Source organism: Corylus avellana, chromosome 11 (genome assembly GCF_965113065.1).
Source record: "Corylus avellana chromosome 11, dhCorAvel1.hap1.2, whole genome shotgun sequence".
NCBI classification, from domain to species: Eukaryota; Viridiplantae; Streptophyta; class Magnoliopsida; order Fagales; family Betulaceae; genus Corylus; species Corylus avellana.
Window position 1 is genome coordinate 4,636,505 of NC_142500.1, and position 144,179 is coordinate 4,780,683.

General features: G+C 35.9%; 9 protein-coding genes and 1 pseudogene across 15 annotated transcripts; 3 read left to right on the forward strand and 7 right to left on the reverse strand.

The window, feature by feature from the left end:
* Positions 1-5,843: 5,843 nt before the first annotated feature.
* Positions 5,844-7,310, reverse strand: LOC132166367 (putative sugar phosphate/phosphate translocator At5g25400). Its single transcript, XM_059577172.2, has one exon. It carries the CDS (start codon positions 7,184-7,186, stop codon positions 6,146-6,148), a length of 1,041 nt encoding a protein of 346 aa, XP_059433155.1. The 5' UTR covers positions 7,187-7,310; the 3' UTR covers positions 5,844-6,145.
* Positions 7,311-15,643: 8,333 nt separating this feature from the next.
* LOC132165547 (beta-glucuronosyltransferase GlcAT14B) lies at positions 15,644-18,649 on the forward strand. Its single transcript, XM_059576164.2, has 4 exons — positions 15,644-16,378; positions 16,915-16,990; positions 17,124-17,239; positions 17,861-18,649. Exons 1-4 carry the CDS (start codon positions 15,817-15,819, stop codon positions 18,376-18,378), a joined length of 1,272 nt encoding a protein of 423 aa, XP_059432147.2. The 5' UTR covers positions 15,644-15,816; the 3' UTR covers positions 18,379-18,649.
* A 241-nt stretch (positions 18,650-18,890) lies between these two features.
* Positions 18,891-20,563, reverse strand: LOC132164893 (pentatricopeptide repeat-containing protein At5g66520). The gene has a single exon (XM_059575405.2). The coding sequence runs from the start codon at positions 20,522-20,524 to the stop codon at positions 18,929-18,931; it is 1,596 nt and encodes a 531-aa protein (XP_059431388.2). The 5' UTR covers positions 20,525-20,563; the 3' UTR covers positions 18,891-18,928.
* A 1,059-nt stretch (positions 20,564-21,622) lies between these two features.
* Positions 21,623-23,130, forward strand: LOC132177885 (non-functional pseudokinase ZED1 pseudogene; annotated as a pseudogene).
* A 1,490-nt stretch (positions 23,131-24,620) lies between these two features.
* Positions 24,621-30,563, reverse strand: LOC132164895 (2-alkenal reductase (NADP(+)-dependent)-like). The gene is made up of 5 exons (XM_059575407.2): positions 30,237-30,563; positions 29,972-30,149; positions 25,386-25,552; positions 25,208-25,290; positions 24,621-25,132 (listed from the first exon to the last, which is right to left on the reverse strand). The coding sequence occupies exons 1-5, from the start codon at positions 30,468-30,470 to the stop codon at positions 24,754-24,756; spliced, it is 1,041 nt and encodes a 346-aa protein (XP_059431390.2). The 5' UTR covers positions 30,471-30,563; the 3' UTR covers positions 24,621-24,753.
* A 9,729-nt stretch (positions 30,564-40,292) lies between these two features.
* LOC148583022 (uncharacterized) lies at positions 40,293-42,453 on the reverse strand. The gene is made up of 4 exons (XM_088511781.1): positions 42,121-42,453; positions 41,030-42,019; positions 40,849-40,905; positions 40,293-40,382 (listed from the first exon to the last, which is right to left on the reverse strand). The coding sequence occupies exons 1-4, from the start codon at positions 42,391-42,393 to the stop codon at positions 40,293-40,295; spliced, it is 1,410 nt and encodes a 469-aa protein (XP_088367907.1). The 5' UTR covers positions 42,394-42,453.
* An 11,887-nt stretch (positions 42,454-54,340) lies between these two features.
* On the reverse strand, positions 54,341-57,465 carry LOC132165860 (NADPH-dependent oxidoreductase 2-alkenal reductase). 2 transcript variants are annotated; one of them, XM_059576553.2, is made up of 6 exons: positions 57,307-57,465; positions 56,989-57,205; positions 56,109-56,286; positions 55,236-55,402; positions 55,029-55,111; positions 54,341-54,952 (listed from the first exon to the last, which is right to left on the reverse strand). In XM_059576553.2, exons 2-6 carry the CDS (start codon positions 57,049-57,051, stop codon positions 54,574-54,576), a joined length of 870 nt encoding a protein of 289 aa, XP_059432536.1. In that variant the 5' UTR covers positions 57,052-57,205; positions 57,307-57,465; the 3' UTR covers positions 54,341-54,573. The 2 variants fall into 2 exon arrangements, with proteins under 2 accessions (XP_059432536.1, XP_059432535.1); XM_059576552.2 differs by lacking the exon at positions 57,307-57,465 and having other exon boundaries at positions 56,989-57,300.
* Positions 57,466-59,766: 2,301 nt separating this feature from the next.
* On the reverse strand, positions 59,767-69,262 carry LOC132165504 (uncharacterized). Of its 3 annotated transcripts, none has more exons than XM_059576100.2 (17): positions 68,850-69,262; positions 67,879-67,994; positions 67,528-67,788; positions 67,353-67,450; positions 66,750-66,912; positions 66,544-66,654; positions 64,292-65,290; positions 64,017-64,169; positions 63,823-63,922; positions 63,638-63,732; positions 63,023-63,214; positions 62,877-62,933; positions 62,729-62,800; positions 62,198-62,296; positions 60,829-60,960; positions 60,535-60,708; positions 59,767-60,343 (listed from the first exon to the last, which is right to left on the reverse strand). In XM_059576100.2, the coding sequence occupies exons 1-17, from the start codon at positions 69,061-69,063 to the stop codon at positions 60,173-60,175; spliced, it is 3,207 nt and encodes a 1,068-aa protein (XP_059432083.2). In that variant the 5' UTR covers positions 69,064-69,262; the 3' UTR covers positions 59,767-60,172. The 3 variants fall into 3 exon arrangements, with proteins under 3 accessions (XP_059432083.2, XP_059432082.2, XP_059432084.2); XM_059576099.2 differs by having other exon boundaries at positions 67,879-67,997; XM_059576101.2 differs by lacking the exons at positions 67,879-67,994; positions 68,850-69,262 and having other exon boundaries at positions 67,353-67,455; positions 67,528-67,613.
* Positions 69,263-70,095: 833 nt separating this feature from the next.
* Positions 70,096-77,517, reverse strand: LOC132166320 (DNA-directed RNA polymerases II, IV and V subunit 11). 2 transcript variants are annotated; one of them, XM_059577121.2, is made up of 7 exons: positions 77,254-77,517; positions 76,938-77,044; positions 74,491-74,733; positions 74,299-74,388; positions 74,079-74,157; positions 72,137-72,232; positions 70,096-70,480 (listed from the first exon to the last, which is right to left on the reverse strand). In XM_059577121.2, the coding sequence occupies exons 3-7, from the start codon at positions 74,541-74,543 to the stop codon at positions 70,448-70,450; spliced, it is 351 nt and encodes a 116-aa protein (XP_059433104.1). In that variant the 5' UTR covers positions 74,544-74,733; positions 76,938-77,044; positions 77,254-77,517; the 3' UTR covers positions 70,096-70,447. The 2 variants fall into 2 exon arrangements, with proteins under 2 accessions (XP_059433104.1, XP_059433103.1); XM_059577120.2 differs by having other exon boundaries at positions 76,938-77,135.
* A 2,719-nt stretch (positions 77,518-80,236) lies between these two features.
* On the forward strand, positions 80,237-119,098 carry EMB3142 (nuclear pore complex protein (DUF3414)). 3 transcript variants are annotated; one of them, XM_059575887.2, is made up of 45 exons: positions 80,245-80,537; positions 80,827-80,922; positions 81,265-81,339; positions 81,476-81,580; positions 81,676-81,786; positions 83,443-83,602; positions 89,358-89,443; positions 90,367-90,489; positions 90,580-90,807; positions 93,813-93,902; positions 94,657-94,818; positions 95,576-95,692; positions 95,799-96,005; positions 98,391-98,492; positions 98,639-98,770; positions 99,087-99,217; positions 99,318-99,437; positions 99,779-99,902; positions 101,922-102,119; positions 104,565-104,683; positions 104,866-105,016; positions 105,110-105,222; positions 105,313-105,394; positions 105,743-105,829; positions 105,961-106,038; positions 108,966-109,169; positions 109,809-109,901; positions 109,976-110,089; positions 110,220-110,390; positions 110,549-110,604; positions 110,682-110,754; positions 110,840-111,030; positions 111,117-111,243; positions 111,393-111,470; positions 112,610-112,774; positions 113,300-113,464; positions 113,542-113,679; positions 114,341-114,484; positions 114,786-114,908; positions 115,035-115,130; positions 115,257-115,394; positions 115,515-115,615; positions 117,854-117,973; positions 118,077-118,212; positions 118,692-119,098. In XM_059575887.2, exons 1-45 carry the CDS (start codon positions 80,397-80,399, stop codon positions 118,773-118,775), a joined length of 5,655 nt encoding a protein of 1,884 aa, XP_059431870.2. In that variant the 5' UTR covers positions 80,245-80,396; the 3' UTR covers positions 118,776-119,098. The 3 variants fall into 3 exon arrangements, with proteins under 3 accessions (XP_059431872.2, XP_059431870.2, XP_059431871.2); XM_059575888.2 differs by having other exon boundaries at positions 80,246-80,537; positions 118,080-118,212; positions 118,692-119,093; XM_059575889.2 differs by lacking the exons at positions 114,786-114,908; positions 115,035-115,130; positions 115,257-115,394; ... (2 more) ...; positions 118,077-118,212; positions 118,692-119,098 and having other exon boundaries at positions 80,237-80,537; positions 114,372-114,480.
* Positions 119,099-144,179: the final 25,081 nt, after the last annotated feature.

Genomic DNA, 144,179 nt, shown 5'->3' on the forward strand with positions numbered 1-144,179 from the left:
TTAGCTATCTCGTCTGGACGCCTTGCAAACGAGGCTTCAAATGATGCACTCTGTGATTCTTCAAATACAACAGTTTACCCATTCACGCACAACACACTTAAACCGAAAATGTTAATCACAAGTATTTTGTTCACTCGAATCTAGCCAAAAAAATAAAACTAACACAAATTATAAGGAAGAAATTAAGGCCTCATTCTCTTTTCTTTTTTTTTTTGATGTCGGGGAACCTCTTCAAAGCAGGGCCCTTCAGATCCACCCCTGCAGAGTAAACCTCGATCCCGTAAACCGCACCCTTGAAATTTTTTTACATAAAACTGGTTAAAATTGCTGGCTTTTTATTAGGGGGTGTTGCCCCAAAAGATTGTTTGCACCCATAAAATGTTAAACCTTGGACTTTGAAGGTATGATACCTCAAGATCAAGACCTCCACCACTTGGGTCAACCCTTGGGATTAAGGCTTCCTTCTCTTAACTATCTCATAATCATCTTTTTTGTTTTTCAAATGAATTTAAATTCACCATTAGATTTTACAGATCTAAATGTGGGTCATATATATATATATATATGATGATGATTGAGAGATAATAATAAAATGAGGTTTAAATAATGATATTTTTGATCCCTCTATCAATTCTACTTATATTGCTTTAATCCCAAAGAAGAAAAACCCTTGTAGGCTAACGGACTACCGTCCCATTAGTCTGTGCAATGTCTTATATAAGCTTTGTTCGAAAGTGCTTGCAAATAGATTGAAAATTTTTTTGCCCCATATCATTTCCCCAAACCAGAGTGCTTTTATCCCTGGGAGACTAATCACAGATAATATTCTGGTGGCATTTGAAGCATTGCATACTATGAGTGGGCGAATGAAGGGTCGAGGTGGTTATATGGCTCTTAAGCTGGATATGAGCAAAGCTTATGATCGTGTGGAGTGGGATTTTCTGATAGAGACCATGCAGACCATGGGGTTTAAGGAGCGATGGATACATTTGGTAATGACTTGTGTTCGTACGGTCTCTTATTCGATTCTCATCAATGGGCAGCCCTATGGAACAATTATCCCTTCTAGGGGTATCCGACAAGGAGATCCTCTGTCACCTTACTTATTCATCATGTGTGCTGAAGGGCTTAGTTCTTTGCTAAATAAGGCGGAGAGGGAAGGAAAAATTACGGGGCTTCCGGTTGTCCGAGGGGGAACAAGGTTAAATCACTTGTTCTTCGCGGATGATAGCCTACTCTTTTGCAAGGCAAATATAAATGAATGGGTGAACATACAGGCGGTGCTGGAAATCTATGAAAATGCTTCGGGGCAGAAACTTAACCGGGAAAAAACTTCTTTATTTTTTAGTAAGAACACCCATGTGGATACAAAACAACATATTCTCTCGATTGCAGGGGTCCAACAAACACCTTCTTTTGAGAAATATCTTGGGTTGCCGGCTTTAATTGGACGGTCTAAAATAGAGGCATTTTCTGGGTTAAAGGGTACTATCTGGAGCCGAATGAATGGGTGGAAGGAAAAGTTTTTATCTCAAGCCGGCAAAGAAGTATTGCTCAAGGCGGTGATCCAAGCCATCCTCACATACACCATGAGTGTCTTCCAACTACCTAAAGCGGTATGTAAGGAGATAAATTCTATGATGTCACGGTTTTGGTGGGGTCATAAGGAAAACAACTCTAAAATGTCATGGATGAGTTGGGAGAAATTGGGTATGTCGAAAGCGAAGGGTGGAATGGGATACAGGGACCTGGAGAGCTTTAATATGGCCTTACTAGCTAAACAGGGGTGGAGGCTTCTGCAATACCCAGATTCTCTTGTGGCCAAGGTCTTCCAACAGAAATATTATCCACATGGAACATTCTTAACAGCGCAACTAGGGAGGAGTCCTTCTTACACATGGCGTAGCATTTGGAATGCTCGGGCTCTCCTAAATGAAGGACTAATCTGGAGAATAGGTGATGGTAAGTCAGTGAATATTTGGGGTGATCGGTGGATCCCAAAGCCATTGTCCTATGCCATTCAAACTCCGAATCGTCATTTAGCCCCGGATGAAAAGGTTTGTTCCCTTATAGATGAGAGGACTAATTGGTGGAACTTTCAGCTTATACAAGGTATTTTCAGTAGGGAGGAATCAGCCATCATATGCAATATGCCTGTTTGTCCCCAGCGTCAACAAGATCGTTTGGTTTGGGTGGGCACCAACAATGGGGCTTTTTCGGTGAGAAGTGCATACCACTTAGCCATGGAGCGTAAAGAAGGTGCTAATGGGAGCTGTTCGAATGATGAGCAAAGCAAAAATATGTGGAGGGCTGTTTGGAAGATAAGGGCGCCGGAAGTAGTTAAAGTCTTTCTATGGAAGGCGTGTAACAATATCCTCCCCACTAAACTTAATTTATTCAGGAAGGGAATTATTCCAAATGCCCTATGTCCTCTCTGTGGTTTAATGGAGGAATCTGTGGAACATATTTTATGGACATGTGAGTCAGCTAGGGATGTGTGGGCAGCTTGCAACTCAAGGACACAAAAATGTGCCACAATAGATGTTGACTTTGCTTCTTTGTTTGTGAGTCTGGTTGAAAGATTGGATGAAGATGAGATGCAAAAATGGGGGATTGTGGCGAGATTTATATGGCTCAGACGAAACAAAGTTGTCTTTGGAGATGAGTGTCAATCACCTTCCATTATTCTTGATATGGCGAAGACCCAAGTGGACCACTATCGCAAAGCAGAGCAGGAAAGAATAGCCGGAATGCCCAAACAATCTGTGCAGGAAGGAACCACATGGCGGCCGCCTGAGGAAGGGAAGATCAAGATTAATTGGGATGCAGCTCTGGACGAAGGAAGGCAAAAAATGGGAATTGGCATGATTGTGCGTGATTCTGCAGGGAGGGTAATTACTGCCATGTGTGGGCCTTGGTCGAATGTCACTAATCCTGCGGTAGCAGAAGCCATTGCAGCGTGGAGATCGGTTGTTCTATGCCAAGAACTAGGCTTCTCTAGTATTGTTCTTGAAGGTGATGCTTCAGAAGTTGTTAATGCTCTGAAGAAGGAAGGGCCATGTTGGAACATTTATGGGGCAGTGGTGAACGAAACCAAAGCTTTGCTGGCTACTTTCGGGGAATGGCAGGTGTCTCATACCAAACGGATGGGTAATGTGGCAGCACATGAACTTGCCAAGTTGGGTTTAGATAGTCATGTAGATCAAATTTGGACCACTGATTTCCCCCCCCCCCCCTCCCTGTATCGCTTATGCTGTATGTGCTGATTTGAGGTTGTTGTGACCTTTTCAATGGAATCTCACTTCAAAAAAAAAAAAAAAAGAATTGATGATTTTAGGTGGCACTCTTGAGTGCGGGCTATTTACTTTAGGAATAAGAGCAATATAACACCTTTAGGAGGAGTCCCCTTGGGAAAAAAAACTTCCCACAGTAGAAATGACATTAATTTCCTTCATGATCTTTCCCGGTAATATATGTGGAAATGAGCTATGATGCCAGGCTTGCCAGCTTTGTTAGAACCCAATTCGATAATATGCCGCTTTTAGCAGTCCTTTTAGAGACGCCGAGTCATTTATGGCATATTTCTTACTATTTGTGTGTATTAATTTCATGTATTATAATTTTCGTTTTGTGTGTTGTTGGAGAGTTCATTTTTTTTAAAAAAAAAAAAATTCTTGTACCCTTCCAGTATTTGCTTTGAAAAAAAAACCACTTATAAGTTTTATTCTCGCAAACATATTATTATCCTTATTGGTGTATCCTTTTGAGAAGGAGAGCTTTTTCTTTTTTCTTTTTTCTTTCATGTTCTTAAGTGATATATTCATTTAAAAAAGAATCTAATATTTTTATATAATTTAGCAAGCCAATTGAAGCCTTTTTGTTTTATTTGTAAATCTTTTTATAACCTTTTTTATTTTTTATTTTTTTAAAAAAAAAAACAAAACAAAACACAACAACAACAAATAAGGAAAGGGGTTACATCAAAATACCGAAAAGCGACCCTACAACAAACTCAAAGACGAAAAATAACAGTGCAAGAAAACGAAACAAAGTAACCAAAGTAGGAAATGAGCCAAATAAATGGCCTGGTCATCTCCAAGGGACCACACAAAGTGATTATAAAAGCAAAAGAATTATAAAAAGAGTCACAAACCTTAAGAAGTTCACAAACTCATTTGCACCCTAGCACGGAACAACATCAACCACCCAAAGATAGTCAATGCATAAAAAAAACTGATAAAATCCAAATCTGAAACCGAAGAGAAATGAGTATTGTCTCCAGTAGCACTAGTCTCCACAACAAAGATAATCCCAAAGAACAAATTGAGACTAAAACCCATAAAATCCAAACAAAACAATAGGAAATACATGGAAACAAAGGAAAAAAATAGAAAAGCAAAAACTACAAGCGGAAATACAGTACAAAATCCAACAAATAGCAATGACGGCGATAGAGAAGATGGACGAGCGGCCGGAGGAGCCTGCTACGTGGAACTCACGCTCCAGCGCATGCAAGGCTGACAACGGATTGCAAGATGGTGGTGAGAAGCTGGGAGGCCGGTGATGACGGTAGACATGCGCGTGTAGACTTGGGTCAACTTGAGGAAAGTAGGTTGGGTTTTAAAGAACACCCATCTATGAACCAAGGCAGATCCGGGTTACAAAGTGGACAACGACGAGCGGCAAATGACTAGGAACCGAAAGGAGAAGGAGGCAAGCAACCTAGGGCAACTGATGGTGGTAGATGGTGGTAGGGAGAAGATGATGAAAAAACAGTGTAGAAGGGCAAAAAAAAAAAAAAAAAAAATCCCCAAAAGAAAAAATACAACCAGGAAAAGGAGAGGGGAAGAGGGAAGACTTCCCACCTCCGCAAACAACCACACTGATGGTGGTAAAAGACCTCACAAGGAGGTAGGGTTTTCTCTGCCTAGAAAAGAGGAGCTTCTCTCACTAAAAAAGAGTTTAGTGAGAGATTTAGCCCTATAACCTTAATTATCTCATACTTCGTGTCTTGCACAACCCTACATTACATGTTGTAACTTTAATCCTTTTTTTTTTTCTTTATTTATTAACTTTACATGTTTGAAACATGGGTGGGCAATTTTTTACACGCGAATTTGATACGAATCTAACATAAAATTAAATGATTGGGGTTGAAGAGTTTGATTTGACTCTTTTAATTAAATAGCTCGTATTAAGGTTAACCTATGTAGTTTTATACCCACCTCTATACTAATTACCGAAGGCTGACAATTTTTTACTTAATTTGACAATTCAACAAGTTTTTTCTTTATTTATTAACTCTACTTGTTTGAAACTTCGGTGAGCAATTTTTTACATGCGAATCGATACAAATCCAACATGAAATTGAATGATTGAGGTTGAAAAGTCTAATTTGACTTATTTAATTAAATAACATGTATTAAGGTTAACCTATATAGTTTTATACTCACTTCTACATTACTTAAGGCTGTCAATCTTTTACATATCTTGATAATTCAACAAAACCCAATGCAAAATTAAATGATTAAAGTTAAACAGGTTTGACTAGAAACTACACTAGGCAATCCTGTAATATGTAGCAAACAATAGTTTAGAAAATCACAAACTACTCGTACACAAGTACTGAAGTAGAAGACGAGCATATTCTCAGCAAAAACCAAGAGTACCACTTGATGCATCTGAAAATCTCAAAGTTTCAAAAGCTTTTGTCTTCGTACGTACAATTAATTCTTTAACATGAAAATTAAATGAGATCAAATCAGCGCTAGAAAGGCGACCAAGACATTAATTAATGTATATGCATATAAACATGTAGATAATTTAATAGGAACAAAGAAACAAAGACAAAAAAACCAATAATAATCATAAAAATGGGTAATCACCCGAATGAAGTGTTGCAAAGCATCCATAGGAATGATTACATCATTTTTATGTTACGAATAATTTGAAATTAAATCTGACGCTATATTGTTCCTATAATTATCTGAGTGTTTAATTATAATTAAGCACTAAAAAAGAAGAGAATTGATTATACCTAATATGCCCCTCATGATCTAGACGAACAAAATCCAATTCACATAGCGGATTTTCCGAATCGCTATAATCTAAAAAATCATCCAGTTGGAATCATGGATCGATCGAATCAATCCTGCGTGTCGCTCATCTTGCCGGTCCCTTCATATTCTGTCTCGTGCAACAACCTCCCGGACTCCTCGTCGGCCAGCAGCTGCTTCTTCTGCGCCTCCGCCGCCTGAAGCCCCTTCAACTTGGAGTGATTGTAATAAACAACACCCATAAACGCCAACAAGTAGCCAACCAAATTGACGGCCGTCACGGTGTCCTTGATCACCGACCACGAGAATCCGATCAGCAGCCAATCCTTCACAACGCCGGCGACATTCAATGTGAGAGCGGAGGTCTTCCCGACGACCAAGAACACGGCCAAGTTGAGCCCGAACGCGCAGAGCGCGTTGCTCCCGAAGATCACGAAATCCGGACGGAAACTCGCGGCTTCCCTCAGCAAAGGGTACTCCAGAATCAACCACGGCACCGACAAGAACGCGAAACAGCACGGCGCGATGTAGTAAAGGGAAAGGATCGGGTTGAGCTTAATTCCTTTGGAACCCAACAAAATCTCGATCATGACGAGCCGGGTGGCCTCGAATGTCAGGCCGAGAAGCTGCAACACGACGCCCCAGGTGTGGAACTTGACCTCGCCGTAGGCGGCGACGGCGACGCCGAGGGAGATGGAGAGCATGTTGAGCATGACGCCGCTGTTGAAGGAGTCTTTCTTGAAGAGGAGTCCGATGGAGTAGACGGCGACGGGGGTGAGGGCCTTGAGCATCTGAATGAAGGAGACGGAGAGGTAGATGTAGGCGGAGTTGTAGAACCAGAGGGAGAGCGCGTAGAGGGCGCCGATGGGAACCACGGACCTGAGATAGAGCTCACGTGGCATGGAGTAGGAGTCCTCCACGACCTTGAAGACGCGGACAAGGAGGAACGCCAGCGTGGAGCAGAAGGCCATGTGGATCATCGTGAGGGAGATCGGGAAAGGCCAGCCGTAGAGCTTGCGGTCCATGATGTACTTGTTGTACACGATCACCGAGCAGCTCAGGAAGAGCCAGACGGCCAGGTAGACGAAGGAGACGACGACGTTTCTCAGGACGCCGCCGGAGAGAGCCATTCCGAATATTTGGATTTGGGGAGATTTGGAAAATTTGGTAAAAGGGTTGTATTTTTCTAGCTTTTAAAGATGTTGGTTTTGGGTGATTGTGGGGAAGAAAGAGTTTGAATGAGGAAAGAAGACTGATCGGAGAAGAGTTACACTTTGAGTACAATACGGGCTTCAGAGTTAAAAGGATTTGATGGGAACATAAATGTTTAGTTTTTATCTTTTGTTTGTTATTTATTTTTTCATCTTTTACAAGAAATAAACAAATTTATATAAATATATAACACTTTTCGTAATTAAAATCGATTAACTATATAGGGTCATATATATATGTTGGTTTAGATAGTGAGTTGCATAATGAAATCTCAGTTTCATTTGATATGATATTAAAACACTCTATCTATACACCCAACCAGGTTCTTGGGATTCTGATCGCCACCATTTCTAAAGATTGAGATATTCTCAAGACTAATCCTCATTCTCACCTTGAATATCTATTAATTATCTCTTAATTCGAATCTTAGTGGGTATTTCTATTTGATTATCCACTCCATCGTCGTCTTTTTTCTTTTTTTTTTTCTAAGCAAATAAGAAAAAATGTTACCCGCACTAAAAAAGAGTGGGCTCCCTAATAACAGACCTAATAAAAAAATTAGAATGCAATAAATACAAGCAAACAGTAGAAAATTGGTCATAAAATGACCCGGTCCTCTCAATAAGGGCCGCAAAAAGCGGTTTAAAAACCAAGCCAGAAAAAACTAATAACTTTAACCCTAACCAAAACTTCTGCAAAGTAACAGCAACAACCTTCAAAAGAAGGTTGAACAAAAAATACTGTAAGATCAGTAGGATCTCCTGATGAAGGAACACTCCAAATTCAAGTAAAAAAACATAAAAATAGCAACAAAAAAAAAAAAAAAAAAAAAATCAGTAGAGGGAAAAACAGCAAAAAAATTTTTAATTTTTTTTATTTATTAAAAAAATTAATAAATAACTCAATAAAATTTTATTGTCGATATATATATATATATATATATATATATATATATATATATAATTTTTAATTTTTTTGTCAGCTGTCCTCGACAACGTTTCATATTTTGAAATCCTACATAAAATATCTGCCTCTTCAAAAAATTTGCGAAAATAGCATTATTCAAATATTCTAGGATTTTGCTTCTTTAGTAAGTAAATCTAAACACAAAGAGATCGTCTTGATCAGATCTAGCCAGCAAGACCGTAGGATTAAATACTAGTGGGGTCCGACTGCATCTCTTACGTTACGTTATTACTTCATTGATTAAAGCGCGGAAATTATAAAGTTTCTGAAATCATGAGTGCTTTCAATATTTTCTATTAGTTTGAGGACTCTTTTGTATGACTTCCAACACAATTTAAAAAATTGAGTCTGTTGAGCAGTAAATGATGCAAAGACTAAGGACCCATTTGATTTTGCGAAATGGATATTTCATTAAAAAAAGAAATAGGTATTACTGGGAATAAAAGAGGTTGGAATTGAATAAATATTATAATTCTTTAGTTTGGTAATAATACACACGGTCTAGTTGGAATTGAATCGAAATTACTAAAAACTCCACATTATTTTATTTTATTTGTTCAATTCATATTAGAAAAAAAAATTTAAAAAAAACCTAAAAAAAATAGTGGGTGGGGTGGTCGGCCACCCACAGAACCGGCCAGGGGTGGTCGCACCACCCCCGGAGCGCCTCATGATGTGGTCGGCCACCCCCTTTAATTTCCATATTTTATTTTATTTTTTAGCTTAAAATAAAATAAAAAATTATTAGGGATTTTTTTTTGAAAAATATATTCCATTCTATAAGGACTAACTATTCCTCTTATTTCTTAGAGGAATAGCTATTCTTGTGTATATGGAATTAGTCATTCCTATGGGAATAACTATTCCCAGGAATATACCCATACTAAATAAAAGAATGACTATTCCATAGGAATAGTCATTCCATTCCAAATGTCTATTCCGCAAACCAAACGGGCCTTAAGACTACAAGTGTAAATAAAAAGGATCTGATTGGAGTTAAAACTATCGTATGTCTGCTGTAAAAATATTTAACGGTCCAGATGTAACCAAAGTCTTTTTGTTTTTTTATCTTAAAGTATTGCATATCAGTTTTTAACCAAATCTTATACTATAGTTAGAATGGACACGAGAGAGACTATGTTGAAACACAGGCACCAAAATAAATTGAGAAATAATGATCAGGAAACAAAACTATCAAATTAGACAAAAAAAAATTCTAGGGGATCTCAATTCTCAACTACCCATGTGCAATTAAGATGTCCAACTCTTCAAACATGAGATAGCAAGAATAACTGATGGGTGACAAGTCATACCCAACAGATTGTTACGTCAAGAAGATTGTAAACTTAATTGTAGGATGTTTCAAGTAATAAATTCTCTGTGAAATCGATATCAATACACATAAAATGGTAAACACTGTAGCAAAATTTCTATTATCAATTCATCATAAAGAAAAATAAAATAATTTGGTTTTTGTTTTTCCACTAAAAAGTGGAACATTAATGGATCGAGCAGAATGAAAACTGAAGTTAAATTAACTAAACTAAATTAATTAAAATGGAGATGGAGAAAATTAATGGGAAAACACTAGGGCTTCAAGGATCTATCTAGCATTCTAGAAACATATTTTTTACTCAACTAAGTAGATAATCAACTCTCTTAATTGGAACATAAAACAATTAAGCACTAAAAAAAAGTTGATTAAGTATGAAGTTTGAATGAAAATTTGATTTCATTAACATGTTATAATAATTTGTTAAACACAATTTTGTTTTAGTTTTGGTTGAACACAATTTTGAAGTATAAATATTTCAAGTATTTGTTGAAAATTCTTTATCCGTAATTAATATTTAAAGGCCTTGTTTTTTGTAATTTATTATTATTTAAAGAAAAATAAGTGCCATGTGTCTAGGCGAGGTGCTGCGTTCTCCCCTCCTTATAAAATATTATCCTTGAATTTCAAGGTAGATCAAAATTTTGTGGGTTTTGTGAAAATAGAAATCATGCAAGGATAATATAATGTGACATGCCTAACCACAACCAAAGTCTACTCATGCATTAGCCAACATAAAATCTTAAAATGGTAAACCTAGAAACCTAAATCTACAAAGATAAGATGTTATACCATGAAAATGAGACTAACAAAAATAGGCTAATGACAAAAACCAAACCAAGATTGAATGAAAAGGTTATCTCTTCTTGAAGATGGGACCCGGCCCCATGAAATCTCTTCCTCACTCTAACACTCACACTCATTTCATATGCCTCACACGTCACATGCAACTCACATGCTTCATGCATTCACATGAAGCTTAATATTGCACATGAGTAATGCTCTCTTCACATCTATTTCACATTGATTGATGTTTAAGTAGCTTTTCACGTCAACTATTTCAAAAAAATAAATAAATAAAGTCACTTAAAACATGTCACATCAATTAATATAATATGAATGTAGTGAATCACTACAAAGAGTAACATTTTTCTATTGCACATATATTATACATCATATATTCATATGGATAGAGTTTTTCCCTAAATTCGGTTTGATGAATTTCCTCAAACCTATTCTATAAAATGACATGTGTCACTTGTCATGTGAAAAATACATGTTTTTTTTAATAAAAAAAAAAAAAAAAATTACAATTACAATGACAAAGTTGGAATAAATTTTATTCATAATGAATATGCTTCTCACATACTATTTAAAAACACATGTATTTTTCACATGAAAAGTGACATATGTCATTTTTATAGATTAGGTTGGAGGAAATTTCTCTAACTCAGTTTGAAAAAAAACTCTGTCCCATATATATATATATATATATATATATATATATATATACCAAAATGGCTCCATAGATTAGAATTGGTTGGACTCAAAAGATAATCCCGTTTCTATCCAACCTTGACTAATTTGTCTTGAAATTGGAGATTTTCAAATTACAGAATTTATGCATTTTTAGGCATCGAAATGCTTTGAAAATGAGACTTTTTAAAAATATGGCATATTATCAAAGCAGGAAGAAATAATTTTCCTCTCAAAAGGTTTTTTCTTCCCTTTTGTAGAAACGCTTCTTCTTCATAAAACCAAAAAACAGATTTTTGTTCAAAGTTTTTTTACAACATAAAGAATAAGAATATGATGAAAATTTACTCAATTCTCAACTATAACATACAACATTTTTAATATATGGCTTTTTCTAAGCGTTTCAATGTCTAGAGACGGTCTAAATTTCATAATCTTAGAATCTATAATTTCAATTTCTTTGAAATTGCGAGGGATCTTAATCTTCTTTTTATCATCTTTTTATTGACATACTTTTAGGGGTAATTACCTTTTTCTCTCATCAACGCATTGTCACTTTGCCATCATGAACTGATAACCTACTGCTCGACTCTATCAGACTATCATTTTCTTCCAAAAACCCACATTACGTTAGTCAACCACGATAAATTAGACGGAATATTATCTTTTAGATGTTAAATCTTCTTAAAAGACAGAAATACCCTCAAATAAAAAATTAAAACAAAAAATATAAATATATAAATTAATTTTTTTAAAAAAATAAAAATAAAAATAATAGGGGATGGCTGCCAACCAGAGGCGGCCACCCCTAAGTGGTTTGGGGTGGCCTGTGGGCCACCCCAGCCACCCCCAGGGGGTTTCATATAGCAAAACCCCGAGGGACAACCAGTCCACCGCGAAATCATTGTCGTTCCCTAACACGATATCCAGCGCAACGTACTCCTCTGTCCCGACAAACGAGTTACACTTCTCCACAAAGTCGAACTCGGGCTTCACCGAGTTACTTGGGGAAATCGAGTCTTCCGGCAAAATGCCTAAATTACAAAACCGGTGCAATGGCGACAACCACTTTTTCTTCACCGAGTCAGATTTGAGGACTAGTTGAACTCTGGCATCGATTGAGGACTTTTTGGCGTCGATCCAAGGGGTTTGGGGTGGGGTAGAGGCACCCCATGGGTGGCCGCAAGCCACCCTAGGGGTGGTTTGTGGCCACCCTATAAGGGTTGGGGGGTGGCAACCCCACCGCTGGCCACCCATTCAACTTTTTTTGTTTTTTTTTAGAATTAATTTTTAAATTTAATTAATAAAAAATTTAAATGTTGACGTGGCAAAACTGTGCATTTTAAGAGCACTGATTGGCAGCACGCGTGGGCGTGGCACGCCCAGTGCAAATTTTTTTTTTTTTTTTTTTTTTTTTTTTTATTTTATTTTTTAAGATCAAGAGCACGGGCCTGTTGATCTTTACCCGCATTTTAATAGAGATTTTACAATTTTGGATGGGTTGACTAAGGGATTTATACTATATTTACCAAAAAAAAAAAAATTTATATTTTTAATTAAGAATAGAGAGCCCTTACTGTCGGTGCATAAAAGACCCATTTTGCAGCTCTTAATACATTTTTGACACCTAAGTTAAACTCATCTTATAGCATAAAATTGAAAACACAGGATTATTTTGTAACCCCCTTTCTTCTTCAACAACTTCTCAAAAGCATCAACCCCGTTCTTCTTCATCGCCGGCCAAACCCAACCGGAAAACTCATCATCAAAACTCGTTTCTGGATTCAAGACTAAAACGTAGAAATAGAATGTTAACTCTTTAGGGATTCTATCACCCTAAAGATCGGAGAGGGTGACCCAGTTGTGGGTCTAGCCAAACCCACCATTTGGACTCAACAAAGAGACAAAGAAGAGAGATAGAGAAAAAGGAGAGCGTTTGGTGTGGGTGTGCAACAAAACCCACCAAAACAATTGTCAAAAACTCATAAAATTTTGAGGAAAGCAAATTGAACAATAATTCACAGCAAATATCACAAAAATTAGAAAATCATTTGAAGTTGGTCTCACGTTGCTGGATCCAAGCCGCCGTTGTCGAAGCCCAACCGCCGAATCTATTGAGAGAGCTGGAGCCAGAGTCAAATTGCTGTCATTTTCTGAGCAAGACAACCCCCACCGGAGATGCACGTGAGAGAGAGAGAGAGAGAGAGAGAGAGGAAGAGAAGCGGTTCAGAAATGGATGGATTCGGAGGCTTGAGTGTGTGTGGATCGGGCTAGTCTCTTTCCTCTTTGTGCAATTTTTCTCGTTTATTTGTTCTAGAGTATTTTTGTGCAATTTTTTTGCTGTATCTAAGGTGTCAGCATATTATATTATTATTGGATGCTATAAAACACTTCTTTTACGCCAGGTCCGGATATAAGTTTTTCTTTTAAGAATAGCATATATCATCATTCTATTGGTGATGACGTGATACACTATTGTAATCCATAAAGTATTTTGATAAAATTTGATTACAGAGACTAAATTGTTATTTTGGCATATCCCCAATAATCTTTGAATTATTATTATTTTTTTTTTTTTTTTATATCGCAAAGATAGATTTTTAATTTAGGACAATCATATGGATTAATTTTTCATTTATATTTTTTTTAATTTAAGTCTTTTTTTAACTGTTTTTTATTTTTTTATATTCATTTTTTTTATAAATTAAATTATAAGTGTTTTTTTAATTTTAATATATTTATATTTTTTGAAACTAGTACTCATATATATATATATATATATATATATATATATATTTGTTTAATTTTAAGGGTAGTAATGTAATTTTTGTATATAAAGTTAGGGTATTTGAGCCATTTCAAGTTTTTTAATGTGGTTGAATGAGGGAATGGAGGGTTTTTAGAAGAAAATGGTAGTTTGATAGAGACGAGTAGTATGATTGTCAATTTATGGGGATAAAGTGAAAATGCGTTATAGTTGATGGAAAAAAAGTAATTACCCTAATTTTTAAAATCATTATTGAATTTAAAAAAAAAAAAAAATTAGTTCAAAATCTAATGATAATTTTGAAAGAGACTTCAAGAAGATAAAAGAAAATGAGAAATAAAATGATGAATCTTACCCCTAAACCGAACATCTCATTTTTAAATTATTATTTTTTTATAAAAGTCCTTTTCTACACCGACTATACCGGGGTATGATTCTACCAATCGGTCCAATCACACGCCCTCACTCCCAACTTCTTGGGACCTATTTTCCCACTGAATTTAAAATGAATTTTTATTTAATTTTAATTCAATAACGATGTTAAAAACCACCTTAAAAAAAAAGAAAAAAAAGAAATGCTAATGACTAATGTATATGTATAGCATTACTTCACAAATAACGCGCTTCCTACCTAACTGAGCCGTAAACAAACAAAAATGATTACGTCATTCACGCCAATGTGGTGGTGCACAGCTGCACACCTTCCAATTCCTCTTGGATTTCCTGTGCGCCGCAAACAACCATAAAATAAAATAAAAACAAACAAACACACAAACACATCAAATATAAAAGATTAAGTTTCTAATTCTTTAAGCATTTTTTAAAAAATGATTAGATAACATGTATTAATTACTCCCATTTCTATGAAACTGTTTCAGATCTGGTTTACATGTTGTTATTAAAATAACTGTATTATTAAAATTATTTTAATAACAGCATGTAAGCCAAATCAGTTTCAAATTTTATTTCTCTAGACATAATTCTAATTTTTTAAGGTAAAGTCCACTTATCTTCTCAAACAATCATCAAAATGACAATTTACTCCAAAACTATCAATTACGATGATTTAATCCCAAAACTACCAAAATAATAGCAATGTACCCCTAATTATAAAAAAATGACAAAATTACCCTTACTAAAATATAAAAAATACTAAAAATTAATTTTTTTTCTTCAAAATTTTAAGGACATTTTTGTCTTATTAAAAATTATACAAGGGTAATTTCGTTATTTTGCTAACATTAGGGGGTACATTGTCATTGTTTTGATAGTTTTAGAGGTAAATTGTCATAATTGATAGTTTAAAAAATAAATTGTCATTGGAGTAGTAATTTAAGAGAATTAAGTGAGCTTTATTAATATTTCTATTATCTGTTATTTTTTTTATATAAAGAATAATTTGTTTTATATAAATCTTTGTTGATTCAGAGAAGAGCAGGATCGCGAAATCATTGTGCAGTGTTGCCGAGGGAAGCTGCTTGAATTCAGCCTAATCCAATGGGAAATTAAATAGGGATTTTCGTCATTTTAAATAAATAAAAATAAAATATTAAAATATCCTAATTTTAAATCTTAACCATCGGTTAGAATTAGAGAATGAATAGATATACTCACTCATAGAATCCCATAGTCACCATCCTCGCAATACAAAAGAAAACGAAAAAGCCAATCTCAGGCCCCACCAGATAACGACACCAATATTCCTTTCTTTCCAGCTAGTGAGCCTTCCATAGTCACCATACACTGATTGACACGTGTATGTATATAACGCACTCCAACTAGTCCTTATAAAGGCTCTTTATCATCACCCACCCACACACTCTCTCTCTTCCTCTCTCCCCTGCACTCGCACCCACCAACACAAATAATTATATAGCACTAACAAATTCCTCTAATCTCCGGCAGCCAGCATTGAATTCGCCCACCGAACCGAGCCGGATCTTCCGGCTCGCATTTCCATATCCTCCATCTCTCTCTCTCTCTAAACCTAACTACTTCTTGTTGCCATGGAGACGAATACAAATAAGCCACAGCAGAAGAAGAAGAACTGGTTTCTTGCACTGGGGTTCAGTCTTCTGCTGTCTACCTTCCTCGTCTTCCTCACCGTTTTCACTTCCTCGAACCCCTCCCTGCTGCTCTACCACGAAACCCATGTCAAGAACCAGCTCCCGGAGTTCGTGGAATCCAAGATGGGGGTCTCCGCGGCGAATTTGAAGGATTCGGTCCCCAGGCTGGCGTACTTAATCTCCGGCTCAATGGGCGACGGGCGGAGCCTGAAGAGGACCCTCAAGGCGCTGTACCACCCGCGGAACCAGTACGTGGTGCACCTCGACCTGGAGGCCTCGCCGGAGGAGCGGCTGGAGCTGGCGGCCTATGTGAGGAACGAGCCCCTGTTTAAGGCGCTGGGGAATGTGCGGATGCTCGTGAGAGCCAATTTGGTTACGTACAGAGGGCCGACGATGGTCAGCAATACGCTTCACGCCGCCGCCGTTTTGTTGAGGGATGGCGGCGAATGGGATTGGTTTATTAACTTGAGTGCTTCGGATTATCCCCTGGTCACCCAAGATGGTAAGGAAATGAAATTTTGGGCTTTTCTCTACTACTTCCAATAAGCTCTGTTTTCGTATTAAAAGAGTAGCCGCTTTGGCATTGACGCTTGAATCTGTCAAATGGGTGTTTGAATATTTCCTCAAGAAATCCGAAAACATGTTTTCAAGAACATAAAACTGGATATCAGGATATGGTTTTGTGTCGGCCATGGTTTTTTCTTGATTGGGTGCTTCTGCAATTTTGTGGGAGTGGGGACGGCGGGTCTACTATAGACTAAAGGTTTTTCTTTTTCTTTTTGTTTCAAGTGTTGTGGATTAATAATTTGGTTAAAACTCTTTTTAATAATTAAAAGAATTTTATTTCCATTCTCTCTTTAGTTTTCACTATTTTGGCTCATAACTTGACTGCATTCAGCCTAATTTGGTGTTGTAATCTACTTATAGTAATAAGTTTCGTTAATACTAATAATGTTTTTGGCAAAATAAAGAAAGTGGTTATCTCCTTCATGGTCGCTTTCTGATGCATTCAATTTCTATTTCTTTTGTGTATTGCAGATCTGCTTCATGCATTGTCAGCTATTCCAAGGGAACTTAATTTTATTGAGCATACAAGTGACATTGGCTGGAAGGAGTATTTGGCTGATCCCTTTTCTTTTGTTAGTTATTTTCAGTTTTGCCGGAATTAGTTCAAAAGCAACACACCAATTCTCTGCAAAATTGTATGCAACTCTGCTTAAAAGGTGTAAATTCTTTGAAATCCACAGGTATCAGAGAGCCAAGCCTGTTATAATTGATCCGGGTTTCTATAGCCTGCATAAATCAGATGTATTTTGGGTGCCAGAGCAAAGAAGCGTGCCATCTGCATATAGGCTATTTACAGGTGTGGATTTTAGTTTCTGTTGCCTCTATTTTGACTAAATCTTTATGCCGTTTTTCCCCCCACACCTAGATAATACTTTTAGGTCTTTCACATGCTAGAATGTTAAAATAGAATTTTACAATTAACTCTGAATAACAGGACAACGGAAAGGGAAAAGAATTTCCAGAGCATTAATATCAGTAAAACCTAACTTTGGCTTTAGGCTGACATAAAAAATGATTCTGCGTTAATGTATGAATCAGAACTATTACAATGCAGGTTTAAAGGAACCATATCTACTTGACGGATTTGGCTTCGGTGCTGTTAAAAACTATTAGCTGTAGTTTTTTTACGGCACCTAAGCCAATAATGTTATTCCTGTCAATCACTTCCATGCATCTAGATTAGGGTCCAAATGCGATCTTCTTTCCTCATAATAATCTGAAAGTGATATTAAAAAGTTGGCAGTGGGTTTATATAAACCCTGATGAAACCTGTGAAGAACTGTTTTTTCCTCTACTCTTCAACTTCCACTTTTATTTGAGAGTTTTTTGAATACTTGACGCTTGATTTTGAAATTACTGATCCTAGCATAATTTCACCTTATATATAATCTTGGACTATGGTCATTAATTTCCTCAGGTTCTGCTTGGATGATGCTCTCTCGCCCTTTTATAGAATTCTGTTTATGGGGATGGGACAACCTTCCAAGGATAGTCCTTATGTATTATGCCAACTTTCTTTCTTCACCCGAAGGGTACTTTCATACAGTCATCTGCAATGCCCCGGAGTTCCGGAACACCACAGTAAACCATGATCTTCACTTCATATCGTGGGACAACCCCCCGAAACAACACCCGCATTTTCTCACAGGAGATGACTTTAAGAGAATGGTAGACAGCAATGCCCCCTTCGCAAGGAAATTTGGCAGAAATGAAGCTGTTCTTGAGAAGATTGATTCTGAGCTTTTGGGCTGCAGTGCCGATGGTTTTGTACGTGGTGGATGGTTTAATTATCAAGAAAATGCAAACCTGACTGTCCCACGTCAGGAAATGGCAAACACCAGTGAACTCAGGCCAGGTCCAGGTGCTGAAAGGCTCAAACGCCTTATCACTGGTTTGTTATCAGCTGAGGATTTTCATGAGAATCAATGCGCTTGACACCAAAAGTCCTGCAAGGCCACTGCTGAAAGATGCCATCTTATACCAAGTAACCAATGGGGGATCATTGCTCAGTTCAGTTAATAATAGAGGCTGCTAACAGAACGGTTAGCAATTCTTTAGGAACTAAGTGGGGAAGGGCAATAACTACCTTTCCTGAATACATTATTCAGCTTTACCTCTCTATCCAATACTATAATTTTGTAGGTAAATAGCCCACAGTGTAGTTTAATATATAACTTGGTTCGCATATTAATTAAATGTTATTGAATCATGCTTCGTCAATTTTTTAATGCAATGTCCCTTCTATTTCTTGAATCTTTATTAGATTACTAAGAAGAGGAAAGTAAATATGAGAACCAGCCATGGAACCTACAGGCAGCACACTCATCTTGAGATATATTATAAAACTCCCTGTACTGTAATAGATGCAAAATTGTGTTACTCTGTTTTAGTATTCCATTTCTGCTATATTTTGAGTAGAGAAGAACATGCGACTAACAGATAACACATGGAAAATGGGCAGCCCTCTATTAACACCTCTTATAAATTACTTCGCTGAATCGTCCAAATTCATGATTTTGGAAAAAGAATCAAGCATCTTACATATTTCTTGTGCCCGTGGATGGCAGAGATCACCTGCAAGGAACTCTTCAACCTTTCCACTCACCTCTATCACACTGCAACCCGGTTGCTTCTTCATTCCCGCCTCCGAAATCGTTTTCCTGACTTTCTTCGCCTCCATTTCCCAGCCAGCTTCCCTATATAAATTATATGAGAGAACACTAGTACCAGAATCAACTACTTTCATACCAGTTAGCCTTTTCCAGACTCTGTCCCCAACTTCAATATTTCCATAAACTCTAGATGCACCCAGTAGTGCTCCCCAAACATTGGCATCTCCTCTACCAAGCCCCCCCATCTTCTCCTCTACAAACTTCTCGGCTTCCTCTATCATACCAGCTCTAGCCAAGAGATCAACAACACATGCATAATGCTCAAGCCGGGGTTCAACCCTGTAAACAGTATCCATTTGTTCAAACAATTTAAGCCCCTCAGCAACCATCTTTGCATGTGTACAAGCTGTAAGGACAACAACAAATGTTGTATCTGTAGGTTGAGTCCCAGTTGTAGCCATTCTATTGAATAAACCAATCGACTTCCTCGCATCTCCATTCATTGCAACACCAGAAATCATCGCATTCCATGCCCCAGCATCCTTATCAGGAATGCTTTCAAAAACCGACAGTGCTGATTCGACACAACCGCATTTTGAGTACATGTCCACTAATGCAGTGGCCAGAATTGGGTTGGACACAAGATTATGCTGCTTAGCATATGAATGGATCCACAATCCCTGTCCGACTGCACCAAGATGGGCACATGCAGTGAGAGCGCTAACGAGAACCGACTCATTAGGCTTTATACCCGCTTCTTGCATTTTCCTAAACAAACTAAGCACCTCTTTGAAGTCACTAACCCGAGAATAAGCAGCCATTATTGCACTCCACGATATCACATTCCTCACAGGCATTTCTTCAAACAACAATCTTGCATTTCCCACATCCCCCAGCTTCCCATACCCATCAATCATCGCTGTCCACATAACCACATCCTTCTTTGGAGTTCTATCAAACAACAATCTTGCAGTTCCTAAGTCATGTACTACGGAGTAATACTCAATGAGCGCACTAACGACAAAAGGGTCATCACGGAATCCGAATTTGACAACATGGGCATGAACCAAACGACCCAGAATTCTCTTCTTCGAAAAAGGAACTAAAACCGTACAAGCTTTGATCAATGGTGGAAAGGTGTAGTTATTGGCCACAAGGCCATTATTCAGCATGTCAAAGTAGCACAAAATGGCGGGTATTGGTGAATTAGACTGAACATACCTTCTGATCATAATATTGTACATGAACGTGTTGCGGTAACAAAGATGCTCGAAAATCGAGCGAGCGTAAAAAAAGAAAGAAGCATCCTTGGAGGTTGCAGCGACGGAGAGGAGCGGTGCAATGGCATATGGGTTTTGGTGTAGGTGGGATTTGAGTAGATGGGCATGGATTTGTTTGAGTTGGTTCAGGGTTTTGCACTGTCGTGAGAGGGAAATGAGGGTGCTGATTTCAACGGTTTTTTGAATCATTTGAAACGGCGATACATTTCTAGGAGGGTCCCGCGGGGGGTTTATGATATTGGGGGCGACTTGGTTAAGATGATCATGAGCGCTTGGGAGTCGGCGAACTAATTATCATTGGTTGAATACTAGATACATATAGCCTATGTTCACATTCAAAGTAACACATTGCTCATTACGTTTCTTTTTAAAAAAAAACAAGTGGAGGGTGTGCGCCCCTCCTTTCAACATATATATATAGTGAGTGCCTGTTTGAAATTGCGTTTGAAAAATAGAGTTTTTAAGTAAAAAAGAGTTTTTAGGCAAAATCTTAATTTTTTAAGCCCTTAAAAGTACTTTTAATTTTTTTATTAAACGAATTTTTTTTTTTTCAAACGAATTTTTTAAGCGTTAAAAGTACTTTTGGACCTCTCAAACACAATTCCAAATAAGCTAACACTCATAATTGCACATTTTTTAGGTGAATTATCGCTAGATTTGGTAGCTAGACTTAAAAGTACAAGAATGCGACTACGTGCATCATTTCGCTATTTATAATGCCTTAATTAGTTAGGAAATGAACTAATATGCTGTCATTATATGAAGCAATCGACTTGCACCTCTTTCTAGCATTTATATATTTAGAGATCACACGCATGAAGGAAAAAAATGGCGTACTGCGGTATGGGGTCTACACGGTTTTGAATGATAAGAAGAGGCTGTCAACCAAACAAAAAGGACAGCGGTTCGTCAACACACCCTCCTCTTTTCTTTTTTGGTTGTTGAAATTGTGAAGGGTATCTCATTCATTCATAAAGTGACACAGAGCTTTCGGATCTCTTGGTGCCCTGGGTCCGGCAGGGGCGACTGGCGAGCAAGAGATAGCACAGCACAACTCTTGTAAAAGTTGACAAGGTTAGACATTTCTCTCTCTCTCTCTCTCTCGAGTCTCTCCAATAGTTTTGCTTTATTGCTTATGTAGAATCTTATTCATTTACCTCTCTTTTGGGGCTTGGGGGAGGCCAAGCCAATGAAACTGTTGGCTGAAACTGATCTATTATTAGGGATCCCCTTCCCAACTATCATTTAATACAATATTCTTTCTTTGTTTTTCATTTTTCTCCATTTATGAAAGTGTGATGCGTTTGGGACAGAGCACTGCCATTTGATCATTTGCTTCTCATTCATCAGTTTTAAAGTTGCTTTTTTTTTTTATTTCTCCTATATATTCAGGGTACGTATAAGAGGACAAACAAGAGTTTAGGTGGGCATTTTTGTTTGAGAATGAATAAAATTGAAAGAGAGAAATCATTTTTGACAAATGGAGGCATTTTATTAGAGGATCTGATTGCTTCAAGTAATGGAAAGTGTAATCCCATTCGCAATTTCTCTGCTGAGGAGCTCATTAGAGCAACAAACAATTTCGATTCAAGTCACATTATGCAAAATTGTCCATTACTTCCATATGAGGGGATTATGGTTGTGAGTTAGATGATCTTGGGAATGTGACTTATCTTATGTATTGGGGTTCTCTTGATGATCGCCCAATCATTGTTAGGAAGTTCACGAGCTTCTCCTGGAAGGAGGATGAAGTTCGGTCCCATGCTATACGTGACATCGTGATAGCAACCCAGATGAGCAACCACAAGAACGTTTTGAAGCTCTTAGGCTGCTGAATACGCAGCAAATGGACCTCTCAATTATCAAGGAGGTTTTGGAGATGATGAACTCCTACCTTGGAAGATTAGGCTGCGTATAGCTAAGCAGCTTGCAAATGCACTTACATATCTCCACACTGCTCTTCTTAGGCCAGTCATCCATAGGGATATAAGAGTCACCCACCTCCATTTTCTTGGACCATAACTTTGTTCCTAAACTTTGCAACTTCTCAATCTCCATAACAATCCCTCCTCACGAATCTCATGCAAGTGATGAAGTGAAAAAACATTTGGATATTCTGACCCTCACTATTTAGCGTCTGGCAGTGTTACTGAGAAAAGTGATGTCTATAGCTTCAGCGTACTTTTACTTGTTTTCCTAACAGGAAAAAAAAGCTACAAATACTCGTTGGGCACACCAAAATATCAGTCATTAGTTCAATATGTGGGAGATTGTGTTCCAACTGAGCAGGTGATTGAAATTGTGGATCCCAATATTTTGAGGGAGGAAGGAGGAGATGGGCAAGCGCAACAAGTGAAAGCGTTTTTAGCATTAGCGTTGGCATGCATCCAAGAGAAAGGTGAAGCGAGGCCTGATATGATTGATGTGGCAAAAGAGCTCATGCGAATTGACAAGTCCATATGACGGATTACAAAGCCATTTATCTACAGCCATTTAGTGTCTTTATTTTTATTGTATTTTATTTTTCAATCAAAGATCGTGCAAGCCTAGATTCACGAAAATTCCATCTGCAAAGAGAGAGCACCTTATGTCGAACTGCAAGTCCATCAGCAAGAAGTTTCCTTCTCCAAGTCTATATGCAAGAAGTTATTTCTCCCAAGTCCGTGTGCAAGAAGAACTTGTATTCTAGAACCAGAAATGCTACACAAACTTTCAAACAATGAAAATTATCATTGACGTTATATGTACTTTCATTCTCTGAGACTAAATTCTCATGACTCTTTGGATCAATGACAAGCTTGGCCCCCTTGCCTCCCATGGTGCATATAGTTTGAAATGGTCGGCATGTACGTTTAATGTATCGGGACACCGAACAACACTTGATCTCCGTCCCCTCCTTAGGCACCAACTCCGCCATCTTCCTAAGTACTTTTTGTGAAAATTTTCTATTTTTTTTTTGCCACCTTGAACTCTTTGGGTTGCAAGCAACCTTGGAATTCCTGTGTATCGAGTTTGAATCTACTCACCCGCTGATTGGCATGAGCTTGCGCAAGGTGCTGACATTCCTGCATTCGGCACTCCATTAACGAGTTTCTAGATCCATTCCCATTGTGATGACACCAGTCGGATACTTGATCCCTCATAACCCTGAGTCGATCCTCCTTGTATTGCCACCACTCAGCGTTAGATTTGTCTTCCGCCTCCGTGAATCACGGTCTTGGTTGGCGACGACAACCGTTCGATCGAACGATTGCCGTTTGCTCCCTACTTGTTGCCTCCGTGCGCACGTACACCTCGTTTATGTCTGCAAAGCGGTTTCTCCTCCCCATTCATGGAAGGTAACTGAGCTTTGATACTAATTAATGCAGTCTGACTTAGTAGGTTGCAGCGAAGAACAACAATAAAGCAGTGGATATGTAATTCTAGATCTTGAGTCTATCAATGATTTGAGAATTCTTCTCAAAATAGAGTCTATCTATGATTTTAAGGAAAAATATGAAGAAAATTCACCTATGAGTAATTCTTATTCAACAGAATCAATAATAAACAACAATTGTTTTCTCTGGAGGCTATAAGCATATATTTATAGCCTAAAACCCTAAATCTAATAAAATATGACATAAATACCCCCAAAACCCTAAACCTAATAAAATAACGAAATAAAGACTTTCAAAACCCTAACCCTAATAAAATAACATCATAAAGTCGGTTTAGAAAATAAAACAAACTAACGACTACGCAATCTGCATCAGTCACTTCAAAGAAAGGCAAAAAACATGGTAGGCAACAACAAAACAAGAAGCATGAGTTTTTTCTCTTGTGCTTGGCATGGGGTATTCTCGAATTTTCGGGGTTCTTTAATTGCAAGCCAAGCCAAGAAGTTAAGAACGTAGAAGAGAAATGCTTAATGCTATTTAGTATTCTCTCATTTTTATTTTATTTTTTTCATCCTCATCTTTTGAAAATAAACTATTGGATACGTAGGACGCATATGTTCACTTATGTGTTTGATTTTTTAGAAAGAAATGATAGGAAAAGGATAGAAGAATACTGAATAATAGGAAAATCTGAGAAACTGCTTTGAGATGCAAACTTCAGAGATTGACCATGGTTTACCAATTTGATTAATTAGTTAACCATTCTCAAAACATGAATCCTACTGCTTTATTTCTTTCTTATTATCTGTTTGGTTACTCTGACAGTGCTTGATAATTGTGTCTTGAAATCGTTAGTGTAATTATTGCTAGCAGGGACAATTACCATCCACAATAACTACAAATGATCAATTAATAGAATACGTTCATTTCAGTTCACTAATCAAGCAAAATATATAGTTTTTTGCGAAAATCAGCCATTGATTCAAAGGCTAATATTTACAGACACATTATCAAGTTATATGGCTAGTTTTTTCTTCCCATTCACTGCTCTGCAATCTTAACAATTTTTTTTCCAATGTTGTCACCCCGAAAGAGTCCAATGAAAGCAGAGGGGATGTTCTCCAAGCCGGTTGCAATGTCTTCAATTACCTGCATGTCCCCTCTACGAATTTGATCCGAGGTTGTTGATATAAAATCTGCATACACATTCATATGATCAACTATCAAAAAACCTCGGATTGTGATTCTCTTGTACACAACCTCTATCATATCTGGAGCAGCTCGCTTCCCAGCATCCGTGTACTCGGACATTACCCCACAAACAGCAACTCTACCGAAGGCATTCATGTTGGCAACTGCTGCTTCCTGCATCTCAGCCCCCACATTGTCAAAGTATATGTCGATTCCATCTGGGAAGTACCTAACAATCAAATGCAAAGCAAATACAATCAACTTGAACAATTTTTTATATTAAGCATTGATTTGAGGTTCTAACCTTTTCAAAGCTGACTTCAAATCTGTTTCTTCCTTGTAGTTGAATGCATCATCAAATCCCAGCTTTTCTTTTAGCAACTCTACCTGTATAACAAGTTCCTTATGAAGGTGAGTTTTTAATAAAGCATTAAAATAATTGTTTGAACATGTTTTTCCTGCAAGATTTGCATTGGAGTGACCTTTTGCTTGCTTCCAGCACAACCAACGACATAGCAACCAAACAGTTTGGCATACTGTCCAACCAAATTTCCAACCGATCCAGAAGCTGCAGACACAAATACATTCTCACCCTTTTTGGGTTTGCATACTTCAAAAAATCCAGCATAGGCTGTCCATCCACTAACCCCTGCAAGCAGAAACAAACAAAGAAATGTGTTGTCAATGGAAGTCGCAGTTTCCAAGATATGTATCTTAGTTAGGGTTGTAATCTAGCCCAAGTTGAGCCTTTACTTGTTCGAACTCGGTTTGCCAAAATAATAGCTAGGTAGGCTCGAGCTCAAGTCGAGCTTCAAAAGGCTGTTTGAACTTGACTCGACTAAAATCGGCAGTTCAAAGTCAGCTTCAGCTCGACTCAAATAAACCAAACAAGTCAAGTTCGAGCGAGTTTGAGTTTCTTGTTAAAATCCGGACTTTTTTTGTTTTTTCTTGCAATGAACCGCATCATTTCTTATGTACATGCAATCATATTAGAGCAATCTAAGATTCACATTTCAATTCAATTTTTTTTTTTTAAATCAAACAAATCAATATATAAAGCCAAAGCAATCAGATCAAATAGGACAAATCTGTTTTTCTCAAAATCCAGTTACATATTGAAATAAGACTTTAGACCGAACGATTGTTTAAAAAAACTAAGGTTACATTCAGTACACATAATAGTAATTCCATTAACAAAAAAAAATAGCTTTTATTATGAATAGATGGTGAAAAAAAAAAATAGCCTTGGTATTAGAGTATATGGTAATTAAGGAACTAATACTTAGAATACTCATTCTCTCATGAGCGATGAGAATGGCTATTATAAGGCTATTTCATCTCACATTTTTTCATTTTTAATAAAAATTATTTGTTTTCTTAATGAAATAGCTATTCCATGCACTAAACATAACCTAAGATTGTAGCCGAACAAACTGAGAAATTAAAACGATCTCTACTTACCTATCAGATTCTCTATTCTCTTATATAATTTCTCTAAATATTATTCAACCAAAATACGCAATAAGAAAGATAAATTAGAACAAGCACAAGAAAGCAAAAAACTGCGACAGAAGGTTCCATTCTTTGCTGCAGAAAACCCAATTATAAATTATCAATTATAGAGATAATATATAAATTACTAAAATTATAATGATAATACATTAATACTTAAATTTTGTTTATAAGTAACACATTGGTCATTGTTTAATCCAATGTCAATTACTTAATTTAATATTATACGAATCATATCATCATTTTACATCAATAATATGATTCACTTGAAGTCTTGAATAAAGTATTTGAATTGTCATTGAATCATATGATTAAGTATTGATATTATACATTTATATTATTCATATGTATATGTAGACTTATAACATATATAGACTTATAAGTTTATAACATACATTGAAAATAAGTCTTTAGATATTTAATTGTTGTATTAGTATGAATTGGTATACTTATGAGTTATGTCATATTATATATGTATAATTTATTATTATATAATCAAATGATTTACTGATCAATTAATCATATATCTGTGATATAATATATAAATTATAGTGATAATATATTAATACTCAAATTGTGATTTAATTATTTTTAAAAAAAAATTTGATTTAATGATCAAGTGATTATGTTATATGTATAAATATTTTTATAATTATAATTATAAAAATATATTATATAAAAAGGTGGTTAGCGGTTACGGTTAGTAGACCCAATAACCGCTAACTGCTAGGCGGTTAATGCGGTTAGCGGTTAATGCGGTTAGACGGTTATAGCGGTTAGCGGTTAGCAGGCGATTATTAACCGCCCGCATTGACACCCCTATTCGCAGCCAATGTCTATGAAAACTCACTTTATCGATACTGGCCAGCTGGTAGCCCTTTACAACCTGTATGATCCCACACTCAATGAATTGAGTCTGATCCCATTCTCGACGCAGTGACTAGTTTTGATACTGTTAGAATATTATATTTCCGCAATATTATATTCCCGTAATATTCTCAATATAGTACGGAAATATTTAATATCGTATTCATTATTGTAAATATGCTGATTTTATATTATTTTGTAATTATTGTATTTCCTTTCTTTTAGGGCCTCATTCAACTATAAATAGGTCATTCCATTGCACAATTGAGCTTACATCAGAAATACAAATTCCTTCTCTACAATTATCTTTCTATTGTCTTTTTTCTACATGGTATCAGAGCCACCTTTTTCTTGGTGCCTCTTTTAAGCCTCTCTTCCCCGTCCGTACAATTTTCTTTTTCCGTTTGAGCGTTATTTTTGGTGTTTCTTTTTGTTTCAACAATACACCAAACACTTGTTGAGGTTGTTTTGTACGTGACAGAAATTTTAGAGGTCGTATTGTGCAAAATCGGAAAGTCTGTGAAGAAACGAAGCCGTCACGTGCCTCCACCGCCCTGCACGCACCTCCACGCACCAGATATTCTCTCTGCGCGTGAGATTCATGCGCCACACGCTCCCCACTCTCTCCGCGCACCAGATCCACTCTGCCCCGTAGTCCCGCGTCACATTGAATCCGCGCCCGCATGTCTATAGTTGCTGCTGTGTACCGCGTCACACTGGATCATTGCTCGCGGGTGCACCATAGCTGTTGTGCGCACGCCACACCAGATCGCTCCCTGAGGCTGTATCTGCACCTTTGCCACACCGAATTACTGCCCACAAGTTTATTTATTTAATATTTTTTATTTTCCCAAAAAAAAAAAAAAAAAAAAAAAGTTAATGATCACAATGTAACCCTTAAGGGTGTTTCGAGTGGTAGACGTAAGTGTCTAACACCGAACCATCCGTAAAGTTCTTTATGTTCATTCTCTCTCTTGCTTCCGCTCAATATTCTCACATCATCATTATTTTAACATAGTATTGTTGGAAGTCCCACATTGCTTGGGTATTAAGGAGATGGACCCTTTATAAGGTGAGGGAAAATCTCAACTCTTGAGCTAGCTTTTGGGTTAAGTTAGGCCTAAGACCCATTTCTAATATGGTATCAGAGCCATGTTCAATTGGCTGTGGCCCACCGTCTCCCATTGTTACACGTGTTGGCTTAGATATCCTCCCACCACATGTGAGGAGGTGTGTTGAAAGTTCCACATTGCTTGGGTATTAAGGAGATGAGTCATTTATAAGGTGAAAGGAAACCTGAACTCTTGAGCTAGTTTTTGGGTTGAGTTAGGCCCAAAACCCATTTCTAATAAATACCAAATTATATTAACTTTAGGTAAAATTCATCCTTGAAAATCGGCTTGTAATGAGAAAGTGCCTAAGAATATATATACATGACTAAGATTTTATTTAAATCATATGAGACACTGAAAATTGTAATAGGGGGAGGTGTGGCCGAGAGAGATATCACAAGCCAAAGCAACCGCGCGTGAGAGCTAGCTAGTGAAAGAAATGAGAGAGAGAGGGCCAAAGAGAGAGAGAGAGAGAGAGGGAGAGATGAGCGACAGAGAGAGGAGGAGCAACAGGTAGAAGAGAGTTTGTTTCAGTGGTCTCTCAACATCGATGGCACCCCAACTCTACCTTCAACGTTCTGTTGAATGTGTTGGATATTTGGACGGTTGAGATTAAGCAGGCAGATAATATTGCTAAATAGAATTTGAGCCATTTGTGTTAAGGCATCGGACGGTGGTTGTTGGAGCTTATATAATAAAAACTTTTGACATTTTGGTTGTGCACTCTTGATTGATGTTCACTCGGTGATAATTTGATGCAGATCAGGATGATGCCCGTTCGAAGGACCCCCACGATCGAGCGCCCACCTGCGCTCGATCGCACCTGTCACTGCGCTCAAGTGCACGGGGGAATTATGTCATTTTTCGTCTTTAATTAGCTAAATTGACTTTATTTCATTGTTTTACTAGGATTAGGGTTTTGGAAGTCTTTATTTCGTTATTTTATTAGGTTTAGGGTTTTAAGGGTATTTATGTCATATTTTATTAGGTTTAGGATTTTAGGCTATAAATATATGCTTATAACCTCCAGAGAAAATAGTTGATGTTGATTATTGATTTTTATTAATGAGAATTACTCAGAATTGTTTCTAGTTTTGTCAAAAAGATTTCTTAGATCACTGGTAGAATCAAGATTTAGAAGTATTTATCCGCTACTTATTGATGTTCTTCGCTGCAGCCCACTAAGTCACGCTGCATCATAATTTCTTGCAACGTTAAAAAAAATGGTACATAATAATAAGTTATTCTAACAGATAAAACACCCAAATTTGAAATTTTTTATTTTTAAAATTTTTTATTTCTTTTTTGTACTAGATAATTCTGAGCCTAGGCCTAGCATGGACAAGCTCCACCGATCATTGGGTCGGCTGAGTGCTGCCCTGCACCTTATAATGTTGTACAGTAGGTAATGCTAAAACTTCTAAAACTACTTGAGAGGTGATCAGAAAGGGCAAATAGAGCCAGAAATTTTCTTCAATATAGCATTAGGATTTAGGAACTCAATCATTTGCCCACATAAACTGAAGAGAGATAACGAAAATGATGTTGTTGATGATGATAAAGGAGTGATTATTTACCTAGAACTCCAACATGGTAAGTGAGTGGAAATCCCATGGGATCCAATTTATTTATCAGGTTTTCTTCTTTAATTACACTGTGTTCTTCCCAACCAATTCTCCCGACAACCAACTCATCCTTCTCAAACTTGGGATTCCCAGAAGCCACAACTTTGGCCACACCATACGCATCAACAACCTGTCCATATTTAAGAAACTCAATCAATCATGGCATGCATGCAGCCTCAGCAAATAAACTCAATCAATCATATTGTGGCTTAATTACCTCCCCGGGGGTTATCCGACGTGAACCAGTTACTGCTTTCTGAGAGGAGCTGTGAGTCTTCATGCGGTTGATCTGGTATGGGTCAACGGAGACATAGAGATTCTTCACTATGACGTCATTGGACCCAGGTTCAACTGAGAGAGCAAGAGTTGCAGTCTTGAGCTCAAAGTCGGACTCTTTCGGCGCACCATTAATATGAGTTTTTATTGTTATGTAATTGTTGCTCACTTCCATTGTCACCACCAAATCTCTCTGTTCCAATTGAAGATCAGTATAGAGAGTAATGCTAGATCATATATATGTACAAGTAGAGCACCGGCTGCAGAAGCTGGCCTTGCTTTTTATGGCCTTTGCCTTTTTTGGCCTGTATAAGATAAGATTTGTGTGGCTAGAGAAAGAAAGCATATAAATGTAACGTTGTGGTTTTTTTTTTTTTTTGGAGTGATGTAACGTTGTGGTTGATACTTCTGGTTGATATTTCTTGAATGAGAGTGCTTAATTTGTTTGTTTGTGTGTGGACATTTTATTTGTTATTTGTTAGAAAAATTAAGGTGTAAGCTTTAATTTGATTAGATGCCGTAAAATACCAACTTTACACCAAGACTGGATTGAAATTAATTATTACTTTTTTTTTTTTTTTTTTTTCTAATGATGGGACAAATATTGTACTCACGTTTTAGTTGTACTCACGTTTTGCTAAATACTTATTTAGCAAAATCTTTCTAATTTACTTTAAAAATAAAGTAATGTTGCTCTTTACATTCATTTTAGGTTTTTTTTTTTTTTTTTTTTTTTTTTGAAACGTACCATACTCATTCATTGATAAAAATCGCGAGCCTAAAGCTTTTACAAACAGAGCAAAAAGTTCTGAAGTAAATCATAGTCAAAACTAAAGATACAGTCATCAACAACAGACCAAATCAACCATAACACAACATCCACTAACCTATGATTAATCATCAGGTTTAAAAATCAGATCTGCATCAAACAGACACCATCTAATGCATAGGTAGCGCTTATTCCTCGGTCCTGAGAGCAAAACTCCCAAGCCGATACTTATTCCTCGGCCTTGAGAGCAAAACCCCCAAGCCGATACTCATCCTCCTCGACCCGAAGGCCAGGACAAAGTTCACATCCACAACCTAAGGGTTTGGACTAGTAATAACGGACAACAACCGGGCGCAACAAAGTAGGATGAGAGAGCCTTATTACAAGCAAAAAGAAAAAACCATAGAGGGAAATAAAAGGAACAGTAAAAAAAATGCAGGAAAAGAAATTACAGAAAAAAAAAAAAACAACAATACAGGGAAATAAACGCGAAAAACACACAAAGCGAGTCACGGTAGCTGGAGGAGGCCGATTGCGAGCTGGCTGGAAACCGCCGCGGAACGTGGCACAAAAAGCTTGGCGCAGGAGGGGCGCATGAAAAGACCCGACAGCGAGCGATGAGCGGCGAAGTGGGCGCAGAGAAGATCGGCGGCACACACAAACAAACAAGGAGGGGGAGAGTTTGAGTGAAAACCCCCAAAAGCAGTACCCACCAAGAGAGAACACAAGCACAACAGAACAGAAAACACCAAAGACAGAAACAAGCCTAAAAACAAAAACCGGGAAGCAAAAAAGCAAAATCAAAGAACGAAAGCAAAGAAGCACAATCAGGGAGAAACGAAAACAAACCCAGCCGGATCGACGGAACCCTTGCAAAAGGTGGGATGAGGGGGAAGAAAGGGGGCACCGGGACTAGGGACATCAAGTAAAATACTAGCACCAGGAGCGGAGAGGTTGAGGGGAGGCGGGACGTAGGCAACGGGCATTCCTCCTCCCCTGAGGCGGCGGCGGCGCTCTGGAGTGGGGGCTTAGGGTTTCACAGGGCTCTTACATTCATTTCAGGTTGACGTAATGTGTTTTAAATTTTTTTACTTGCGTCAGCCAATATAAAATTAATGTGATACATATAAAGACTGACATCACTCTTAAAACTATTGGTTGAGATTGAAAGAAATCTACCCGATACTTGATCGGATACCGTAGGAGTACTTCTAAGGAATCTTGATGTAATCATTCAATAAAAAAGAAATTACACTTGTGGTTTAGTTTTTGATTGTTCCTGTCAGTGCTTGATAATCTCATAAATTGCTAGTGAAAGTAGCAACTAACAACGACTACAATCACCATTAGAACAACAAAATGATTAATGGAGTAGTGTTCTTTTCATTTTATTATTCAAGAAAATAATTAACCCCTTCTTCTTCTTTTTTTACTTTCTTTCCGTTCACTCCTCTGCAATCTTAACAATTTTCTTTCCAATGTTGTCACCCCGAAAGAGACCAATGAAAGCAGAGGGGATGTTCTCCGACCCAGGTGTGATGTCTTCAACTGCTTGCATATCACCCGTACGAAGATGATCCGAGGTTGTTGATATAAAATCTGCAAACATATTCATACAATCGGCTGCCAAAAATCCTCGGATTCTTGTACACAAGATCTAGCATATCTGGAGCAGCTCGTTGTCCGGCATCCGTGTATGCGGAGATAATCCCACAAACAGCTCTTTTCACTCAATTCAATATATAATTAAATGCTAATTGACAGTAAAATTAGCAGCGGAATGAATAATTATATAAATACCTCTAGCCATGTTTTGCTCAAGCCAATTGAAGAACAGCTTCTCAGCAACCAAATCTAGAAAACTAAAAATATTGAGAGGTTCTTCTGACCTATGCCTACCAGTGAGTGCCAATTGATGGAATACACAGGCCTTATTTATAGGTAGGTCAGGGGACCCTCAATTAGAGTTGTTACCTTAATTATTCCTCCCATCAAGGAATAAAAATCAAATCAATACAGCTAATTGATTCCATAAAATAAAATCAGTAATAAAATCAAATACTTGTTCCACAAGAATTAAATCAGTAATTTAATTCAGAATATTTGATTTTACACAATAAACTTTAATTGGAATAAATTATTGAACACCGTAATTATATATATTTTATAATTACAATAATATATGTGACATAAGGGACATACTTTAAATAGAATTTCTTACATTCTCCCACTTGGCCTTATGACACATAAATTCCTTATGGTGTTCAATTCTATGATATGGCCAATACTTTATTTATTCTAACTATTCATGGAATCCTCCCACTCACTCAAGGAATACCACACACGGATCATGGCAGTAAAGCTTTTATATGATAAGCCGTCCCTTCCATGTATCACGATGTGCAATACCTCCCTAAATGAGTACCTTATGGATAATGTACTTTATGAATGAACTTCCTATAAGTCATTCGGATCCAACTTTAATTTTATCCCCATGGATAAGAATGATATATATGCGCACAAAAATCTTTATAACATAACCTTTATGTCTATAGACCAATTAAAGAGAAACTAAGCATAAATGAATTAATGAATCTCATGACTTAGACCAATTAAAGAGAAACTAAGCATAAATGAATTAATGAATCTCATGACTTTATACTTTCTTTACCGGTAAACCTTTAGCCATGGGATCCGCAATCAGTAATTCAATACTTATATGCTCAATAGACACTTATTGTCACTTAATGTTCTCTTTCATAGTAATACTTTATGTCAATATACATACTTCTGCTTCTACTCAGTTTATTCTTAGAAAAGATAACTGTAGTAGAGTTAACTCAGAAGATCTTTATGGGTCTAACTATAAAATCGACAATCTTTAGACCTTTAACAAAAATGTCTCAACCATAATGCCTGTGTAATTAATTCACAGCATGTAATGACTTTTTGCTTTCATAGTAGATGTAGCAACTGTAGTTTGCTTACTGCATCTTCAGTACACATATACTGAAGTTGATTCTCTACTATCTACACATTTAGCAAAAAATAAAACTTGAATAAACACCACCAAATGGTAGGTGTATCTTTAGGTTAAACTGTAGTTCTTGGTTCATTGCATATTCCACAATACTATATTGACCCAATAGTCCAACTGCTATTTCAATGTCAGGTCTAATGTAGACCTATGCATACACATGGAATATCTGCCTTTGTTCCAATACATTTTGAGACATTATCCCCTTTAATAATAGGTGCTACTGAACATTCATAGTTCTTCATTCTGAATCTCTCACAAAACTTTAGTGAGAGGAACTTTATGTAGCAAACCTAAATTAGTGCTTGCAAGCAAAATATTATTTATATACAAGACTAAAAGAAATGTAACTTTACTCCCACTGACCTTAAGGTATATACAATGATTAACAAGGTTCTCAATAAAACCATGTGAGGCAATAACCTTGTAAAATATTGTATACCATTAGTGAGAGACATATCTTAGTCCATTAATAGATATCCTTAATTTGCAAGCTTTCTGACTGTTATTAATAAAACCCCTTAAGTTGTCTTATGTACACCTCCTCTTTAAGATCCTCATTTAGAAAAATTGTTTTTCACATCCTTTTGATATAGCTCTAAACCAAAATGAGCTAATCATACCATGATAATCAATGTCTTCCTTTTGAGTAAGATCATTGGCTACAAATCTAACTTTATATCGTTCAACATTACTCTGAAGCATCCTTTTAGGTTTTATAAACCTATTTGCAGCCTATGGCTACAACTTCTTTTGGTAAGTCAACAAAATTGCAGACTTGAATTTTAGCCAAAGATTTCATCTCCTCCTTCATGGCATTGAAACACAAAGTGAAGTTATCTCCACCCAAAAAGATGTGAAAACAATTTTTGGATCGTCCTTAGGTCCGACATAAAAATTAGACTCTTTGAAGTATACAACATAATCACTAGAAATTGTTGGTTGCCTTATTCTAGAGAATCTTCTTAATCCTACTTCACTTACTTTTGACAAAGTCTGAGTAGGTTCATTATGAACTTGTTCCTTATGAGTTGACTATTCTGAAACCGATTGTGGTTCAAGATAATCAATTTGATTTTCCTTAAGCACAATCAAACACCCTTCATGTGATGGAGCTTCAGTCAACTCTTGTGCTTCTTCTAATTCAATCCCTTAAGGTTAAGCACTCCCACTAAGTTTAGCGTTCTCTCGAAATTTTGAATATTAGACTCAACAAGTCTAGGACTAAATGAAGAACAGTAAAGCCTAAACCCCTTGGAGTTTACTGTATAACCTATAAAATTCCGCTAGTTGTCCTTGAAGCTAATTACCTTAGGTGTGGATTATAAATCCTTACTATAGCAAGACCACCCCATATGTGTAAACAATTTGAACTTGGTTCCATTCATTCCTTAATTTAGGTGTCTTATGTACAACTCTGAATGGAATCGAGTTAAATGTATACTGTATACACAGCGGTTTTCAAGGCTTCACTCCATTAGGAGAATAGAACATTACCTTTCATGTCCCATTTTCGTGTACCTACCATGATACTATCTGCCTCTATCAGATCTTACGATCTTGATTTTCTTTTGTTTTGTTTCTCTACTTCTACCTTATAGGTATTGAAAGTATTTAACGCCCAAACCTTATGATTTAGAAGATAGAGATACATAAACCTTATATGGTTATTACTGGAAGAGATAGGATATCTCTAACCATTTAGGCAAGAAGTATGAAAAGGTTACACTTGTACATGATCTCAAGAATTTCAAAAATCCTTTTGTTGGCACCTTTAGTGGTATAGTTGGTCTGCTTTTCCTTAATGTAGTCCACATAAATACCAAAGATAGTAAATTTCAAGAGTCGCAAAAACTTTAGCATTTATCGACCTTTTATTCTTTATAGAGATATATTTCAATCTCTAATGCCATAACATAGAGGATTTTTTCATTCATAAGACTCTGCTTTATGTCAACATTTATATGCAGGGATTAATTTTCCAAAAAATTGGGATCTAGATCAATTTTAAATAGACCATTAATTTAATATTCCACCCAAAAAATTTTAACAATATTCAAATTTGACTTTAACAAACTAAAATAGAAATTAAATTTCTAAAAGAATTGTGGAATATATAAAAAAAAAATAATAAATAAAAAAAAAAAAACAACAACAACAACAACAACAATATTGAGGTCAAAATGACATAACTGAATTTTTAAAATTAATCTATAGATCCCAACAACCTCCAATTGTAAATAAGTATTATTTAGAAAACCCTGCATTATGTTGACAACGTGGACCGCTAAACCAAATTCAATCCACATAGTCAATAAAAGAGATTCATGACACACTAGGTGTATGAGATTACCTTTATTTCAAGTCATTTATGATACTTTATGCAATCATTCTTTATATGCCCATAATTTTCCTTAGTGTAAGAGAAACAAGTATCTTAATTGCCATAACACTTTGTTGGCACCTTGTTCTCATTCATCAACTATTGGACATAATTGCCTATAAAGGTTTTTCCCTTAACATGAGTAACTTTCTGGATTCTCATGTCTTAATCTCTCATCTTCTTGAACATACATGATCAGAAGTTCCTTAATTGATCAGTTATCCTTATGTGTGCCACAAGATATTTGAAAAAATATCATATTTAGATGAGAGAATAAAATTGACGATAATGACTCAAAAACTCAACATTTAGGGACTTTATAATGAGCTGTTATGTCCTTCATTTCCATAATGTGCTCAAGCACATTTTGAAACTGTAAAAGGTTTTACTTTAAAGTTTTTCTATTAGAGTGCAGGCCAAAGCCTTATTGAAACTCACTAAATGTTCCTCAATGATCTTTCTTTGGCCCTAAAACATTAAGGAATAAAACCCTAATGCTTTACTTGATATGAGATTTCATGAACGTTGAAACTTAAGCGATTTAAATCACAACAATCGTTCATGTTTAATAATCTCATGTGGCGTACTTGATTCCGTGGGAGAAGGTGATTCATCCACACGAAACGCCAATTCAGTCTCCAAACACCCCAAAGTGAAAAGCACATTTTTTTTTCAGTCAGGAAAAATTACCACTATGAATTATTGGAACATAAAATACTAATAATTAAAGCAGTAGGAATACATCCAGTAACCAAGAAAAAATTATATACTTTAATGCTATGAAATAACCTTATTTAAATTAACCAATGTTAATTTAATAGTAAATTTCAACCTACCTGTGGACAAAGGTGCATCATGCATGAAATTTACTCTTTATTAATAAGACTAATAAATTTAGCATTAATAAATAAAATTTTCCGTACCTGTGGGCCTAAGAGAAATTTTATTTTTAATGTTAAATTTACTATCTTATTCTAATTAACTCATAAAAATAAAAACGTCCCTGTGGGGATTAGCAAATTAAATTTATGAATTAATTACAACACGATGTTAATTTTCTTTAGGGAAATCATATCTAACATCCTTAGGTAAACACGCTTTTTTAAAAAACTCCATGGGTATTTTTTTTTGGAAATTTAATCCCTGGGTCACTCGAGACTACTTAAAAACTCCTTACCGTTAATTTTTGTTAACTTCCGTTATTTGAGTTAAACGCACCATTTTACTTAAGTCCACCTCAGTACAATTTTGTATCCTACGTGTTCACATTGGACACGTAGGATATAAAACTCACCGTTTTGGACCATCCAAAACGGTGAGTTTGGCTTAAACTTGAGGGCTTCTTTTTTGAAACCCTCAAGTTTCATACGGTCACAATACCAGCCTCCCGATACACCTCAAGCGGCAACCCACCGACGCAGACGCCACCGCGCAGACCCCGCCGGCGACAGAGGCCACCGGCGACAGTACCCACCGGTTAAATCACCCATTTCGGCGTCACTTTTCCAGCTAGGTTTCCGTCAAATCACATTATTTTGAATCGGAAAAAATCTGGTTTCGACGAAAGTATTTTCCGAAATTTCTTTGTGGGTTTTGTTGATTGACTGAAATGGAAGCCTTTAATAGTTGTTTTTTGAATTTTTTTGTTGTGTTGGAAGCATTTGGTCGAAACCCCATCCCCAACCTGTTTTTTGTCCAACATCTGTCCCCATCCGCAACTTGTTTTTTGTCCAACATCTGTCGAATATTGCACTTTTGAGCCAATATTAGTGTTGATTGGCAGTGGGTGTGGTCCACCTTGGTTGTGGTCCTGGAATGAGACAGTTGTTTTTTCGTGTGAACTGGCAAGTTGGTCAAGGGGGATTTTTTCATCTGTATAACTATTTATTTGATTTTTTTGCTTCTCTACTCAAATGGTGGATTGTCGAGGACATGAAAATAGGAATTCTTTGTGCATAGTTTACGCCAGCATCATCATGCTACAATTGAACAGTATTTTTTGAAATTTTGGTTTTTTTTTTTTTTACCTAATAGTTCATGCCATACTTTTCTATGCATGTATTTGTTTTTAGGTCCTCCAATATTTTTGCCACCTTTTTAGTTGATAAGAAGAAAGGTCAATTACTGGAAGAAATGTTAATCATATTAGTATTAACATTTGGAAGAAAAGTATTTTTCAATGGAGAAAAAAGTGGTATTATTGTTGGGATATGATAGATTGTGGTTGGTTGGGTTTTGATGACTTCGTAAATTTTTTTAGGGAAGTTTCATCATTCTACAATTGAGCAGTATTATATACGTGGTTGGATGTTACGGCTAATTTCTTTTTATTGCATGTTTGATTACACTGCATATTTGCATGTTTGTAGGGAGCCGCCTATGCTCATATACCATCTCCAGCTACTACACTAACAACTTAGTATTGTTTAGATTACAAATTGAGCAGTACTATTTCTGCAAGGGAATCACATTTTAAACAATGTGATTATCTTTTGTTTAGGGTTTATGGTACATTTTTTTTCCCAGTATTGTTTAGATTACAAATTGAAGTGAGAATAATTTTTTGGGAAGCTTGATTTTATTTTTCTTTTATGATCTTGATTATTCTCTCACATGTCAGTTATATATTGTTAGGTTCATATTATAAGATGAACAGGAGGAAGAAAGATTTCGGGATAGGATACAATGAAAGCGAATTCTACGATGGGAAGATAAAAAAGGTTTGTGAATTTTATTTAGTGAAACCCATTAGGGAACTGTGATTACTTCTAATAATTGTGGGTTTTACTGTAAAATGAACAGTCAATGTCGTCGGCATCTATAACATCATCGGTGAAAGAGGATATGGAACCTGTGCAGTGTAGGTGCGGACTTACAAGCCCAATTATAACATCCACTACTATAAAAAATCCTGGGAGGCGATTCTATGGGTGTGCTATGTATGACCGTAAAAAGGTATTTGAATTTGGATAATTTGGTTTTAACAAATAGTTATTACTTCGTACTTGTTCGTAATTATCAGATTTTTTTTGTGTAATTACAGAAAGTTGGCCAATGTCGTTTTTTCCAATGGTATGACGAAGAAACTTGTGCTCACGGAAGGGAGGTCCTACCTGCGTTGTATAAACAAGTTCATTCCCTGAAATGTGAAGTGTCATTACTTAGGGGACAACTAAAGATCCAAACATATTTGTTGGTTTTTTTGTTGGTGATTTGTGTACTGTTGATTTGTCTAAGGTTGATGGGGCATTGAGGCATGAGAATGAGGCAATTAGATTATTATCAGTGGAATAGACTATCTATTTTATTGTTGTCAAGGATATTATTTACTGAGCTATGTTGTCCACGTGGATATATGGTTATGGCTTCTATGTAACAATTATGTAAAAATCCAGATTGTTCGTAATTATCAGGTTGGCTGATTACTTTTATGGAACAACTATTTCCATGCATTAGTTTTATTTGTATGCGGCGATTTATGATTATTTGTATGTTGCTCTTAAGTCTGAAATATTGAACCCTACAGTAGAATTTGCAGGCAGAATTAATTTTATCCTTCCACTAATACAATCTGGACTTGGTAATTGCCATGACGAACTTCCAAAATATAATTCAATATACAACAGTGCACGTTTAATGCTTCATGAACAACATTGAATTTTACAAGCAAATAAAGTCCCAAAATGAATCCCCCAATTGTTTTTTATATTACAAACATAAAACAAAAAAAGCCGACATATCACTTGATTATGAAATAGGTATACGGGAAAAAGGCAAAATGAAGAGATCTTGTAAGTGATAAATGTGATCATTGTGTGGCACCACTTCCTCGGCTTCTTAGTACACGTGTAGCCCTACGTGTACTACCATGATGTGATGATTCCGCTGCTGCTTCCGCCTGTGGTTCATGTTGGGATTCAAAGAATGCGTTAACAAAAATAATAATTAAGACAAATACCAACATATAAAAAAAAAAAAAACCGGAAATCATTGTGAATATTACAAATTAAGCACAAGTATATGAGTTTTTTAAGTGCAAAAAAATGCCGCAGACTAATTTACTAAATTACAACACCAATTTCAGCAAACTTTTAGATACTAGGGGGCAGCTATGGAATCATCGGGAAATAAGAGTTTCTTAACAAAAAAAAACTTGAATTTTACCTGTGACTGAGTAGCCCTACGTGTACGTACACTTGGCTGTGATGACCCGGGGGCTTCTACCTCTGCCTGTCGTTCATGTTGGGATCCAAAAAATGCGTTTAACAAAAAAAAAGGGGGGGAATGATCGTGAAATAAGAGTTTTCTTAATCACAAAAAAACTTGGATTTTACCTGTGACTGAGTAGCCCTACGTGTACGTACACTTGGCTGTGATGATCCGTGGGCTTCTGCTTCTGGGTGGGGTTGAGCTTGTGATCCCTACAATAATTTAACCAAACATTCAGACAAATACCAACAATAATTATTATATTACTTGTACAATAATAATTAAGTTAACAAATTTTGGAATATGAACCTTATGTTGTAAAATGTATTTGTTTACCTGTGCTTGAGTAGCATCTTTTTTCGGCTTATATTTCTTCGGTTTCCACCTCTTCCGGTCTGGGTTCAAAGGTAAATGACAACCTTTATAATTATGCCCTAAACCCCCACAATTTCCACATTTAACAATATATCCACTACGGGTTAGCTTGTAGGGGTTAGTTGGCTCATCTACAGCTTTTCGCCTACTAATCTTTGGTCGACCAGGAGCCCTTCTAATGATAGGTGGCTGGATTTCATCGCATGGATCATCAGCTGGCCATGTCTGTGGACCTTCCATGCCATACACTCGAGCTGCATATCCTTGCATATACTTGTCCATCTTGTAATAATCATCCAAATAATCCTCTGGTTTTTGTTTATGCATGTAAATTGCAGCACAAGCATGTGAGCAAGGGATCCCACTCACCTGCCATCGTCCACATGTGCATGTGCGATGATCTAACCGGACTAAACGCCGTGGCTCGTATATGTCCTCGATCTCAAACTCCAACTCATTCTGCCACCGACTAATACAATCCCTTGCACCACTTTTTGACCTCTCCAATTTTTTCTGGATCTTTGGGCATATTGTGTAGTGCGTCGACCGGATTCCATTCCTTTTCTGCTGGAAGCGTGCCATTATTTGCAGACGAATTTCTTCAAGCATAGTCAGTATAGGCTTAATCCTAGCTTCCTTAATCCACGCGTTGAAGCTCTCGGCCAAGTTGTTTAATAACATATCACTTTTGGTTTGGCAGTTGAAAGCATGTCTGGACCATGATGCCTTCGGTACACCACTAAGGTAATCGTGTGCACCTTTCTCCATTGACAATATATTCTGCATGTGATGGTCAAACGCATAAACATTGGCTGCACGTGCAGCCCCCCACAACTCATCCTTCATAGCTTTCCCGGTGTAGCCTTTCGCTTTGAGGTTCGCATGTAGATGCCGAACACAAAAGCGATGCTCAGCATGTGGCAACACAGCCTCAACTGCAATTCCAAGCCCCTACACACATAAAGTTATGTTAAATTATATGGAACAACATAAAGGAATAAAAGGAATAAAATAACACAATAAGAACATAAATAGTATTTTACACTAAATACCTTCTGTCTGTCAGACATTATAGTCCAACCGAGTCCGCCTTCTGGCCCGCATAAGTCCTCCAATAAAATGGCAATGAACCACTGCCATGAATCTCTTGTCTCTGCCTCGGCCACAGCAATTGCAATGGGGAACATGTCGTTGTTGCCATCCTTGCCTATGGCACACAACAATTGCCCCCCATATTCCCCCTTTAGATGACAAGCATCTAAACAAATTATGGGCCGACAACCATGTCTGAACCCCTTCTTACATGCATCAAGACAAATATACATCCGCTGAAAAAATACTCCATCTCTGTGTACAAAAGCACTACTACCAGGGTTCGTGCTGAGTATTGCCATTGCGTATCTCCGTGTGAGGCGATATTGCTTAGAGTGCCTACCAAAAACTTGATGCAATGCCTCCTTCTTCGCTCTATAGCAACGGTCAAAAGGAACATCGATGTTAAGGTCTCTCTTCACCCTCTGTTTCAATGCATATGGTGTCCACGTGGGGTCATCCTTGAAGTCCCTCTTATAAGCACGAACAAGATACTCAACATCGCATCTGGAGTTTTCGTACTGATTACCACAAATATGAACCGGGTAGTACGTCTTAATTTGAAAAGAAGTCCTGGTAGCATCAGTAGAGGCATGAATCCTCCATGAGCAATGGTCTAATTTACAGACTGCACTCACCCTACTCGTGTCATTGTGCTTGTAGTTGTAATCAAACCCTTTCTGCACAGCATGCGTCTTCAGTGCCATCTTGAAGGAACTTGAATCTGCAAATTGATCCCCAAGCTCAAACGTCACTGGAATCTTCAAGTCATGTTTCAGATTGAACTGTCTATACCGCTTCCTTTTTTTTCCAACCTCGGCAGCATCACTTTCTTGCAAACTTGCAAGACCATCACTTTCATCATCAGATTCCTCTTCCCCAAAATCGGCTCCTTTATCACCTATGTTAATGTCAACTTTTTCCCACCATTTGGACGTCCCATCATTCTCTTTATTGACCTCAGCAGCATCATAGAAAAGGTCCTCATCCTCGCCATCGGTTGCTTCGAAGTCAGTCAACAACTCCTTGATAACTTCATCAATATCCTCTTCCACTTTCTTCTTCCGTGGCCTACCACCACGTCCATTCTTTTTTTTACCAGTTTTGGGCACGGTGTCTGCACCAACATTCTGATTGTCTTCCTCGTCCTGCAAAACCGGTTGAGCAACCCGTCTTCTTCTTCTTCTACGTACTGAAAAATATATACAAATAAATTAAAATAAAAAACCTAAAACAAAAGAATCAACTAATAAAAACCATAAATAATTGTGACAACATAAGAGTCCAACTCAATTTCAATTTCTATGTACCTCCTCGGCTGGTGGTCGGTTGCCCGCTTGGTTTCTTGGATGGCGTAACAGAACGGGCAGCCTTAGTTTTAACTCGGGGGCTTTTGAAATGTTTTGATTGAGAATGTCCACCTTCTCCACCTTGTCCTTGTACATCTCCATCTTCACGTGCAGCATTAGGTATGTCCTCCATCCCTAAAAGAAACAATCAAATTTGTTGTTAGTCATTCAGGAAGGGAAGGCTAAGTGCTCTCATGATATATTATTTGAAAAAACAATTAAGTTAACAAATAAGAAATAAGTATACTACCTTCAGCACGGGGTATTTCATCCACCCCGTCACCTTCTCCATCTCCATCATGAAGGGGAGGCCTAGGTATCTCACCCACCCCGCCACCACCTTCTGCATCTCCATCATGACGGGGAGCCCTAGGTATCTCACCCACCCCGCCACCACCTTCTCCATCTCCGTCATGCTGGGCAGTATTAGGTATCTCACCCACCCCGCTACCACCTTCTCCATGTTGTCCTTCAACAGCTTCAAGAAATAAATGCTCATCTACTATTATAGCACTGTCCACCATATGTTCAACGTAAAAATGAACATCTTGTGCTCTGTACTCAGCCATAATATTTACAAAATCTACAACGTCTGCATCACTATTTAAAGATATCACTTGATTATGTGGACCATCACCGACATTATACCAACATCTAACGTCGCTCATGTATCCTAAGTCACGAACCAACTCTCTGACTTCCCACATACTAAAATAGTCAACATCATAGCCTTTCACTTCATGGACGTCGCCACCAACGTATTTAAATGGGGTATGGGTCATTGTTCCACCGTGGTGCATGATTATATTGACAGCCATATCTGTAAACATATAAACGAGTGTAAGAAAAAATATAAAAGAGTGTAAGAAAAAATATTTGTCAATACAAGAAAACACAAAAAACAATAATATCTATCTATTGCATGAAATAAAATGATTTAATGATATATATATATATATATATATATATATATATATATATATATATATATATATATATATATATCATTAAAAATTATACATGCATGTTTTGGACTCAAGATGCCCAACTTAAGCTGATTTTGGAAGTTAGGTTGACATAGTTGGCAACCATTCAATTGGGAAAAAAGGACAAAACATAATAGTAATAATAAACATATACTTTTGCACATGCATGTTATAGGTGCAAAGTGCACTTTTCGCTCATTGTTATATGTGGAAAGATCAACAAATGCATACAATACATGTAAAAAATTTCTCTTTCTATAAGAACCATTAACCTATTCAATGCCTTAAATTATGCAAAAATTCATCAATATACGTAAAAGAGGCAGGTTTAAGTTACATTTGCTACTAAATAACTTTCCATAGGATCACTATTTTGCCGAAGTCACCATTACATTATATTAATATACATGTCCATCATGCTTGCTAAATATTAAGAGAATGAGAGATTAGAAACTGTCTAATCTGGAAATGTTAAAGATAAAGTTTCTTTAAAAAGAATTTTAAACAAGCTTATAAATAAATAAGTTTTAGATTATAGTAAATCCCACCAGATTGACATGAAATTTACCATGCACAATAGCATGGAGGGCATGTAATCCAAGAAAGTAGTTGAATATAGGTACAATTATATTCACAAGACTTGTGAGCGTGAGAGATTAAATCTCATATTGGAAAGCTATCACAAGAGGATATAGACAATTTATCCTAGAAGACAGCTCATGAGATAATAAAACCTTCTATTTAAGGCAAAATGTGGTTGAGCTAACTACTAAAGGAAAAAAATTTTAAATATAAAGAACAGTATATATATATATATATATACCATCTTCAAATTACTATTTCATTATCAATGCCTCATCCAAATTAAATCCCATATTAAAATAACAGATAAATTAAACACCAAATTTGACTTCTACAAATTCAGAACATCAATCCCCTTCTAGAATGAGCACGGTGAGTTGTATATTGAGCAAGTTGAGTTGTACATTAAATGGAAGGAAATTAAGCCCCACATAAAAAAATTGATAGAATCCCTTCTGCCTAACACGACAAAATCCCCCTTGGCCAAACCTGCCAGTGCACACGAAACAACAACTGTCTCATTCCAGGACCACAACCAAGGTGGACCACACCCACTGCCAATCAACACTAATATTGGCTCAAAAGTGCAATATTCGACAGATGTTGGACAAAAAACAAGTTGCGGATGGGGACAGATGTTGGACAAAAAACAGGTTGGGGATGGGGTTTCGACCAAATGCTTCCAACACAACAAAAAAATTCAAAAAACAACTATTAAAGGCTTCCATTTCAGTCAATCAACAAAACCCACAAAGAAATTTCGGAAAATACCTTCGTCGAAACCAGATTTTTTCCGATTCAAAATAATGTGATTTGACGGAAACCTAGCTGGAAAAGTGACGCCGAAATGGGTGATTTAACCGGTGGGTACTGTCGCCGGTGGCCTCTGTCGCCGGTGGTTCTGTCTCCGGTGGGTCCTGTCGCCGGCGGGGTCTGCGTCGGTGGCGTCTGCGTCGGTGGGTTGCCGCTTGAGGTGTATCGGGAGGCTGGTATTGTGACCGTATGAAACTTGAGGGTTTCAAAAAAGAAGCCCTCAAGTTTAAGCCAAACTCACCGTTTTGGATGGTCCAAAACGGTGAGTTTTATATCCTACGTGTCCAATGTGAACACGTAGGATACAAAATTGTACTGAGGTGGACTTAAGTAAAACGGTGCGTTTAACTCAAATAACGGAAGTTAACAAAAATTAACGGTAAGGAGTTTTTAAGTAGTCTCGAGTGACCCAGGGATTAAATTTCCGAAAAAAATACCCAGGGAGTTTTTAAAAAAAGCGCGTTTACCTAAGGATTTTAGATATGATTTCCCTTTTCTTTATGAAGTTCATATATATAATCTTGATGCAATTATCATTATAAAATCGGGATACTGTGGCTCTCCCAAAAATTATTATGACAATTACGACTTCATTAACATCGAATTTATTTAAATTAACCAATGCTAATTTAATAGTAAATTTCAACCTACCTGTGGGCAAAGGTTGCATCACGCATGAAATTTACTTTTTAATAGGACTAATAAATTTAATATTAATAAATAAAATCCTCTGTACTTGTGGGCCTAAGAGAAATTTTATTTTTAAAGTTAAATTTATTATCTTATTCTAATTAAGTCATAAAAATAATAACGTCCATGTGGGGATTAGTAATTAAATTTATGAATTAATTACAACAGGATGTTAATTTTCTTTATGAAGTTCACATATATGATCTTGATGCAATTATCATTATAAAATGGGGATGCTGTGGCTCTCCCAAAATTATAATGATAATCACGACTTCATTAACATCCAATAACTGTATAGATGCCAAAACTAAAGTTCCCAAGAATAAAAGACAAAACCAACAAGTCAGTGGGTAAACAGTATTTTTCCAAAGTACAATCGGACAGTGTCCCAGGTAAGTGAGGGGGCGCACAACGGTACACTTAAGTCCCAAGACTTGCCTTGCCAGAGCTTTCCGATTGCAATTTTGGATAGTACCATAAACATTTACCAACACATGAGGCTTAGTTAATTATTCTCACTCCAGGCATCAAACAATTTATATTTAAACAATTAAAAGAATAAATATATCCTTAAGTTTATGCATTAAAGAAACAATAATTTAATACTTAACAATTAAAATCATAAGATAAATATAAATGTAACATTAAAGCACCATAAGCTGAATAGCCTAATGATCTTGAAGTGACCTTAGGCCCTCTTTATCCCTCAAGAACCCAAGTGAGCCCCCTCCCCCCCCCCTTTTTTTTAAAAAAAAAAAAAAAAAAAAAATCCGGATGGGCCACGTTAAATGGATTGGGCTTTTGGGTCAGCCCACTTAATGACCCAAGACACTGGCGTGGTTCCTATATGGGTTTGAAAACCCTACCCGCCATCCTTAAGTCCCAATCCGGAACCCTAGCCCTTGCGCCACCGCCGCCGCTTCACCTTCACCATGTGCCATCGCCGCCCCATTAGCCCTCCTCATGCGTCGGCCACGCAGGGCCGTCGCTCAATGGCCAAACGGCCACGATGATCGGCAAGGGGGCGGCGTTCCGTCCAGCACCACCGCCAAAAACAACGCTGTCGTCCCTCACGTGCATCCGAACTGTGATGGGCTGCCGACTTCATGCGGCAATCAATCAGGACCGCCGCACAGCAGCCCCAGATGACACTGACCGGCGGGGATCAGTTGCCCCGTCCAAACCCACAGGCAGCCCGTGCAGGGTTGCCCGTTGCTTTGCGTCACAGGCGGCCCGATGCGGGCTGCCGCTCACTTTATGCGGCCAACGCCGCTGCAGGTGGGTAAAAAATGGTCCTTTATGCGGCCAACGCCGCTGCAGTGGGGAGCCGGCGAGCTCCGGTTCCGGTGGGCGGTGGGCAGCCTTTTTGGCTAGCTTGTCTCTCGGTTCCCAAGTTGTTTTGTTCCAAGATTCACAGAAACAAGAAGGAGGGCAATTTTGTCACGGAAGAAACAAATCAGTAAGTGGTCATGGCTTTCATTCATTTTCGACAGAAACAAAACAAAACAATATAAATCTGTGGGTTTCATGCTTTATGCTCCTCACCACATATTTTGTTTCAATAATCAATGAACAAAATAAAATATTGTTGAAACAAAATTAAAATTTTATAGCAGGCATATGCCGCATATCTCAAAAATTAAACTGAGCAAATACGGCCTAGAGGAGGCTCTGATACCACATGTAAGAATTCAATATATAATTAAATGCTAATTGACAGTAAAATTAGCAGCGGAATGAATAATTATATAAATACCTCTAGCCATGTTTTGCTCAAGCCAATTGAAGAACAGCTTCTCAGCAATCAAATCTAGAAAACTAAAAATATTGAGAGGTTCTTCTGACCTATGCCTACCAGTGAGTGCCAATTGATGGAATACACAGGCCTTATTTATAGGTAGGTCAGGGGACCCTCAATTAGAGCTGTTACCTTAATTATTCCTCCCATCAAGGAATAAAAATCAAATCAATACAGCTAATTGATTCCACAAAATAAAATCAGTAATAAAATCAAATACTTGTTCCACAAGAATTAAATCAGTAATTTAATTCAGAATATTTGATTTTACACAATAAACTTTAATTTGAATAAATTATTGAACACCGTAATTATATATATTTTATAATTACAATAATATATGTGACATAAGGGACATACTTTAAATGAAATTTCTTACAATATGTTGTAAATGGGAGTTCGCAGTTTCGAAGATATGTATCTCAGTTAGGGTAGTAATCTAGCCCGAGCTCGGCCTTTACTTATTCGAACTCGGCTCGCCAAAATAATAGGTGGGCTCGAGCTCAAGTCAAGCTTCAAAAGGCTGTTTGAATTCAACTCGACTAAAATCAGCCGAGACAAGTTCGAGCGAGTTGGAGCTCCAAGTTAAAATCTAGACTCTTTTTTTTTTCTTGCAATGTACCGCATCATTTCTTATGTACATGCAATCATTTTAGAGCAATCTAAGATTCACATTTCAATTCAATCTTTTTTAAAATCAAACAAATCAATATATAAAGCCAAAACAAGCAGATCAAATAGGAAAAATCTTTGTTTTTTTTTTCTCATAATGCATCCTATTGAACTCTTTATTCTTTAGTTAAAATTTGGCTAAAAAAATTTACTTTTTATAGTTTAACTAGCAGCTATGCAAAAATACCAAATAATAAGCTCTCTAAATTTTCCTCTATTCTATTTAAATATAATTTTTATTCTATATTCATTCATTTTTTATTTTCAAAAGCACCCCCACAAACGTATCAAAGTGAGGGGAAAAAAAAAAGTGTGAGGGAAAATATAAAAACATAAAAAATGGAGTGAAAAACGATTTTGTCCTCCAAATGTGTGGAGAGGTTTGACAAGCCCTAAAATGGAGAGGTGAATAGAGAGCTTAAAATGAAGCTTGCTTTTTGTAGAATTTAACCAAATTTTGGCTAAAAGTGAATTTTAGAGAACTCATTGGGATGCTCTAATGCAATACATAGCTTTGAGGAGGACAACACCAAGAAGAATTTCAAGAGGAGGGAAGATCTAGATCTAGATCTTTCTTCCTCCCCTTTCATGGTAGTAGTGATCGATGTCTTCTATGTAACCTCTTTCGGTCTTCGCTTCTGGCTGGTTGCTTTAGATCTAGTTTGTAGATCCAGATTTAGTCTCTTTAACCTTAAATTTGATCGTTTTCGGCCAAGGCATGTCTTCCAAGGGAATGTCTACGATGTGGGGGCTTAACTCTCACGGCCGAATTTTTAGTTTCTAATTTTTTTTTTTTTTTTTTTTTTTTGAATTTGAGCTACCCATGTCCTAGATCTAGTCTACACGAAACATATTTGTTATTTAAATGTAATTGTATATGAGTTAGTGGAAGCTTGAAGTCATTTTTATGACTTTGTAATCTCTAGAGCTCTTGGCTATGATTTTTCAGAGCTGTATGCTCAATGATATAAGAGTTTTATGCTCGTGAAATTTCATCAATGAAAGTTCCATATTTTTCAAAAAAAAAAAAAAGTTTTGAGGAGGACGAAGAGTTATTTTATTATTAAAATTTTATTTTATTATATTTAATGGTATCCTACTTGATATGTCACAAATTTAATATTTATTTTATCATAGAATATATAATATTAAACCTGTAAAATATAATCTTAACCCATGGGATGTTTATTATCGATTTTAGGTGAAATTGACAGAATCCTATTCATTTGAAGATGAGACGCACAATACTTCCTATCCATTTAATTTAGGTTTCAATTTTTTTTTTTTTTTTCTACTCAATTAAGGTTTCATTTTTATTTTGTGAATGCATAGGTCGCACTTGATCCACATGGATAATTCCGAGTGAACGTTTACCTCGAATAATCTGCACAGCAACATGTGTAAAACACATGTGTTCTCATTTGTTATTTTTCTAAGTACAACAAAAACGAACTACAGACAACAACAACAAAAAATAGAATTTAAAAAATATATATATATATACAAGCAATTAATAATTTAAAAAAGAAAAGCACACAATCTAAATACACAACTAGCACCTCAATATGATAGATACAAAAAAGATGAAAGTTGAAGGAAAATGCCGCGGCCACTCAAAAGACTTAGCTCCATACGTCTTTTGAGGAAACCGAAGAGATTAAGAAGAATATGTACAATGGTTGCAGAATCGATCTCCTTATGCAACGGTGAGCTTGAAGCCATACCGAATTGACTTTTAATTGAAGCTCATATACGAATTTGAAAAATCTAAAATACCAAAGACTCTTCGGAAAAAAAAAAGACTCATGATAAGACTTAGAAGTGATGTGTGTAGCTTACGCCCGCCAAGGTGATGCATGTGATACCATCATTGAGACCAGAGCCATAAAGTGGAAGAGAGCAAACCGGTGAAGATGTGGGGGAGTCCCGCGGATGACAACCGTGGAAGGAAGGATGTAGATCTGATTTTTCAAACTCAGAGCAAAAAAAAATATGGTAAATGATAAATACTAGTATAAAAATGTCTGGTGGTAAGGCGGCCCTTGTATTTTTCTCCATATACCTTTTAATTGTTTTTTTTTTTTTTTCCTGTTTGGAAAACCTTATAACAAATCCAAATTCAATACTATACAATCTCATACATTTAATACTCACATACAATCTCATAATATATATTTAAATCAAAATGTTACACACATACAAAGGTGTCAACCTCTTATTGGTAGGCACAAACCAATAACTTCTATAAGGTTTTGGCACAAACCAAGACCTTTGTGCCCACCAATAAGAGGTTGACACCTCAGCTTGGAACAAGATAACAAAATGAGAACGAAACACCGGATCATACCAAATTTAAACTCTAAAAAAACTCTTCATCTACTTTTTCACATTGACCATCCATTATGCTACCGCCGCCGCTCATTCGGAAGCCGGACGTCGCCGTCCTAGATGGCACAAACTCCATCGCACAAAGCTCTGTTAGTTTCATCCCTCTCTTTGTCTCGATTTCATCAAGCAACATCCATGGTAGTTTTGGTCTAAGCTTATTGCGGTGGGCATGGTAGTGCAAAATTGAGGAGATCTCATAGTTGGGCATTAATGTATCAATGGTTGAGCGGTAGATCCGGAGAAAGAGAAGAAGCTAAGAGATCCGGCGGCCTGGGCGGTTGATGAGAGAGAGAGATAACTTACCGGCATGGGTGGTGGCGTTCGGCATCTAGTTGGAGGCGGCGACGGCGTGGTGGGTGGTGCTGCTTGGGGGGTAGATGTGTGTGTGAGAGAGAAAGAGAGAGAGGATAAATTGCCGGCATGGGTAGTGGTGTCTGGCATCCAGTTGGGGGACGGCGGTGGCGGTGTGATGGATGGTTAATTTGAAAGTAGATGAAGAGTTTTTTTAGGGTTTAAATTTGGTATGATCCGGTGTTTTGTTCTCATTTTGTTATCTTGTTCCAAGCTAAGGTGTCAACTTCTTATTGGTAGGCACAAAGGTCTTGGTTTGTGCCAAAACCTTATAGAAGTTATTATAATCTCAATTGCTCCCAATAAATTACAATTCCTCACAAAATATGTTACAAGTACTCTTATAATTACATTCAAAATTCTCACTCTAAAACCAAAACCGCAGCATGAACAATATAAATGAAGAGCATTAACTATACAATCTCAAGTTCCAAATAAACCCTGCAAAAAGCATAACATTTTTACAATCTATAACATTCTACTTAATTGGAGGGTAAAACTCATAATACATATATGTTAGGTTTTAGATTGGCCTAATCCAATGACTATTATTGTAATTTTTTGTGTGTTTAAAACTTTGAGGGATGTTTGAGGGGGTGTTCCTAGTGTTTTAAGGTCTTCTAAGAAGTTCCCTGGTTTTCCGTCAGAACGGGATATGTAATGGGACTGAGTAAAGAGCTTTTTTGTTTTCTGTCACGAGTGCCGTCAAAACATGACATGCAATGAGAGCAAAGATGGACTTCCTAGTTTCTCGTCAGGAACAACGTCAGGACGAGGATGTGAAGGGAGCAGAAGTTGGATTCCCTGGTTAATTTCTCGTCAGGAACTGTGTCAAGATGAGGATGTGACGAGAGCAAAAGTTGAACCCCCTGTTTCTCATCAAGAAGCTCGTTAGAATGAGACAAGTGATGAGAGTAAAATTGAAGCCTTGGTTTTCTCGTAAGAAACCCTGTCAGGACGGGTCATGTAACGGGACCAAAGTTGGACTCCCTGGTTTCCTTTCAACTAGAGCGTTAAGACGGGACATGTGACGAAGAGGAGACATATTTTCTTCCTGTCATAACGGAACTGTTTTCTCGTTAAAACGTGAAATTCTCAGATCTACAAATATGTTCTTCCCATCATAACGGAAAAGTGTCCCGTTAGGACCTGGCGAAGAAAATATTTCTTCTATAAATAGTTTTCTTGTCACTGTTCATTGCAGACTTTATGAATTTATTTTGTTAAACTCTTTCTTCACTAAAGTCTCTTTTTCTCCACTAGCACTAGGTCCTGGTGGTATTGATATTTAAGTAGGGGTGAAAATGTGATTTTTATTAACCACCTTCTAACCGCTAATTGCTATAACTGCTAACCGCTTTCAAAAACAGTTAGTTAAAACCGCTAACCGCCTAATAGTTAGCGGTTAGTGGGTTTTTTAAAACCGCTAATCGCTAAACCTTTTTTTTTAATATAATATATATATTTTTTATTATATATATAATATATATAATATAGAAGTGCAAAACGACGTAGTTTTGCACTTCTATTTATTCATCTCTTTCTAGTTTCTAACCCTAAACCTATCTTCTAAAATCTAAATCACTCAGCCTCTGCCTCTCATTCTCAAGCCTCCCGCTGTCACTCAGGGGCTCAGTCTCTCACGCTCACTCACACCGTCTCTCGTCACTCTCTCTTTGCCGTCCTCGATTCGCTATCTCTCGTCATTCTTTCGACTCACCGTCTCTCGTCGCCAAGCAAGGTAAGTTAGTAACTTGATTATGATTTTGGTATGCTTACACCATTTCTTCAAGAATATGAGGTTAAATGTTTATTGTTTGATTTGGTATGCTTGATTTTGTCTTTTAAATTTTTTATTGTTTAGGGTTTAGTTGAAAGTTGAGGAATTGTTTATCAATGTCAAACCATAATGATTGTTTGTGACATAGAACCTAGATGGCCATATTTACACAATTGAGTGGTTACTCGTTAGCCCTATTCAATCATATGGTATTCCCATTCTTGGCGTTCCTTATTTGAATCTCTCTGGGGAGGTTATTATCCTCAAAACATAAAATTTAAAACATTAAGCACTTATCACATTTATCCTCCTAAATACACTAAATAAATCCTCTCATTTCAACTCCACCATGAAGTAAAAAAATAAAAAAAAAAAAAACTTTTCCATGAAGTATATATATATTTCTAATTGAAAAGGTTAGAGGGGGGCTAATTGTAGCTATCTTACTTGGGTGTGACTACAGTAGCACCAACCCGCAAGGCTCCACTTAGAATGGGCATAGACGGTAGAAACTGCAAGTGCTCCCTCAATACCAACTAAGTCATAGCTTAACATCTACTCCATTAGGGCATCAATGAGACTCAAGGTGGCTAATACTAATAGGCTAAGGGATTCTTATTGCGAAAGTCAAACCCAGACACTAGTGCATGTCCAACCTCACGAGAATTCCCTTGAGACCATTGAACTACCACCCTTAGTGGTTTCCATGAAGTAAATTAAACAAGCAAAACAGCTACCAATAAATAAAAGGGGCAGCCACGAGACGTCGTGAAAGACAAGTCATCATCCGACAATTGGTACTGTCAGTGCTCGATAATTCTCATGAATTGCTAGGAAAGTAGCTACTACTAACAACTGCCATCAGAGGCACAAAAAAAAAAAAAAAAAAAACAACAACAACGAAAACTACAATCACCATAAGACCAACAAAATGATTAATGGAGTAGTGTTCCTTTCATTTTATTATTCAAGAAAATAACCCTTCTTTTTTTCTTTCTTTCCATTCACTCCTCTGCAATCTTAACAATTGTCTTTCCAATGTTGTCACCCCGAAAGAGTCCAATGAAAGCAGAGGGGATGTTCTCCAACCCAGGTGTGATGTATTCAACTGCCTGCATATTACCCGAACGAAGGTGATCCGAGGTTGTTGATATAAAATCTGCAAACACATTCATAAAATCAGCTGCCAAAAATCCTCGGATTGTGATTCTCTTGTACACAACATCTAGCATATCTGGAGCAGCTCGTTTTCCAGCATCCGTGTACTCGGACATTACCCCACAAACAGCAACTCTACCGAAGGCATTCATGTTGGCAACTGCTGCTTCCTGCATCTCAGCCCCCACATTGTCGAAGTATATGTCAATTCCATCTGGGAAGTACCTGTACAATCAAATGCAAAGCAAATACAATCAACTTTAACAGTTTCTTAAATCAAGCATTGGTTTGAGGTTCTAACCTTTTCAAAGCTGACTTCAAGTCTGTTTCTTCCTTGTAGTTGAATGCATCGTCAAATCCAAGCTTTTCTTTAAGCAATTCTACCTATAACAAGTTCCTTATGAAATTTAGTTTTTAATGAAGCATTGAAATTTGAAATCAACTTCTCCTGTAAGATTAAAAGTTAAAACCATTAAAATTGCTAACACAAGTTTTGCAGAAGTGAGACCTTTTGCTTGCTTCCGGCACAGCCAACAACATAGCAACCAAAAAGTTTGGCAAACTGTCCAACCAAATTTCCTACCGATCCAGAAGCTGCAGATACAAAGACTTTCTCCCCCTTCTTGGGCTTGCATAGCTCAAAAAATCCACCATATGCTGACAATCCACTAAACCCTGTTGTAACATTCAAAGAAAGAAATGAGTTGGTAAAAGTCTGCAGTGTCAAATAACTCATGTCTCAGTTCAATGGCAGAGATGATTGTTAGAAAATTAATCAAATTTACTTTTTTTTTATTAGTTTAAACTTTTAGAATAAGTGGTGATTTAACGTAATATTCGAGCCAAAGGTTTTGAGCTCGAATCTTATCTCCATCAATTCACATCTCATTTCAATTAAATAGTTCACATGTTGATCTATCAACTTAAATTTTGACAATGATAATGGCAGAACAAAAGGTTCCTTAATTAAACCTAAGCCCAAGTTTGATATTTGTTTGTACTAGGTAATCCCGACTCTAACAAGGACAGGCTCCATCAGTCATCAGTTTAGCTGTTGTTCATTTTGGTGAGTTGAACGTTACTATGCATCATGTTGCACAGTAGATAAGTTCAGGGAAATAGAGTGTTGTGCATACACTTGTGAATTTTGTTTCTCACATTGAGAAAATATAAAGAAAAATAGTTATTAATATACCTAAGTGAAATCAAGCCCATTAACTTAAACTTTTAGACTAAAAATTGTGTCATAATATGTATATTAACTTATTTTTGTTTGACTCTGTAGCATTCCTCACTCCCCAAACAGTTTTTTTTTTTTTGGTTCAATTTAGCAGTAGTAATTGATGGGATAATAATGATGATAAAAGGAGTAACGTATTACCTAGAACTCCAAGATGGTAAGTCTCTGGAAATCCCATGGAGTCCAATTTATTTAATATTGTTCCTTCTTTTACTACACTATATTCTCCCCAAGTGATGACGCCAACCACCAAGTCATCCTTCTCAAACCTGGGATTCCCAGAGGCCACAACTTTTCCCACACCATAAGCATCAATAACCTGTCCATATATAAACCAACTCAAATATTATTTATCAAAAATTAAAATTAAAATAAAACAACTCAAAACATTTTTTTTCCTTTTTTATGAATGTATTTCTATTAACAATGAAGCATACACATCAGTAATAACTCTACCTATCAACAGAGACACCTTTTTTTTTTTGGATAAGTGAGAAACTCTTATAGAACACAAACAAACATATTACAAGCAAACATTAGCCACAGATAAAGACAAACTCCAGAAACCCAACATAGCTAACTGATAACAAGCAGTAGGAAAGAAAATTAAAACAACAGGGAAATTCCAACAACACTTGACAGCCAAACAAAACAAGCAGCATTCCTAGCAATCTACAACAAGCACAAAGACAGCAAACTAATCTGCACAACATTGCAGTAGCACATTCTGCTGCCCCTGCATATTTTGAATTACCAAGCAACATCTCTGCACAGCAACATTCAGATCCCTCTCTACAGTCTCTTCACCTACTTGAATCTCTAGACAGAATTTGAGACAGGGATGGCCTCTGCTGGATCTGGTTTCTGGAACCTGAGTTCTTGCCTATGCTGATTATTAGAGATTTGTTTGATGGTCTCTGTCTAGAGATTCAAGTGGCTGCAGAGACTGTAGAGGGAGCTGAATTGCAGGCTCTGGAATTAACCAATTATCTCTAACTTAGTAAATAAGTATATTACATACCTCCCCGGGGGTTATACCAACTGCAAAACTTATGGCTTTCTGAGACGAACTCTGAGTCTTCATGCGGTTGATCTGGTATGGGTCAATGGATACATAGAGATTCTTCACTATGACATCATTGGACCCAGGCTCAGCTGAGAGAAGAAGAGCTGCAGTCTTGAGCTCAAAGTGGGACTCTTTTGGTGCACCATCAACATGAGTCTTTATTGTTATGTACCTGTTGCTCACTTCCATTGTCAACTATACCTCGATGCGACGATGATCGCTGAAATCATAGCGTTTCGGCTATATATAAAAGTAGAAGGCGCAGAAACTGACCTGTTTGAATGGTTCCTGGCGATATTTTCAGGGTTTGTTGGCTCCACAGCTCTCTAATAATTGACCTCTGCAATTTTATATCTTTGCTTTCCTTGACAATAAGATCATAGTTGTGAAATCTAAAGAAAAATTATAAGCAAATTAATTTGTCTTATTAGAAGACCATCGAGGGCGGCGGTTCAATGGTTTCAAGATAATTCTCATGTAGTTAGATAAAGATCCGGGTATGGTTTCGACTTCCACAATGAAAATCAGCATGCATGATTAGTGGAAACCATCTTGAATTCTACTAATACTCTGATGGTACTCAATCAGGCTAGCTATAGCTCAACTGGGTTTGTGTCCTTCAAAGAATGATGTGACTTTTAAAATTATCATTAAACTTGTAATTGATCATTATTGAATTTTGATCAAATGGTAGTTTTGAAAGCCACATCATTCTTAGATGGACACAAGATGAACTTTTAAAATTACTCAGATTTGAGGCAAGGGCGGAACTAGCATTTAGAGTTTGAGGGGGCAAAATTCAAAAATTTAGGGATAAAATTTTATTTTTAGAAAAATTTGTAAGGACTAAAAAATAAAAAATAAAAAATTGAAGGACTTTTTTAAAAAAATTTGGGACTACATGGCCCCTTGGGGGGCCGTCCCCCCCTTACGGGGCCATGTAGTTCTACCCTTAATTGGTTTGAGAGATCACTTACGGTACCATCACGTACACGTAGAATAATCACTCTAATAGCTCCCTCTTACCATTTAATAAAAAAAAAAAAAAAAAAAAAAATAGCTCAATCACTGGCCTGCATGCTTTAACGTATATGGTCATATTTTCCCCCGTGACTCTTTTCCCGTATTTGTTTACTGTGGAGAATAAGGAGGGTTGGGCCAGTTCTCTCTCTTTACAATTTCTTAGCTAAAAACAGATTAAGAACAAAGACAATACAAACAAAAGAAAGCATTTTCTAAGAAAAAACGAAAAAGGACTAAGGTGGAATATTCACGTTTTACGACTCCTTCAACGAGGGGAGATTCTTAGACAACTGCCTAGTGAGTAGTGGCAACCACCAACCAATTTGGTTTTTAAGTCAGCATGACAAATGTTGCCGTTCACACATGTCCCCTCGTACAATTTGTTCTTTATCAATATTCAATCGGCCAATTGTTACCATCATTAGTATAAGGAGGGTTGGTGGGGGAGTAGGCAAGAAGGGTTTTAGTTTTATAATGCTTGTTTTAGGATGGGTTGTTAGATTCTTCCGGAAAAGCCCTACATACTAGATGTTACATCCCTACATCCCACCTTTTTATTTGAGTGGAAAGTTTTCACCCAAAGGTATTTATTTATTTATTTATTTTATCTTATTTTTTCATCAAGTGGTTTGTAAGGGGAAAAAAAACTTTTCATAATGAAATCGGGATAAAAATGTGGAATATAGCATTATTTTCAACTAATATCTAATTTTCAATATCGATCATCTAAATAAAAGATTGTATCAATGTCATCCCTCCTTAAATTATCAAAAACTTTCAATGTATCCAGTTTGTCCTAAAAAAAAAATAATAAAATAAAATAAAATGATCTTAAATTTTTTTTCATTAAGATAAAAATATTCTTAGAAATTCAAAAAAGAAAAAAAGAAGAGAGGTTGTAACAGGGAGTGGCCAAACCACCCCAAAATGGGCAGGGGTGGTTCAGCTATCCTTTTTTTGGCCATTTGGAAATGGTCAAACCACCCCTTTCGGCCGCCATACCTGAGAGTTGTGAAACCACCCTCATGGCCATTCCCAACTTTTCAAGCCACCCCATATTCAAGCATCTTTTTTTCTTGTATATATATATATATATATATATATATATATATATATATTTTTATATATATATTTTATGTTTTTTACAATTTATAGATTTTTTTATTCTTTTTGTCATTGTGGGTAGGGGTTGGGTATCAGTTGAATTTTCTCTTATCGCCCTTGTAATGCTTCCAAAATTAATTAATTAAAATAATTAACTCAAAGTGCTAGTTGTAGTAGTACCTTCATACGAATCAACTGGTAATTAGTTGGATTTAATACCTTCAAGACTAACTATCAAAGTTAAATAGAGCGGAAAGCAGAAAGACTGCTTATAATCAATCATTTCCTGCACAAAAACATGTTTCTTTGCACAATATGATTGGCCAAAGCTGTTAGAAGGAAGAATATAGAAAAGGTAGCCAAATGTCTTCAACCTGAAAATAAATGATGGAGATTGCAAGATTAAGACCGAACTTTAGGGTTTTTTTTTTTTTTTACGGAGGCAACTTCCACCGTTTATTTTTTCATGAGAAAATCTCCAGTGATTTGGTCATTGATCCATATAATCTTATAATAAGCTTCACACCAATACATGGCTACTTATGAGCTATATTGGTCCTGTCACCAGCATCAAGGATTGTGGTTAGGGTAAATGCTCATAGAAGCAAAGCAATAATCTTGCTTTTATGTTCACAGTAATACACATGTATCATTTGACCTGTAAGCAGTGATATAAATTACAATATGTTACATTTGAACACCTTTTAGATGTTCTTTTTGGGAGCCAAAATATCATGACTTGAGAGTTTTACAAGCACATATTTGCAGAAAATGCCTAGAATGGCTATGAAACATAACATTGCAAAGGAAGCAAGATATTTTCCAGAGGACTAGAAAGACATGGGTGGCAAATTCTGAGATCTGTGAGGTACCAGCCACAACAGCTGCTTCCTTCAACAAACCCAAAGAAAGGAGGGAAAACGGGTCTTTTTCAGATTCTGTGCAAATGATAGGACATTCTCGCCCTCAAAAGAATTCAGACATGTAGTGTCATAACAATGAACAATAGTAATTACTCTGTTCTACCCCCAAAGGCCTTCCCCAGTCTCAAACCTACAGTTTCGGGGCTAGGTGCAACCATCAAGTTTCCACCATCAGACATGTAAAAATAGTTATAGTTGACCCTAGTAACCAAATCTGCCAAATGAGGGAAATGCCCCACATTGAGCTTGAAAGATAGGACCTGCATAGAACACCACACAGTAAGGCGGTGTTTGTATGAAAGCATGCATGTATTTGTGAGTGCAACTACATGAGGATGTGCATATATTTGTGCTTAGGGAAAGGATTTTGACTGTCGGTAAATTATGAGTTTGATTCAAACTTTGACTGTCACATCACAGATAGTCAATACTAGGATGAATAGAAGTTTACTCTGAGTAGGAAAGCAATGCAATCATCAAACTGTTTCTCAATTCGGTCCACTTCCATTTCACATCTGGCCTTGATTGCAGAAACTGCTCCACCACTACTTAGTGTATGCTGTATGGAATAGAAATCAAGCGCTAATCCAAGAATACTGTTGATTCGGCTTGCAATCAGAGCCCACTGAATGCAAAGAAAGCATTAAAAGAACTCAGCATTTCTTCACAACGATCCCCAACATAAAAAAGATCCAAGCATATATAAATAGATCAAAAACACCCAAGAAAGGGAAAAATTACCCACCAATTTATCTGGCACTACAAAACACTGGCGCTGAATCGACAATAAGTAGGCCTCATGTACTTCAATGACTTCATCCAAGGATAGAGCCGCTGCCATACCTTCACATAGTTCAAGCCATGCACTATGATATACCTGCTTACAAAACCTCGTCAGAGATCAGAGAAGTTCATGTTCTTTTGAAAACATAAACTTGGATGCAAAAGGGTATAAGCATAACTAACAATTCATAGTGCAACATAACGATTATGAGGAAAAGAATATTATGCATGATTAATAATGCCACTTCCCATTAGTATATTATGAACAGCTTTCAGAGACAACTTTAAATGTTAAAATTAATTACCTTCATAAAAAATTCTAAGGGAAGCTACTGCATGGAGAGTAGCCTTTATCACTGAAATGAATAATAGCTATGTATGTGAATTTGGGTTTAAAAAGCCAAGATGCAGTAAAAATTCATTCATTATGTATCCTAACCAATATCACTGTCCGTAATCCCCAAGAACAAATCAGTTGCTGCTAGGAATCTTGACAATGCATTCAAGGAACACTAAGAAACCAGCAACAGAAAAAACCATAAATCATTATACTTCAATAGGAAGCAAACATGTAAAATGAGTATAAATACTAACATGATCAGTACAAACATCATAGTGAAAATAAGAAATCTTAAGAGACTCGTGTCTTTCTTTCTTTTGCCTAAGTTGTAGTTTTTGGAACATTTTCTCAATACTGATGACTACACAAACACAATAAAGCTCAATCCATATCACAAATTGAAATCCACCAGGGAAAAAAGGACATTGTTATGCATAAAAAATAAATAAATCAAGTTCTCTGAGAATGTATAAAACCTACAACGGAAAGTTACACTTGATAATCTATGCCATTATATTTCAAGAAAATTCTTTCCACTATGGAACACAATAAAGTACTGAACCAACCTCATTAGAGTAGAGCCATATCAACAGAGGTAAATAGTTACTGAGTTTATTCATCAGTATCCATAACATGGAAACCAAAGGAACAAACAAATAAATGGGACAAGTTAATTATAACTAAATTTGTATATGTTTGAAATAAGAAAATATAGGAATAGTAACTGAATGAGGGTGGCGGTGATATAAAAAGATAAACAGGACAGGTGAGTCCATGTAAGTAGACATGGCATAAGTGGGTTGACAAAACCACCATATACACCAAATAAATAAGTAATATGAAACAGTTTGATTGGCTTTTAAAAGTTATATTTCCAGCACCCTTAAGTTGAAACACTACGTTCTTGTCCATGTCCACAGGTCCAAGATTGTAAATAGTGATAAGATTCCCATGAAAGTAAGGTCCATATATACAGTGGCACAAGCCTTACTCTGTCCATTACGTATTGGTGAAAAGCATCCACGAAATGGAGGAGTTTCTGCTCCACCAACCAGTGGCGCTTGCGGTTGTTTGTTACAGTGCTTCTACCCTGCAAGAGGCATAATAAAGATCAAGGTAATTGGAATATCATATAAATTGGAAAGTTTTTTTTTTTTTTTATATAAGTAATGTAGCACATATCAAAAAGCACAGAAGGGCGTAACCCTAGTATACAGGAAGTATACAAGAGAACGCCTAAAGAGAAGGAGAAAAGAGAGCAAGAAAATCATTAAAACTAATCACTATGAGAGCTAAAAAAGCAACTGTCCAAATAAAGAGAATAAAAGAAAAAGGACTTGAGCTCCTCCAAAGTAATTGGAAAGTCTTAAACATGTGGTCTATAAGAAATGACATTGTCCACATTGATCCTTAAATTACACATACATGTGTCTTCATCTATGGTTATGTGCTCTGTTCAAAAGGAAAACTCACGGCATACGCTAGACCCAGAACATTGGAGAAAAAAGTGGCAAAAATTAACCTTCCACATCAACCTCCGAGCCTTATCGAGAACAAATTTTGCACGCTTGACCTTCAACAGGAATCCCATCACCTACATAAAACATGGAACAATTAGAGAGCACCAAAAAGATGACACCTTGGACAAAACCAGAGGTAGAAAAAATTACTTGGTTATACTTCTTAACAGCCTCTGTGTTAGCAATAAGTTCAAGCGGCCAAGAGACCTGTCACATCCAATGCATACATACATAAAAGTTGATTCAAAAAATGGAGTTGAAAGATAATAGAAAGTGAACCTAAACATAGAATAAACCTTGTAGGTAAATTTCAGTAAATCAAGCCCGTCAATCCCAAAATTGTGAGTACGACTTTTACGAGGAGTCGGGGAAACAGTAGCTGCATTAGGTTGCTGATCACCATTAATACCTTGATTTTTAGTGATGGATACAACCAATGAATCTGGAGCACTTAGTAGCATTCCATCAGCAGAGTTTCTAATAGATTCCTGCATTCAATAAACACAGACCATTACTATGGTATAAAGTGGCAAGAAAAATGAAAACCACATTAAGCATAACCAATAGCACCAATAAATGCCAACTTTGTAGTGTAGTTGATCATTCAATAAAATTAAATAGTAAGCTCTGTTATGAAACCACTGAATCATCATATGTTGAATATCATGTTCTTTCTACATTGGTGGCAGAGTATGAGATTGTTAGCCCTAGCCCCATATACCAAATAGATAAATAACGCAGTTTTGTTACATTAACAGCTATCATGAAATCTTTGATCAAAACCTTATAAACAAAAAACCTAGTAATTATCCCAGGTGCAAGATATGGCTCCATAACAAGAACTGAAAGTAGAATCCCTATTGCCTACCGCAATGGTAAGCACAGTATTCTATTGCATCGAGTAACTTCACCTGTAGTATTGTGTTCAACTCAAAATCATCATCCCAGGTTTCTCCCCTGTCCAGCTTATTGAAAATCAGAGTCAAAAAGTGCTGCAGTAGATCACCTGAAAATAAAAATCTATCATCGGACACGTCAAAGAAATTTGAGATATCTTCTAACCAACATAGACCAGATTCAACTTGCTAAAAAATACCTGAACCTAACAAGTATATGGCACGCAATACTGCAAGCTCATCCATCAATCTCCAATCAGTCATCAACTTTGACAATATATGCTTGCCGATATAATCTACCTGTGAAACATAAAGGTGAATTTTTTTTATATATGAACTGCATGCTTACCACAACAAGAAAATAAAGTTTTATAAATTAGTTTGAGCTGTTTACTTGCTTCTTAACGTAGACAGTAAGGCATTCCTGCATAATAACCACAGGAAGTGGAGTAGCTCTTGGTTCAACATTTTGAATCCAGCTAAGAACTCTTGATGCAAGGGTGCTGTTTTTCTGGAAAGGTAACAGCTCCGACATGTGGAGATCATCCTGCTCCCCAATTACATAAAGCCCTCAGGAGTACTCTTAAGGAATGATTTTTGATAAGTAATCGAGTTAATAGAAAAGCTATAAGTAGAAAGCTGCTAAGAGAACTACCAGTCCAGTGGTACCTGAAATGAAGGAAGAAGAGTAGGAAAAGGAAACAACACTTCTAATAGCTCTGTGTCATTTTGTGAACGAAAATATTCAGATTTGCGAAAATGAAAACCAAATGTATAGCTTGTTCCTTGAGTAGCATGAGAAGATCTGCTCTCACCGCTAAATATGGCCTGTCGTAAAACCTCATCGTTTAAAGGGGATAGATAAAAATTTCTGGACAAGTTAAATGTTTTCCAGGCATCCATATTCTTTCTAAGGACTGTCCGACACACAGTAATAACTGGATTTTCTGCACAGAATGATTCCACGAGGGGCAATTTATCCCCAGTACCCGCAAAAATATACTCTACATTTGCATCTTGAAAATAACTTGCATCCTTATATGCAGAATCTAAATTGGTTGACCTTTTCTGCAGCAATGTATCAACCAAGAACTTATACCAAATCGTCTCTGAGCATGCTAGAAGTGGCAAAGTTTCACTACCATGATTTTCCACTTTTAGCTTGTTCACACAGGATTCAAAGAATGATGTAGTAATTTCAGATTTGCAGTGCTCATCTTGCCAAAAGTATCTATAGATGTGATCACCATGGCCTATAAGACCTGCTAAGGACACCAAGAAAACTTCTGATAAGGTTAACCCTGCTATACTCTGCCCACGACGAAAACCATCACCAGAACTTCCAAAACCATCAAACTGAGAATCACTTCCCTTGCCAGATACTGCTGAGAAAGTGGCAGAAACATGTCGGACCAGCTGCAATGATTTTCCAGCAGATAGAATCGATTTAGATATGTCCTTAATAAATAGAGGACAAGCTTGGCAGTTTCTAATGCTCCAATCACTGATTTCCTTCTTGTCATTTGTTAAAGGTACACGATCAGTAGCATGAGTTGTGGTAGAGAGCTCATCACCAGATTTCTGAAACTGGACTAATCTTAATAAATAGCTCTTCTCCCAAAACTCAGCTTCATCAACCGAGATTGCTCTGTTAGCATAAAAGAACATCTGCAAAGTGTACAAGGATGATCAACACAGTATTTAAAGAGAACAAAAGAAGGAAAGGAACATTAACAATAGAAAGTCTCTCTGTCAATACTGCTTACATAAATCATGAGACAAAACTTTAATTTCAAAAGTACATATATCAGGAACATATGGCACACAAACATTCAACTGATAAAAGATCTTTTTTTTATAAGTAAAGTCAAATTTTATTAAAAGTGAGAGGCGCCCCAAAGTACACAATACACAAAAGGAACACCTAGAAAGAGGTAAAAAAAAAAAGGAAACAAAGACCCACAAAAGCCCACAAAAATAACAAACTCTAATAGGGCCAATCTCCATCGTATGTTGCACAAACTCAAATACCCCTTTGTGCTAAAACCCAAACTCCCCCTCTTCCTAAACCCCATGAAAATCAGGGACCACCATCGGCTCCAACGATAAAAGGGTAAGGCTAACCAGCGCAGGCCCATCAAACCGAAGCACTCCCGCAGAAGAAGCCAACATCACATGGGTGATCAATCAAGCTGCTGTCAAACTCATTGGCGGCCTCACTGGATCAAACCCATCAAACGGAAAGAAGACTTCCTTCACAACTAAGGTAGGATAACACTGGGTATGCGGGTTCAGCCCACCAATGTCAACTGACAGAATCGCCAGAGATGAATCAGACCCATCGGAATGAGAAACACCTCCGGCACTGCCTCAGCGAACAGGTCAGCATTCATCTTCGAAAGCCTACTGGCCTTGGACTTATGATTGTAGTACTTCCAAGGGATTAGGCAAGGAATGGAGAATATCCCGATCTGCCAACAATATCGGGGAGTCCACAAGACCGGGCGAGCACTGCCTTGGCACAGCAAAAAAATGGGCTATGGTCTTTACAGTCGGCTCGGAGGGAATAGGAAGGAACCACCGGCGTCAACTGGGCACGCCGGAAAAAAAACCCATCTTCAAACGCAGTCAACTAGTAGCAGAACCACCTCTGACGAAGTAGAAACTAGGTTGAGAGAGCTCAGGGCCCCGCAACCCACATCCAAACCCGAATAAGACCCACTCAGACAACACAATGAAATTCATCTGCAAAAAAACTATTAACATTGTTGCAACAAGGAAACCTTTTTGGAAAGAACAACATGAAATGATCTCATCTTCAGAAATGTTTAGTTACTTTGGAGGTGTCTGTGACCACAAAATAAACAAAGTTTTCTATGCTTTTGGATATTAAAAAAATATATATTGTTAGTCACAATTACCTCCTCAAAAGGATCATCGAGTGTTCCTTCAAATAGCCAGGAATCAAGACCCTCAATATATGGCAACAAACTCCCAACAAATATATGAAGTAGCATCTGATAAGCTTCCTCCTGAAACGAGCAAAATTTCTAAATTTTAATGCATACAATAGGTGAAACACAAGAGCTTAAATGCCAAGCACAATGTATTGCACAGTAGTAACAACCTCACCACCTTGCACTAGACACACTTCATCGAGCTTCTTGTAAAGATAGTCAAGCACGTGAATGGCCAATTCCGCAGATGGAACAGAAGATTTAGACTCAAAAAACTCTTGGGGAATAGCTCCATGGACTATTTGAAATAAATGCTCAGCACCTGAGCAAAGACTAATATATATAAAAGGTAGTCAGTGATTGTCAAAACAAGAAGAGGATAAACAAGACTGAGACTATAAATGTGATTACATAATGAATACCTTATAGAGGAGAGATGTCTAATGCAGTGACCCAAAACAAAATGAAATGTGATAAGCATGTTGGACCAAGAGAGAGAGTCAAAATGCTTACACATGATGATGTGTCTAACACAGAAAATTATTATGTTTTAGGGCAGCCCTTACAAGGATAAGAAGAGATGGTGGTGCAAATTCGCAAGATCAAACCATTTTCAGTTTATGTTCCTCCTTCTTATTCAGTAGGCTCTGTGACCCAGAGAAAAAAAACTTTCAAGATAAAAAGGATAAAAGAAGATCTCAACACGAATTTGAGAAACTATGGGCCCAAGTTGCAACAATTACCACATTTGATGAGGTTTAACAAGTACAAACCTTGATAAAGAACTGGTCAAACCTAATAGGGTCAGAGTGGTTCCAGTGTCAGCATTATGTATCTTCATTTCCTCCTTGAGAGCAATATCCCTCAACCTCTGCTCTAAAAACAGGTAAACTTACAATCTTTATAGAAATTATATATTTAATCCAGCAATTGGTATTGAATACATACCTTAAGCCATGCAGAAACAGAGCATGTAAATGCCCTCAAAGTAGGAGGTAACCTCACAGATGTCTCAACTTTATTGACTACGATTTCTACCAGCTGTAAACATGTCGCAGCATACATAAATTGATTGAGAATGGTAACAAGGCTTGTATGGGAAAGGTGAGCCACATATATCCCAGTTTTGGAATCAAAACTCCCTTCACTCTGGTCCCAATAAAACAAGGAACTAGAAAGTCCTTGCAACATCCGCAAAACACCTTGCACCTAAGAGGGGAAGCCAAAGATAGTATCTTTAATTCAAAAGCAGTTATGGAAGCAAAATTAGGAACATATCATACCAAGACATGGCCGTACCAGGTCAACTTCATTTGTTCTCAATGAGGAAACTGGTATTGCAAAATGTAGGCCGTCAGAGAAGACATCGTAGATCCTATTGATTAAACTTTCAGAAACTTCTGTCTTTGCCCTCTCTGCTGAATGAAGGTAATGCAAGTCTATGAGAGCAAGACAAAGCATAGTCTCTGTACAGCATATAGCCTGACTAAAATTAATACTATAATTGGAAAATCCCCAAAACTAACATGGTTCATTCTCAGGAGATAATTTCAGAACATTGGGGACAATACTTCTCCTATGTATACCCTTTAGCACCTATGAATGATTTTAACTAATAATAAATTGAGTATAACTCCTATTAGGTTCCTGAATCAATTTCTTTAGATTCCGCTTCAAAGAACTACAATATCAAAGGGAAGATAGAGAATCAAGATTCATCATACACCATAGGGCTCATTTGATACATGTAGTTTCACAAAGAATAATCAACTAACCAATAGATTTCTATTGTCTAATCTTTAAATTTTAATATTTCAATTCTATTGATTGGAAAAACACATTTGACACAACAGATAGAGACATTAAAGACTACTTGTTAGGACCCTCCAATTTTTTTTATTGTTATTATTATTATTATTATTAAATAATTAGTCATTTCCATACCAGGTTAGGATTCCTCTTCCTACCAGGGATTAGGATTACTGATTCCTCTTCCTACAAGGAAAGGATTAGAGAGATATTTTCTACTCTATAAAAGCAATGTAAGTGCCTATAGGCTAGTCCTCCAATAACAATTTCACTCAATTGCTATAAGCAATCGTTGGAGGACAGACCCCTCGAAGTGGTCATATCTTTCTCTGATTTTCTTTTGGTTTTCTCTGATTTTGGCTGATAAGTTCTTACCAACTGGTATCAGAGCAGTGCTTTCTTGGGAGGTTTTTGCTGTGCAGTGTCGTGTGGCGCTAGGAAGGCTATTGTTCAACTGTTACCTGTAGTGCTGCCGTAGTGGTTAGGTTCCTCTGACCGACTGTGGGTTTCCATCGACGTGTGCGATGGGAGATCAGCGCTACTCCGGTGGGTGCTGGAGACGATCTGAGCGGCGTGCAGTGTTGCTCCGGTAGGGGCGGTGGCTACTGAATTCTCCGGTGGCCTGCTGCGAAGTTGGGACGTGGCGGTGTGCGGTTGTGGGAGGCAATCGTGCATTGAGTTGCAATTTGTTCTGCGGTTTTGGACTGGGCGTGCGTTAGGTTGGAGAAGACAGTAGTGTTTGGTTGCACCTATTCATCAACCAGGTTTGCTTCTATTCCAATACAAGAATAGCTTATTCCAGTTTATGGTGTTCGGAGTTCAACTGTTCAAAAAATTGTTGAATAGTTTAACGAATTAACGAAAGATTTAGTTGAAAAAACCATGTTAGTTTTGGGGATTTTCCAATTATAGTATTAATTTTGGAGAAAATACATTTTATCTGAGACGTCTCACATCGCTTGGATATGGAGATGAGGATGTGCTTAAATGTATACTACACCCTTAATGACAACAACGCGTTTTAAAGTCGTGATAGTCATGATTACATCAAAACTCTACAGTTAAGCTCGCTTTTGCTGAAGTAGTACCAGGATGGGTAACCTCCTGAGAAGTCTAGTTCGAGGGGCTCTAAAAACAGACAATATTATGTGTCATTGGGGTGGGGTGTTACATTACCCCCTAAACTATCCATTCATTTGCATTTTTAACCACAATGTTTAAAAAGTTATATTTTACCCCCTCAAAGTATCTGACATTGACAGTTAACTTCCATTAAGTACACTTTACCCCCATGAAGTATTTTAAATTAACACTTTACCCTCCTGAGTTGACATTAAACCCAATTATAGTTTTACAAATCATCACCAAATTGTTGTTTCAACAAAGTTTTTTTTCGAACCTAATTTATTACATTAGCAACTGTTTTTAAAATATGTAATCCTCACATACTCTATTAACAAGTGTTAACTTAATAAACTAGATCAAAAAATTTTCTCCAAATTAATTAGGAGGAAAACTATATCCTCATTTTTATTAATATGATAGTCAGTATCTCTAATGACTTCATAAGATTTACAAAAAAAAAAAAAAAAATTCCTCATCTTTATCCATGGGAAAATCTCTTTTCAGTTACTATCCATGTTTCTCTGCATATGGTAATGGAACCTGAGTTGAGATCTTAATAATCCCAGTGCAGGAACAAAATCATGAGGCAACAATGCTGCATTGCGATCATTCATATTCGACAGAGAAAGTATATCAATGAGGCTGCTTACAGATGAAACCCAAAAAGATGACTATATTACATGAGATCCATATGTCCATCCACTAGTTTTATGCACTTCGCTAGAGACCAGTACACATGAAAATGAGATTGATCCTCCATTAGACATATTTAATATTCTACATGACTGTATTAGGTCCATTAATCCATGACACCCATCACATTCAAAGCAAAAGCCCCATAAAACTTAGCCCATTCCTTTCAAATTCCACTCAACAATAAACACCCTCAACATCAACAATCGACAAATGCTTCCTTGCATGTCTTGAATGCATATTAGTACTCCCTTGAGTGCTTTGTCACCTCAGCCTGCAAGTAGGGATTTAAAATGTCAGAAATGAGCATTTTGATCTTGACAAGGCTCATCAGAACTTAATACCTCATGTTAGTAATAATGCAACACTCATAACCTCTCACTATTATTGTCAGTCAGTTCCAGATATTTCGTCATTCAACTTCCAAGTCCTCCAAAACTAAGATGGGCGAAACTAACACAAAAAGAGACAGTCCACCTATCTTATGAATCATCAAAGCATGCCACCTACTCTCCCATTTAAGACGATGGCCACGGGTAATAAAGCAGCAATATTGCTTGTTTCTGACAGTTAAAAGAAACAAAAATTCTTGAATGCCAGTGAATCATCATCATAAGAAGGATCTTTCCTTTAATCCAAAGAAAATGAATCATTAGACATTCTTCGATTGATGCCCTCATCTTGATGACATCAAAGTTGTTTTACAAGTGAGATGAACATGGACGAAACTCATAAAACCATCCTGAACATGAAACTCAACCATTCTTAAAAATTCATCAGGAGGGACATGCAGGAAGCAAATATTTGCAAGCTTTAAAAAACGAAAAGAAGCATACACTTCCAGAACCTAGAGGTGATTACTGTCAAAAGTAGCAGCTGCCAAATTTTTCCTGGTAAGCGATGGAGTAAATTTATTTTAGAGAGGAAAAGCCATGGTAGACAGGTGTACACAATAACACATCCTAAAAAATAGTAGAAACAGAAGTATTGCCGATAGTATACATCCAAATCATACAAAGAAGAATAACAATTGCTAAAGCTGAGAGTCTGAGACTAAGGAAGTTGCAACCTTAAAGAATCCATAGCAAGTATCCTAGTTCCTGTCTGTCGCAAGTAATTCTACGGAAACATAAGTAGGCATAGGATACTCTAAAGGAAATGGAATGAATCTACACTATCTCACAAGCCCCCAGTTTCTTTTCCATGTGAAGGAAATTGAGCCAAAAAAAAAAAAAAAACTTCAGAAACTAGATCCAACCAGAAGGAAAAGATAACACTCTAATTAGCAACCAAGATCCATCCTTTTAAAGATTCCAATACAAACTAGGAATAGGTACACTATTTCTCCAACATACCGACTTTCCAGATATGTGCCCAGCCAAGGTCCCAAATCAATGAGGACTTTCTTCCTAGTTCAGCAGTGGTTTTCTAGAAAACTCAGTCGCCATGTTCATCCAACAATCAGACGTTCCAAACCAAGTGAGGAACCAATGTTGGACCCACTGTGATACACAAACACTCGGTACCTTGCTATCTTAGATTAAGACTATTCATTTCAAAGGAATATTTACAGCTGAAGATGTTGCCAGAGAGTATACACAAATAGAAATCCACTTCTATCTTGATCCGAATGATGGTATTAAGCCCCTACCTAAGCTTTAATAAAAATAAACTGTTCTTAAGTTACTAGATTATTAAACCATTCTTGGATTATTGACAAACGAAAACCTTTTTCCACTGATGCTTGCAAATATGCTTGTTTCATAAGTATATCCATATAAGATGCTTGATCAACTTATTCCCAAAAGGACCAAAAAAAAAATATACACAGAGATGATTGATCATGAGCATTTACACGAGAGATTAATATTTACAAATACTTATAACTTTAACATACTTTCTAAGTGCAGGATAAACAGATGTGTTTTACCTCGAAAACGTTCTTCAAATGGTCAAGTTCCTTGTCCAGATCATTGATAGCCTGGTTATATGCCTGCATTGGCGACGACTGGCTAGTGGTGTGTATCTATACAAAAAGACCAAAATCATTAAGACCAGAACCTTTACGGAACATTGAAAAGGATTGCAAAATCAATAAATCATCCTACTACTATAATTATGCTTTACTCCAATCAACACATAGACATCTCCACAAACCCCACATTTATGCAGGTAAACAATTAATGACATGGCTATACATAACCGTGTGTGCACCCACACACCCATGCATATGCATACATACAGAAATACATACTCACACACACATGCACAGATACTCACGCACATAAACATTCATACAAAACACACACACATACACCTACACCACAAACCCCAAGTTCTTATAGACAAGGTAATGAGGCATTGGCATGATTTGAAAACATGTAAAAACCACTAATCAAACATTTACTTCTATACGTACATTTTTCCTTCTACCACTATCCAACAATCTGAAGCCAACACTTGTTCGGATTAAGACCCTCTATATTTTTTACCCTAAAAGTGTTGCATGGGGTAATATAGCTCTTATTACAAGTTCCTCACATACTGATGCGGTAGTCCACATCGCACTTATGTGAACTACCACATAAGTTACTAAATAATTAAATTTAGTTGTCAAATTTTGTTGCTTAATTTTTTCAGTCATGTTGGTACCACGTGACACTTTGGGTCTACCAAGTCACTTTTTTTATACGTAATTCAATCTCATTAAAAGCGAAAAGGCCACAATCCTAGTGCACAAAAAGTATACAAGAGAAACCCCCTAATATAGTGAAAAAGAAGAACAAAACTCCAAAAAATCAAGATAAGTAGAAAATGGCAGACTATTTAACGCCGCCATCCATGTGTAGAGTGATTTGAACATAGTATTTTTCAGCTCTAACACGTAAGTATCTTGATCTTCAAAGCTCCGTACATTCCACTCTCTTCAAATACACCACATTAAACACAAATGAGCCAGCCTCCAAACATCCAAAACATTACAACTTCTCATTTGTCCCCTCCAACTCACCAACAAGTCTCTCACGCTTTCAGGCATGACCCAAACAACGCCAAACAAATGGAAAAGTGAACTCTATACTTCTCTTGCTATTTCAAAATGAAGAATAATATGATGAATAGATTCCTCACTCTTCTTGCACATACAACATCAATCCACCACTATGGTGTTCCTCTTTCTCAAATTATCCAAAGTCGAGATAATCCCTAAATGCTGCCATCCACACAAAGAATGTCACTTTTAAGGGACCCTCAACTCTCCAAATACTTTTCCAAGGAAAATGAGAACTTACAAGAATGGATAACACATGATAGAAGGACTTCACTTCAAACTTTCACCTTTTGGAGGTGATCCAACAAATTCTATCCTCTCCTTGCTCACACTGTTAGAATACAATAGCTCGAAGAAAGAGTATTTGAGCTGCATATGTTCCAATGTACATTTCTATTTTGGAATTGTATATGATCCACCACCCACACATCCTTACAATGTGCAATACTAAACAAATCCGGATAGGAAATCTTCAAGGGCTCTTCCCCACACTATAAGTCATGCTAAAACCTCACCTTGGACCCATCTTCCACCTCAAATCTAACAAATCTAGAGAAAAAATCTCATCCCCTCCTTATATATTTCCACACTTCCACTCCAAAGAGCCCCACGACCTCCTAAGAACACCACTCTCCCCTCAAACTATCATACTTAATTTCCACCACCAATTTCCACAAAGTTTCCCTCTCTGTAGCATTCCGACAATAAAAACTGCATATACATATTACCAAAAACTGCAGTACCCAAGCATTTCCCTACCCTAAAAACTGCACATACATATTACCAAAAGAAAATGAAAAAGACAGAAAATTCAAATACTAACCCTAACAATAATTTTGTACTGAAGTGGGTGAGGGAGCTTGTAACCAGCGAACAAAACATTGGGGTCTCTGTGCAATTGCCTGATAATGCCCAAAACAAGCATGTAATTAGGGATTTGATTAAACTAAACTAATTTTTATAAATAATTTTTTTTAAAAAAAAAAAAAAAAAAGGAAATTACAAAAGATAAGAAAAATAATTTTAGTTAAATTGAATGTTACATGCGAAGAATGTTGCCGATGGTGTGGTCCTCTCTCTCGATGGTGAACGACGCCGCATTGATGATCTTCGTGTCCCTCTCGTATGACACCCTATAATTTTGAGGGAAAAAGAAAAAAAAAAAAAAAAGGAGTCAGAATCAGAAAGATAGAGAGAGTTTTGGAGAGGGAGAGAGAGAGCTTGTGTGAATATACTTTTTGGTGCCTTCGGGGACAACGAAACGTTCGTAACGGTCCGGAGCATTCATAGCTTCAGCTGCTTCTTCCTTTCACTCTCCGTGAGAAGTGGAGGTTGAAAGAATGCCTTTGCCTCTGCTGAAGTACTGTTTTTTGTACTGGGGACTTCAAGGAAACGGCGTCGTTAAAATGGCAACTACTTTCTTCGGAGTGAGGATCGGAGGTGGTAATAGGGGGTTGAGATCTTTTACGGTGCAATAGCTTTTTTAATCCAAAGCAACAAGAATTTGTTAAATGTCAAAATACTAACTACCAAAGAAATATTGCATGCTCTGAAAAATCAATGTGAGTGAAAATTTTAGCCAACAAAAACACACTCAGTGTTTAAATATACATGACTTCGAATTTCTATCGGAAGGTATGTTTTGACTAAAACCTTACCAGAGTTAACACTCAACAATTGATATCACTCTAAAATGGGTGTAACACTCTCAAGTAATGTGAGTGGAATAACGTAAGCAAAATCAAACATCGCACATTAATCATATAAAAAGGGTCAATCAAGAAAGTACAAGTAGTCTCATGAAAGGATGCCAAAAATAATTTACACCACACTCATTGATTAGTCATGAAAATATTCGAACCATACAATCCTCAAGATCAAATAAGGACTTTATTGGGACGTAACACAGGGTTAAATAAAAGGAAAATAAAGAACAAATGGGTGATAGTAAAAAAATTGAGAATTGTTTCAAGATTTTCAATAGGAACTTCACCTTCTTTTGGGAGATTTTCATTCAGTTTTTCTTTCCAATTTTTCTTACAATGAAGTACCATTTCTTTTCCATAGTTCACCTCCCAAACTTGAACATCAACTTTATTCTCTTTTTTTTTTTTTTTCTTCTTATTCTCTTTCAATCTTTTCTTTTGATCCCTTTTTTTTTGGATCATATGCCACCATATTGCAATGAAGTACTATTTATTTTCCATAGTTCACCTCCCAAACTTGAACATCAACTTTATTCTCTTTTTTTTCTTTTTTTTTTTCTTCTTATTCTCTTTCAATCTTTTCTTTTGATCCCTTTTTTTTTTGGATCATATGCCACCATACTGCAACAAATTAATTGAATTCATTCTTGAAACTTTTGGGAAAGGGCTTAAGAAAGAAAGGCTACTTATAAGGCTCAACGGGGTAACTAGCGACAATATATCATGAAAAGAAATTTCAAGCTCAAAGTAGAGAAAAATGGCCTAATCTCATCTCTCAAGGATTTGCATAGCTTTTCAACAATCATGACTTCAAGAGATTCAAGTGTCATAAAAATTTATGAATTTTTAGCATTCGGCCAACAGAAAGAATAATGAGACTAATACAACAAAATAATTTATGCGCTTCCAAATTAAATATGATGTCATGAAACTTTACCCTCTCCAAAGAATGATTGGCTCAAAGCTCACTAGGGTTAAAAATCTTCACATTGTTATCCTCCAGATTTTCTAAGTCACTCATATCCTTAACAAAGAAACGTGTTTATGTGGCTAAGTGCATGTGCAATAAATTGAGCATGAAAACAATGAAATTCTTTAGCAGGGGTAGCATAATGAACTTAAAACATAAAACTCATGCTAAGGAATCAATACTTTTTTCTAAACCTTAAAACAGGCAGATCCAACATCTAGACCTTAAAAAGTACAAACATTACCATATCAAAGCATGCGTAAATAGTGTACATCTAGTAAAGTGCGCACCCAATCAATTCAAAATATGGATCAAGAAAAAAAAAAAAAAACAAGGTGCATGTAGCAGTTATAGTTGGAAATCGAAACACAACAACAATCAACTCAAAGTATGAATAAGGACACCTGAATCTAAAAAAAGACAAAAAGGAGAGGAATTAGCTTTGACCACCCTTAGCTTTAGCTTACATGGTAGACTTAGAAAAATGGTGAAATGTTTACAGCGAGCGAGAGAAACAAAATTGTTATACCCGACTGCTGAAATTCTTATTTTCCATTTATAGCACAGGATTCCTTAGAAAAATCAATGTGCGTCTTCTAGAAAAATGGCCTAAAACTCTATCCAACGATATTGGCTCATGCTATGGAATCAATACTTTTTTAGCATTCGGTCAGAATCAGAAAGATAGGGTTAAAAAAAACCGATAAAAATCACTTTCTTTTCAGAAAGAGAGATTAGCTTTGAAATGTTTAGTAAATAAATCAAACTATCAATGTCAAAAATTCGTTCGTGACGCCTGGTCTTCATAGCCAGCCGTTTCAGCGTGAAATGTTTAGTAAAGATATAAGCTTTGGGTATCAACACAATTTTATCCGACAGCTATACCGTGAAATACAAATACAATACAAACATAGAGATATGGGTAAGCTCACGACTACCTGAAACAGAGAGACACAGACGAGGTGAGATAGGGACAGAGACAGAGACGAGGTGAAAATGAGAATACCTTAGGTGAGGCAGAGCAGCGAGCAAGAGAGAGAGGAGAGACGACGGGAGACGGCGGAAGACGAGAGAGAGAGGCAGGCCGCAGGCGTCAATGAGAATACCCGACTGCTGAAAGAAATGAATATATATATATATATATATATATATGCAGCAAGGGCTTTCGTGCAAAAATGATTACGGCCAAAAACACCACCACAAACTGCAAAAATGATTCATAAAAATCAGTCATCAACAGAATCTTTGTTGCTGTTTGTAGGTAAGAAAACGCGAGAGAAAACAAAAAACAAAAAACAAAAACAAAACAAAAAAAGTTGTACCTCGACGGTGTTGGGGAAGGTGAGGGCGACGACGTCACCGGGGGAGATGCCGGCCGCGTGATCGACCAGCTCGTTCAACCGCGCGTGGGTGAGATCGAATTTTCCGGAGACAGAGAGGGTAAAGGCTGAGGTCAAGGTCTGTGAGACCCAAAAATAACTAAAAAGGAAGGAAGCTTCATCAGATGGAGAAATAGATGAGGAAAGGGAGAGTGAAGAAGTTCAGGGAGACAAAGAAGACGGGGGATGAGAGAGATGGAAATAAAAGAAAAATGTTTTTAGAATAAAGGGAAATATATATATATATTTCCCTCGATTGATATAGGAAATAATTAATTTTAATGATATAGAAAATGATTAATGGAATCTATTGTGGTATGTATTTGGATAGGAAAATAAAAAATAGATTGGATCCTTAAACTTATGAAAAATTGTTGGGTAGCTGTTGGGAATGCTCGAAGTGCAAAATGATTCAAAAAATTGTTAAAAAATGGAATATAAAAAGTTTTTTTTTTTTTATTCTAAGCAAAAAATGTTGAAAGGGGAGACCAATTGTAGCTATTCTAGTCAAGCGTGACCATAGTAGCACCAAATGGCAGGTGTACCCTCAAGACCAGCCTGCCCCATCAGGGCATCAATGGAAACCAAGGTGATTAATACTATTAGGCATAAACCAAATGGCAAGTGTACCCTCAAGACTAGCCCGCCCCATCAAAGCATCAATAGGAAGAACCAAGGTGGTTAATACTATTAGGCATGAGGATGCTCTATTACGGAGATTCGAACCCACACCCTAATATTTATTTAACCACCACCCTTGATGGTAAAAAAAACTTGTTATTATATATGCATAATTATAATTTATAACATATATAGACTTATAATATACATTAGATCTAAATCTCTAGATACTTAATTATTGTATTAGTATGAATTTATATACTTATGTCATATAATATATGTATAATTAATACTTATAACTTAATTTGTTATTATATAATCATATGATTTAATGATCAATTAATCATGTGATATAATCATATAAATTATAATGATAATATATTAATACTTCAATTGTGGTTACAAGTAATACATTATTGAATCCAATGACAATCATTTAATTTTATATTATACGAATCACATTGTTATGGTACATGAATAATATGATTAAGTATTTATATTAATATAATTAGATTATATGATTATGTATTAATCCTATATATTTATATTATTCAATATGCAGTATAAAATATAACCTTATCATAATTTTTTATTTGATTGCTAAGCATTCATAAGAAATTTGAGCTCTGCTCAATCAAAACTTTTGCTTGAGCTTGAGCTTGAGCCTGAGCCTGAGCCTGAGCCTGAGTTTGGACTCTATAAACTAATCGAGTTCGAGCAAGGGCCTTGAGCCTAGCTTGAATTCAAGCCAAGCTCGAAATCACATATTTTTTTGAGTTGAGTTTGAATAGGCCAAACTTGACTCACTTTGGCTAGTTTACATAGGGGTGGCAAAACGGGTAATTGGGTAGACTCGATTAAGACTCGCTAAGAACCGCTACCTGATTACTCAATACACGAACACGACCCGTTTAGCTAATCGGGTTAATGGGTCTGACACGAAAAATGCCTGGATAACCCGACACGATCCTTTTAACATAACCGGGTAAGGTCAGGTACCCGACCTGACTCGACTAAAAATACCAATCTGAAATTCTGAATTGGAAGTTAGCTGCCATCACAGTCTCACATAGATAAATTGAGAAGAAGAAAAAAGTAAGCATAAGAAGAAGAATCGGGAGATAAAGCCGAGAAGAAGAGAGGGAGATATAGCCGAGAGGGAGAGGGAAAGCCGGAGAGGGAGAGAGGAGAGACAGTTCGTGACTGAGGTGACTCCAGTCGCCAGTTTGGGTGGGGGGGGGGGGGACTGGCCACAGCTGTGCTAGGGTAGTGCGGTGCCGTAGTGGGGTACTGGGGTGTGACCGCGTGAAGAAAATGTGACTTTGTGTTAGACTTTTAGACTTGTAGTGTTTAGGGTTAGTGGGTACCCCAAATAGCTTACACGACACAGTACACACTCAGTTTTTTTTTTTTTTTTTTTTAAAAAAAATTTTAATGTGTGACGGGTCTGGCGGGTCAACCCGCCAGCCACGAATTTAATTGGGTCTTAATCGGGTAGACCCGAACCCGATAAACCCAAACCCAATACCTGCTAACTTCGTGTTGTGTTCGTGTCGGATTCGCGGGCCCTAAGTTTACAGCCATATCACTAAGTCATGAGCTTGTTTACAAGTCTTATGCCTCGTTTAGTACATGGAAGGACTATTCAATTAGGAAAATAAATAATTATTATTGAAAATGAGAGAAAGTGGAATGAAATAACTAAAATGACTTGTTGTTGATGTCATTAGATACCTGTTCATTTGAGAGTGCGTTTTTAAAGAAATAATCTGCGTTTTTAAACTAAATTATAATTTTGAAGTGTTTAGGATTGCGATTTTAAAAATATAAATTTTAAAATCGTGAAAAAATCTGTGATTTCTATAAACTGATTAGAGGGTGCTTATTTGAAAAAGTGTGAATTTAAACTAAAATCATGATTTCGCTTAAAAAAATATTTTAGGCAATATTTACCTATTTGGCCAAGAAACCCCAATTATATACTAATGTTATTCAAATACTCAGTTGATAAAAAAATATTTCTTAAAATGTTTTATCAAACGCTTGTATGATTTTAAAAAGAAGCGATTTCAAAAACACAATTTTTAAAAACAATTTTTAAAATCGCACTCAAAACAATTTTGTTTTTTTGAAAAACACTCAAAACAACTTCTGAAAACACTACAAGTCGTCTAGCTCTTGGAACTGAAACACCTGTCGTATTATATACCTTGATTAGAAGTGGCGACCAGCAGTAATGGTGGAGACGCACGCTAAACCCCACGAAAAAAAGAAATTTTCATCAATTTCCCAGTTAGGGCTTATAAAGGGTTTATGTCACTCTCTGTCTCCCTATTTTCCAATCTCCACCTATTTCCCGCCCTTTCCCAAATTTCTCTACGAGGAATAATAATCCTCTTCAGTTCACTTCTTTTGCCTTCTCTTCTAGGGCTTCGATCTTGGCACGGGACCCCTACTTCGCCACCATGGTCTCGCCGAAGCAGCTGCTATCGACAATCGAATCGGCCCTGCTCGGCCCTTCGCCTCCGTCGCCCGGTCAGAGGATCGAGCTGATGCACGCCATTCGCAGCTCTCTCTCCTCCCTCCAGTCCCTCGTCTCCTACCCTGTACTCCTTCGCTTTGTCCAAAACTTTTTATTCTGTTCAACTCTGAGTAATTTGCTCACGCCACGTTTGGTTGCCGAGAAAGTATTAGCAAAAGAAAGTAGGGGAAACAATTTGGAGCTCCAGAGAGGGTTTGAATTGGCCATTTTGGGATTCTGAGCTTTCTACATTGTATTGCTGTGATTTTCTCGGCGACTGAACAGATTGTGTGTGAAATGTTGCTGTAGTTTCTCTGGTTACTGATGTTGTTCTTCTGGTTCATTGTTGCCATGTTTGATTCTTGGTGTTGTAGCCTCCGAAACCCTCGGACCGGGCACAAGTACAGTCAAGGGAAGTTAGGCTTCCAGATTCGCCGCCAATTTCGCTCGACGATCAGGACGTTCAGATTGTAAGTTTGTCTCCTACTCATTTCCGTTTGTTTGCTAAGGAAATGGACGTAAGGAAAACTCGTCTTGTATTTCGCTGCAATTTTCGTCATCAGTGCATGTTTTAGCGTGAATACTTGTACTCTTGCCAATTAATTTATCATTTTGAGGTTTTTTCTTTGTTCTTCCTTGCTCCGTCTGTGGAAGTTTTTTTTTTTTTAGTTTCAATAGCTTACGCATGGTACCATTTATGAACATTTGTATCTTACTGAGGTAATGATGATTATGGTCCTACAATATTGGATGCGGCTTAATCTTTATTACATACTTTCTTCATTCATGTTTGGTATTATGCTGAATTACAGGCTTTGAAATTGAGTGATGACCTTCATCTCAATGAAATAGATTGTGTCCGTTTGCTTGTTACGGCAAATCAAGAGGTAAATTTGGGCTGTTATAGTCTGTCTAAAGTTTTCATTTTTTGGTATTATGGTCTCACATCTGTTTTATTTTATCTTATGTTTTTTTATTATATTAATCTAACTTTTACTTATAATTTTTTTTTAAATTTTCTAGTGGAGTTTAATGGGACGAGAGCGATTGGAGATTTTACGCCTTGCAGCAGGACTTTGGTATACTGAAAGAAGAGATCTAATAACAGCACTCTATACACTATTTAGGGTATATCCATTCCCCTGCCTATCCAATTGTCTTTGTACTGCTGATTGCAGGTTGGCCCTTTTTCTTTTCTATGAATTCTTGTACTGTTGCTGCAGGCTGTTGTGCTGGATCAGGGTCTTGAATCTGATACTGTATCAGATGTTCAGAAATATCTGGAAGATCTTATAAATGCTGGGCTTAGACAACGCTTGATTTCTCTTATAAAGGTTTGAACCCTTAACAATGTTTTATTGCATGTCATGCCTACTCAAATGTGAAGTTATTCTTCCCAGCTAATCTTGTTCTTGTAGTGTTGTTAGTCTTGTAGTCGTTGATTTGCTATCATCGAAAAAGTTCTTGTAATTCTAGACATTGATTAATGTTTTTGGTGGTCCACTTATCTGGCCTGTTTTCCATGTTTTCTGATGGACTTGTCCCATTCTTCTATAAGCCGTGGTTCTTATTGATTTATGAAATGTACTACATACCCATATATGTTTTCATACATACTCAGTAACTAAGCTGTATATATATATATACAATCCAACCAGGCTTCTCGCTGCTTGCTTCTAAAAGTTCTGTACCAATGCATAATACTGGAGATGTTTCTCTGGTCAAATTCTTAATGCCTTCTAGATTGCAATTTGTTTAGGTTAACCTAATGTTATCTAGGTCCAACTGGAGCCTATTGTCCTGCAAATTAGATTTTGACATAGGGTTCTATGACGGAATCTTAATCTGAATTTGGTTTGAGTTGGTTAGGTACTTTAGTTCAGATATGGGTCAACGAGCCAACTATGATTCAACCTTTTGTGCATACTTTTATCATGTAGAAATTATGATATTCTAGTTGTTGTATTTTGAATTTCAATAATTGGTCACAAAGTTATTGCTGTAACATGGTAAGCTTGGAATAGGATTGTGGAGTCTCAGCCCACTTAATGAATTCTAAATGACCTTAACTGCTGGTGAACTATCAAATCGTTTATAAAACTCTTTGTGATCGTTTCTGCTTTTCAATTTGATATCAGGTTTAGGAGTTGGACGGAATCTGATGTATGCAAACTAAAAATTGATGATCGGATGCTAATCTTTCTTCCATTTTTTTTCTTAAAACTTTTTCTATAAGTTACTTTTCTAGATGTCTGTGGTTCCTTAAACGGAGTTTTATATACAAGTTTTAGGTTCTTGAGGGAGCTTACAAGACCTTTGCCATAAGATTTTAGACTCTTCAACCTGCATTATTTGACCTAATTTGAGCTTGGTACTGTAACTCCTACTGAGGTTGGTCGGGCAACTTTCTTTGGAGGCATTGTTTTTGTTTAGTGAAATTGGTTGTATAGCGCTTTTCTTTATGGGTTGAGCTTGGGTTGATCTCTGACTTAAAGCAATCTTGCCTGATTTTTTGATCAATGAGTGCTCCTTATTATGATGGTGTTGAGCATTTCACTTGTTCTTGTTAGAAAGTGTTAGCCGTCAAGGAAGCTAGAGCATAGCTTCTCAAACTGATCACTACTTTTCCTTAAGTTCATTTTGTTTTTACTAATATGAAAAATTTCAGATTATAATGAATAAAGCAGAAATTTCTTCACTCCTACAAGTACCTCTAGAAACATCATTGAAAGATGAAACAACTTATTAATTATTTTGACTTCAATTCTCTGGCCTTGTAAAGCATTATTGAATCCACTAGATAATGCTTTTATGTGATAGTAATACATTCAAATCTTTGAAAAAGGAATTAAGTTTACGCTTCTGTTGAATCCTGTGCTATAAATGGAAAATAAGAAGTATTTTCTGCAGTTGGCCTTAAATCTGTTAACAGGTTCTTTAGCCTTTTTTCATTACTGTGTCCAGCATAATTGTTGTCTGTTTGATTACAGGAACTCAATCGGGAAGAACCAGCTGGTTTGGGTGGGCCCCACTGTGAGCGCTATGTTCTTGATTCTAGAGGTGCTCTTGTTGAGCGGCGAGCTGTGGTTTGTAGGGAAAGACTCATACTTGGACATTGCCTTGTCCTTTCTGTTCTGGTTGTTCGTGCAAGTAAGCTCCAAAGCATTTTGAAGTTGAATACACTATGTCACTACTTGTGTGTTGGACACGTACAAGTGGACTAAACAAGGTTTTGTAGTATAACGATTGTTCCATGATAGCAATGTACAACACATCTTGGTTCAGTGTTGATTATCTTATATTATGCATACATCTTGGAAAAAATAACTTATAGCATATTTATTTGCAACTTTATGCGACTCCCTTGTCCCTATATGTTGGGGCAAATGAGAAAAAAAGGGTCTTTAAATTTCACTTTGTTCGACTTTTGAAGTTAGCCTGGGTATTACCCTTACATGTATTTTTCAAATACACTTATCAAATTTTACTTATCCAAAAAAAAAAGTTAGCCTGTGTAAATATTTTTGAATCCACATGTTTGTTTCCTAATAGCTTATAATTAGCATCTTCTCATTTGTGATGTATCTTCTAGGGAGTGCAATTGTGGTAATCTAGCTCTCCATATTCTAAGCGTCTCATGATTTGTGCTGCCTTTTATTAGATAAATACAAAATAGTCAGAGAAGGTTAAGTGTATATCTTCTTGAGGTAATCAATCACATTTTTTGATGAATAATAATAATAATTATATTGAAATAAAATGGTAAAGCCCTCGTACATGAAAAGTATACGAGAGATCCGAATACCCTAAAGGCTGCTACAATCTATAAATCTACTAGATTCTCTGAGCCAAAATTAGGTACATTTACAATAACCCAGTTCAAAAGAGAACTCAGAAGGGAGGATTTTTGGAAAAGCACATTGGACTTGCTTTCCTCAAAGAGACGCTGATTCTTTTCTCTCTAAATGCTCCACATTAAGAGAGTATGAATAACTTTCCAAGGTGTTCCTGCCCTTGAAATTTTCAGCAATGAAGTAGCTCTAGGACGTTACTAGGCATGACCCTAGAAACCCTGAATATGTTAAGAACCAAGTGCTAGAGATCAACAATATACTCGCAGCGGATGAGAAGATGATTAATAGTTTCCTCATTCTTTTTACATAGGCAACACCAGTTAGCTAGAGAGAAACCCTGCCTTCTAAGGTTATCCACTATGAGGATTCTACCATTTGTAAGAAGAAAGCAATGCAAGGAGGGGCCTTAGTCTTTCAAATATTTTCCACGGGAATGAACTATGCTCAATTGACTGAAACATTGTATAATAGCTCTTTATTGCAAAGCCGTGGCTGCTAGATGGTTTCCATAACATACTATCCACTTCTCCCTGATGAAATTTCGAGGAGTACAATAGATTGAGAAAGGAGTCGAGATTCCAGTTCCCAATCATGGGCTGCCCTAATGAAGCTTGGATTCCAATGGATGGGATTATGTATGAGTCGTGTTCTTTTTGCAGGACTCAAAAGAGAATATTCTCGCAGGCACAATCGAGTCCTATTCTGTGAACATCGATTGCTTATTAATAAAATAAAATAAAATAAAATAAAATAAAATAAATGTATATTGCAATATTATAGAAGTCTGGTTGATTTCTATAGATTGAATCCAGGGGTCAACCTCGTAAAAATTCTTCTTGGATCCAGGTACGATGTTGTCAAGTATTTCTACCTTAGGTCATTTAACTTGAATCCAACCAGATCAAAAAAAGAGTTGCCGATGTAAAGTATACAGAATACCCTGTTATTACTGGTCAAGTTGAATGGAATTTGTCAACCTGGTAAAAGTTCTTTAAAGATAGGATATTGAACAAGAAAAGTTTAACCCTAAGGATTTTTGTTTCTAAGTTGATCAGCTAGCAGAGCATGTTAGATAGCATTCACTGTAATTTGATTACAAATAAAGTAGCTTGAGTTGAATAAGGTTGTGTTGGGTTTGAATTGAACTTATATTACAGCCTAGAAACTGATCTAATTCAAGTATGTGGATGTATGATATATTATGGAAAAGCGGCTGGATATTATGATATCTGTGATATAACCTATTTTTTTGTGAAATTCTAAGCAAATATATTTCTTCGACAGTCTGTTGGGTTCAAGGGATCGACTGAGTCATTTATTATAGAAATGGTTTCTGACTCGTCATATCAATAGCAAGTTTTGGTTGAAATTACCTTGTTTTATCTAGGCCTGACAATGTGTTGATTCTTAAGAGCTTGGCTGGGTTTAGTAGTTCAGCTTGGTTAACTTGATTTAGTTGCAGCTTGTTATAGTTTGTATGAACGGTTTAGACACAAAATGCGGAAGCTATTATATTATTCAACTTATGTTAACCTAATACAGGCATCCTATTATATAGGATTAGGGAAATACCATAAAGACTAAAATACCCCCAAAACCCTAATGACTCAAGCCCTAACTCTTCTAACACTCCCCCTCAAGTTGGAGCATATACATCATATGAATCCAGCTTGGAAGATACAAGTAAACGAAAAACAACTAGAAAACATCTTCTAACACTCCCCCTCAAGATAGAGCATATACATCATATGAATCCAGCTTGGAAGATACAAGCAAACGAAAAACAACTAGAAAACATATTTTAACACTCCCCCTCAAGCTGGAACAGCTTGGACCACACAAGTTAATTAAATAAAACTTCAATGCCGGTCGAAAACTCGTTGGTAACTTGAACAACCATTTGATCGGTTCTCGCCGAAAAACACCAAGGCCAGTCGGATGCAACGATCACTTGATCGGTTCTCGCCGGAGAATCCAAGGCTGGTCGGATACATCGATCTTGGGATTGGTTCTCGTCGAAAAATACCAAGGCCGGTCGGATGCAACGATCACTTGATCGGTTCTCGCCGGAGAATCCAAGGCCGGTCGAATACATCAATCACAAACAACAAACAAACAACAAATTTGCACATGATTAACCAACAAGATTAGCCGGAAAACAGATACCGGAAAAACAAAAAACTTTGCCGGAGCTTCGCTGGACATACGCCGGAACTTCGTCAGGGCTTCAAAACTGGCCGGAAACACACATAATAGGCTGGCAATACCTAAAAACAGAAGAAAAACACTGAAAAACAGAACAGAAACAGTCACTGGAGGCTCGCCAGACCATTGCCGGAGTATCGCCGGAGCTCGCCGGAGAAGACAGAACACTCCGGCCACTTCAAAAACAGCAACTACAGAATCAATAGAGGGCCACACAGTAACGTTTCAACACCAAAAGCACCAAATCGTTGGAATATTTTTTTTTTCCCGATGGCCGCTGCAACTTTTCCGGCCACTACAGAACACTCCGGCCACTTCAGACAAGACAGAAAACCACCGCAGAACCATCCGGCCAGCATCACAGAACATCAAAAACAAACAAAATATATATATATATATATATATATATATATATATATATTTTTTTTTTTTCTCACCGGAAGGAGTTCCGGTCACCATAAAACAAGAACAAAACAGCTCTACGGAACTCTTTGGTGCTCTTTGAAGGTACTGCCCGTGTGGGTTAGCCCACATGGGCAGTGCTGCCACCAAGAAGAAAACTAAACTACCCAAGAATCGAAACAAGCTCTGATACCATGTTATAGTTTGTATGAACAGTTTAGACACAAAAGGCGGAAGCTATTATATTATTCAACTTATGTTAACCTAATACAGGCATCCTATTATATAGGATTAGGGAAATACCATAAAGACTAAAATACCCCCAAAACCCTAATGACTCAAACCCTAACTCTTCTAACACAGCTGAAACCTAGTGAAGCTTAGGAAAAGTCCTTGAGCCATGCAAGTATTGTTTACCTGTTATGTGGCACTATCAAGATGTAGCTAAGGAAGTGTATTTGTACACATTTTATTATAAGGGAGAAGAGAGGGGGGGGGGGGGGTTTGGAGGGATTGAAAGTAGTTTATTTGATACGCTCAACTGGTGCCTGTATTAATAATAAAAGGATTTTAGTAAGAAAGAATATGCATTAAAACAGAAGCTCATTTCCATGCAAGTAAGCAATGGTCATGAAGATTGGGAAATGCCATAATGAGATCAATCTATACTCTTTAAGTGTCTATTAGCATGTCTGATGGAGCTAAAGTTAGGTTTTGTGCCTGGTTCTTGATGCCTTGATGTGGTGTATTTGGCGAGAGCGGAATGCTCGAAGTTTTGACGACCGTGAGAATGGCTTGCTCGATTTGAAGAAGTTGGTGTTACAAACGCTGTATTCATGGAGAGTGGCATGGCATACTTCAATTGCTTCTACTTTTTCTGAATTTCTAGATTTATGTTCTTCTTTCTCTATGGATTAGGGGTACTCTTGTATACTTCATGTGTACATGGGTTGCGCTTCTCTGCGCGTTGTTTGAATATACATTATTTATCAAAAAATGATCAAGAAAATCATGAACACAAAAAATATGAAAACAATTATAGGCAACCATACAACTTATCAAAAAAAAATAAAATTATAGGCAACCATACACCATACAATGGTAAAGAGATTTGAAGAAAAAGGCCTTTAAATCCTCCACCGTCCTCTCACACTCTTCAAAACTTCGTCATTGCCTTCTCTCGAAATACACCACATTATGCAAGACAGAATCATCTTCCACACTGCTATACTATGATGTCTACTAAATTGCCCTCTCAACAAGCCAAGAGATACAACAATTGTTGAGGCATGGCCCACTTTATCACAAAAAAAACTGAAAATAGAGTTCCATAAGACACTAGCTGCCTTGCAATGGAGTAATAGATGATCAACAGTTTCCCGTGCTTTTTACACATGCAGCTACAACCATCGTTATGATATGTCGCTTTCTTAAATTATCCATAGTGAGGAATTTTCCTAAAGTGGCCATCCAAGTAAAGAAAGCCACTCTTGAGGGAGTCATATGATCTATTTGTTATATATATATTCTATTGGGTCTCGACTCACTTGGAGCTTTCTGGTGGTTTCAATTAGTGGAACGTGAGCTTTGCTAGAGCAACTCATGATTGAGAGGTTGATGTCTTTTCCTTATTCTTCAGGGTCTTGTATTCAACTAGAGTGAGACGGGAAAGTAAAGATAAGCTATGCTGGGTCCCTTCCAAAAGAGGGTTGTTTGATGTTAGATCCTTCGACAATGTCATGGTTAGTTGTGATGGCTTTCGCTTCACTTGGAAGAGTGTTTGGCGGAGTAAGGTTCTTTTGAGGGTGGCCTTTTTTGCTTGGTCGGCGGCCTAGGAAAGATCCTTACCATTGGTCATCTCAGGAAACGTCTTGTCGTTGTGGTTGACAAGTGCTACTTGTGTAAAAAGAATGAGAAGTCTATGGACCATATCTTCCATTGTGAGGTTGCTCATGCCATATAAAATGTTTTATTCAGTCGATTTGGGCTATGCCTAGATGAGTAGTCGACTTGTATACTTGTTGGTGGACTTCCACTAGCCCTTGAGTGTTGCCACGTGGAAGATGGTGCTTTTGTACCTTTTATAATGTCTATGGAGAGAAAGAAATGGCAAAAGTTTTGAGGATCGTGAGAGGACTTTGGAGGAGATTAAGTCCTTATTCTTCAATACTTTATATCTTTGGACAACTGTTTTTGTTTCTCTTTTAGTGATTAGTTATCATGATTTTCTTGTTCTTTTACTCCTTCTAACTAGGTGTTTTTCATATATACTTCTTGTGTACCTGGGAGTGCCTCATGCTTTTTATGATATTTTGATTACTTATAAAAAAAAAATGTTCAATTACAGCCAATAAGGGTGATTCAAATGTGATGCAATGAATTTTTTGTGATGTTCACTTAAAAAAATATTCATTTGACGGTTGTGTATCATGTCATGTTTGCAGGTCCAAAGGAGATAAAGGATATATTTTCCAATTTGAAAGATAGTGTTGTTGAACTTAGTCAGAGCAATACAACCTTGAAACATCAGGTATGCGTTCATATTCATGTGGACTGAACGATTTTTAGCTTCTTGTTTGTTCCTCTCAAGTTGGGGGTGAATTGGGGAGGATCCACATCATGGTTAGGATTCTTTTACAAAAATAAAGATCATAAAATCTGCCTTATCATTCACAAGAAGGAAACTGTCATGTTACCTGAGCTTTTGGCAATAAATGAAAAAGAGAAGAAAAGTTCAAGCAGAAAACTCTATCCAACGTTATTTCAGACTTTAGAGATGGCATCCAAAATTTTTATCTTGATGTTTTTGAACCCTCACTTTCATCCTAAGTAGGAAACCTTGTTACTCAAAATCTGAAGCTACCACGAGAGTGCGATTTCTTGATGATGGTGTACATGGTTTTGATTTTTAAATGAACGCCAAAGAGGTGGGTGGAGTTGAAGGGCTTGAGAGGGATATGAAAATCATTGGCGTCTAGTTTTTCTGAGCTAGTAGAATTGTGGAAATAGATAAATGTTTGGGCGAGAGGGATATGAAAATCATTGGCGTCTAGTGGGAGAGTACGGAGATCCTGTTAAGAATGGAGGGCTGTTATGATGGTGGCAGAAGTCTTTGATTTCTAAATGCACCGTCATATAGCAAGGGTGAGAAGGAAGAGACCTAAATGGCAAGAGAGTATCTGTTTGTATGCCATATGTCTCTTTGTGCTCCTTGAATCGCTGTTTCTTTAATGATATGGCAGATTTTATGCATTTGATCTTTCTTGAGCAATAGTAGGCCTGAACTAGAAACCTCTCCAATTCAACCCAAGTGGAGAGAGAGAATAACACCCCATCCTCCCAAAAACAAACATGCATTTTAAGTATTTATTCATGATGTATTCTGGTTTAATTTTTATTTTGCTTTTAAATGCTTGTGCTGTTTTTCACATACTCTAATTTCTGTCTATGCAGATTACATTTAGTCTTCTTTTTTCTCTTGTCATTGCTTTCGTATCAGATGCCCTGAGTGCAGCACCTGATAAAGCATCTGTTCTCTCCCGTGATGCATCTTTTAGGCATGAATTTCATGAAATTGTAAGATGAGCGATATTGGTGATTTATTTCTACTCAATTTTTATGAACTTTCGTCTGATTCTGAAATTGATATCTATCTTGTGTGCTTAGGTGATGGCTGTTGGAAATGATCCAAATGTTGAGGGCTTTATTGATGGCATTAGACTTGCTTGGGCTGTACATTTGATGTTAATCCTAGATGTAGTTGCTGCGAGGGAGTCTGTTTCAAATGCTTCATCTAATGATCTGGGTTACCTTCATTCGTGCTTGGAAGTCATTTTCTCAAACAATGTTTTCCAGTCTTTACTGGAAAAAGTTCTTCGAACTGCGGCTTACCAGGTTTATTTGGAGTCACTTTTTTCCTTGCCCAATTTTTTCAAAATTTTTAACCCCAAGGGGTTGGCCTAGTGGTTGAGGCTTGTGGTCTTAGGGAGTATCACCCCATAGATTCCAAGTTCGAGACTTGCTAGGTGCAAACTCCCCTTTGGGGCCACATCCTTGGTGTAAAATCCAGCGATTTGCCTTGATCCGTGTAGGGAAACTTCCAAGGGTGTGGTACACGGGTTTGAGGTTTACTCTGTAAGGGTGGTTCCGAAGGGCCCTGCCTTGTTGAAGTTCCCCGTCAATTAAAAAAAAAAAAAATTCAAAATTTTTATTTTCTTCCAAGTATGGTAACCTCACATGCATTTATTCATGATTCAACTACTGATCATAGATTATGTTTCCATGTTTCTACAATTTTGAACTAAAAGATTATTTGAATTGTAATTCAGGTCTTAAAACTTTTTTCTTCATCTTAGTTCATCTTGTCAATATGTAGCTTGATCTTACTGCTCTTTTGTGTATTGTTTATCTAATATATTAATGAAGTTTGCTCCCCGCACCTCCCCCCCCCTTCCCCCCGTTCATGATTATGTTCACTTGTCAATATTATTGATCTTGCACGCAAACCTAACATGGTTCCTCAACGTTTGGTCATTTCAAGTTGGTTCCTCATCGAATCTAAGTCATTTGAGTTTGTGTTTGAGGAGGGGGTTTTGGTCTTAAGGGTTTATGAGAGAAACAGGGGTTTCGTGCATATAGTTTCCTTGGGCAAAGTTAGTGTGATTTGGTTGCTGGCCACCATGGAGGCTCTATGTCTAGCAAAGGGCTCGAAGGAGTTTGTGAAATCTTCTAGGGTGGGTTCTAAAGCCCTCATCGCCAAGCACTGGTTGATTAAATTTGGACGATTTTTGGTTTTCACGGAATATGAAGGTGTTGATCGGAGGGCCTTTATGATCGTACTGGTAGGTAAGGGTGGTAGGGGTTTGTCAAGCTTCGCCCTTGAGCTGCAGAATTTTCTAGAATCTTTTCAGTCGCCCCACGGCGATGGAAGCAAAGTAGTTCATTCAGGGGTAACTTGAGGTGGATACACATTGTCTTGCAAGATTGTGTGTCGATAATGTAGAAGGCCTAGCTCGTATTATGGGATGTAGGGTTTCTCCTCTACCTATGAAGCATTTATGTCGTCCGTTGAGAAGATAGAGTGCCAACCGAGCTCCAATTTCTAAGGGGCGTTTGGAAGTCCGAAATTTACTTATGTTCAACTGATCTCTTTCAGGAAAGTGGTTATGGAGCTATGCTTATGTGAGAGGCTCTGTAGGTATTGATATTGGATTCTAAATATGACAGTTCATAGGGGTGGGTGGTGTTCTAATGATGTTAATGGGTCTTATAGGGTTGGTTTTGGATGGGGAGAGTTTTTTTATTTTTATTTTTGTATATACTAGATTTGAGTTGGCTGACGGTTCCAAGATTAGATTTTAGCATGGTGTGTGGTGTGGGGATCAAACCCTTAAGGTAGTCTTTCCGAAGTTATTCAATATTGTTCTCTTTATGGATGCTTCCAGGAGTGGCTCATGACTGGGAGGTGAATTTTTTTGCTTTGTTCTTCAATATGTTGTATTCTACTAGATTGGGACGGGGTGACAATGACAAGCTTTGTTGGACCATTCCAATAGAGTGTTGTTTGATGTCATATTGCTCTATAATGTCTTATTTTCCCATAATTGTATTCATTTCCTTTGGAGGAATAAGGCTACTTTGAGAAGTGGACTTCCTTGTTTGGTTGGCTGCTTTAGAAAAGATCCTTACTATGAATAACTTAAGGAAGTGACATATCATAGTGGTAGATTGCTGTTGCATATGCAAAAAGAGTGGGTGATCCATTGATTATCTTTTACTCAATGACGAGATAACTAGTGTCTTTTGAAACTCTATTTTCGGTCTTTTTGGGTCAGAGTGGGTCATGCCTTGGAGAGTGGTGGATCTCTTCGCTTGTTGGAGAGGGTAATTTGGTAGTCTTCAAAGCGTGGCAATGTGGAAGATGATTTCGTCTTGCTTAATATGGTGTATCTGCAGAGAAATAAATGATCAAGGTTTTAAAGACTGTGGTGGAATTAATTGCCTTTTTCTTCAAAACCCTTTAACATTGGATGGCTACATATGATTGGTTCCATATTTCTTGTTTTCATGGTTTTCTTGATATTTTCTTTTCTGTTGAGGTGTTTCTCTTGTATACTTCTTGTGTATTTCAGTTGTGTTTTTTTGCGTTTTAATAAATTTTAATTGCATTTGTTTACTTTTGTTTTGAGTTTATTTTGTTTTGCACATCTTTCAAATTCCATACGAGATAATTTGCCTGTTGTTCTTCTGTCAATGAAAGAATCTCTTTGAGTCAGTTTTCAGATGATATGAATTATATTGGGCATTTATGTGTATGGAAATTGAGTTGCCCTGTTTTTATGTGCTAGATTTTCAATTGGAATGGGCTACTGCAGAGAATGATGGCATCTTTGCAGATGTTAAAAATTTAAGACTGCTGTATCCAAGAAGAGCCTGAAATATATATTATATCATGAAATGTGGTGACAACTCTTGGCTCTTTGTTGGTGCTCCCTTTTGTTGATTGGGTTTTGGCTTGAAGTGTTCTTTAGAAAATAGTGGAATTTGACATGCTGTGCAAACACGCCCTTAGCATGTAGTATGTATTTTGAAGCTTTGATTATTGAGATGCATGCACTAGTTCTTATGCTAAATTTCTTTGGGATTTTCTGTTTGGTCTGGTTTCATGTCTTCTTTACTATATTTTTGTAATTTTTTCTTTTGGTGTGTGTTTGTTTTAAGATGTTACATCCATTTGCAATCTCATATTTCCTCCCCTTCATAAAGATTTGATTGTTATTTCATGTGTTATAAGTCAATTGATATGAAATTACTTACATTTTTAAGATTGTAGCTTCTTTATTTGTTTCTCATTGTCTGATCTTTAAGGCTGCTGCTTTGGTTTATTGTAATTTGTGTAGAACGATGATGAGGATATGATCTATGTGTACAACGGTTATCTGCACAAGCTAATTTCCTGCTTCTTGTCTCAGCCACTTGCCAGAGACAAGGTCAGTTGAAATGTACTTTTCTTATTCCCCCCCCTCCCTTTTCCCTGTTAAATATATGGCATTCTGCTAAAGTGAAAAGTGAGTGGGTAAAATGTCATAACTCTACCAAAAAGCAGATTTCATCACTAATTTACCTTATCTCTTTGCCAGTTCGTCCTAATAATGTAATAAAGATTCCAACTCGCTATGTCCAACTTCTGCTGATTGAACTACCTTTTGGATAATGATGATGATGATGGCCAAACCTTAAATTAATAAATAATATTATGTAATAGAGATTGCATGTTTACTTATCAAAAAAAAAAGAAGAAAAAACAGAGAAGAGATTGCTGGTTTAATGTAGTGAAGAAGGTTTTAAGTTCGGCATTAGGATTCCAACCTGCAACAGCCACACTTTGCTTTGGGGTTTTTTCTTTGGGGGGGGGGGGGGGGGGGGTGTTGCTGAGCATGGTAGTTAGACAATGAAGAACCTGTTGTATATTTTAGTTTGAAAATGAAGAAATGTCAGCTTATTGGAAGAATGTCTTCATTATCATTTATTGGCTGCTGGAGGCAGATTTGAGAAGATCTAAAGAGTGTCTTTCACGAAACAGACCCAAACCTGGGACCTAATTAGCCTGGGTCATAATTCACATGGTGCTGCATCACTCTCTCTCACTTGTTTGTGTGTATTTAACTCCCTAGTTATCATTGCTTTTTTTTTTCCTGTCATCAAGTGTGTTTTCCTATACTTATGGTTTTGTATACTTCACAGGTGAAAGAATCTAAGGAGAAAGCTATGAGCATTCTTAGTCATTACCATATGGCTGGCTCACATGAGTTTTTGCATGATGGCAACTTCAATTCTCAACAAGCCGTTGAAACTGGCTCTTTAACATTTGTCTCTCTCTTAGAGTTTGTGAGTGAAATCTATCAGGTTAGTTGGAACTAAATCACTTAGAATTTTCCGTAATATAATATCTTGTTTAATGTATCATAGCAACATATAAAAACGTTAAATGAATATCAAAGATCCTTAACTACAAAAGTTTAATGATTCAACGTTTGGAGTTACTTCTTGTGCTAAGTAAATCTATTTTTTATATTGATCAAACAAATAACATAGCTTGTTAGTTGGGGTGTGAATGCTATATGGATGCAAAATGTACTCCCACTGTCCTATTTTGTTAGTCCTCTATTCTGTTTTGGGATGTTCCAAAATTTTTGTTCACTTTCTAGAAGAATATCACTGTTTGATGACATTACCGTTTTAACCTTGCCTTTTTAAACTAAAAAACTATTTCATTTATAAATAAAAAATAAGGGGTATTTTGGTCATATTGAATCTAAAAGCATGAAATGCTTTGTCCACTTGAAGAGTTGGAGGTATGGAGATCCAACAAACTCGGATGGAGAACTTTTCTTTTTTCTTTTTGGTCCCTGCCCCACCTTTGCTAAATCTTCAATTGAAATGAGATGGAGTTCTTGTGCTTAGTTTATTATGCAATATCTTATTTTGTTATCTGGATCTCTTATTTAATTTAAAGTATTCTTTTAGGATGTGCTGCAGACATCAAACCGTCTATAATTAAATGTTTTGCTAGATAGTTACCTTTTTATTATGCATCTTTTTGTTACATTGCTTCTAATGCTTGTGTTAGTTATAATGACCTCTAAATGCACAATGTTATCAGAAGGAACCAGAGCTCTTGTCTGGCAATGAAGTTTTGTGGACATTTGTAAATTTTGCCGGAGAGGATCATACAAATTTTCAAACACTTGTGGCTTTCTTGAATATGTTGAGTACCTTGGTATGTGAAACATGTTTCTGTGTTGTTCATTATCTTATACTTGAATCATTCTTCATCAAAAATTTGCTATACGTAATTTCATTTTCATATTTGGATGTTACCTTAGGCTTGTAGTCAAGAAGGAGCTTCAAAGGTTTTTGAGTTGCTTCAGGGGAAGGCATTCCGCTCTGTTGGGTGGAGTACATTGTTTCATTGCTTATCAATCTATGATGAGAAGTTTAAACAGTCCATTCAAACTGCTGGTGCGATGCTACCAGAGTTTCCGGAGGGGGACGCAAAAGCACTTGTTGCATACCTAAATGTTCTTCAAAAGGTTATTGCTTGTTCCATTTACAATTTTGTCAGCCTGTAAATTGTTTTTATTTGTTTGTATATTTCCTTGGACAAGATGGTCTTACAAAGTTGGATTTCTTGGCAATCTGCTTCCTGTAGCTTTATGAACAGTGCCAAAGCTGTTATTTATATCTAGGGGCTGAACATGCTACTCTTCTAAAAATAAAACATATATTCTATAATTTACTTCTCAAAAAAACTTTCTTTTGACATAATTCATATTTAAAAATTATAATATAACTCATCTAGCCCATGTAAAAATTATCTAATCAACTTTAAAGTTCAATGTATAAAATGAAGGAATAGAAAAGAAAAAAATCAATTAAGCTTACTGTATTTTACTTCCTTTAGCAAATAAAAGTGATCAATCATTATATCCGTTCAATAATTTCCTTAATGTAGAGACCTGTAAGAGAGTTATCCTCCATTTTATTTCAAAGTTCTATTTGAACAATATTTATTGCTGAAAAAGCTAGTTCAATAATTAAATTAAATTATTAAAATAAGAAAATGATAATTTGAACAAAAAAAATGAAAAGATTTTACAAAATTTGAGAAACCATAATCATTTCAAAAGGAAGAATTTATCACCAAGAAACGTTGGTAGAGTAAATCTAAAAAAGAGAACAAAAAAATATAAATGACGAACACCAATTGGAAAAAGTGTCAGTTTTATGAGAGTTGTAAATGAAAAGAGCTGCTAGTGGACATGCTCGAGCTCGATTCATTTAGTTAATAAACGAGCTGAACCCGTATAAGCTCATATAACTTTGTTTTTTATTATAATTATTATTATTTTTTTTATAATATTATTTTTAATTTGTAACGAGAACATGTTAAATATTTAAAAAGATAAAAAAAGAATTTTCTTCATAATGTAATAAATATAACTTGAATTATTGTAATATGAGTTTTGATTTTGATATATGTGCATTTGTGTGTGTGTAATGAATGTATATATTTACTATAAGATAAACATATAAACTTGGGATTAGTTTGTTTAAGATTTGAGTTAATTTCTCTAATTACTCAAATAATAAATCTTAGCCATAATTAAATAACTAATAATTAGCATGAATTTTCAAAAAAAAAAAAAAAAATCAATCACAACATTACTTATTATATGGAATGAATAAGTTAATTGAGTAGATCATGAACAAACTCGAGCTTGTTCGAAAAATAAATGAATAGAGTTTGAACAGATTATCGAACTCAATAATAAGCTCGAGCTCGGTTCATGTTCGAAAAAAAAAAAAAAACGAATCGAGCTTGAACATTCAATAATTGGCTCGGCTTGATTACAACCCTAATTTTATGGAAGGACAAGTTACTTGATTGGCTAATTGTTATTAATTTTTGAGGAATAAATTAGAATTCTCGTACAACATTTAAAGTAATAATAAAAAATATATTTATTTATTTAATATGGTGACTTTCATTGATTATTTGTATTTGACAGGTAAGCTTTTCATAATTGACTAAAAATTAAGCACCATCATATGTGAGTGTCTTCTTAATATATTTTAAGGTCAAATATATACATAAAATAATTAGTATAACCTGCAGGGCCACCATGGGAAAGTGGATCGTGTGCAAGGTTGTTATGGAAAACGTATTCCTTGGAATAAGCCAAGCATGGGAATCTCTCATTCCGGGGAATATTATCATATTTTTAGTCAAACTAATGTGAGCATGATACATTCCCAAGCATTCAAACTCTCAAACATCACATTCCAAGAGTCTCGATGCTGGGGGGACTATATTGGATACCCTAAACCAAATGCCACCTTAGAGTCCCATGGTTTTTATTAACTTTCTTCTTACATAGGCTGCATGCTTGCCTTCCTTTTGGTACTTTCCTATGAGATAAATACATGTTAAATCAATTACTTGTTATTTTCTTATCAGTCAACAAATATCATCGCTGGGGTCAAATGTATTAGCTTACAATATATAGCTTGATAAACGTTATTTGCAGAGAAAAGCAGTGGAAGGATAAATCAGTAATGAAGAATTTAAGCTGTAAAGGTTTCTTAAAAATTGTTAACTATATGTATCAGATAGATCGGATATTGCGAACGTTTTGGGGGTCTTCATTGACATTGAGGGATGTATTCCTTTTTCTTCTCCTTTTGCCTTGCCGGGACGGGGATTTGGTGAGGAGGTTTTGGGGGTGACCGAAACTGTTTTTAGTTTGTTTAAATTTATTGTTGCTTCTCTCGTAATAACCACCAATTTGTACTCTCTTTGGTTAGGTATTCAAATTTTCACTCATCGACTTGATGATATATACATTACCTTTATCTTCTCCCTTCCGATTGAATGGAATAACCGGGTTTTGATGTTGACATGGCTTTTGGCATAGGTTATGGAGAATGGGAACCCCATTGAAAGGAAGAACTGGTTTGCTGATATTGAACCATTATTCAAGCTGCTTGGTTATGAAAATGTGCCTCCATATCTGAAGGTTGACAGTGATTTTATGCTGCTTTATTGAAGCATATCCTAGTCCTAGTATATCATTTGCAGCTTCTTTGTCTCTGTTGGAGCTTCAAAGCTGCATGTGAATTTTTCTGCACTGCGTTTGACTCAGTATTTCGCTTGCTATAACAGGGTGCTTTGCGGAATGCAATTGCTACGTTTGTTCGTATCTCTCCAGTCCTAAAAGATACTATTTGGAGCTATCTTGAGCAGTATGATCTACCAGTAGTTGTTGGGAGCAGTGCACAGTCGATGTCAACACAGGTTAGTCGGTTGAAAGGCGTTAATTGTTGTTAAAGTTTATAGCAGCTTGACCATGATAAAACCAAGTAGTTTTATTTGGAACAAGAAACCGAGAGATTATACTTAAAGGACAGTTTATTTACTTCAGAAACATCTTTCTCTTGTTACAATCCTTAATCTTTTACATGTGACAATTATTATTTTTCAGATGGTATTTGCTTTGTGCCTTAGCTAGCCACTTGGAAGTACATCTACTGCATAGATATTTTAACTATTTTACAATGAAAATGTGATGTTTCTATTGTTATAATGATCTTGTAATTTGTGATTTTTACAGGTTTATGATATGCAATTTGAGCTGAACGAAATAGAAGCCAGGAGAGAACAATATCCTTCAACAATATCTTTCCTCAACCTGTTAAATGTTCTTATTGCTGAAGAAAGAGATGTCAGTGATAGAGGGCGTAGGTACTGATCGTTGGTTGCCTTTTAGTTCTGTTGTATTCTAACCTGTTTTGCCAGCATATCCACTCTAATATTGATGGGTTCTTCTCTCTCTCTCTGGTAGATTCATCGGCATCTTTAGGTTCATATATGATCACGTTTTTGGGCCATTTCCTCAAAGAGCCTATGCAGATCCTTGCGAGAAATGGCAATTGGTTGTTGCTTGCCTTCAGCATTTCCATATGTGAGTATATCCTACTCCTACAATTCCAATTTTGAATTGTTTGCCTTTGATTTGGGACTTCCACGTATCTTATGTGCTAGTCGCATTTTTTTTTTTTTTTTTTTTTTATTTTTTTTATTTTTTATGCCTTTTTGTTTTTAAATATTCATTAATCATTAACCCTATTTTTTGTATTCATGATTGACATATCTGAGCTGTATTTAAGTCCTGTCCTGGTGTTCAATGTGGAGAATTTATTTTGATTGATTATCGGCATTAAAATTTTGGACTTCATGGAGTATGATCTTGGAGTTACAGTAGAAGGTAGAGAGATTTGAATATCAAGCTCACTTACAATGCAGGATCTTGAGCATGTACGACATCAAAGATGAGGACATCGACAGTGTTGCGGACCTATCACAGTTTTCAACATCAACACAGCAATCTCCACTACAGATGCAGCTTCCTGTTTTGGAGTTGCTTAAAGTATGTGCTTATTATCTTTTGTTTGGTTGTTGACACTACAGATAGAATTTCAAGCAGCACTTTCCTGATTTTTTTTTCTTGAACTTCTGATAAACTTATGTTGTGGAGTTTGATTATATGTTGGCATATAAGTTTTGGACTTCATTCTACTTACAATTTTTTATTCCTTAATCAACTTCATTATTCTAATTAATTTACAAAATAGGAGGCATTTTAGGAAGATCAGTATAAGTTTACCTTTCTATTGATAGTCATGCTACTTCAAACTAAGATATATTGGGACGGAGGATGTAACTATGGCTGAGCATTCGGGTTGCCGCAAAGCAACTGATCTGACCCTACTGACCAGAAACAACCAGGTTTGGTTGGTTTCCAAAGGGTCCCCCCATTAGTCGGAGGTAGGTGTTGGCAGTACGAACCTTGTTGGGTCGGGTTGGATTTTAAGGGTCGATAAACCTGATCACTTGATTATTATGTAAATGGATATTTTTTAAGTGTTTACATGCCCTTTCAGGAATTATTTGAGATCACACCCCTCAGCCCTACCCCTGCCTTAATCGCAGCTCTCCCTTCTCACCTTTCTTCCCCCTCACTTACTGGAGGAGATGTCGATCAGTGATGTCATTTGCTGGAAGAAAGAGTGGTCTTAGAGTTCTTGAGGTGGTGGAGTTGAAGGTGTTGAGGTATGAAGCTTTGCTTGAGTCCTTTAATGATGGTCATCAATGTGAGATAGCCATGGGGATCATTGCAAATTGTTGAGAGGTTGGCAGTCGCCATGGAAGAGAGAGAGAATGAGAGGCATTGGGTTTCATGGAGACCACCAAAAAAGAAAAGAAAGAAAGAGATCATTTTTGTCCTTAACTCCAAAAGTCAAAGAAAGCATTGGTTGTCCACTTTTTCTTGATGAATATTCATTAATTTTTTCCTGAGCAAGTTAAGTCTTTAATGTCTGTTTAATTTTAAAAAGTACTTCCTCATTACTTTCTATCTACGATGTGCAAAAGAGTCATTGCATAAGATCGGAATTTTAAGAACAATAATTGATTATGTAGTGGGAAAAAAGTCAGACAAAGGTGAATTTACAATGACACTAGAGCCAGTTGCCTCTACCGGAATTGCTCAATCCTTTTGGGTTGGCTAAAAGTTTTTGAAAATGTTGAGATTTATTAGCTTTACCCCTGCTACTAATAAAAAAATATATAATATATTATAAAATCATGACCAGGTGAGCTTGATGAAAAGGATCAGGTTTTGCAAATCCGAAACATTTTTTCTTGCAGTCTATATACATGATTAAGAGAGGAGAATTCCACTGTATAGAGATTTTTTTTTCTTGCTCAAGGACAAAGAAAAAGAAAAAGAAAAAGGAAATCCTGAATAAAGTATAGTGAGAGAATTCAAATTTGGTAATGAGAGGATATGAAAGCCCTGCGACTTTCGACATTTCTCTGTGGTGTAGGGCTTCGGATTCATCACGTGTAATGGCGGAGGCAAAAGATCTGTTCATCCCTCAATCTGCTTTCTGGCTGAGGGTGATCGCCTCTACTGAGGGGAGCTCATTGGGGCTGGTGACGTTGATGGGTTTGGTCCTCTTATTCAGGCTGAGCTTGAGCTAGAACTAGGAGTAGAGGGGTATCTTCAACAGGTGGCAAAATCCTGATTACGGATCAATCCTGTCGGGGTTGGTGCAGTTCGGTAGCCAACCAAAGCTGTTGGTCGATAGGAAAATGGCTATCGCCGGCCGTCAGTAGGGACAGAAAACTGACCCCTCAGCCTTAGGAGTAACATTTATGGTGTATATGATGTATAATTTCATGGCATTATACGCCTCATGGATCCTATCTTTATGTTTTATCTCATACAAGCAAATACATAGATACTTTGGTTTCCTTTTATAACACGATGTTTGTATGTTGAACCTGTTCTCTAATTTGAATTACTTTATCAATTTTTTTTATGTTGTACATTTCATTGTACAATTTTAATGAAATTATATGCGCATGTATATACTTCATGTAGGATTTCATGAGTGGAAAAACTGTTTTCCGGAACATCATGGGCATTCTTCTGCCAGGAGTTGATTCCGTCATCACTGAACGGACTAGTCAAGTATATGGGCAACTCTTAGAGAAGGCTGTGCAACTTTCCTTGGAAATTATAATCCTTGTCTTGGAGAAGGATTTATTTCTTTCTGATTTCTTGCGCCCTCTATACCAGGTAAATATTTTCTAACTGCTGAAAGTTTGCTTAGCTTCTTCTCAGTGGCTAGGATTCATTGTGTTTTGACTTCCCCCTAGCCAAGCTGGTCAAACTGCATATTCTCTTAGTAGTTAATTTTGCTAATGACCTATGGTAAGGAAGGGTAAAGCTTAATCATCTGGTATAGGCTTGCATATTTTCATATTTGGAGTATCTTCATAAGTTGTTGTTGCAGAATAATGGATTAATTTCTGAAACTTAGTATGTTTAAATCCTTGGATGCTAAAGGGTGGTTTCATATGATTGTCATCTGTAGTGATAATTTTAGCACTCAATGATCTTAGCTCTGTCTCCTATATATTATTATCAAGCTGCATAATTGAGTATAGGAAGTACATGACATAATAAGGTTGTATATATTTAAAAGTAACAAAGTTTTTCTGTTACAGAAATGTTTGCAATGAGTGGTCAGGTGGGAGAAATATAGGGAATAGGCTCACTAAATTTGATGGTCTACATATGTGGGGAAAACAAAAAAAATAGTGGACAAAAGGGTGTTAGTGCTAGAATAATAAATTGAAAATATATTATGCATGAAGTTTGAAGTTTTAATTCTCCCTCTCTCCCTCTCCCTCTTCCTAGTGGCAGCGTGTGCAGGTGCGTCCTGCTAGTTCTTTCCTGTCTCTTTGTTCTTTAGCTTCTTAGGTCTTGGGTGGCCTCTTGCTTTACTGGGATGATGTCCTCGTCACTGTCTGTGGTGCTTGCTGATAGTTTTTCAATTCAGTATGCATAGTTGTTTGCTTCTCCGGTGAAGGTTACACATTGTTTTCTTCTGCTTGGTGTGTTCCGATGAGTCTGTCCAAATGGTTTTACGTTGAATCAAAATCTTTTGAGTTTGCTATGGAAGTAGGAATCCCTGTTTTATGTATATTTGAAAGGAGTAGGTATTATATGTGTCCTGTTTTCCTGGGTAAAGCTTCGAGTTTCTGGATGTTGGCTGTTATGGAGGAGGTGATTAAGGCAGAGCTGGCCTGTTAGCTACTACTTTAGAGATAATTTTATAAATGCCTCCCACAAGGCTTATAGGACGAAAATCCTTAATATTTACTGCTCCATCCTTCTTAGAAATAAGGCAATAAAAGTGGTGATGTGGCTCCTTTCAAACTTTCTCTGAGCATGAAACTCATGACAAACATACATGACATCTTTAAAACCTCCCCAAAAAGCCTGAAAGAAGGCCAAATAGAAATCATCAGAGTTTGGAGCCTTGTCGCCATTCAAAGTTTTCACCACCTAAAATACCTCATTTTCCTCGAAAGATCTTTCCAACCATGAAGCCTCCTTGGTATCAACAGTTTAGCCTGCCAATTGAATTGTTTTGAACACAGGCAAGTATAAAACTACAGGATATGCTCACTTATTTCTCTAGTATCTGAAGAAACGGAGCCATCAACCACCAAAGATTCAATTGTATTGTTCCTACTATTTGAATTGGTCACTTGGTGATTTTTTTTCCTTGTTCTTTTCTTCCTACCTCTGCTAAAGAACCCTAGATTTCAGTCTCCTACTCACTTCCAAAAAAAGTAGTCCTCTCCAGGTTACCTATGATTTAAGCCTTTCTAGCCTTTTCCTCATCAGATAGGGGTCTATCTTCTGCAAAAAGGACAGGATCACGGAGTTCATCCAAACAAACCTTTTTTTTGCTTCTTGACATTGCCAAAACCCTCATTCCATTTTTTCAAGTCAAGTTTCAAGGCTTTTAGTTTACGAGCCAAGACAAAACTAGGGGAGCCTTGAAAACTGTAAGATGACCACCACCAATTTACCTTTTCCACAAATCCTCAGATTTTAGTCACATATTCTCAAACTTGAAGTATCCTCTGCCCATAACATCACCACAATCAAGCAAGTGCGGAAAGTGATAGGATAAAACTCTATGGAGCCTCCTCTGAGGAACACCAGGAAGCTGGGCTTTCCAATCAAGGGAAAGGAGAAACTAGTCAATTTTGGACCACAATTATTAGACCACGTGTAGTTACCACCCACCTTAGACTCAGTTATAGTTTGCATACTTGATCTTGCAATTTAGGTCAAAGTATTATACCTGATATTAGGACTTTGATATGCAGTTTTGGTGCAGGTTTACCGCTCTTTAGAAATACATAAACTATGGCCCATTCTTAAAGAGTTAAAGTTTGAACCCTGTTGTTAGTTTAGTATGCTACCTAGCCTTGAGCTATTGCTTCATAGTACTAAAGTTCAATGGGTTGCACGGGCCAATACATCTCCAAGCAGAAGTGCTTAAGCAAAAGTAGGTAGTTGTAATCTTGGCTGCATCACACTTTATTTATGGTACTATGTTTCTCTCTAATTACATGGTGAATTTGTTTGGTATTTTTTTCTCAAATTACATGGTGAAGCTCCATTGGTGCTGTTCTCATTAGTTGATCCTTTTCCTTGCAGCCTTTGGATGTTATACTCACACAAGATCATACTCAAATTGTAGCTTTGTTGGAATACGTCAGATATGAGTTTCAACCACAAATTCAACAGTGCTGTATCAAAATCATGAGTTTATTAAGGCATCCCCCTTCTCATATATTATTTTATGTTATCTTTTGTTGTTCAGGGAGTTCGGTACTGCTTAGAGCTTGTATTCTAAAATATTCTGTAGCTTTGCATGGTTTGGTAATGGTTAAACATATATTTGTTTAGTGGGAAGTATTTTGAAAATCTTTATTGTTGTTGTTGTTTTGGGTGATAGTTCTCGCATGGTTGGGCTGGTACAGTTGCTTCTAAAATCCAACGCTGCCAGCAGTTTAATTGAGGATTATGCAGCATGCCTCGAATTACGATCAGAAGAGTGTCAGATCATAGAGAGTAGTAGTGATGATCCAGGTGTTCTTATAATGCAGGTTAGTACTTGTAGTTTGTGTCAGGGTCATCCCACCCGATTCTATGGCTATTGTTTTCGACAAATTTCATGTATATCCTCTACATTTTTGCAGCTTCTAATTGACAATGTCAGTCGGCCAGCTCCAAATATTACGCATCTACTACTTAAGTTTGATCTTGACACCCCTGTTGAACGGGCTGTTTTACAGCCAAAATTTCATTACAGGTTTTAATGATCATGAGTTGTCTTAAACACTGTTGTATTTGTTTGTCTCGACTTTAGCAACTAAATGTGCATTTATTATGTCATTTGCAGTTGCTTGAAGGTTATTCTTGAAATATTGGACAAGCTTGTAAAGCCTGATGTGAATACATTGCTTCATGAATTTGGATTTCAGGTTAGAAGGTTTTTGATCTGGTGTTTCTGGTAGAAAACAAGTCCTAGCTTGGAGAAACTTTTTCATATATTGATTTTTTCAGTTGTTTGTTTGGATTTTTCTGACTTTGCTTTAGAATTTTAACCGTTTTTGAGTTGAAATCAATGTTTTTGAGCTCATCACTGGAGTTGACTCATGCACTTTGCACCGCTTAATCAGTTTCTGTTGTAGATTTTTTTGATTCCCTTTTCAATTGTAATTCTTTGGGAGTGTTTTGTGTATATAAGATTTCCATTTTCTTTTTGTAAAATTTGAAGTGTTTATGAAAAATAAAAGAAAATGAAAATATAAACTCTTTGTGTTTCGCAGCTTCTATATGAGTTGTGCTTGGATCCACTTACTTCTGCTCCTACCATGGATCTCTTGAGTGGTAAAAAGTATCAGTTCTTCATAAAGGTAAAGAATGGTGCTCCCTTTTAAGCATTTGAAGCTTTTTTAGATCATGCTCTTTGTGCCAATTGTAGTTTTCAGTTTCGATTTTCATTCCTGCTCTCATGTGTCTGTAAATTTTCTCTTTACTATGACAGCACTTGGACACTATTGGTGTTGCTCCACTTCCTAAACGAAATAGCAACCAGGCACTTCGAATCAGCTCCCTTCATCAGGTCTTTTTCATGCAATAATTTAATTCTGATGATTTTTTATTGCATTATTGGCACCTGATTTAATCGTGTTGCAATGTTGAATTTATAGTGTGGTGATGGCATCTAAAGGTGCCAGTTTACTATGTATGGCCATTTTGATTTTCCATTCAATTGTGATTTATACAAGACCGTTCTTATTTCCCCCATTTGAATTCGAAGTCATACACACACTTCGATCACTTAGGCACTGGGATGTTTCTAAGATAAGATGCTATTATTGCACACTGTGTATTAGACTTCAGACAAAGCTTTACCTACCACCATAATTTGATATTTCATTGCGAATTGATTCCGATTGTGTATTTTATACTATGACAGTGGAAACCATTATTAGACTCCAGTATTCACATTCATTGTGTATACTAATATGTTGAAATTGTTAGTCATACCTGGATTATTTTCACAAATTTTTCTGGAGTTGAACAGCATATCATTGACTCTTAAACCCTTAATTGTCTGTTCTATGTTTGCTGAATTTATGTCTGATTCTGAAACTAACTATTAGTATCAAGAGCCAAACTTGTAATCTGGATTTGTGCAGGACTGGCATGTAAATACCAAACCAGTTGATATTAACACTAAACCTTTAACAAACATTCTACTTCTTACTTGATATTCGAAATGTTTGAAATCCTCACTTAATGGTTAGAAAACTATTAATTACAGAAATATCACAAGTTCACAAAAAGAAAAAAAAAAATCTCCAGATATGGCTCAATGACTGGGAATAAATAAAGGACTCCAAAACAAATTCAACACGACCTAACACGTTGGAAAAGGAAAAGAGTTTCAAAATACGGAGTCGTGTACATCCCCAACACTACAGAAAGTGACGCATGTCTAACCCCAAAAATAGATGAACTAACAAGCTCCTCAACAAACTCAAGTGTCCTGTTTATTGAAACGATAATTTGCCACCTAAAAAAGTAACGTGCAAAAGGAGTGGGGAAACTCTTGATCATTTCCTTCTACATTGTGATGTTGTGGCAGATTTTTGGAATTTTGTTTTTTCAGATGTTTGGAGTAGAGTGGGTTACTCGCCAATCTGACTTAATGTATGTAATCAAAGCGGGTGGAATAAAAGTGGATTTGGTCCTGCTTATGTGGTCCAAGTTGAGTCTGACTTGTATAGAATTTAGATATTGAGCTCTCTACAGATTTTGAACTTGGGAAATCTCATTCCCAAAAAAAGAAAAGAAAAAAGATTTCGTAATATCATAGATGCTTACTAAGCTGGCAAGCTTCACAATGCTTGGACAACTGAGGACTAGGACTAGGGAATTGACACTTCAATGTAGAAAGTGAAGGACGACCAAGACAACAGTGTCATTGAAGAGTAGAGACTGATGATGGCAGAGTGCAAGAGGGAGAGATAGGTGCGAGATCCAGTTAATATAATCCACTAACTTCATGCCACATACCAATCATCCTTCTTGTCTTGAAATCCTAAAAAATGCACAAAAGGGGTAAAAACTAACAAAACAATTAAGATCTTGGGTAATTTTACTAATGGATAACAAATTAGAAGGAAAATCAGGAACATGAAAATAGACTATAACTCAATATCAGGACAATGCGTGTGGTGTCGGAGTCGGCAACTCGGGAGAGGGAACCATTAGCGAGGGTGACACTTTGAGGTGTATTGACAGGATGGTAATCAGAGAGGGAAGTAAACGAACCAATCATATGTTCATTTACTTTAGAGTTGATGAGCCATGGGCTAAGAACTGATTATACTCATTTTATGTATAGAAATTTAATCAAATCTAGAGCTGGACTCAAGCTAGCAGGTGGTCCAGATGTGGCTGGAGAATCCTCCTAAGAGGAAACTTGATTGGTAGACCTAGATGGTTTGTTGTGTAGATCCCAACAATAATTCACAAAATGATTACTACAGCCACAATGAGTGCATTTGTGAGGCTCATGACTCCCAGTCCAGCAACCACCATGAGAATCACTACAACCTCTACCTCCACGTCCCCAACAGGAACTACTAGAACCACCATGGGGCGGCAACCGAAGCAGCACTATCTCCATTACGCTTAGAACCCAATTGAGAACTAGTATCAGAAAGAGTAGCACGTTGAATCCGAGCATAGGAAGAGATGGGAGCTCTAGACCACCCAAAATCTATGCATGAACAGACATACTCGGGTTTCAAGCCGAGAAGAAACCAAACCACATTCATATTTTGACGTCATTTTCCAGTCTTTATGTCAGTGGAGAGTAGCTGATACATGTTCCTCTCCTTACATATGGCCACAACTTGATTGTAATACTTGTCCATAGTTTGTGCACCTTGCTCTAGTCCAAAATATTGTTTACACCATTGATGACGGTAATATCAGCACCATCCACCCCCAATCACGGGTATGAAGCCCAATTAGATGTGGTTTGAAGGTAGGTAGAGGGTGTGCAATGTAATCAAACCCTAGGCTCTGATACCATGTTGTAGGCTTTGCATAGGAAGAAAATAGAGGAAGAAGAGGCTATGTTGTTCTACGTAGCCTCTCTCAGCTCATAATATATATATATATATATATATATATATATATTGTAAAATATAATACAATGACCGAAATACCCCAACATGTTCTTTTAACCCTAACAAACTATTCTAACAAAATATATATGGTTATGTCTTCTGAAGTATTCAAAGGATCCCCACAAAATATCTAGAAGTCCTTGAAAAATAAAATATCATGCAAGTATCCCTCTTATGACAAGGTAAACTAAAGTACTGAGAGTAATGAATAAGCACATAATCCCCATGAAGTTTGTTTGGGGTATTACAATTAAACTCCATGAATCTCATGTAGATGTTATCAATATTGTTCATTTCTAAGACTTCATCCATATTGACATCCCTCTTGGTTGCTTTTGTCCAGAGAGCTTGGTTGTTAAAACTTTTAGCAATTGAGTTGCATGCTGGTGATATGAGTAGCTCCAATCACCGTGAGGCATGTCACAATATTCTTGCTCATCTTTTTGGGGGGGAAATTGTTGACATTGGAGACGTTGGCATGATACCTCATTCCTTTCTTCAGAATGGTGCAGAATACTCTGGAACCAGAACTATCAGTAAGAGTAAGGTACTGTTTGTTACTTGAATATTTTATGTTTCTTCTATAACCTATTGGCATAACCTGATAAATTTTTGGTTCTAATTGGTTTTTATGCTTTGAGCATTATATGATAGTTTGCTAAAGCATATTCTTGCTTAAAAATATTTTCCATTTATCATTTTACTCAATAAATAATTATTTCTTTCAAGGATCAAAGTGAAATCGTACTGCGAGTATTTTCATTAAGTTGATATTTTACTTAGGTTTCGAGTTATATTGTTCCATTGTTTATTTTATTATTGTTTTTCCCCCTCTTCAATCAGTGGGCAGTATTAACAGAATGACTGGAAAACACCCTACCAAATGAAGAAGTATATATGAATAGCAACAAACTATAATTTGCATGTCTTGAGATCCTTCTTTGTCTGTTTTCTGGTTTTCCATATGATTATTTCTTGTTTTGACCAATTACTAAAATTTGTTGCTAAAGGCTTGAGTGAATGAGTATGATGATGTTACTAAGACTGTTGTATTGTTGTTGCTATCTCTTGTTACTGCAACATTCTCAAATTTTCCAACTTTTATAACTGTTGTGGGTGGGACCTGCATTCTCATTATTTTGCTGCTAGAAAATTGATTTTCTTTCTTGGATCAATGTTACATCAGGTTTTGGAGTTGCTTGAAGTTCTCCAATTTAAATCCCCTGATACCACTATGAAGCTTTCTCAGATTGTTTCTAATTTAAAATATGACTTGCTGGTAAGATTCTAGTTCTTCACGGTATTCAATTATTTTGTTCCTGTGAGCTGCATTTAATTGTGTGTGATTTTTAGGTAGAGGACATACTTGGGAATCCAGCAACTTCTGGAAAGGGTGGTGTCTACTATTATTCAGAGCGTGGAGATCGTTTGATTGACCTTGCTTCACTCCGTGACAAACTTTGGCAGGTTGGTTTCTTGAATTAAGTGCCAGAGATTGGGTTTCTGTTCTCTAATAGTGTATTCCTGGTTTGTATATGTTTTCTTCTGGGAACTTCATAAAGAGAGTTCTGATGCTGATTCTAGTTTATTGTATCAGAAATTCAATTCTGTTTACCCCCAGTTGAGTAACTTTGGCAGTGAAGTTGAGCTAAATGATGTAAGAGAGACAATTCAACAGTTGTTGAGATGGGGATGGAAGTACAATAAGAACCTTGAGGAGCAAGCTGCCCAACTTCATATGTTAACTGGCTGGTCTCAAATTGTTGAGGTCTGTTAATTTCTTTCTTTACATATTATTGTATATCAAGTGAGAGCTCATTGAATTGAGATTTTAGGTATGCATTATGACATAATTATGGAATATATTTTATCAAGTTTATATTCTCTAATTTTGCTTCATTTCTCCCCCACTAAATGCCGTTATAGGTCTCTGCTTCAAGGAGAATTTCGTTGCTGGAAAATCGATCCGAAGTTTTATTTCAGTGGGTCTCTTTATCATCAGTGCTTCTTTCATTACTCTGTTAGACTCTCTGTAATTGTTTCATCTGGTCATGGACAGGGTTCTTGATACTTCTCTAAGTGCATCTGCTTCTCCAGACTGTTCACTGAAGATGGCATCTATTTTGTGCCAGGTACATTGATCCATTGGTGTTGCTGCAGCTTGCACTTTCTTGTTGCTTATTGTTTTTGACTTGTTCTGATATCAAATCTCTTTAGGTTGCTTTAACATGCATGGCGAAACTACGAGATGAAAGATTTTTGTCCCCTGGGGGTTTGAATTCAGATGGTATCACATGTCTTGACATTATCATGGTGAAACATTTATCAAATGGTGCTTGTCAATCCATATTGTTTAAGCTTGTCATGGCAATTCTTAGAAATGAGTCTTCTGAAGCTTTGAGGAGACGGTATGGTTTCAGTTAAGATATCCTTGCCGTTTTTGATTGTTGAAACATTTCCATTGGCTTCTGACCACTTATCTTTCTATCTTCAGCCAATATGCTCTGCTTCTTAGCTATTTCCAGTACTGCCGGCATATGCTTGATGCTGATGTTCCAATGACAGTTCTTCAAAACCTGCTTCTTGATGAGCAAGAGGGTGAAGATCTGGATCTTGAGAAGGTGTGTTGTTTCTAAAAACTTAATGCAGAAGTTTCTTTAATTTGCAGTGTCATCTACTTATCAAAACAAAAACAAAAAATTGCAGTTTCATCTGTTGCTGGGAGAATTATTCATGGTGATTATCCTATCCTTTTTTTTTTTTTTTTCAGATGGACAAAGAAAAGGCTGAACTGGCTCGAGCTAATTTTTATATTTTAAGGAAAGAGGCACAATCTATTTTGGATTTGGTGGGTCTCTTGTTCCTACTCTGATTGTTTGTGTACAATGTCGAAATTAAGGCTCCGTTTGTTTCAACGTAAAATATTTCTTGACATAAAACGTTTTCGACTGAAAATATTTTTCGGGAAAACTATTAATTTTCTAATGTTTGGCTGAAAATATTTTCTATTGGTGGGAGTGGCATTGGCTGGGGTTGGTGCCGGCAATAGAGGGGGTGGTGTCTAGTGTGTGCCATGGTGTGGGCGTTTGCAGGAGGGAGGGTTTGAAGACAAAAGCTGTAAAAGGAAAATGTCTTGTGCTTAAAAAAACTATAAACCATTTTATGGAAAACAATGTGGTGTTATACACTTGATGAAAATTTTTTATGGTTGACGAAGTTTTCCAAGTATAGTCAAACACCAGAAAACATGGAAAATGTTTTATGGGAAACGTTTTACATCGAAACAAATGAAGCCTACATGCATGGACTCTAGAGACACTTATATCTATCATATTTCATAATATGGATGTGCGTAAAGGTATTTGAGGTCTTATTGATCATTACAGATAGTTCTCAACTGATTACTAGCTATTTTGAACAGTTGTTATCTCTTTGGCTGGGTACGGGGAAAAGGTGCGTGGGGGATTCTAGAGTAGAAAGTTGGGCATCGACAATTGTTATATATTATTATATCTCTATTGACTAGAAATGCTGAGGGGCTTTTATTTATAACACACACATATACTCACATATGCCTTTAGTCTGTTTTCTTTCTTAAATGAGTGTGGGCAACAGATTATCATGCAATTATATAGCACATCTTGGAGGATTTCATGTATTGATTGACCACTGATGCATTCATCTTATTTTGAACTATAATCATACTAATCTCGAAGGGCTTCGTTCTTCATGAGACATTAATCTTTTATTATTCTTTACGTTATTCTTCTTTGTATTAAATTTAAGTCCTGCTTCTTATTGACTAAAGATTTGGTGCTTTTGGTGTCTCTTTTGGGATTTTTATCTGGTCTTTAGGTATTATTTTTCTCGTGTGTTTACTGCTCTCTCAATATTTTTTATTTGCTTTCTTTGAATTCCATGTGATTTTCACAACTGTTTTCCCTCTCTCTTGATCTTTTACATGTTTTTTTAACTTCAAATCTCCAGGTAATAAAGGATGCAACTCAAGGAAGTGAACCTGGGAAGACAATCTCACTCTATGTTCTAGATGCTTTGATATGTATTGATCATGAGAGATATTTCTTAAGCCAACTTCAAAGCAGGGGATTTTTAAGATCCTGCTTCATGAGCATCAAGAATGTTTCATACGAGGTGTTTATTCTATCTGCTGTAGTGTAACCATTAGTTCATGCATTTATGTTTTACCAGATCATGTACTAAAACAGTGACATAATTTGGATAATAAGATGCAAGGGCCCACAGTTGTTTGATGGTGGCTGGGCTGACGAGAAGGGGTTGGGGTGATGGGGGAAGAAGATTGAGGCCGAGTCTCGGTCTCTCGCAGAAAATGTTTTGCATTTATTTGAAAATGTAAACCATTTTCCCAATTTTTAAGCTTCTTTTTTGGTTGATCGAGATTTTTGGTTGACCAAGTTTTCCTATCCAGAACAAACACCCGAAAATGATGATAACATTTCAAAAATTGTTTTACGTCAAAACAAACGGAGTCTAAATTTTATGTCTTCGTTTTCCTATGACATTAAATTGGGGATCTCCTGTTTGTTTTTCCTCTGGACTGTCTGAATTCCTAATTGTTTTGCTTCTACGTTCTTTTGTTGGTGATATTCATTTTAACGAAGTTTCAATATGATAAATTAATCTAAACTTTTGTTTTAGGATGGTGGGCATTCATTGGTGTCGTTGCAGCGAGCATGTACCCTTGAGGCTGAACTTGCTTTACTATTAAGAATTAGTCACAAGTATGGAAAATCTGGAGCCCAGGTTCTATATTCTATGGGTACTTTAGAGCATATCGCTTCTTGCAGGGCAGTCAATTTTCAGGTGAATTACCACTGTCTATTGGCTCATTGGTATTATTTGCTTCAATTCACTGAAATTGAAACTGAACTACTTACCAGGGAAGTTTGAGGCGGCTTGACATGAAGCTTCAAAGACATGTGGCTCTGGATTTTGACAAACAACGAATGATCATAACTCCAATGTTGAGATTGGTCTTTTCTCTAACTTCATTGGTTAATACATCTGAATTTTTTGAGGTCAGGTTCATTTTTCTAATTTTTTACCCTAACTAGTTGAATTAACTCCTTAGATGTTGGAACTCTTTGCTGCCAAATTCCTTATATATTGTAATGCATCTCCTTTGAAACTGCAATTTTATGCTTCACTTGAGCTTTTGCAAAACTGTGGTTCTCTTATGATAGAATCCTGATTTATCTTGGTGGAACCTCATTTAATAACTTTTACCTGTCAAAGAACTCATTAATTAATTAGATCTGCCTTTGTCCAAACTGAACCTGAATTCCTCTCTCCTCTAGACTTAAGGATATTGTTCTTACTGGACAATCTGTTGCTTCTCAGTGCTGTGCTTTTAGTAGTTATGTCTTCCATTTATACCTATGCTCTTCATGCGTGGAAAAGTTGGAACAGATCATGATCCAGTATGACCTTCAAATAGTTATAACTATTTATGCTCTGTCAACAATTAAATCTTGGTGTGACCTCCAGCTCACATGAGCGAGCATGTCTGATCAAAATTTACAACTTTACTCAAATTAATATGCCAGATTGAGAAACTTCTGTCGATTTTATTTCTCAATTTTGTGAAATATTGAAGGTTTTACTGAGGTCTTCCATGTTTTTCCTTATTTTATATATTTTGGAAAATGCTATATTTTTATAAATTTGGGTGTATAATAGGTGAAGAATAAAATTGTTCATGACGTCGTAGATTTTGTCAGAGGACATCAACTGCTAATTGATCAAGTTCTTCGGGAAGATGTTTCTGAAGCTGATGAATTGACAATGGAGCAGATCAATCTTGTTGTTGGTATACTCAGCAAGGTAATGATCCTTAAAGATTTGTTCTGGGCTAGTCTGATACTTGTCTCTGGCTTTATGCGAGAAATTCTATCACATTATTTGGTAGGTGGGATGGCATATGAACACTGAGAGATGTTAAGCATTCTAATGGGCATCCAAGTGGATCCAAAAGTATCCATTTGCTTATACCTCATTAAAAGTTGTCCTGCTATTTCTCTATCAACTAGTTTTCTCTTGTTTTATTTTTTTAGGGTTGCATTTGTTTTAACAAACTGTTGATTTTCTCTCCTTTTTTTTTTTTTTTTTTTTTTTTTTTTTTCAGGTTTGGCCCTATGAAGAGAGTGATGGATGTGGTTTTGTTCAAGGGCTATTTGGTATGATGCGTGCTCTATTCTCTCGTGAGTCAGAGAATCCTAGTTTTCTTCGATCTGTACAGCATCTTGAGGTTTGCTTATAGCTCTTTCAAAGCATAGCCAAGTCAGGAATCAGCTTATATATAACCACTGTGCTCTCCTTTCCTATTTAGTCATTATGTTCTCTCATTTTCTTTTTCTCCCTGTTTGTGTTTTAGAATCAGAGGAAATCAGAACTGAACTCATTTCAGTTATGCTTCAGCCTGAGCTCCTACCTATATTTTCTGGTCACAAAGAAATCCCTGAGACTCCCGGTATGTGTACAAAGATTGAGCAAATGAACCTATATAGTTTTTATTTCATACCTGTGTCAGTTTGGGAAACATTGTACTCAATGGTTGGGCAGATATTTCTTCTCTTACTGACATGCATTTTCACAGGTTTCAGATGCCCCCTCAGATTACCATGCTGCTGTTGGACTTCAACAGCCCACATTGAACTTACTTGGTTCTCTTCTTAATTCTGTGACAACTGCTCTAGAAAGAGCAGCAGAGGAAAAATCCTTACTACTCAATAAGGTGCAAGAGGATCGCAGACTAGCATAAATATTATCTTTGTGTTGCATTCTATCTATATACTGGTTAATTGCTATATTTGCTATGTTAATTATCAGTAATACTATGCTCATGCTTTGGCAGATTCGTGACATAAATGAACTATCAAGGCAGGAGGTGGATGAAATTATCACTATGTGTTCTAGGAAAGATTGTGTTTCATCATCTGATGATATACATAAAAGGTAATTATTACTGCCTGCTTCTCTTCACATCTTCTGTTTAATTCTTTCTCTTTTTTTTTTTGGTCTCACCTTCTGTTTACTCTTTTGACTAGATAGTTTAGTTCTTTCTTCTCTTTCCTTTAGAATCTTTTGCTTATTGTTCAGGTTCTTAGAAATTTGTTAGCAATGTCCTCGATAAACCCAAAATACTTTTTGACATTTGTTGACAACCACAATCAAAGAAAAACTTGTATTCTAGGATATTCTATTATTATATTCATAAAGAAAATGGTATTCTTTATCTATAACTGGGAAGGGTTGATCATTATGCTGAAATGGGTTTAAGATGCTCCTTTATACTATAAAACTTATCATGGAGTTTTTTTAAAAAAACTCTATGATAAGTTTTATCGTATAAATCCACAACTTGTCAACATTTGGTTGTACATTATTATCATGTTTCTATTTTTGTTTGAAACTTGGGGCCGAATAGATTAAAAGAGATCCTACATTTTCTTTTTCCATTATTTCTCTGTTTTATGGTGTGGTTTGGAGGCTGGGGGCATGGGATAGGTAAGTCCCTGTTGCACTGCACCTGATTCTACAATCTGCTAGAACATTGTAGATTCTTTACCTTGCCTTGGAACTTAAGCATAATTCTCTAACACGACAAAACTAGGTAGACTGGTCCATGACTTGCAAATATAAGCTTTGTATGCCAATTCTGTGTTGTTAAAGTTGCTAATACCAGATAATTTCTTTCAGCTGGTGTGCCTTGGTTAATTAATTCCTATGTTCACTTGTTAGAGCATTCTCAATGGAAGAGCCAAATGTTATTTTTATCTAAAATGACTCTTCAAATGTTTAAAAAACCCCCTACATTGGATTAGCTAAAAGAAAATGTAAAATAGATATTTGATTGGAAGAGTTAAAAAAGAAGCTAAATGTAGCAGTACTTTTTAAGGGAGTTATTTTATTTTTCATTGTTTCTCTCATCTGTTTTTCTCTTTTTTCCAAATCTTTTCTTACTTTTTCTCTGCATGTTCTCTTTTTCCCAAAACTTTTTCCATTTTTCCTCTCACGTGTTCTCTTTTTCCCAATACTTTTCTTACTTTTAAAAATATTTTAATAGAATAGATAGAAATATAGCTAATCGGATGTAAAGACATTTAAAAATGGCTTAACTAAACTAGATAAAAGTGAGTTTTGAGAAGCTATTTTACATAAAAATATGGCTCCTCTATTGGGAATGCTCTTAGTAGTTTAACTTATTAGATATAAAATTTGAAGACCATTAAATATGATGTGTCCATATGCTAGAAGGGTGTGATGTGTCCCCATTCCAGAAACATGGTGAGGTGTCCCTAGTGAGCTGTATCCTATCCAGAATATTCTACAAAGCTTCTATATATAGAAAAGAATGTCTAAGAGAGGGCAACAATAATTAAGCCCATTTTTTTAAATAACCTATGTAACAATATCGCCTCCCATACTGTTGTTTGATGAGTAGTAGAATTTCATTGAGCATAAAGTGGAAAAGGTAGCAAGTATACAGCAGGTGTACATATCAGCTTCCAAAAATTTGCAATCCAAAGAGATAAGATCTAAAAGATTGGGAATGACATTGGACTGTGCTTGCTAATGCATTCAGCCAATCAAGGTGATCCTGAAAACATAGCTTAATCGAATTCCAACTTAGCTCATACTGCTGATGATGCGGTTATTTCACTCTCTCCAGAAGATCCACATTGGGCATAACTCTACAGTCTCATGATGTTCTTCCAATAAAGTGTTAAAATGTACTGACAATGCATCTTACTTCTTTTGGTTTATTCTTCTGTTAAATTCTTTTGTTTTTCTATCAAATTTGAGTTAAATGTACAGTCTAATTTGTAAGACTTCCAGTATGTCTAAAGATTAGATTCAGTTGGATGCAGTTAAACATGAAATCCTTTGACTAATACAGCAATTTGATACTTGAACATACACATGTTTAATTGAAGCTATAGATATGCTTCTGGTAGTATCTTCTGTTGGCTAATTACATATGTTCCTTCTAAATGGTATCACATATGTGCTAGAGCATTCGCAATCACCTATGTTGTGTAAGTTGTAAAGAAGATCCATCTGGGCCTTCCTTGATTGCTTGTCCTTATTGTGTATTATGAGTTTTCATGTCACATTAATAACTTTATATTTTTTCCTGGAACATCTAATGTGTTCTTATTGTTTTTGCAATGGTTCCCTTTTATTGCACAGGAGGTATATTGCAATGGTGGAAATGTGTGAGGTTGTGGGCAATAGAGATCAGCTAATTGCTTTATTACTTCCCCTCGCAGAACACGTGCTAAATGTCATCCTAATCCATTTCCAGGATAGGTAGCCCTGAAAGCAATGATCCATTCTTCTTGTGTGCATGTTTACTTGATGTCATTTTGCCATTAAATGTTGTTTTCCTTTGGCTAATCTAAGTTTTTATTAGCAGTTTTGTCAAATCGGGTGACAGTGGAACTGTGAAAACAATTACTTACGGTGCCAACTCAGAGTCAGGAGAGGACATATCTTTGTTGTGTGGAAAGTTAATTCCAACATTAGAACGGCTTGAGTTATTAAGTGAGGTATGCTTCTATGACTTACAGTTTAGTGTCTGATCAGATTCGAAGTCTGTTTTGTTCATTGCATTAGTGCCATGTTTATCAAGTTAATTTTATGAATTTAGATATTCACAATGAGGTAAAGAAAATCCCTTGCCTTCAATGTGGTGGAATAATGGTCATAATAATGAAAGACGAGATCCATCATCTCGTTATGCCCCCCTTCTGGTTTGCTGTTTATTTCCTAGTAAAGAAATGATTTCCGACTCCTAGTGCTGCTTTTTGCATTTTAGTGGAGATTTGGTTGGAAATGGGTCCTTCACGGACCTTAGTAGAGTTTAGTTTAGTTCAACTTCCTTGATGGCTTCTTCGACAAATTAAATGGCAATGCCAGATCTTTTAGTCTGGTCATATTTTTCTGGGTTCAGGTTGCAACTTAACTAATATTTGCGCTCATGGACTTTAGAAATTGGATATTTACATGTTGGCTGTTGTCTTCTCAGGATAAAATAGGCCACAATCTTAAGGTGTTTCTGAGAATAGTAGCTTCTCTTAAGGAATTGACAATTCAGAAGTTGGCTTTATGAGAAGGTTTGAAGAAGCTGACGGCAGATTTTCATTGTGCGTGTGACTCTTGATGTATTCATTATCTTTATTGTATATTATGAATGTATCAAGTATATCTATCTAATCTTTTTTTTTTTTGGTAAAACCTGTAAGTTGTAAGCTTATTTGTTTATATGAACGTAAACAATTTAAATATGATCTTTTTAAGCCGAAGTTTGATTGAGCTCTTAGCCACAACCTTGTTCCCTTTTCAGCTTGATAGATCGACGCTCCATAGTTGGTAATATCATTTGCTATATTTCACCGCAAAGTAATGTTACATATGGGTCCTCAGAAATGTCTGTAAATTTCCGCAATTTTAGAAGTAGATGTATGAGTCTACTGCTAAGCAAGTATAAATATACCGACCTTTGTAGTGTGATGTGAGTCCCATTTTCTTATAAAATTTCTCTCTATTGCTTGTAAAGCAGCTATTGCAATGCATAGTTTTCATAAAAATTTATTTTTTTGTCATAACTGTTTTGTAAGTCATACCTTTTAGAGAGAATTTTACATAGTAGTAAAATTAAAACTTCTATTTTCCTTTCCATTTTCTTTTCTTTAGTATACATGTAACTCCATACTTATAATATGAAGTGAATGAAACAGTTGATATCATGTAACAATGTAAAACATATTAAATCACAATAGTTGCATATCATAATGACTCTTGCATGTTAAAACATAGGCATTTATTTCATTACTCTTGTTAGGCATATCAGCCCCCACCTAATCATTGGGTTTGCTAGTCATTTCCTCCTATTTTGGAGAAAATATGATTTGTGAGCTAAAAACTGCAAATTGAATGTGGAGAACAAGAGAACGACTAATCCAAAACCTAATTCGAAAAATATTTGTGAGGATATATTGGTGGTTCAGGAAAATAGTTGCGAAAAAAGCCTTTTGTGGCATTACAGTCGATCACGCATAATGAACATGTGACATTGAATAGAATAACGATCTAATGTTGATCCTCACCCATTATCCAATCCATATTCTTCTATAGCAAGTCTTGTAATTATTTCTAGCACTTCATCAGAGTTTGACTCAACAAGTATGCAAAAAGAGGGTGAACAACATAGAGAACACAAAAAATTGAATTGAAAAAGAAACTTAGAGTTGAGGTGAATGAAAATTGGAAAGGAAATTATCTTATTTATACTAAATAGTCAGAATAAAGTATAAAGTAAGATTAAAAATAAAAAATAAAGAAATCATTAAGAAAAAATATTTAAATTGAATAGTGAGTATAGAGAATGAGATCTAGGTGTTTTGAAAAAGTAATTAGCTAAAAATAGTAATTTAATAGCTAAAATGGAGAAAAAAAAATTTGGCTAATAATTGTTTTAATGAATATATATATATTTTTTTTCAAACATCAAGATATTTGTGTCAGTGTTTTTAAAACTACTGGACTTTTATTCTCCAAATGCCGGCCTAGGCATTTCCCAATGTTAATGTGGTACTATCAATCAGCCTTTGAATCAACAATTATTAAAAAATCAAATTCAAGAGTTGATTGACGGTGTCACATTAACAAAATAAGATAAAAATGTGATGTGCATTATTCAAAGAAAATATTAAAGTGAGTAAAAAAAATATTAAAGAAGTAATTCTTCGTTGAACATAAATAATGAGCTATAAAGGTCAATTAATGATGTGGTTACAGATCTGTGGGTTTTTTTTTTTTTTTTTTTTTGAAAAGTAGAAATTGGATTTCATATATCACTAACTCAGAGTAGATTGCTCCATCAAAATAACATCATGAATACACTCAGGAGTTTCCTCTAACCAAACCTTGTCTATGACATGATGTACAACCATCTTCACAAGCTTATGGGCGGCATTGTTTGCATCTCTACCTACATATACACACTGCCAGCGTTGTAGGGATTGCAAAACCCTCCTCATATCCTCCACCAAATGGCCAAAACGATACCAGTTTTCTCCTGTAGACGCTATTGCTTGCGCCACTTGTTGAGAATTGCCCTCCATGATAATGTTTCGGAGACCTATCTCATGACAAAACGTTGCCGCAACATAAGCTCTTGTCACCTTTGCTAAAGTTGGATCAAGGAGCCTAGGTTTCGTGAGGCTTCTAGCCGCTACCACCAAGCCATTATGATCTCGTACCACTATCCCCACCCCCAGCCGTGCATGGAGTTTGTCGAAAGCAGTACGCTAATTTACTTTAAACTCATCAACTGGTGGTGCCTTCCATTTGGTCTTGGGTCCGCACTGAATCGCCTGACTACTGGGTCACCAGCTGGCCTCTTGAAATTCTTCCATCGCCTTCACCAATTCCTTGACAAGAACGTCTGGGTGAGAAATTTCCCCCATGGATGAATTCATTCCGTCTGAACCAGATTTTCTGGGCAATCACCACATTTCATGAACATAGTCAAGACTTCATTGCCACCTTTGTGAAAAATCCCATCTGCAACACTCAGGAAATCTGGCTCAGTAAGGTGGCTTTTCTGGAAGCTATACCCTACACATCCATTGCGGATGGACATTCCCACATGATGTGGAATACCGTTTCCGCCGTAAGACTGCAGAAAGGATAATGGTGGTCCGAAACTATCTTCCGCCGAAGCAAGTTATCCTTCGTCGGTAGCAGATTGTGGCAGGCACGCCAAATGAAATTCTTTGCTGCGTTCAAGAGTTGCAAGTTCCATATTATTCTCAAAATCACACTGTCTCCAACTCGAGAAGAGCATTCCGGCCGGTGGAGTCCTTCCCTTTCTTTTCTCAAGTGGTAAGCACTCCTTACTGTGAATATCTTCCTTTCCCATCTCACAGTGATCGCCCCGTTAATACTTGCCTTATCCATCATCGTATCATCTTGGGAAGGAAAGAATATTGGATGCCAATGCCCACCTTGATTTCTACCAGGGCCTTCAATGTCATTACTTCTCCCTTCCATTCCCGTGTCGTTTGCTCCTTCTTGAAAAGGAAAATATCTTGTTTCCCGATTTACCCCACCGCCCGTTGCCGCTATCAGAAAGGTTGTTCCGTCATCGTCCTCATGTCGTTTGCTACCAGTGGACTGGCTAAAGCTGCCCTACTTGTGAAAACTATCTTCCGCGCGGGGGGGGGGGGTATGGTTGGGTACAACCCCACCAAACCTACTCCTTCCTCTATCCAGGCGATGACTTGGTGGAGACACTTGCATCTACGGTCCGAATTAGGTGGATTCACCATGTGACCACGTGCCACTTCTCTTTACACAGCCCCGACTGCCATAAAGGATTATGCCACAGTGGAAGCAGAACTTGGGTAGCCTTTCATACTGAAATGCAAATCCAAACCGATTTACCTTGGAGTTTCAGGACCCTACCCCGGGACAAAGGCTTGGATAGATCTAGTTTGACTCTTACATGCAGGAACTCACCCCAGCCGATGCCATCCTCATCTGTGTCAACATCCTCAACCACTCACATAGATGATCCAATCTGAAAACCTACGTTTTTGCTCATGCAAGCCAGAGGTAGGTTAAGCTAGCAAACCCAGAATGATACCCTTTCGAAATCTATTTTTGACGGAGGTGTAATTTCATCAAACTCTTCTACAGAAAAGAGATTACCCTCAAATTCCAAGGGACGGCCACCTTCCAACATCTTGTCTTTATCCTAATTATGTTCAAACTCTACCAAGAATAAGTTCTCTCGTAGAACTTTAAAGGATAGTGCTTCAGATGGTTTCCATCCTCTTATTAGTGTAGATCTAATTACATCTTTGCTCACAATCCGATCAACCACAAGCTTCCCCACGAGACATAATTGTCCCCTTGACACAATCCCTTCCAACATCTTGTCTTGGATCTTCGCCTCCACGCTTTTTTCTTCGGTTAAAGAGAAATTCACCCAAAGTTTTGATAGATCGTTCACCATGTTGCACCACACCAGAGAATTAGTATTCGAGAAACCCATAGACTCTCCCTCCACAGTTTGAAAAACTTGGAGAACAACTACTTCTTCCCTAGGGTTTCAGACCTAAAAAGAGAACACATAATTTTTCCCGATGATTTTTTTTTTTTTTTAATCTCATTTCTAATCATATTGTAAACGTTTTTTTTTTTTTGTAAAATTTGTTTGTAAGCCTAGCATTCCTCTGAGGGTATTATTAGTATTATCTTTGAAGCAAGGCTCTTCATATTTGTTGGCCACAATTACACAAGTTTTGTCCATAATTACATGTAAACAAATATCCGCTAGCATAGAGATTTGCTTGTGCTCAACATACTTCCCCTCAAGTTTACATATTTAAGTTAACCCCCATTTCCAAAGGAACCATTATTTCTCCAAAAAGAAAAAAAAAATGGCAAAAGAGGAAAAAGAGAACAAACGACTCGCGCCCATCGTATACGCTCCCCTGACTTTTGAGAAGTATTATATATATATATGAAAGAAAATACACGATGAGCATGAACTTGTAATATTTGACCTTATAGCTTAGCTCCACCGGGAAAAAAAAATGTTGCATGGCTATAGATGTTGCTTCACATTTATCATAGTTTTTTATTTTAATTGTATATACGTAGAGTATGAGATATAATGCATGTCTATCAATGAATAATTTAGCTGAATGTGATGTGAAGAAAATGAAATGCAAATAATAAGCTTTACACATAACAACAGAACAAAATAAATGCACAGTATATATGATGTGGCAATTTGTAATTGCAAAAGAAGAAGTTTATTGGACAACATTTGTAATTGCCCCGCAGGCTCCTCGCCGTCCTCTACCACGGGTACATCTTTTTATTGTTTTAAACATTTGAGGTAAAAGTGCAAATAGGTGGATAGTTCAAGGGAGTAAAATGTATTTTTTCCAATATTTTTAAAAATTTAAAAACAACAAAAAATAAGAAAGAAAAACAATAAAAAGATGTGCCCGTGGTGGAGGACGGCGAGGAGCCTGCGAGGCAATTACAAATGTTGTCCAATGAACTTCTTCTTTTGCAATTACAAATTGCCACATCACATATATTGTGCCTTTATTTCAATCTATTGCTATGTGTAAAGCTTATTATTTGCATTTCATTTTCTTCACATCACATTCAGCTAAATTATTCATTGATAGACATGCATTATATCACATACACTACATATATACAATTAAAATAAAAACTATGATAAATGTGAAGCACCATCTACAGCCAAGCAACATTGTATATAAACTAATTGTCTTAAAGTGAAAGTGAAATGATATTCAAAAAAGAAAATGTAGAAAACAAAAAGAAGAGAGAGAATTTAGGGACTTCTCTTGAATATCTTGTACGTTTCACTTTGATCTTTCACTCCTCGTTACTGTCTTTGTTGCCACAAATATTTTGTGTAATTGGATTAACAACCTGCCAAAATGAGTGAGTAGCCATAAAAGAATATAGTAAACACTAACTTAGGAAATGTAATTTTTTTTTTGATAAGTAAACTTACATTTATGATAAAAGTAGAAAAATACTGCAAGTTACCTTATAAATATATCCTTCGTTTTTTCCGAAACCTCTTTGACTTGAATTTGGAGTTATTACTTAAACCATTGAATTCTTCTTCCAACTTTGTAAGTGTAAATAAAATCAATGATAGATAAAAGACATTTATATGAACATCCAAAAAAAATCAAAGAAAAGAATTACATGTTACCTTTGTACAATATAAAGGTTGGGTTCTCGTTGCACAAGTATACTCATGATTTGAACTCTGTGTTGGCTAGGACATCAATAACACTAAAGTATTCTTTGCCTTGCTCCTTAAGCCATTGATTAACTCCATCTTTATCCTAAATCACAAATATTTGAAAATTTAACAATAATTTAATTTTTTGGGAAAAATCTACTTCACCCCTTGAAGTTTCAGGAGTTTTTCAATTTGAATCTCAAAGTTTAAAAATTGGCAATGTACCCCCCTAATGTTTCAAAAATCTTCAATTTAAACTTTCTGTTACTAATTTCCGTCAAATTGGATGGAAATCTCTAAAATTACATAATTACCCTCAGGCTTTTTTTTTTTTTTTTTAAATTTCCGTCCAATTTAACAGAAATTAGTAATGGAAGGTTTAAATTGAAAATTTTTGAAACATTGGAGGGTACATTGTCAATTTTTAAACTTTGAGATTTAAATCGAAAAACCCCTGAAACTTCAGGGGGGTAAAGTGGATTTTTCCCTAATTTTTTCCTATATTTTCAAGCTCATATTTCGAAAATAAAATTCAAGTGAACCGAATCAATTAAATGAATTGTTTAGCACTTTATCACCGGATATTTTCTATTTGATGCAATACGATCCACACAAGGCTTTAAAACTCTCCAACTGCAATTATATTAACATAATCATTGATTAAAATAAGCAATGGGTAACTTTGAGAAATAATTTGCTTATCTTTCAGGTTTCTATCTTACCTTCACTCTCATTGCACACCCATCAAACTTAACTGATCACAAAAAACTTGTCAGAGGTTTAAGATTAGTAGAAGATTTGACCTCTTTAAATGAACACTCGCTATATAACTGACTTGGAAAAGACTGCAAGAAACATAATTTGACGTCAAATTAAAGAATAATACATAACCTATTTATAGCTTTATAATTCAAAGCAACTAAAAATAATGATACTTATACATACCTTCTTATCTTTATACTCGAGGAAGAGTGATATGGTACTCTACATAAATAAAACATTAAGGGGAAAATGCAGTTTACCCCCCTGAAGTTTCAGGAGTTTTTCAATTTTAACCCCAAAGTTTTAAAATTGGCAATCTACCCTCCTGAAGTTTCAAAAATTGGCAATTTAAACCCTCCGTTTAATTTTTCCGTCAAAATGGACGAAAATCTATGAAATTACATCATTACCCTCAAGCTTTTTTAAAAAAATTTCCAACCAATTTAACGGAAAAATTAAACGGAATGTTTAAATTGCCAATTTTTTAAATTTCAGGGGGGTAGATTGCCAATTTTTGAACTTTGGAGTTAGAATTGAAAAACTCCCGAAACTTCATAGGGGCAAACTGCATTTTCCCCAAACATTAAAGTTAAAAAGAACCTAAAACTTGATAATAAATAACCATAATATATTGATGACAAATTTTCAAGCTTACTATGGGAGGAAGGTCTTCTAACACTTTTATAATATCAATTATATTACGAATGACTTGATCTTTGAAAACGTACGTTTTCGTGTTGGGCATTTGACAATTTATGAACACTACATTAAGATAAAAGTAGAGATTAAATTAAAGTTCCTACTTATTAACTAGTAAAAAATAACTAATTAGCACCCATCCAAAATAAAAAAGAGAGAAGGATTATTGATAAGGAATTTTATATACTAGTATATTGTTCATATATGGATGTCTCATGACACAATTCACGACGTCTCCAAATTTCGGTTTTGTTCCTCGTGTCAGCATTTTACCGGGTCAATTTCGTTTTCTTAACATGCTCTAATTGAATTAAAATTTTATGGGTATATAGAATATTCCGGGAAGAACGTTTTGGATTTTAGTTTGACTCATTTCGAGTTCGTATGACCTAATTTTCATTTGTTTGAAGAGATTTTATTAAAAGCAAAACAAAACAAAATCGATAAGGTTTTCATTCTTGTCGAAGTCCCAGATGTTAAACAAAATTTTTTGAGCCTCATTAATATAGCTAAGTTCATCTAATTCATTGTCCCCAAGAGGTAGCTTAATCGACTATGACCACGCCTAATGAAGCAGAGGTTACTAGTTCGAATCCCCCTCCCCCTCTAGTGCGGACATGTTAAAAAAAAAAAAAAAAAAAGGTACCTATTCAAATATTTTTATAAATTTAAAAACAAAAAAGCAACAAAAAATAAGAAAGAAAAATAGTAAAAAAAAAATGTACCTATGGTTGATGACGACGAGGAGCTTGTAGGGCAATTACAAATGTTGTCCAATGAACCCCTTCTTTTGCAATTACAAATCGCACTGTTGCTATTTGTGAAGCTTATTATTTGCATTTCATTTTCTTCACATCACATTCGGCTAAATTATTCAGTGATAGACGGACATTATATCTCATACTCTAAGTATATACAATTAAAATAAAAACTATGATAAATGTGAAGTACTATCTACACCCAAGCCACATTGTATATAAACTAACTGTTCGAAATGTGAAACTGAAAGTGAAATGGTATTCAAATGATATTCAGAAGAAAAAAAATGTAAAAAAGAAAAAGAAGAGAGAATTTAGGGGATTGATACTTCAAAATCTCTCTTCACATTTCTCTGAAACTTCTCTTGAATATCTTGTACGTTTCACTTTGATCTCTCACTCTTCGTCACTATCTTTGTTGCCACAAATATTTTGTGTAATTGGATTAACAACCTGCCAAAATGAGTGAATAGCCATATAAGAATATAATAAACACTAACTTAGGAATTGTAATTTTTTTTTTTTTTTCTATAAGTAAATTTACATTTATGATAAAAGTAGAAAAATACTACAAGTTACCTTATAAATATATCCTTCGTTTTTTCGAAATCTCTTTGACTTGAATTTGGAGTTATTACTTAAACATCGAGTTTTTCGTCCAACTTTGTAAGTGTAAATAAAATCAATGTTCGATAAAAGACATTTATATAAACATCTAGGAAAAATCAAAAAAAAGAATTACATGTTACCTTTGTACAATATAAAGGTTGCGTTTTCGTTGCTCAAGTATACCGAAAATAAAAAGCTTCTTTAATATCGCTAAATACCACTCAAACAGTGTAAGTAATTTCTTTTAATAACAAATTCTTGAATAATATTGAACTTATTTTGATCCACTTACAGTCTGCTATAGAAAAAAGAAAAAAAAAATTACATTAACAACTACACAATTTAATCCTCTGCCTACAAAGAAAGTAACTAAGAATGACCAAAAAAGTTCATTTAAAAAGTAGGTTCAATTGACTTTACCCATGATTTGAACTTTGTGTTGGTTAGGACATTAATAGCGCTGAAGTATTCTTTGCATTGCTCTTTAAGCCATTGATTGACTCCCTTTTCATCATAAATTACAAATATTTGAAAATTTACCAATAATTTAATTTTTTCCAATATTTTCAATCTCATATTTTGAAAATAAAATTCAAGTGAACCAAATGAATAAAATGAATTGTTTAGCACTTTATCACCGGATATTTTCTATTTGATACAACACGATCCACACAAAGCTTTAAAACTCTGCAACTGCAATTATATTAACATAATCATTGATTAAAATAAGAATTTGATAACTTTGGAAAATATTTTGCTTGTCTTTCAGGTTTTTATCTTACCTTCACTCTCATTGCACACCAATCAAACTTAACTGATCCCAAAAAACTTGTCAGAAGTTTAAGATTAGTAGAAGTTTTGACCTCTTTAAATGAACACTCGCTATATAGCTGACTTGGAAAAGATTGCAAGAAACATAATTTGACGTTGTTAAGTATATGAATCCTTTAAAATAAATATAAATTTTGTATTTCCTAAATCAAGAGATTTAAATAATATTTGTTAATCTTGATTTAAGGGATATCTTTGTATTTGAAATATTTCAAATTACATGTAAAGCTTTATAAATAGAGCTGTGTACTCAGATCATATAAGAAAGGAAATATGTAGCATATTAAGGCTTTAGTGTGTGAATGTAGGCTATATGCCGAACCACCTTAATCTTAATCTTTGTGTCCTTCTCTATTTCCTTCATTTCATATTATTCTGAATTCTATACTCATCACATTTTGAGATCTTATATGATATCAGTTGAGATCTTATAGACGCAAATTAAAGAACAATACATAACCTATTTATAGCTTTATATTTCCAAGCAACTAAAAATAATGAATTTAAAAAAAAACCTTCTTATCTTTATACTCCAGGAAGAGTGATATGGTTCTCTACATAAATCAAACATTAAAGTTAAAATGAACTTAAACCTTGATAATAATAACCGAAATATATTGATGACAAACTTTCAAGTTTACTGTGGGAGGAAGGTTTTCTAACACTTTCATAACACCAATCATATTACAAATGACTTGATATTTGGAAACGAATGTCTTCATGTCAGGCATTTGTCAATCTATGAAAACTGCATTAAAATAAAAGTTGAAATTAAATTGAAGTTCCTACTCATTAACTAGTAAAAAATAACTAATTAGCACCATTTCCAAAACAAAAAAGAGAGAAGGATTATTGATAAGGAATTTTATATACTAGTATATTGTTCCCATAAGGATATCTCAAGACATAATTCGTGACATGTCTAAATTACGATTTTTCTCCTCATGTTGGCATTTTACTGGGTCAATTTCGTCTTCTTAACATACTCTAACTTAATTGAAATTTTACGGGTATATAAAAAATTTCGGGAAGAACGTTTTGGATTTTTGTTTGACTCATTTCGAGTTCGTTTGACCTAATTTTCATTAGTTTTTTTTTAAAAAAATAATAATGTTTTCATCCTTGTCAAAGTCCCAGATATTGAACAAAATTTTTTAAGTCTCATTAATATGGCTAAGTTTATCTAATTCATTGTCAAGTACCTATACAAATATTTTTAGAAATTTAAAAACAAAAAAGCAACAAAAAATAAGAAAGAAAAATAGTAAAAATATAAAATATACCTGTGGTTAAAGACGGCGAGAAGCTTGCTGGACAATTACAAATGTTGTCCAATGAACCTCTTCTTTTGCAATTACAAATCGCATTGTCGCTATGTGTGAAGCTTATTATTTGCATTTCATTGTCTTCACATCACATTCGGCTAAATTATTCAACGATAGACTTGCATTATATCTCATACTCTAAGTATATACAATTAAAATAAAAACTATGACAAATGTGAAGTACTGTCTACAGCCAAGCCACAATGTATATAAACTAATTGTTCTAAAAGTGAAAGTGAAAGTGAAATGATATTCAAATGGTATTTAGAAAAGAAAATGTAAAGAAAAAAAAAAAAAAGAATTTAAGGGACTGATACCTCAAATTCTCTCTCCACATTTCTCTCGACCTTCTCTTGAATATCTTGTACGTTTCTATTTGATCTCTCACACCTCGTCACTGTCTTTGTTGCCACAAATATTTTGTGTAATTGAATTAACAACCTACCAAAATGAGTGAGTAGCCATAAAAGAATATAGTAGACACTGACTTACGAATTTTTTTTTTTTTTTTTTTTTTTTTTTTTTTTTTTTAAGTAAATTTACATTTATGATAAAAGTAGAAAATTATTACAAGTTGCTTTATAAATATATCCTTCGTTTTTTTTTCCGAAACCTCTTTGACTTGAATTTGGAGTTATTACTTAATTCTTCTTCCAACTTTGTTAGTGTAAATAAAATCAATGTTAGATAAAAGACATTTATATGAACATCCAGGAAAAATCAAAGAAAAGAATTACATGTTACCTTTGTACAATATAAATGTTGGGTTCTCACTGCTCAAGTATACTGCAAATATAAGCTTTTTTAATATCGTTGAATACCACTCAAATAATGTAAGTAATTTCTTTTAATAACAAATTCCTGAATAATATTGTGTTTATTTTGATACACTTACAGTCTAGTTGCTCCTATATATATATATATATTGCATGAACAACTAAACAATTTTATCATCCGCCTGGAAAGAAAATAACTAAGATTGACAAAAAAAAATTCATTTAAAAAGTCAATTCAATTGACTTTACCCATGATTTGAACTTTGTGTTGGCTAGGACATCAATAGAACTGAAGTATTCTTTGCCTTGCTCCTTAAGCCATTGATTAACTCTCTTTTCATCATAAATCATAAATATTTGAAAATTTAACAATCATTCAATTTTTTCCAATATTTTCAAGCTCATATTTTGAAAAATAAAATTCAAGTGAACCAAATGAATGAAATGAAATGTTTAGCACTTTATCACTAGATATTTTCTATTTGATGCAATACGATCCACTCAAAGCTTTAAAACTCTCCAACTGCAATTATATTAACATAATAATTGATTAAAATAAGCAATAGGTAACTTTAGAAAATATTTTACTTGTCTTTCAGGTTTTAAGATTAGTAGAAGTTTTGACCTCTTTAAATGAACACTCGCTATATAGCTGACTTGAAAAAGATTGCAAGAAACATAATTTGATGTTGTTAAGGATATGAATCCTTTAAAATAAATGTAGATTTTGTATTTCCTTAATCAATAGATTTAGATAATATTTGTTAATCTTGATTTAAGGGATATCTTTGTATTTGAAATATTTCAAATCACATGTAAAGATCTATAAATAGAGCTGTGTACTCAGATCATATAATAAAAGGAAATATGTAGCTTATTGAGGCTTTAGTGTGTTGATGTAGGCTATATGACAAACCACCTTAATCTAAATTTTAATTTGTGTCTTTCTCTATTTACCTCATTTCATATTATTCCACATTCTATTCTCATCACATTTTGAGATCTTATGTGGTATTAGTTGAAATTTTATAGACGTCAAATTAAAAAACATAAAATAACCTATTTATAACTTTATAATTCCAAGAACCTAACAATAATGATTCTTATACATGCCTTCTTATCTTTATACTCCAGGAAGAGTGATATGATTCTCTACATAAATCAAACATTAAAGTTAAAGATGACCTAAACTTTGATAATAAATAACCGTAATATGTTGATGACAAATTTTCGAGCTTATTGTGGGAGGAAGGTCTTCTAACACTTTCATAACACCAATCATATTACGAATGATTTGATCTTTGGAAACGTATGTCTTCGTGTCGGGCATTTGACAATCTATGAAAACTGCATTAAGATAAAAGTAGAAATTAAATTGAAGTTCCTAATCATTAACTAGTAAAATATAACTAATTAGCACCCTCTCCAAAACAAAAAAGAGAGAAGGATTATTAATAAGAAATTTTATATATTAGTATATTGTTCCCATAAGGATGTCTCAGGACACAATTCGCGACATTTCTAAATTACGGTTTTTTTCCTCATGTTGGCATTTTACTGGGTCAATTTCGTCTTCTTAACATGCTCTAATTGAATTGAAATTTTATGGGTATATAGAAATTTCCAGGAAGAACGTTTTGGATTTTAGTTTGACTCATTTCGAGTTCGTTTGACCTAATTTTCATTTGTTTGAAGAGATTTGAAAAAAAAAAAAAAAAATCGATAAGGTTTTCATCCTTGTCGAAGTCCTAGATATTGAACAAAATTTTTTGAGCCTCATTAATACGACCAAGTTTATCTAATTCATTGTCAAGTACCTATAAAAATATTTTTAGAAATTTAAAAACAAAAAAGCAACAAAAAATAAGAAAGAAAAACAATAATAATAATAAAAAAAAATGTACCCGTGGTTATTTCATTTTTCTTCACATCACATTCGGCTAAATTATTCATTGATAGACATGCATTATATCTCATAATCTAGGTATATACAGTTAAAATAAAAATTATGATAAATGTGAAGCACCATTTACAGCCAAACCACATTGTATATAAACTAACTCTTCTGAAAGTGAAAGTGAAATGTTTTCAAATGGTATTTAGAAAAAAAAAAAAAAAAAAAAAAGATAATGTAAAAAAGAAAAAGAAGAGAGATAATTTAGGGGACTGATACTTCAAAATCTCTCTCTACATTTCTCTCGACCTTCTCTTGAATATCTTGTACGTTTCTATTTGATCTCTCACTCCTCGTCATTGTCTTTGTTGCCACAAATATTTTGTGTAATTGAATTAACAAATTGGCAAAATGAGTGAATAACCATAAAAGAATATAGTAGAACCATTGTAGCAACCCAGATTTTTAAAGTCTTATTTTAGAGATATTAAATTGATGCTATGATTATATTAATATTCATATTAGGTAATGGCATTTACTTTGAGGTTGAGATATTTATTGATGATATTAGGTAATAATATTTATTCTTGAGGAATTTATTAGATCTTATGAATATTATTGGATATCAATATCATACTCAGTAAGTAAGAATACTTACAGTGGATTACATGAATGGATCATCAAAGGTAATTACTTGAAACCCGTTCTGCGGCAGTTGGTCCATACCCATAACAATCCCTTCACCGACTTTCTCTCTCTCTCTCTCTCTCTCTCTCTCTCTCTCGCCTAAACTCTCTTTCTTCCTCTTCAGCTCTCTGTCTTAAATTTCCATCTCACTCTCGGTTTCTCTCCTCTCTTTTGTATGAATGAGGCATTTAAATAAGGAAGGACTAAAAGAGAAAGAAGAAAAGTGGAAGGGCAGTGCTGTCGGCAGAGGGAGAAAAGAAAGAAAATAATATAAAATAAGAATAAAAAAAAAGGAATAAGAAAGAAAAAGTGGGAGCAGGTGAGAAAATTGGGGAAAAGTAGGCGTGAAAGTTAGGTTTGAATAAAAAGGAATAAGAAAGAAAGAGTGGGAGCAGGTGAGAAAATTGGGGAAAAATAGGCGTGAAAGTTAGGTTTCACTCCAATTTATTAAAAACAAATCTAATAAAATCTCAAATATTATTTTCACCTAATTTCCCTTAATAATCTGAATCCCACAAATTCCTCACTCATAAAATCAATCACCAATTATTACAATTTGTAACACCCCAGTCCCATATTGGGAAGATGAGAAGAAGCCCACATTGAGTGGGTAGTTTATAGAGATAGTCATGGGTGCTAAGTCCCACATTGCCTAGTTACTAGGTGAAACTGGGCTTTATAATGAATTCTAGGGAAGCTCCAAATTGACTAGTCATTTTGGGGTAACAGCGCAGATGTGGCTAGCGCTTTTCCCTGGGCTGTTACAAATTTGTAACAATCTCATATATTTCTCTTCTTTTATCTTGTAGATAAACACGAATGTTACGCTGAAATAATCTCATATAGCGGAAAAACTGTAATTATCAATACAAAAAAAATACTGTTAAAATACTTTTCTTTATACAAAAAATACCCAAAGCTATGTCGTACAAGGCATTTATACAGATCTATCCGACAGTCTAAACTCTAGACAAAACTTAACCAACTTGGAATCTCTGTACATCTCAATATGAATCTCTAATCACAACTGCATAATTACCTTGATTTTCCATTCCTGCAAACACTACAAAAACTGTGAAGTAGTGAGTCAATTGATTTCCGACAATATAAATCATTGTTGAATCATATATAGCAAAATGCTAGACAAGTTATAAAACCACAAAAATCCGTATTATTGGATATCAATATCATACTCAGTAAGTAAGAATACTTACAGTGGATTACATGAATGGATCATCAAAGGTAATTACTTGAAACCCGTTCTGTGGCAGTTGGTCCATACCCATAACAATCCCTTCACTGACTTTCTCTCTCTCTCTCTCTCTCTCTCTCTCTCTCGCCTAAACTCTCTTTCTTCCTCTTCAGCTCTCTGTCTTAAATTTCCATCTCACTCTCGGTTTCTCTCCTCTCTTTTGTATGAATGAGGCATTTAAATAAGGAAGGACTAAAAGAGAAAGAAGAAAAGTGGAAGGGCAGTGCTGTCGGCAGAGGGAGAAAAGAAAGAAAATAATATAAAATAAGAATAAAAAAAAAAGGAATAAGAAAGAAAAAGTGGGAGCAGGTGAGAAAATTGGGGAAAAGTAGGCGTGAAAGTTAGGTTTGAATAAAAAGGAATAAGAAAGAAAGAGTGGGAGCAGGTGAGAAAATTGGGGAAAAGTAGGCGTGAAAGTTAGGTTTCACTCCAATTTATTAAAAACAAATCTAATAAAATCTCAAATATTATTTTCACCTAATTTCCCTTAATAATCTGAATCCCACAAATTCCTCACTCATAAAATCAATCACCAATTATTACAATCATACTCCAAATTATACCAATCAATCATCAATTATCATATCTCTTAAATCTCCCAATAAAATAATCAATATAAAATCATCATCATGATATAATAACCTCAAATCAATATTCATTCCAATAATATTCATAAGATCTAATAAATTCCTCAAGAATAAATATTATTACCTAATATCATCAATAAATATCTCAACCTCAAAGTAAATGCCATTACCTAATATGAATATTAATATAATCATAGCATCAATTTAATATCTCTAAAATAAGACTTTAAAAATCTGGGTTGCTACTTGTAACGCCAGGTCATGTGGTATTGAAGCACTGCATGACGTGGACCTGACGAGGACGTCAGGAGTTTAAGAGGGGGAGTTTGTAACACCCCGGTCCCATATTGGGAAGATGAGAAGAAGCCCACATTGAGTGGGTAGTTTATAGAGATAGTCATGGGTGCTAAGTCCCACATTGCCTAGTTACTAGGTGAAACTGGGCTTTATAATGAATTCTAGGGAAGCTCCAAATTGACTAGTCCTTTTGGGGTAATAGCGCAGATGTGGCTAGCGCTTTTCCCTGGGCTGTTACAAATGGTATCAAAGCATTACCCAGCCTGAGATGGTGGGAGTGTGAACAAGCCTATGAGGGTCGCTAGTGGACACACGTTGGTGATGCCAAAAGTGGGTTATATTATAATGGTGTCAGTTAAGACACAATGAAATGTATAAGGGCCAAAAGTTAAGGGCCGAGAATGAAGAAATTCCCTGAGGATTGCCAACGGTGACACTGGTGCCCAAGAAGAGTGCTTGTAGAGTCTCACATTGCCTGGGTATGGAATATGTTATGATATTTATTTATGAACAGATTGAATTTTAAAAAAAAAATTTTTATAGTAACTTGAGTAAGTTATGGTTCAAGTGTGATTTGTTTTTAATTTGGGTTGCTCAATTTGGAGATAGGTGGTAATTTATGGGCTTTAATTTCGAGGACGAAATTCTAATAAGGAGGGAAGATTGTAGCAACCCAGATTTTTAAAGTCTTATTTTAGAGATATTAAATTGATGCTATGATTATATTAATATTCATATTAGGTAATGGCATTTACTTTGAGGTTGAGATATTTATTGATGATATTAGGTAATAATATTTATTCTTGAGGAATTTATTAGATCTTATGAATATTATTGGAATGAATATTGATTTGAGGTTATTATATCATGATGATGATTTTATATTGATTATTTTATTGGGAGATTTAAGAGATATGATAATTGATGATTGATTGGTATAATTTGGAGTATGATTGTAATAATTGGTGATTGATTTTATGAGTGAGGAATTTATGGGATTCAGATTATTAAGGGAAATTAGGTGAAAATAATATTTGAGATTTTATTAGATTTGTTTTTAATAAATTGGAGTGAAACCTAACTTTCACGCCTACTTTTCCCCAATTTTCTCACCTGCTCCCACTCTTTCTTTCTTATTCCTTTTTATTCAAACCTAACTTTCACGCCTACTTTTCCCCAATTTTCTCACCTGCTCCCACTTTTTCTTTCTTATTCCTTTTTTTTTATTCTTATTTTATATTATTTTCTTTCTTTTCTCCCTCTGCCGACAGCACTGCCCTTCCACTTTTCTTCTTTCTCTTTTAGTCCTTCCTTATTTAAATGCCTCATTCATACAAAAGAGAGGAGAGAAACCGAGAGTGAGACGGAAATTTAAGACAGAGAGCTGAAGAGGAAGAAAGAGAGTTTAGGCGAGAGAGAGAGAGAGAGAGAAAGTCAGTGAAGGGATTGTTATGGGTATGGACCAACTGCCGCAGAACGGGTTTCAAGTAATTACCTTTGATGATCCATTCATGTAATCCACTGTAAGTATTCTTACTTACTGAGTATGATATTGATATCCAATAATACGGATTTTTGTGGTTTTATAACTTGTCTAGCATTTTACTATATATGATTCAACAATGATTTATATTGTCGGAAATCAATTGACTCACTACTTCACAGTTTTTGTAGTGTTTGCAGGAATGGAAAATCAAGGTAATTATGCAGTTGTGATTAGAGATTCATATTGAGATGTACAGAGATTCCAAGTTGGTTAAGTTTTGTCTAGAGTTTAGACTGTCGGATAGATCTGTATAAATGCCTTGTACGACATAGCTTTGGGTATTTTTTGTATAAAGAAAAGTATTTTAACAGTATTTTTTTTGTATTGATAATTACAGTTTTTCCGCTATATGAGATTATTTCAGCGTAACATTCGTGTTTATCTACAAGATAAAAGAAGAGAAATATATGAGATTGTTACAACCATGGCCTACCTCGGTCCCCCTCCCGTCGTCTCTGATTGTGGGTATATTGCATTCTGCACTGTAGCGTGAGTTTTGCAGCTGCATCACGTGCTTGTTCGTACGGTTTTCAGTTTACTACAAGACAAAATTCCCAACCCCTGGATATGAAACTGCACGTATGAGGCAGCATGGTTGAATTAACTTTTTGTTTTTGTCTTCAAACTGTAAAACAAAACTTCAACTTGATTTCATTTTCCAATATTGAAATGAGTATTAAACAAAATATAATTAATAAATGGATATGCAAACAAATAACAGCGATCTAAAATTAAACCGATGAAAAAATAAAGACATACATTTGAGGGAAAAAAAAATATATATATACCTTTGAATGTTTTTCTTTATGAGCCTTCCCATTCCAAAAATGGAAACTATAGCATTTTTCTCTGATTTCATGTTCCGGTGAGAAAGAGAGAAGGGGATGAGCGGTGGATAACCTCGCAAATTTGACTTGAGGGCATACATGTCTTGTTAAATTTTTTTTATTAGTTGAGGCATGGTCATTTCCTAGTCAAATGCTGGGTCACATAACTCACCTTGTAGGAAAGGAGCTGCTCGAGGTCTGAAGGGGCACAGTGCGTCACAAAAATGCTCAAAGGCTAGCTTGTCTTTATGAGTCTTGCTATGCGCTGCCTCGAACGTAGGACATATATTAAAAAAATAATAATAAATTTTTTGATTAGTTAAATTTCTATAAATTAATATTTAATTTTTAATGCATTAAAATTTATTTTTGATTCAAAACTAAAATTTAAGGGTAGAAAGTTAACCCTTTAGATATTTGTATGACCTAAAAGGGATTTGATCATCCTAAATTTAGTATTAATACCTCAAATTTAGTGCTAATATTTTACACTGACTTAGGAATTTTATTTTTTTTTGATAAGTAAATTTAATTTTATGATAAAAGTAGAAAAATACTACAAATTACCTTATAAATATATTATATATCCTTCGTTTTTCCGAAACCTCTTTGACTTGAACTTGGAGTTATTACGTAAACCACCGGTTCTTCTTCCAACTTTGTAACTGTAAATAAAATCAATGTTAGATAAATGATATTTATATGAACATCCAGGAAAAATCAAAGAAAAGAATTACATGTTGCCTTTGTACAATATAAAGGTTGGGTTCTCGCTGCTCAAGTATACCGCAAATAATAAGCTTATTTAATATCGTTGAATACCACTCAAATGGTGTAAGTAATTTCTTTTAATAACAATTTCCTGAATAATATTACGTTTATTTTGATCCACTTACAGTCTAGTTGCCTCTGACAAAAAAAAAAAAAAAAAAAAAAAAATTTACATTAACAACTAAACAATTTTATCCTCTGTCTGCAAAGAAAGTAACTAAGTATGACAAAAAAAATTCATTTAAAAAGTAGGTTCAACTTTACGTATGATTTGAACTTTGTGTTGGCTAGGACATCAATAGCGCTAAAGTATTATTTGCCTTGTTCCTTAAGCCATTGATTTACTCTATTTTCATCCTAAATCACAAATATTTGAAAATTTACCAATGATTTAATTTTTTTCCAATATTTTCAAGCTCATATTTTGAAAATAAAATTCAAGTGAACCAAATGAACAAAATGAATTGTTTAGCACTTTACCCCCGAATATTTTCTATTTGATGCAATTTGATCCACACAAAGTTTTAAAACTCTCCAACTGCAATTATATTAACATAATCATTGATTAATATAAGCAATAGATAACTTTGAAAAATATTTTGCTTATCTTTCAGGTTTGTATCTTACTTCCACTCTCATTGCACATCCATCAAACTTAACTGATCCCAAAAAACTTGTCAGAGGTTTAAGATTAGTAGAAGTTTTGATCTCTTTAAATGAACACTCGCTATATAGCTGATTTGGATGTCCCACTATAAGTGAACCGTCGGTTTGATGAAGGACAGAACGGAGTAGTTGTTCAAGCTGACGAACATGAAGTTTGCCTGTACGAGGCAATGTTCAAGACCAGACTTAGATTGCCCTTCCCGATGGTGGTTTTGTAATACCCCGACAAAACACCTATTTTTATAGATAAAGATTTCTTACTTAACCGGTTAATGTTTCCTTAAAACAAAGCCTTAAACCAAATGACCTACACTTTTTTCCAAATAACTCAAACCCCTTGAGACTTTTTGAAGGAAAAAACCCCAAAACCACCCTCATTGGCCGAGCGCTCACTAGGAGGACCACACAAGCACTCGCTCTTGGCTTAGGTGCGAGCACTTGCCTGAGGACCACACAAGTGCTCACTGACGAGTCTTCAGACCATTGGACAATACCCAATCATAGCCTGAACTTTTTTACCCATTGTGTGAATAGTACACGAGCGCTCACTGACATCTCTGAAAAGCAATTTTAACCCATTCTCCATTTTTTCAGACCAAATTAAGCATGTCCCAAGCCCCTATATAAGCCATGCGTTCGACCCTCAGCCTTTTCTTACACCAAGAAACCTAACCCTAATGTGAAGAGAGACTTGGAGAAAGAAGGAAAAGAGTTTGGTGCCTTTGTTATCTTCTAATGTGATTTCTTGACCCTTCCTTTATACATTTTTATTATTGTTATTGCTTTCCTAGTGTTACAAGTTTTAAAAATGTTTTGACAAGTTCTTGCACCCATTTTTCTTACAAAACCAAGAATGATTTCAAAACGCTTTCAAACCGCACTTGTTTTCTTTGAAGTTGCATGATAATGTGTTTTCTTACGATACATGTGTCCATAATCAGCCTAGGAAGAGATGTACCAACTCATAGTTCTATATAGGAGCCCAAAACACATTTTGGGAGTTTTTGGCCGAGCCTTAACCCTCTATCCGAACGCTTGCCCTAGGGAGCAAGCACTCGCCCAGAGTGCAAGACACACGCCTTTTAGCCCAACTATGTGGTACGAAGGTTTCTAGCAACCCTTTTCATTAGATAGAACCTAAGAGTTCTCTAGTATTACTTAAAATGAAGAGTTGTATTTCGTTATTGTAGGGATTCGTGATGTCGGAGGACTTGAGCAAGCGCACGAGGTAAGTAAACATTTACGAACACTTTCCTTAAAAACGTGAGATATGTCAGCTAACTGAGCATGCGTATGATATGAGCATGCCTGTACTATATTTTTGTATAACTTGGTAATTGCTTTAATTACTGATTGATAAGATGCATTGTATGACATGATACACGGTATGTGCAATATAATGGTCATGAGCTTACTATATAAACTTGATGCTATGGTCAAACGGTATAGTTGTGTTATATGTGCCTTGGATCCAATGGTTGTTTCATAACCGGTGTAGCCTTAACGGGCCGGTCACTACAAGACGTACATCATTAGTAGTGTGGGCTACCCGAGGTCGGACTCGATCGGACTACTAGTGTTATGGACTGTAGCGTACAATAGTCGGAGCACCGGCATTGTATTACGGGTCCCTCAAGACAACACCAACCCTGTTGAGAATGTGTAATATCTCGGATAGACCATATATGATAGTTACCACCTATAAATCATTAGTTTTCTGAATTAGAAATACTTAGGTGATTGCCACCGGGAATACATCACCTTTTATCAACCAAACAATATTTTTAAGATGTATTAACGGAGACAACATCTCTTTTAAATGTTTACCAAAACTGCACATTTATGTCTGCTTAATAAAAACGGGCTCATGTCATATCGTGGAGTTTACTTACTAAGTTGTTAGACTTACGTGGTTATTACTCTTATAAAGAGCCTGTTTCTAGAACCTAAGGGTGGTACGATTGCCACCACAGACCTTGCTTGTAGTGCCCCAGATTTTAAAAGTCTTATTTTAGATATATTTATTTGATGATGATTAAGTAATGGCATTTATTCTTGAGGAATTTATTAGATTATATGATATTGATTCGAGATTATATCTATTATTTTATTGGGTGATTTAAGAGAAATGATAATTGATGATCGATTTATAGAATTTGGAGTATGATTTTAATAGTTGGTGATTGATTAAATGAGGACAATAGACTAATTATTTTTAAAATGCGAGTTAACCTGCAATAATTGCTCATAATCACCTTATCTTTCTCTTTTCTTTTATTATTATTTGTTTACTATTTTTCCCCACATCCTTGCCGACCAACCCACCTAATTCTTATTTTTTTATTCTTCTCATTTCCCCATTTTTCTTCACAGCAGCCCCACACCCACTTATTAATGCTTATACTATATTTTCTCTCTCCTCCCTTCAATCACGCATATCCTTCCTTCTTTACCATTTAAGTTATATTATATTTGTTTTCTTTATTTCTACCAACCCACTCTTGCCGACAACACTCCTATCTTTCCTTTATTTAATTTTTTTTTCTTTCCTTTCTTCTTCTTTCTTCATTCCATCTTACTTTATTTCGCATATTTAATTCATCTTCCCTGCTCAACATGTTTCATAATCATAGAATACGTGAGTAAGAGAGAGAGAGAGAGAGCTAGATAGAGAGGGAGCTTTACGGATGTAAGAAAGAGGAGACAGTGGAGAAAGAATGAATGTTGCGATAGAGTGAGAGTTGGACAGAGAAGCATGAGAAAGAGAAAGCGGGTGAGATGGGAAATTTAAGACAGAGAGCTGAAGAGGAAGAAAGAGAGTTTAGGCGAGAGAGAGAGAGAGAGAAAGTCAGTGAAGAGATTGTTATGGGTATGGACCAACTGCAGCAGAACGGGTTTCAAGTAATTACCTTTGATGATCCATTCATGTAATCCACTGTAAGTATTCTTACTTACTGAGTATGATATTGATATCCAATAATACGGATTTTTGTGGTTTTATAATTTGTCTAGCATTTTGCTATATATGATTCAACAATGATTTATATTGTCGGAAATCAATTGACTCACTACTTCACAGTTTTTTTGTAGTGCTTGCAGGAATGGAAAATCAAGGTAATTATGCAGTTGTGATTAGAGATTCATATTGAGATGTACAGAGATTCCAAGTTGGTTAAGTTTTGTCTAGAGTTTAGACTGTCAGATAGATTTGTATAAATGCCTTGTACGACATAGCTTTGGGTATTTTTGTATAAAGAAAAGTATTTTAACAGTATTTTTTTGTATTGATAATTACAGTTTTTCCGCTATATGAGATTATTTCAGCGTAACATTCGTGTTTATCTACAAGATAAAAGAAGAGAAATATCTGGGTTGTTACATTGCTTAAGAAAGCTCTTCATGGTGTTATCAAGTTTGCTTTAAGTTATTGTTAGTTGCTCCGTGTCTTTAATTTAAGGATTATACTTGTCTCTGTAATGATTTATAGACTTCTGAAATTTATTTCACATTCCTATGCATTAACTCTGGTGATGCTTAAAGGGTTGGTTTTCCATTTAGCCACCAGTTGGTTAAACTTGTGTACTTGCCAGTAACCCTACCAGACTGGTCAAGGCCAGTTTTGGAAGCATTACAGGTTCGGGAACTCTTGAGCCATATGAATCTGGCCCCGCACCAAATTATGCTGAACGATTGGAGATACTTCTTCTCCTGTGTCGCCCTTTGGCCACTCGTCCTTGGGGATGATCATTTATTGACCGTTCGAGAGTTTTCTGCGGTCTACCAACTCGCGAAGCACACGAAGTCCGACAGTATCTTTACCTTCCAAGTTCGAGAGAAGGTGAAGCTCATCTATTTGCGTCCCATTTATTCAAACAACAAATAGAGGAAGAACACATTCTTCTTTGCCTCGGGAGATTGTGAATTTTCTCCTTCTGAGGCTATGGAAGGTCCATGAGTTCCTTGTGAAACTAACGAGCCTTCTGCCGACTGTAAGTTTTGTTGACCAATACTTAAAATCAATACCATATCAAACAATCAACCGATAAAACATTCAGCCAAACAAACAAAATAATATTTGCCATAATTTAGAAAATTGAAAATTGTAGAAAAGCATTTATTGTAAGCACATGCATACTTCACAAAATGTCCCCTTTAATTGGCTGAACCATAGATACAACAACAAAAAATGAACACAAAATCTCCTCTCTAACACCTCTTTTGGCCATTGAATAGAAATTTAAAGAATTTTTTACACCCATAACCCCATTTGGTTTGGATTCCAAGAACAACAAAATTTCACAAAAGAATCAACATTCAATCGGCCAAGGATTACCCAAAGAAAAATTTCAACCTACAACTCTACCCATTTAAGAGAGTTATACCTTACCATATATTGAGAATGGACTTTTTTATTTTTTAAAAAATACAGCCATTAGAGCATCTCCAGCAGCTTAGGTAAAAGACTAATATTAGCTATTATTGCTCTTTTTTTAGCTCCAACAAAGTAGCTTGCCATTAGCTAGAATAGCTACATTGCTATAGTGAATAGCAATTTGGAGCTATTTACAGTAGCACATTAGATGAATAAAATATTGTTTATTTTTCTTTTGTTTATTGTTTTTTTATTTCACCTCTTTTCACCCAACATCTTTTATTTTTTTTTGGAACACCTCTTCACATCTGCTACGTCTCTCTCTCAAACACAAAATTTATCTCTCGCTCACAAAATTTCTTCACACAGTTGGATGAAAAAATTGAATGCATAAAAATTTATTTCATGGAAACACACGGATGGAAACGAATCAATTGCAGTTGGATGAAAAAAATTATTTATGTTATTAATTTTAAGAATTAGTATCTGCATGTGGGATGAATATTCCTCATATGTGTTTATTTTTATTTTTATGAATGATTTCTATATATGTGTTTAATTTTCCCTTTAATTAAGTGTTGACATTAATATAATAATAAAAAAAAGAATCAGAAATAATATTTTAAAGCAAGTAGATAATGAAATAGAGAATCTATTGGAGTATGTAATGAAAAAACAATAGTTAAAGTAAAGAATTGTACTTTTTCACTAGGTAAAATACCTAATACTGCTGGAGATGCTCTTATATGCTCCTTTCACTCCGTTCACTCTTCCTTCATAATGATGGTAATGTAAAAAAACGAACTCACTCAAGACAAACCATGCTTTCCCCCAAAACATTTATCTATTTAAAATAACATACTCACAAGGAGAAAACTAAGTAAAATATTCTAAACAATGAACTCTCAAATGTGATGTGACTTTTAAAATTATCATTGAATTTTGATCTATTCGTAATTTTAAAAGTCACATTAAATTTAGGAAGACTCAACGAGTATTCCTTATATTATTACTCATTTATTAGTTTTTTTTTTTTTTTTTTTTT

What these genes read in the sequence shown, in the direction of transcription:
- LOC132166367 (XM_059577172.2), bottom strand. Translation starts at nt 7,186, where the DNA reads ATGGCTCTCTCCGGCGGCGTCCTGAGAAACGTCGTCGTCTCCTTCGTC.
- LOC132165547 (XM_059576164.2), top strand. Translation starts at nt 15,817, where the DNA reads ATGGAGACGAATACAAATAAGCCACAGCAGAAGAAGAAGAACTGGTTT. An exon ending in TCCCCTGGTCACCCAAGATG is followed by an intron (nt 16,379 to 16,914) that starts GTAAGGAAATGA and finishes TGTGTATTGCAG; the next exon opens with ATCTGCTTCATGCATTGTCA. An exon ending in AGTGACATTGGCTGGAAGGA is followed by an intron (nt 16,991 to 17,123) that starts GTATTTGGCTGA and finishes TGAAATCCACAG; the next exon opens with GTATCAGAGAGCCAAGCCTG.
- LOC132164893 (XM_059575405.2), bottom strand. Translation starts at nt 20,524, where the DNA reads ATGATTCAAAAAACCGTTGAAATCAGCACCCTCATTTCCCTCTCACGA.
- LOC132164895 (XM_059575407.2), bottom strand. Translation starts at nt 30,470, where the DNA reads ATGGAAGTGAGCAACAATTACATAACAATAAAAACTCATATTAATGGT. An exon ending in GTCGGATAACCCCCGGGGAG is followed by an intron (nt 30,150 to 30,236) that starts GTAATTAAGCCA and finishes AAATATGGACAG; the next exon opens with GTTGTTGATGCGTATGGTGT. An exon ending in TTGAAGTCAGCTTTGAAAAG is followed by an intron (nt 25,133 to 25,207) that starts GTTAGAACCTCA and finishes TTTGATTGTTAG; the next exon opens with GTACTTCCCAGATGGAATCG.
- LOC148583022 (XM_088511781.1), bottom strand. Translation starts at nt 42,393, where the DNA reads ATGTATATTTGTCTTGATGCATGTAAGAAGGGGTTCAGACATGGTTGT. An exon ending in AAGATGCTACTCAAGCACAG is followed by an intron (nt 40,906 to 41,029) that starts GTAAACAAATAC and finishes AAATTATTGTAG; the next exon opens with GGATCACAAGCTCAACCCCA. An exon ending in ACGGATCATCACAGCCAAGT is followed by an intron (nt 40,383 to 40,848) that starts GTACGTACACGT and finishes CATGAACCACAG; the next exon opens with GCGGAAGCAGCAGCGGAATC.
- LOC132165860 (XM_059576552.2), bottom strand. Translation starts at nt 57,222, where the DNA reads ATGGAAGTGAGCAACAGGTACATAACAATAAAGACTCATGTTGATGGT. An exon ending in TTGGTATAACCCCCGGGGAG is followed by an intron (nt 56,287 to 56,988) that starts GTATGTAATATA and finishes ATATATGGACAG; the next exon opens with GTTATTGATGCTTATGGTGT. An exon ending in GTGCCGGAAGCAAGCAAAAG is followed by an intron (nt 55,112 to 55,235) that starts GTCTCACTTCTG and finishes AACTTGTTATAG; the next exon opens with GTAGAATTGCTTAAAGAAAA.
- LOC132165504 (XM_059576099.2), bottom strand. Translation starts at nt 69,063, where the DNA reads ATGCACGATTGCCTCCCACAACCGCACACCGCCACGTCCCAACTTCGC. An exon ending in GTCTAGTGCAAGGTGGTGAG is followed by an intron (nt 66,655 to 66,749) that starts GTTGTTACTACT and finishes TGCTCGTTTCAG; the next exon opens with GAGGAAGCTTATCAGATGCT. An exon ending in CTGTCTACGTTAAGAAGCAA is followed by an intron (nt 63,923 to 64,016) that starts GTAAACAGCTCA and finishes TATGTTTCACAG; the next exon opens with GTAGATTATATCGGCAAGCA.
- LOC132166320 (XM_059577121.2), bottom strand. Translation starts at nt 74,543, where the DNA reads ATGAATGCTCCGGACCGTTACGAACGTTTCGTTGTCCCCGAAGGCACC. An exon ending in ATCGGCAACATTCTTCGCAT is followed by an intron (nt 74,158 to 74,298) that starts GTAACATTCAAT and finishes GGGCATTATCAG; the next exon opens with GCAATTGCACAGAGACCCCA. An exon ending in AGTACAAAATTATTGTTAGG is followed by an intron (nt 72,233 to 74,078) that starts GTTAGTATTTGA and finishes CTTTTTGTATAG; the next exon opens with ATACACACCACTAGCCAGTC.
- EMB3142 (XM_059575887.2), top strand. Translation starts at nt 80,397, where the DNA reads ATGGTCTCGCCGAAGCAGCTGCTATCGACAATCGAATCGGCCCTGCTC. An exon ending in ATACAACCTTGAAACATCAG is followed by an intron (nt 89,444 to 90,366) that starts GTATGCGTTCAT and finishes CTGTCTATGCAG; the next exon opens with ATTACATTTAGTCTTCTTTT. An exon ending in TCTTGCGCCCTCTATACCAG is followed by an intron (nt 102,120 to 104,564) that starts GTAAATATTTTC and finishes TTTTCCTTGCAG; the next exon opens with CCTTTGGATGTTATACTCAC.